This window comes from Mus musculus, chromosome 9, assembly GCF_000001635.26.
Source record: "Mus musculus strain C57BL/6J chromosome 9, GRCm38.p6 C57BL/6J".
In the NCBI taxonomy this organism is placed as follows: Eukaryota; Metazoa; Chordata; class Mammalia; order Rodentia; family Muridae; genus Mus; species Mus musculus.
The window spans coordinates 99,447,465-99,590,788 of record NC_000075.6 but is presented as its reverse complement, the minus strand read 5'-3'; the positions used below and the strand labels follow the sequence as shown (position 1 = coordinate 99,590,788).

General features: G+C 43.1%; 3 protein-coding genes and 1 long non-coding RNA gene across 10 annotated transcripts; 1 reads left to right on the top strand and 3 right to left on the bottom strand.

Annotated features, from left to right (window-relative positions):
• Positions 1-5,781: 5,781 nt before the first annotated feature.
• Positions 5,782-15,003, bottom strand: Dbr1 (debranching RNA lariats 1). Of its 2 annotated transcripts, NM_031403.3 has the most exons (8): positions 14,664-14,990; positions 14,089-14,213; positions 12,268-12,348; positions 11,347-11,432; positions 10,426-10,650; positions 8,687-8,767; positions 8,327-8,472; positions 6,446-7,477 (listed from the first exon to the last, which is right to left on the bottom strand). In NM_031403.3, the coding sequence occupies exons 1-8, from the start codon at positions 14,858-14,860 to the stop codon at positions 6,766-6,768; spliced, it is 1,653 nt and encodes a 550-aa protein (NP_113580.2). In that variant the 5' UTR covers positions 14,861-14,990; the 3' UTR covers positions 6,446-6,765. The 2 variants fall into 2 exon arrangements, with proteins under 2 accessions (NP_001355227.1, NP_113580.2); NM_001368298.1 differs by lacking the exon at positions 12,268-12,348 and having other exon boundaries at positions 5,782-7,477; positions 14,664-15,003.
• Positions 15,004-21,881: 6,878 nt separating this feature from the next.
• Armc8 (armadillo repeat containing 8) lies at positions 21,882-112,404 on the top strand. Of its 6 annotated transcripts, NM_028768.3 has the most exons (22): positions 21,890-22,187; positions 39,170-39,246; positions 53,030-53,101; positions 54,484-54,626; positions 54,897-54,994; positions 57,599-57,691; positions 61,378-61,458; positions 63,635-63,710; positions 63,808-63,898; positions 65,376-65,436; positions 67,450-67,650; positions 70,207-70,302; positions 85,057-85,139; positions 85,443-85,524; positions 88,191-88,277; positions 91,404-91,496; positions 93,397-93,546; positions 94,543-94,638; positions 102,830-102,925; positions 106,751-106,823; positions 107,596-107,689; positions 110,012-112,398. In NM_028768.3, exons 1-22 carry the CDS (start codon positions 22,143-22,145, stop codon positions 110,043-110,045), a joined length of 2,022 nt encoding a protein of 673 aa, NP_083044.2. In that variant the 5' UTR covers positions 21,890-22,142; the 3' UTR covers positions 110,046-112,398. The 6 variants fall into 6 exon arrangements, with proteins under 6 accessions (XP_006511574.1, XP_006511576.1, XP_006511578.1 ...); XM_006511511.4 differs by lacking the exon at positions 94,543-94,638 and having other exon boundaries at positions 21,882-22,187; positions 110,012-112,404; XM_006511512.4 differs by lacking the exon at positions 39,170-39,246 and having other exon boundaries at positions 21,888-22,187; positions 110,012-112,404.
• Positions 110,890-134,546, bottom strand: Nme9 (NME/NM23 family member 9). Its single transcript, NM_001165957.1, has 10 exons — positions 134,522-134,546; positions 130,996-131,099; positions 130,189-130,260; positions 126,195-126,270; positions 122,531-122,613; positions 122,070-122,162; positions 121,034-121,188; positions 119,859-119,999; positions 115,856-115,878; positions 110,890-110,909 (listed from the first exon to the last, which is right to left on the bottom strand). Exons 1-10 carry the CDS (start codon positions 134,544-134,546, stop codon positions 110,890-110,892), a joined length of 792 nt encoding a protein of 263 aa, NP_001159429.1.
• 1600029I14Rik (RIKEN cDNA 1600029I14 gene) lies at positions 116,038-120,368 on the bottom strand. The gene is made up of 2 exons (NR_028123.1): positions 119,863-120,368; positions 116,038-116,395 (listed from the first exon to the last, which is right to left on the bottom strand). It is a non-coding gene; the product is annotated as an RIKEN cDNA 1600029I14 gene (long non-coding RNA).
• Positions 134,547-143,324: the final 8,778 nt, after the last annotated feature.

Sequence of the window (143,324 nt, the reverse complement as noted above, 5' to 3'; positions counted from 1 at the left end):
CCTGCCCGTCTGAGAAGCCTGTGTCTTAAACGCCCCAAGGACTGGGGTTGGGCTGGGCTCTTGGATGATTCTCGGTGACAGAGTACATTTATAAGAGAATTTCTCTGTGCCTCCGTCTTTGAGAGGCAGTTTATATTGGCCCCGAGTGAAGAAAGAAACTCCTGGGGCCCTGTGGATTGTCTTCAGTGACTCTCAGTGTCTACGGATGAGATCTGGCATTGGTCTAATCCTGTTGAAGGGAGAGAGCCAATGAACACATTGGTAAGGGCTCGATGTTCTTCCACCCAGGTGGAAGGTACAAACTTGCCCATCATAGAAGAGATCTTTTCAATAGGTTCTGGCTGGCTTCAACCTCGTTCAGGTGTAGAAGAGTATACTGCCAGCCTGGTCTATAGAGTGAGTTCCAGGACAGCCAGGGCTGTGAGAAACCCTGTCTAGAAAACAAAAACAAACAAACAAACAAACAAAAAAGAGTATACTGAGTCCTCTGTGCCCTTTAAAAAATTAAAAACAAAGTTATCAGTGCATAGGCAGGAATTCTCGGGACAAGGAAAGTCTTCAGTTCTCTCCTGTTAGGTTCAATGGAAACTCCACATGCCCAGACTCCAAAAGGCAGTCCAAATATCCAAAACTTGGAGCTCCAATCGGACTATAGGAGGATTTTTGGTGGTTAGATAAAAGCCAGCATTTCTTAGGAACTTGTAAAGCTGGTTTCCATATGCCAAAAGGAGTCACTTCCCTTCCCTCTGGCAGAAGGGACATATGGCTACCTGTGGTATCTATCAGCATATCAGAACGCATGCAGGTCTCCAGTCTCACTCCGTTCAAACTTGACCACAAGCATCTGTTAAGTCCATGCTAGCATCCCAGCCCTTCCCACCCCTCCTCTACTCTAAATCCCTGCAGCTCCCAGGCTTCTGTCTCCCCAGCTACTGTCTTTATAAACCTGCCTTTCGCTCTGGTTTTCACTAAGCTCTGACTCCTGGTAGTTTCAGTATGGTTTTTCTCTCCCCTACGATATTCCCTCTTTTGCAGGTAGCCCTAGCCATGTCCTGTCCGATGGCCATGTTCAATCTACTTCTTTTTCTTCTATCTGGACTCTCTCAAATGCCTCTGGCTGTTCTCTCTAACTGTCTCTCTTCCTCCGTCTCTGTCTCTGTATCTGTGTGTATCTCTGTATCTCCATCTCTCTGTCTCTCTCTGTCTCTCTCTGTCTCTCTCTCTCTCTCTCTCTCTCATCTACAATAAAAACCTTCCCCTTAACCATACCAGGGAGCAGTCATATCATCAGTTTACACATCTCCCAAGCTGAGCTTCTATGAGTCTAGCTACAGGGAGAGAGAGTGTGAACAGTCTTGGTGGTGGTAGCTCTGGACCTTCTGTGAGCTAAGGCCTAAGCCTGACAACTGGATAGCCATGAGCCTCCTCCACCTCTGCCCTATGGCTATGCCCACAGATGATTGATGTTCCCAGTCATCCTGAGCACAATCTAAAGTCACTATGTCTCCTTGTACCCTGTAACCAGATGGACAAGGCAGCCCCAGAGTCTGGCTCTCATTTGGCATTTTCTCTTTGAGTTTGAGTAAGTCATTGTTTATGCGTTTGTTGGTTTTAAACTGCCTACTTAGAAGGGATACTTTGGTTATCTGTGGTTCTCTTGTTCCCTTCCCCCACCCCCTTTTAGAGCTGAGGACCGAACCCAGGACCTTAGCCTTGCTAGGCAAGTGCTCCACCACTGAGATAAACCCTCAATCCTAGAAATCCATTTTAAAATTAGCTAATATATAGCTATTTCAGAGAACATTTGTGTTTCAAAATAACCATGTTATAGATAATGAATATATACGATATTTTCCACATCTTTAAAATTTAAAACTATGGTTCTGAGTCAGGCAGTGGTGGCAAACTTCTTTAATTCCAACACTCAGGAGGCAGAGACAGAGGCAGAGGCAGGTGGATCTCCGAGTTCAGGGCCAGCATGATCTACAAAGCAAAGCAAGTTCCAGGACAAGACAGCCAGTGTTACACAGAGAAACCCTGTCTTGAAAAACCATTAAAAAAAAAAAAGAGGTTCTGGATGGTTAAGAGTGTATTGCTCTTTCAGGGGACCCAAATTCAGTTCCTATAACCCATATCAGGCAGCTCACAGTTTTCTGTAACTCCAGTTCCAGGGAGCATCTGACACTTCTGACCTCCTTGGGTACCTACACTACATGCACATTCTAACACACACACACACACACACACACACACAATTTATAAAAAATTTTAAAATTCTTTTTATCAGTGCTCTACAAGAGCAGCAAGCACTCTTTTTTTATTGTTGTTGTTTGTTTTTCGAGGCAGGGTTTCTCTGTGTAGCCCTGGCTGTCTTGGAACTCACTTTGTAGACCAGGCTGGCCTAGAACTCAGAAATCCACTTGCCTCTGCCTCCCAAGTGCTGGGATTAAAGGTGTGCGCCACCACGCCCGGCTTGCAGCAAGCACTCTTAACTGCTGAATCTTTTCTCCTCGCCATAAAAAAAAAAAAAAATCTTTAAATTTAAAGAATAAATAAAACAAAGTCGCATGAGAAACAAAACCCAGAGATTTTAACATCTGGACATAGAATCATTTCTGTGGTCTATTGACAAGGGCTGGTACTGCAATGGCAGGAAAGTATAGACTACTGCTTCTCAGGTTACAGGGCTCCATACACTGGCTGACTGGTTGTCACTGGATTCCATCAAGAGCAGCTGAAGCATAGACGTTTAAAAAGGAAAGAAAGGGGACTCAGGCAAGAGCCAGAGACTTGTTCCAGAGGCCAGAAATACCATTAGATTTCAGAGCTGAACACTAAGTTGGAGCGCGCCTAGTAGCGCCCCCTAGTGGAGAGGCAGGTGAAATGCATAAGAACCCCCTTCTCTAAGGGTAGCTCCAGCTGCTGCTTTTTGACAGGGGTTTTGACTTTTGACAATCTTCCCGCTGGGCTTTGAATTGACTTTTTCTGTGAAGACATTGTGTCCTGTGGTCAGTCTGATCCCAGGTAGGGAGGGTAAAGTTATGTGAACCCCCATCCGCACCCCTCCAACTCCTCTAAGCCCTCCCCACCCACGTCCCCACAAGCCCAGGGGTTTGTTAACCAGAGATAGGGAGTTTACCTGGCATGCCCTGGGTTTGCAAAAACAGTCGGGCCTGGTGGCACTCACTGTAATCACTCAGTGCATTGAGTTGGGGGGTGTTAGCCAGGAAGGCTAGCTTGAGCTAACTTAGTGAGGAAAAAATAAAAAGGTTTAGACAGAGTAGGCCTTGGTCTATTTCCCTAGAGTCCTCAGTTGTGATTGCTAGCTTCTTAGAAACATTCATGTGGAATTTTATTTTCTAAGAGTTTTTAATTTTTATTTTATGTGTAAGAGTTTTGTCTGCATGTATGGCTGTCCACCACGTGTAAACCTGGCACCCTTACAGGCAAAGAGGGAGTTAGCTATTCTGGAATTTTACATACAGTTGTGAGTCACCATGTGAATGCTGGGAATCAAACCTTGGACCTCTACAAGAACATCAAGTGTCCATGACCGCTGACCGCTTCTCCAGGCCTGTCATGCAGTATTTTAAAATGGCTTGGTAACAAAGCTAAATCCAATTTGTTTATAAACCTAGTACATTCCCTAGACAATCAAGAATTGTAATCTACTGATACAATTTAAACTGTATATGCATTGTTCTGATTAGCACCGTAACATCTTTATCCCTAGGCACATGACCACAAAACTGCAAAGGTGTTGAGCAAGGTGTATTTCTAAGTTTTCTTTCCTACAACTTTTGGACATTCTTTTTTAAAGATTTATTTATTTTTTATATGTAAGTACACTGTAGCTGTCTTCAGATACTCCAGAAGAGGGCACTAGATCTTGTTATGGATGGTTGTGAGCCACCATGTGGTTGCTGGGATTTGAACTCAGAACCTTCAGAAGATCAGTCAGTGCTCTTAACCGCAGAGCCATCTCTCCAGCCCCTTGGACATTTTAAAATCTGAATTATTGATGATTCTGACAATGACAACAACGATGATGATGATTAGAGACAAAGTACCTGTATCCCAGAATTCCTCCCACCTCTACCTGCCAAGTGCTGGAGTTACACGAGGCCCAGTCAGTGTATGGCATGCTAGGGATCAACAACATCCCAGCCCCAGCCCACATCCCTTAAATTGTATCTTACTTTTCTGGGGTATAGTAATGCTTATATTGACGCTAGTCTGGATGTTGTGTTTTCTACATGAAATACCAGGCCACCCACATGCAGATCTTCTCAGCATCCCTATGCCTGCCTTGCTGGGCTCTTTCCAATACATTTTGGATTGCAGTGGAGGCAGGTGTCTTTGTCTTGTTCCTTGGCTTTGATAAATGCTTACATTTCCACAGCGAGCCAGATGGCAGGTTTTAATTTAATTTTCTTCATCTATGGAAATCATCATGGCTTGCTCTTAGATCTATTATTTCCACTGTATGAAGTCTCCATAGCACTGAACCATCTCTACTGTCTGGCTCACGCCACATCATCTTTAAATGTGCTACACGTCTTTAAATTTTTATTGTTTTATGTATATACCCATACATGTATTTGTTTGCATGTATGCCTGTGTGCCATGTGTACAAAAGATTCCCAAGGGGACCAGAAGAGGGTGTCAGAGCCCCTTAGAACTGGAATTAAGACAGTTGTGAGCCACCATGTGGAAGCTAAGAATGGAACCGAGGTCTTCCACTCAGTGGAGCTGAGCCGTCTTTCCAGCCCCAAGGCTTCTTGATATTTTGCGAGACTGATGTTTCTTTATATCTAGTTTAGATTTGGCATCAGTGCTCCATTTGCTTCACAAAAAGAAGCTATTCTTTTCTACATTTTGGAACATCACCTGAGAGATTTATCTGGCTTGAAAAGCTGGGTAGTTTCCTCCTGAAACTATGCCGCAGAGCCTGAACTCATTCCAGAAAGCAATCCGCATGTACACACCATAAAGCGCTCACAGGGCACACACTCCCGAGGGTTTGCTCGTTCTGAGTTAAGCCCCAAGCCCAGCTGGCACCCGGAGGGACGCAGGATACCACCTGCAGGCACTAACCACCCGTGCATCCTTGGGAGTGTCCAAACAGGTGTTCCAAGAAGCACGGACAAGGGAGCAGTGCAGGCATTAAGGAGACATAGACGCCATAGATGTCGGGGACAGGAACTGACCACAGGAGGGAAGCTAAGTTCTGGAATGTCAGTTCCCTCCTTATGTAGCCTGCTGGCTGGAGGTGAGATACAGTATGGCTTATTCCTCTTAGGATGTGAACCCGCTCTGGTCTCAGATTGCCCACCACCTGGCTAGAACATAACTAAAGGACTCAACTTGTCTCTGCCCACTGCCTCGGTGAGAACAGGCAGCACAAGCTGTCATTCGGGTTACAAAGCCACCAGGTTGTTTATGGGAATCATTTTCTGGTAAATTTCTTTGTGAAAATACATTTGATCCATTTCAACCACAATTGGCATCAATAAATTCTGTTTCTAAGAAATTCCAACCACACGTACATTCTACCAAGCTTTTACAGTGTTGTAAAACTAACATTTTTTGCATCTTTCTATTTACATACTTTTTTTTTTTTTTGGAGACACTGTCTCTCTACATAGCCCTGGCTGACCTGGAACCCATTTTGTAGGTCAGGTTCACCTTAGAGGTCCACCTGCCTGTTATCCCGAGTGTTAGGACTAAGGGTCTGGCCCACCAGGCCCAGCTTGTATTTACAGACTTTCTAGAGCACTGTTTTTAGAATTAACATTTATTAATACTAGTATAATACTTTCTGCCGTAGGTATTTTCAGGGGAGCTCAATACTCCAAATTACCTCAAGTATGCAAGTCTTCTTTTCCTTGTTAAAAAGACTTTTCTGGGGGGAAACCACAATCTGGACTTGTGGCATTCAAAAGAGTGGGGAAAATTCAGTTTCAGATACCTATGTAAATAAGAAAATAATCTTTTAAAGTGAAAAGAAACCGGAAGGAAACAAAAAGCCTCAAAGCTGCCAAGCTTCCTGAAGTCAAATGCTGACAAGATGGAGGTTCAGGTCTTCCCTAAACTAGTGCCTGGATGAGGACTGGTGTGGGATGATGACAACAGACCCTGAGACCCCAAGATTCCTCTTCCCAGAGCCAGGGCCATCTCCCCAGGCAGCCGCGGTGCTGTGACTCCAGACAAGGGTTGGTCCACATGGATCTCTGAGAAGACTTCACTACCATCGATTGAGCTGTCATGCAGCAGGATGGACAGCATTTATACACTCTTGTCAGATGTAATTAACATTGAATAATTACATATTAATATAATATCATTTAATATTAAACTGTACAATCCCAAGATAACTTGAATATAGGTACCAAAGTTACATAAAAATTCAGTCAAAATGTAATATACAAGAGCCAATAGGATAATTTCAGCAATTAAGTGGCATTTAATGTATTTACAAAATCTTTATAGTCCCATCTTAGAGAACAGTGTTTCTCAAAATTCATGTGTACTAAGTGCTGAAAACTATGGAAGTGAATGTCTTAAAAATGGTCATCAATCAAATCTCATATGAAATTTAATAAGTCTATATCTGAATCATATAAACATACATCTAAATACAGAGCTTATAACCAAAATTCCATCATTTCATTATTACAAAGTCCAGTAATAAATCAGAAATTCTGCCCTAAAAACAGGGTCTGGAAATCCCACCCCTACATTTATCACAGTCCAGCCTCTGTCTCACTCGGCACTAGCATCCCCATCATCCACTGCAGCGTAGATGGCTTGGTTCCTCCTCTTTATTTTCTTCCTTTGTTCAGGTTCGTGTTCATCACTCAGCCGCTTCAGAGGAAACTTAGCCAAGTCTTTTTCATCCCCAGACTCCACCGTTTCACCACATTTCCCCTCTCCACTTGCTGGAGAACGGGATGCATCGTCAGAGGACACAAACATGGAACTTGGTAAGTTCCTGATGTCAGAAAAGCTTGTAGAGAGGTCAGAAGCCTGGTCAGAAGCAGGTTCCACAGAAGGTGTGTTCATGTCACTGTGAGCGCTTACAGCCTCCTCCTCCTCCTCCTCCTCCTCCTCCTCTTCATCCAGCATGATTTCATCTGGATTAATGGAGGAGAGGGCCGACGTGTCTGTGTTGTACTCACTCCGGTCCTCTTCAGACTCCTCAGTCCCCGGGTCACCCTGCTGCTCATATTCACCACACTGATGGTGCTCTTCCTCTCTGGCCTTCTGAATCATGACATTGATGTCTGTGATGCCAAGCTGGGCACAGAACTCAGTCGTCTGTGGATTGATCCTGTGAACCAGCTTCACTTGTGTCTGGGGCTTACTGGGATCATAACAAGCAGCTGTCATGGTGAAGTTACAGGGGACTTTAGGGTCATGGTTCAATTTTTCCATTACTTCCTTCATAGTTTCTTCCGTTGCACTATAATCCCACCTGTAACAATCAGAGCAGCTGGTTTATACAAGTTATTACCTTCAAACAATAAGCAATGAAACCTAAGTATGGACTCCAGATACAAGGAGTAAAAATGAAATGTTAAAAATTCTACATAAAAGCTGGGCGGTGGTAGCACAGGTCTTTAATCCCAGCACTCAGGCGGCAGAGGCAGGCGGATCTCTGAGTTCGAGGCCAGCCTGGTCTACAGAGTGAGTTCCAGGACAGCCAAGGCTACACAGAGGGACCCCGTCACAAAAAACAAAACGAAAATTCTACATAAGAGCTGCAGAGACGGCTCAATGGTTAAGAATAGACGCTACTTTCCCAGAGGGTTTGGGTTCCATTCCCTGCATCTACTGTCATCTCACAGCCATTTGTAATTCCAGTTCCAGGGATGGACTCCCAATTCTGGCCTGTCAGTGCCAGGCAATGCATGATGCACTGACATTCATACAGGGAAAATACCCATCTGCATAAAATAAAAATTTAAAAACCCCACATGGTAAAATTATAATTAACTTAGCAAAGAATCTTTAGAATAAACATAATAGTCAGTTAACTGTGAGTACAAAGTTGGGGTCTCATGGCCAGTCAGTGCCAGAACCAGGGGGTATATATCCCTAAGTTAGGCCCAATCAGAGACCAGAGGAACGACTACAGCTCACAGGTCATCGAGCAGGCACATGCTAGAAGCTTGCTAGATGCTCAGAACCCAAAACCATTGCCACCTTGCTTCTCCCTCCGTTCTGCAGACAAGCAAACTCCTCAGGAATCAGAACACAACACAGATGAGAGACCACACTGCACATGCAGGGCAGAAGGCAAGCTCTGAGGGAGCAGACGCACCTTGTGTGCAGACCGTTGTCTTCAGGCATATTCCACAGGCCCCCAGTCACATTAATCAGGTCATCAGTGGCCCTGAGAACAGTAAGCCATTCAACGTCATACTCTAAGTACTCAGGAGCACTGGGGTCATGTTCTATCTCTAACACCTAGAGGACAAAATCGGAAATTTTAGGTAATTCATTTATATTTAACAGTCTAATCATTTTAAATTAATTAAATTTTAAAATGTTAACATAAGCAACATCAAAGAATTCCCAAAAACGTAAATTATAAATAGCACAAATAAATTTGGAAGTAGCTAGTTCTTTAAAAATCACTGGAAGAGTAGGACTTTTGTAAAATGACTCCTTTTGTTCTTACCTGAAGGAAGTCTCTGTGTGGCAAGCACTTGTCCAAGGCTAAAAACTTGGTTTCTTTGCCTGCTTGGTCTTTATCTGTGGCCTAGATGATACAAACCACGATGTAAGAATTTTAAAACATCACAACAAGGAATTCATACATTGAATCGAGGAGAAATAATACTTCTTACACATGCTCCCAATTCTATGTTGAAAGAATGACTACCAAGTGAGGAAATAAATAAGAAAGAAGAGAAGAGAAGAGGGGAAGGCAGTCTGCACACACATGGGCAATGATGTGGAAAGCATTAACTACTGCTGGCTGCCGTTTCTTCCATAATTCAGAACAAACACTGAGATGACGATGATGATCACCATGTCGTTAAACACTGACACGCGTGACACAAGTGACTCACACAAACAAATGACAGAAACCCGCTGCTAAACACCTGTACTTTATGATTCTTTTACAGGAATTAATCAGAAGAAGCACAGCTCAAACCGTGCGTGTCTACAGCTAAGGATGCAAAGGTGATTACAAACAGGCACAATAGAGTCTGGGATGTGATGGACACAGTGTCTGTCAGCTAGATGGTCTCGTATGCCCTTAATTCCAACACTCCAGAGGGAGAGGCAGGTGGATCTCTGTGAGTTAGAGGCCAGCCTGGTCTACAGAGTGAGTTCTAGGACAGCCAGGGCTATAGAGAGAAACCTTGTCTCAAAACAAACAAACAAACAAACAAACAAAACCCCAACAACAACAAGAGGCTGAAGAGATGGCTCAGCGGTTAATAGCACTGGCTGCTCTTCTGAAGGTCCTGAGTTCAATTCCCAGTAAACACAATGATGGCTCACAGCTCTCTGTAACGGGATCTGATGCCCTCTTCTGGTGTGTCTGAGGAAATTGACAGTGTACTCACATTTATAAAATAAATAAATTGTTAAAATAAAAAAAATAAGAAAAAAAAAGCTAACAACAAAATTGAACTGTGGGTCAGCAGCTGGAGGTTTCTTTCTGCTTCTAGAGACCTTCTCAGAGGTCTAATGGCCCAAAGGGCACTGTCTTTGTGGAGGTGACACACAATGCTTTCCAAAGCTACTGGAGCAAACCTTCTCTGCACTGGAGGTACAATGCTCCGGAAACAGTTTTATTTGGAAATATCCCAAAGCCTTCCCCCTTTTAAGTTTATGTATTTTTTTAAAATGTAGGAATACTCTGTCTGCATATACACCTACATGCCAGAGGAGGGCACCAAACCCTTTAGAGATGGTGGTAAGCCACCATGTGGTTGCTGTGATTGAATTGAGGACCTCTGGAAGAGCAGCCAGTGTTAACTGCTGAGCCATCCCTCCAAGGCCCTTTCTAACGTGGACCTACTCTAGAAGGAACAGGTGCCCAGGCTCTGTCCAGAAGCAGTTCTGGTTCTGCTCCAGCTGTCTCTGTCTCTACACCTCAGGGACAGGAGCTGGGCTCTGGGACCTTTCAGTCTTCAAACACGTTGGTCCCTCTATTAAAACACTCATAGACTCTATTTCCTCCTGGCACTTTAGATTCAGCTCAACCATGCACTTCACTGGAAATTTTCCCTCTCGAAAACTAGACCAACCCCAGTGTACCAGTCTGAAGCAGCTACCCTCAAGCACCTCAGCCCTGCCCCCACACCCACCCTGCTTGTCATCGCTTGCTCATTTCTCCCCACACTGAGTACTGAGGGAGCAACTCCTAAGACGTAAACTGGGTTCTCTGGTTTTCTGTCCTACCTGATGCTGCATCAGGGCTGCGAACTTGACATGCAGGTGCGCGGAGAACCAGTACGCAGGCTGTAGGTGCTCCAGCAGCTCCGAGGCAGCGGGGCTCCCCAGGGTGCTGTTTTCCACTTCTTGGCGGAAAAAAGATTTGGTCTTAAGAAGCTGCTTCTTATTGCCATAATGATATATATTTCTTGGCCAATCATGAGACAAGAATATATGTACAGGCTGCTTTAACTTTAAGGACAGAAAAACAGAAAGAAAATCCTTAGAAAGAGAGCAACCCAAAACAACTCCCTCCCCAACCATGCACCCCCTCTTGCTTTCTGTGCTAATTCATCCTAGGGATACTTTAAGAAAATTGATAAAAATACTAAGCTTGGGCTGGAGAGCTGGCTCAGCGGTTAAGAGCACTGACTGCCCTTCCAGAGGTCCTGAGTTCAATTCCCAGCAACCACATGGTGGCTCACTGCCATCTGTAATGGGATCTGATGACTTTTTCTAGTATGTCTGAGGAGAGCAACAGTATACTCACATACATAAAGTAAATAAATCTTTAAAAAAATATATCATTTTATTTCAGCATATACTTTTTATCCTTAACCTAAGTATAATTTGTGCAATCACAAATTAAATTACAACTGTTTGTTACAATAAAGTTTTAACCATTAAAAATTAAAATCTATGAGTTTGAGGCCAGCCTGGTCTACAGAGTGAGTTCCAGGACAGCCAGGGCTATACAGAGAAACCCTGTCTCAAAAAACCAAAAAAAAAAAAAATTAAAATTTGTTCAACTGTGAACCTCCAAAAACCTATCCAAACTGTATTTTAGAAACACTAAAGTGGTAGTAGTCAAATATTGCAAGTCAATATAATCAAACATTCTACAAATTTAAATTTACTTCAAATCACTGTTATATACTTTTCACATACCTGTTTTAATTTGTAGACCTCTATATTTCTCACATGATATATACTCCTTATGGTAGATGAATTATAAGGGGGGCACTCAAAATGACCTTAAATTGAAGAGAAATAAACCATATGACCATTGTCTTTCCAAAAGAGATTCCCAATTCGCATTCACACAGCCCATGGAACACAGAGCCCGCCCATGTGTGGAGTCCATGCCAACAGATTAGCATGGAGAGCAGAGGGGCAAGGATGAGGAAGTAGACTTTCAATTAACAGTTACATTAAATATGTACACTTTAGTTGTCAATTTAACTCAGGAAATTTGTGAAATCTATATGAATGTAAGCCACTGCTCTAACCAAAAACCACTTAGATACTGTGAAATGAAAGGTAACTGCGGTGTGTCTAAACAATGAACTACTATCTACAGACAAATGAGCAGATTACAGGTAAGTAATGACCTGGACTTCAGAAACTCGTTAAAGCAGCAAGTAAGCTGCAAAAAGATGCAAGCAACGCAACACATTTACACAAGGTGGAAACACACTGAACCCTGTGTACTCGGCAGTGACATGAAATAACCAAGTGAATGATAAACACCAAGCTGGAAACTGCGATTCCCTGGCTACCAGAGGGGGAAGAAGAGGAATCCGACAGTCAAGTCAGTGAACTTCTACTATACCTATACTGTTGTATTTCTTAAAAGTCAAAATTAAAATGGCAAACCCTGAAAAAATTCTAATAAAACTAGATCATGGACACATAGATATACTATATAGCATCTACATTTTCCTGTCCATAAAATACTTATAATAAAAAATTAAGAATAATATCATTTACAGAAGGAATCTGATGAATAAGTCAAACTATAAATTTTGGTTATTTTACTAGAGGGCATGCAAGCTCTAAACTATAAAAGTAATCCCGTCAGAACAATACCTTTTCTATAATCATGAGATTTAAATATGCCAGAGATGCCACCAATCCTTACTCCTCGGTATTTGACAACACCAGCCAAGCCTGAAAAATTATGCATTTTAGTAAAACGGTTTAAGCAAAAAAGAATCTACTAAGAAAAGAAAAGAAATCTTTTAGAAGCCTGAAATTCTATGCGGTCCTTAAATCATTTGAAAGTATTTGCCATCCCTCTTCACACACTGTTATATGCTGATGATCCACAAGGCAGAGTAGGCCTGGAACCAATCAGACAAGAAACTAAGTGGATTCTAAAAGGATGAAGAGACAGGATGTTAAAAGCAAACAGTGAACTGTGGTACCTAACAGTGCATGGTGATACCTAACAGTGTACTGTGGTACCCAGCTGAACATGCAATTATGTGGGAGAAAGTGAAGGGGAAGGACAATGTCCTGTGATGGCCTTACACAGTGGGAGTCAAGTCAGCAGGTGTAATGTCCAAAGAGCACTGCATTTCTACATTTTCATTTTCAACTCAACTGACAATCCCACCTTGTCTTTTCATTTGTTTGAGACAGGTCTTATGATGCAGTTCTGGATGACCTGGAATTCACTCCATAGACCTGGCTGGCCTCAAAACTCCTAGAGATCAGCCTGCCTCTGCCGCTACAGTGTTGGAATTAAAAACATGCCCAGCCCAAATTCATCTCTTCATAATACTGAGATTGTTGAAAGATGGCAAATCAGTAATGACAGAGAAACAAAATTCCCAAAGTTAAGATTTCATCACTAGAAAAACTTGAACATTATTCTAGAAACAATCACTTATATAAAGAGATAAAAGACCTGCAAACTTTAAAAGATGAAAAACAAAAGGAACACTTCAAGTGATATCATAGTAAATCCAGTCAGCTAAATCCAGAGCCCAGGAAATGCTACAGGGCAATCAACCTCACTGCCTACAACACACAAACCATAGAGGAAACAGAAAACAGAAACAAGGGAAGGAAGGATAAAGAGTCTAAGAGGCAGAGCCCTGAACACCAAATATTTGGATCCTACCTGAGCAAGTCATTTGTAGATCCGGTAACTGAGACATGCAGAGAAATGCGTATGGACAAGGCACGAGAGAAGGACTAACTCACTATAGTTAGGTATAAAATGGCACCAGAACTACGTGTGTCTAAAAAAAATCTATCACTCGAAAGTCATGTACTTAGGGGCTGGAGAGATGGCTCAGAGCACTGGATGCTTTTCCACAGGTCCCGAGTTCAATTCCCAGCACCACATGGTGGCTTCTAACCATCTATAATGGGATCTGGTGCTCTGTAGGCACATATGCACTCAGAACACTGTATACACGGTAGATAAATAAATACATCTTGGGGTAGGGGGAGTCATGTACTTAAAAATCCACAAATGAAATAACCCAGTGGTTAGGATTTGCTTTAAGGCATCCCAGCCATCTCCCTCAGGAAAAGTTTAAACAATACTGGATATTTAAATATGGGAGTAGAACAAAGTAATAGGAGTTGAGGTTAACAAGTAAAGAAATTTATTAAACTACTCGGTATTTTTATGTATGTTTAGCATTTTCCATTATAAAGTTTAATGCAATAAGAAAAAAGCAAAGAGACTACAAAAAAAAAAACTTGTCATCATATTAGCTATTATTTAAACCTCTAGAAGAAAATGGATGTATGTTCATGACTGGCCATTTAATAACTATTTTAACTCAATTCTCATGATTATTTAAGTTAATGGCATTCACCACATGTCTTCTAGAAGCTGCCCAGCTGGTACAGATTCTGACAAGACCAAAAAAAGTGCACATAAACACATACCTAAATAATAAATATTCGGCGCTACCCAGCCACCATAGGGTAACTCTTGCAAATGGTTTGAGGCTTCATGGTTTCCTCCAATGAAGATGGTGAGAACCGGGGCCTTTTTCTCTCCAGAGTAATATCTACAACATAACGGTAATAAAGCTGTCAGGAACCAAACTAAACACAAAAAAGCAAGAGGTCAGAAGGAAAAGGCCGAGCTCAAAAACGATCAAACGGTCCCCACTATCTTCCCATCCCTGCCCTTAAGAATAAATTAAATCTTGAGTGTCGAGCACACATTCATTGAGATCAAGAACTTTGTGAAGTGCAAGTCTGGGCTTCTAGAACCCAGACTAGCACACAGCAGGTCACGGGAAAACCAGATCATTAAATCAACTAACCATCGTGTTCTAGCAAATCCAAAGTATCTAAACCTGCTGGTGTCACCCCGGGTCCCTGGGAAGAAGAGCCAGGTGTGTACAGAGAGGAGGAGGCCAGGGCCATTTCCTAAGCTCCGGGTCCAACAGACATCGCGATCTGCGGCAGCAGGACCTGGAACCCCACGCGAGGACCGGCCGCGCGCCCCTCACCTGTAGAAGGTCTGCATGTGACGGTACTTGGGCGGCACGGCCATGCAGCGCAGGTCGGCCTCGTTGCGCACCGCCTGGAAGTCGCCGCAGCACAGAAGGAGATCCACGGGTCCCGAGCCGCGCCGCTCCGCCAGCGCCAGAGTCTCGTAGATCTTGTCCAGCTCGCCGTGGCAGCAGCCGGCCACGGCCACCCTCATCGTGACGTTGGGCCGCGGAACTCAACAGCAACACCCCGGAGCACCTGCAGCCCGGGTCGCACAGCAAAGAACACCAGGCAGCCGGCCCACCCGGCTCCCGCCAACACCAACCGAGCCGCGGCTGAGTTTCGAGTCCTTTATGTAACTTCCGGCTTCCAAGTCTCGCGAGAGAGGGAACGGGAAGGGCCCGGTCAAGCCGGAGGGGGGAAACTTTGAACTTGTTTAATGGAGACCCTGTCTGTCTTCGTGATCCCTTGCGTGCTAGCAATCTAGTGGGTTACATTGTTTAAAACTAGAAAAAGAAATAAAATCTCCAAGAATAGGGATTGAATTTAGTAAAATCAAGGTAAGCAGCCGGGCGTGGTGGCGCACGCCTTTAATCCCAGCACTTGGGAGGCAGAGGCAGGCGGATTTCTGAGTTCGAGGCCTTCCTGGTCTACAAAGTGAGTTCCAGGACAGCCAAGGCTACAGAGAAACTCTGTCTCGAAAAACCAAAAAAAAAAAATCAAGGTAAGCAAGTGAGCAGGAGCGATTGAGCAATTAATTCCCTAGAGCAAATCTCTCCCTGGCAACGATGATTGCCTTAAAAATGAATTAGAAAGTAAAAAGAGGTTTTAATGATGACATTAAAATTTAAATGCAACGTTGAAGCTTACTGATTATTTTAAAACTATACACCAACCCTCCCGGGGGGAATTTCTAAAATTATTTTTGACTAAGGGGAATGGGTATTTTCCTACCAAATTGTTTGCCTAACTGTAACGCAAGATGAATGAAAGGTTAAATATCTCGAAAACTTCTGGAGAGAAAAGGTGGCGACTAATCAAGGAAGAATGAATGGCAAAGAAGAAAGCCAGTAAAGGAAATCTAATCAAGGGCATACAGTTGTAGCGCCACGAAAGTGTTAGCGATCCCCCAAAACCAGGCAGGAGCCCATCTGATGTAACTCATAGCACGGTCTTTATTCTATCCCAGCTCGCTGTGGCTCGCCACCAACACACAGCACAGTTTTTGGTGTACCCCGAATGTCAGTGGGGACAAGACTTTATAGAAAGCTACAAGCAGAGGGTGGGATGTGGTAGTGGTGGTAGTTAAGCATCTAATTCGAGAGCTACCATGGCCTTTAACACAATTGGCTGGTGCTGGGAGTCATATCATAAACTTAATTTCTGCTTCCCTCTGCATTAGTGGTCGTTAGGCAGGGGGTGGCCTCGTAACCTGGGGGTGCAGATATGTTGGGGTAATAACCTGGGGACGCTGGTCTTGTTGAGGGGTAACTTGGAAACTAGTGTTATGTTGGTTAGTTTGTCTGAGTTCAAACTTTGGCCAGGTTCTCTAAAATGGAGTCTGAACTTACAAGATTTGGCCTCTCAACAGAGAAGTATACATTTAAACAACTGAAAAATTTAATCAGTTAAATACAATCTAGGCTGGGGGCGTGGCAGGGGGAGGGAGGGGATGGTGGCTCTGCCTTTAATCCTTGTATTCCAGAAATAAGCAAGCAGATCCCTGGCCAGTGTGGTCAGCATGGTCTATAAAGTGAATTAAGACAGCTGGGGCTAGCCGGGCGTGGTGGTGCTCGCCTTTAATCCCATTACTCGGGAGTTTGAGGCCAGCCTGGTCTACAAAGTGAGTTCCAGGACAGCCAGGGCTACACAGAGAAATCCTGTCTCGAAAAACAAAACAAACAAAAAAATTTGACAGCTGGGACTGATGCATGGAGAAGCCCTGTCCCATAAAACCAAGAAAGAAAAAAGAAAAAGAAAGAAAGACAAAACCATACAGAGAAATGTCTCAGAAAAGACGATCTAATCAAGGTTATACAATTTTATAAGTCAGACTCTACTCTTTTTTGCGTCTGTTCTGTTTGTTCCTTCCAATTTTCCTTTCCTTTCCTTTTCTCTTCTTTTCTTTGGAGACAGGATCTTTTTATGTATCTCTGATTGGCCTGGAACTATGTAGATCAGACCGGCCTGAACCTGAAGTAGGCTTTCATTTTTAACTTATACAAACTACTTCCTTCTAGATTCTTTACATAGAATTTTTTTTTCATTTTGTGTATATATTCCTTTAGAACCATGCCTCAAAACATTAGATATTCCTTGGCTACTGGTACAAAATGCCAGATTATTATAAAACCCATCTCAGCAAGATTTTCAAATATAAGCTAGATGAGCTTTTAATTTCCTCTAAAGACCTGAGGTACAGGAACGTGCCAACACCAGCACAGCAACTCCTTCCTTCCTCTGGTCATGAAAGGAGCAGGCATGCTGGCTCATTCCAGTTTTCACTGTTTCCTAGAAGGAGACACCACAGTGGTGCCTGTGCCTACATTTATTCAGGTCTCTATTACCTGAGCCCAAGCCCAGTGAAGTAGGTGTCATGTAACACACACATATACACACACACACACACACACACACACACACACACACACACACACACAGAAGGTGTCCTTGTTAAGCTATGTAGTTTGACTCTTTCTCCCTCAGAAAGGCAGTTTCTCCCATTCTCAGCATTTCTTAGTTGCTTTAGGGTGTCTAGGTTTGAAGGATTTTTCCCATGGGATTTTTCTCTTTCATGATAGCATGTCCATTGGCTTTTTGTTTGTTTGTTTGTTTGTTTGGCTGTTTGTTTGGTTGGTTTCTTTGTTGGTTGGTTGGTTTTAGGTTTTGGGTTTTATTAAGACAAGGTTTCCTTGTGTAGCTATGACTGTCTTGGAACTTGGTCTGTAGGACAGGATGGCCTTTAACTCGCAGAGACCTGCACTCCTTTGTCTCAGGAGTGCTGGAATCAAAGTGGTATGCCACCATGGCACAGCAGCACATCCACTGGTGTCATCCGTGTTTGCTCCTTGTTTTGTCAGCCATGTCAACGAGACTTCATTTCTAGGAGACACAGCCTCACTGCAAATTCTCTGGCTCTTCCAATCTTTCCTACTTCTCTTCTGTGGTGACTCCTGAGCCTTAGATGCAGTAGTTAATTTTACTTGTTGTATGTGTGTTGTCTGTCTGACCATCTGTCTCTCTGTCTCTGTATATGTGTGTGTGTGTGTGTGTGTGTGTGTGTGTGTGTGTGTGTGTGTGTGTGAATGTTATGGTTCATGTGTGGAGATCAGAGGACAATTTGGGAGAATTGGTTCTCTCATTCTTTTTTTTTTTTAGAATGGAACTCAAGCTGTTGGCTTGATGAAAAGTGCCTTTACTTTCTGAGCCATCTCACTAGCCTAAATTCTACTTTTAAAAGTATAACTATATCTGTGATAGGTTGTCAACTTGACTTCATCTGGAATTAACTAAAACTCAAAAATGGAGGTGAGGGATTTTTGCTTAATTTGAAGTAGGAAGATCTACTTCTAATCCAGATCTTTGAGGTAGGAAGAGACAGCTTTTTAAAAAGATTTATTTATGGGCTGGTGAGATGGCTCAGTGGGTAAGAGCACCCGACTGCTCTTCCGAAGGTCCAGAGTTCAAATCCCAGCAGCCACATGGTGGCTCACAACCATCTGTAACGAGATCTGACGCCCTCTTCTGGTGTGTCTTAAGACAGCTACAGTGTACTTACATGTAGTAAATAAATCTTTAAAAAAAAAGATTTATTTATCATTATATGGGCATCAGATCTCATTACAGATGGTTGTGAGCCACCATGTGGTTGCTAGGATTTGAATTCTAGACCTCTGGAAGAGCAGTCAGTTCTCTTAACCACTGAGCCATCTCTCCAGCCCAAGAGACAGCTTTTATGTAGATATTTTGAGCTGGGAAAGCCCACCTTTAATCTGGGCCACACTTTCTGCTGAAAGCCTATATAACAGGGACATGAAGGAAGGAAGCTTTTGCTCTTTTGCTCTTTGCTTGCTTGCTCTTATCTCAATAGCAAGTCCATCCCTTCCTGGCATTAGAGCCTACTTCTTTGAGATTCTGGTATATACTGAAGACCAGCTGAGACAACCAAGCTCATGGGCTGAACAACTACTAGATTCTTGGACTTTCCATTTATAACCAGCCATTGTTGGATTAGCTGAACCAAAGACTGTGAGTCATTCCAATAGATCCCCTTTCTATATAGAGAGAAATTTATTCTATAAGTTCTGCTACTCCAGAGAACCCTGACAATACAGCTATGCAGTCTGGGAGTTCTATATAAATATTACAGACTTTTCAGATTTATCACTGGCTACTTACCTCCTACCCTATATTTCTATTTTTTCTTCATTAAACTCTTTATTATTGTGTTTGACACACAAGCTAGATATCTGCAAGGAGGGACTCTTAATTGAGAAGATGCCTCCACAGGATACAGCTATAGGGCAGTTTCTCAATCAGTGATCAGTGGGGGAGGGTTCAGGCTATTGTGGGTGGTTTCATCCCTGTGCTGGTGGTCCTGGGTTCTACAGGGAGCAAGCTGAGCAAGCCATGGAAGCAAGCCAGTAACCAGCACCCCTCCATTCCCCCCTGCATCAGCTCCTGCCTCTCAGTTCCTGCCCTGTTTTGAGTTTCTATCCTGACTTCCTTCAGTGATGAAAAATGATATGGAAGTGTAAGCTAAATAAACTCTTTTCTCCTCAAGTTGCTTTGGTCATGGTGTTTCATTGTAGCAATAGAAACCCTAACTATGACAATTGTCATTTTTTAGGAGTTCTGGAGCATTGTCCTTTGGGCCTAACATGGCCCTTGCTGTCTTACAACTATCATAGCTTTAGTTACCCACAGCAGACCCTCAACAAAAGTGTGCCCACTGACCTTCCCTTATAGAGGGGAGAGAGGGCTCAAGAAGTGCTCAAGACAGTGCAGAAGTGTCTCACAAGGCTGGTCCATGAGTAAATAGAAACAGTTAACAAGTGTTAAGAGTGTTGTGAGTAAATTGTCCTCTGAGCCAAGCATTTGACATCTAGGCATTATTCTGTGCCAGCTTGTAATAGATCATCCCAGCTGGGATGTTGAGGACTCTTTCTCTCTTTCTCTCTCTCTCTCTCTCTCTCTCTCTCTCTCTCTCTCTCTCACACACACACACACACAGACCGGGATGGGCACAGAGAGAGGCAGTCAGAAAGACAGAAAGTTAATTGCCAAAGGGAAATCCTCAACTAATAAAATGGTGGACACATGTTCCAGCCTCAAGATGGATAATCCAGCATGATGTTCTATTTATTTCTCAGAGGCCCTTGAAGAATATAGAATGATCTCAATAGCAAACTCTTATATAGATTTTGTTCCACCCCCCTCCTTTTAGATTCACCAATTATGTTCCCTGGAAGTACTTCCCAAATAACCTGCCTATACTTCTATCTTGTCCCAGGCTGAAACAAAGCAAAAAGTGGTTATTCAACAAACATTTAATACATGCCTATGGTAGGCATTAAGATAAAAAAAAAACCAAGATGATAAAATTTTTGTAGTCTCCCTGAAATGACTAGTATAAAGTTACTTTTCCCAAACCTCTATAATCAACACACACACATACACAAACACACATATATAAAGCAATATATTGTTAGAGATATTATGTTACAGGAACATACTGATGCCTGAAATTAAGGAATCATGATGCAGGCTGGGGAGATGTTTCAAAATGTAAAACCTCTTGCCACTAAATCTGATGATTTGACTCTGATCCTTGGACCTCTAAGATGAAACGAGAGAACCTGCTTCCTAAGCTGTCCTCTGGCCAGGACATGTGTGAATCCACATACACACACACACACACACACACACACAATAAATAAATAAATGAAAAATCATTTTAAAGAAAATATATGGAGTTGGGAGAGTCACCTAGTTCTTCCTCGAGGGAGGGGTTTCCTAGAAGATGTATTGCCCGAGTTTCTGGGTGAGGTATAGCTCACACATATAGAGACTATTGTACAATTGTCAATGCTTTTGTGTGCTATATACAATTACAATTTGCCTGGTTGTAGCAGGCATACTAGGACGTGATTTTAGGTGTTACATGGGTGGACAGATGAACATTTAAATGTATTTATGAATGGTAATATGTACTAGAATAAAAAAGAATACAACACATTTGATTTCACAGACTTGATTTAGGACAAGGCTAACAATCTTAAATGGGCTCAATCTGGCTTTAAATAAAATTACTGAATGAGTAATAATTCCTGTGTAAAGAGTGGGAAAGACTGTAGTTACAGAGCTTAGGATATACCGCTACAGCACCAGGGTTCTCTTAAACTTCCAGGCTTTCAGAAGTGCAACACTTTGTAAGAGACTTATAAGCAAGGGTGATAAGTGATACAATAAATGTAGACATTAAAGTACAGGAGGAAATGAGAAACAATGGGAGAGATATGCTTTTACTTAAAGAGCACTGGGAGGTGAGTGGAGTTGAGGTAACAACCTGAATTAGGGATGGCTTTACTTTCAGAATATTTTAGTAGGAAACATTCACATAGTTTAATTCTCCATCCCCCATTTGACCTAAAGGCTGGAAATAATTCTAACACACAGACAACGTAAGGCTTTCCACATTCCAGGCATTTTTGTTGTTGTTGTTGTTGTTTATTGGGCCATTTATTCTCATTAGTCCTTATTTTACAGTCGGGAGAAGTGAAATAAATATAAAGAGGCTAAGAACCTTTCCAAAATATTGGCACTAACGAAAAGCAGCTAGGATTAAATCCAGGCGTCCTGGCTGTGGAGAACCCGTTCTTACCAATATACCAGAGTAAGTGGGTCGGGCACGCAACGCTAAATAAAGCAGGTCATAGTTAACTGTTGAAGCGTGAGGCGATTTTCATTGCAGGCAGAAGACCTAGTTTTGAGACCAGTTTCTCCAGCTTTAAGAGGGAGAGAATACTGAAACTAGGGAATGGTGTAGAGTGAGATAATGAATGTGAAAGTGAACTTCAGACTCCGTAGATAGTAACTCCACCTACTAGCGGTTAGGAAAGAAAACCTGTAAACTGAAATTTAAGAGTGCGGACAGCTCGTCGAGCCAGGGTGAGGCTCCGCCCCCCACCCGCGGAAGGTGGGGCAGGCAGGCTTCTGCGCATGCGGAGGCCGCTGCCCGCGCCCACCTCTGACCCCAGCCGAGAGTAGCTGCTGTTTCTGAGAGGACGATTCGTAAGCCGGGGTCCGGCGCGGTTTCCCAATCCCTCGCCCTTCTGCCCAGCCCCTTCGGTGCTCGAGCGACGCCTGGGGCGCGGTCTGTTCTGGGCAGCTTGCCTGGGCTTTCTACAGAGGCTCCGGCTGCAGGTCACATAGGTGGCTGTCGAAAGTGCCGGCCGCGCGCCGGCGCCGGCAGCAGCCGGGTGGGAAGGCTCAAGATGGCGTGCCTGTTGGAGACCCCAATCCGCATGAGCGTCCTCTCGGTGAGTGACCCGCCCGGCGCGGGGCAACCCCGGTCCTGCCCACAGCATTACCCCGGCGCCCTGAGCCTCCCGAGCACCACCCACTGCGGTGGCCTCAGCTGGGATGCACGCGACCCGGGCCGAGTCGGAGGCGTCTCCTACTCGAGAGCTCCCACCGGTGCGGGTTCCCAGGACGGCGGCCGTTCGGCCGGCGGGGAGGTCGGGCTCCAGGCAGCCGGCCCATGGGCGCGGCTTGGGTTTGGCCGAGCCTTCTCCCGTCTTCCTCCCTGCGCTGTTGCTTCTCGGGACGGAGCTCGCTGCCTGCGAGGGTTCAGGACAGGCCTGGAACCTAGAGTCCACTTCGCTCTCCAGGGCTGTGGCTAGAAGAGGTGCGAACTCTTAAGCTGCCACAGCACAGAGCTGCCAGACCAGGGCTGTGCGTCTTCTGTCAAGTCCCTACCACCAGGGCACCTGCCAACACCGCTTGCTTCTTGGCAATGGAGGTTTTCACATCAGCTGCAACTCGCGCTATTGTGTATGGTTATTTAAACCGCTTTGCTGTGCTCTGCTGTTGAGGTCCGGGCTCCGAGACTAGAGAAACTATGTTTCTAATGTCCGGTGTTTGATTTTTCTTTAGGGAGAGCAAAACATTTTAGGAGGGACCAAAAAGTCGGAATGAAAAAGAATAGGTTCCCCCAGTATTTGAAAGAAGGGAACGTATTGATATACCTAGAAGAAATATCAGGGTTTTTTTTTTCTTAAATTAAAAAGAAACAACAAAAAGCAAAGAAGGCGACTTTCGCCTTCCGCTATAATGTCCTTTAAACAAACAAACAAAAACAAAAAACAGGACCAGGAATGAAATGAACAAGAATGAGTGTTGTTGGGAGATAACTCTGGGAGGTTTGACCACAGATTTTAGCAGTTGGACTCCAAATAGAGCCTACCAATGATTCAGTTGTTGTTGGAAGTAAAGAAATAGGCGGGCAAAGAATCATCTTTTAGACCTGTGGAGACTTACCGAGATGGCAGTTGGATTATAGATGGCTTGTCAGATTCCCTATAGTCTTGCAACTCCAACCGGTTTCTTTCCTCTTCCCTGACTCTCACACAAACACACTTTTGTGTTCAAAGGCACTAGGTACATCACTCCAGTCAGGGCTGGTTAGAGCCATGCTGGCTACCCAAAAAGACAGAAGTCACTCTACAGTGCAAAATGCAATTTTGGAAGACGGTCAACAAATCTAGCCCCAGATCCGTCTTACTAAACTGTTTACTTAAACTGCAACTGGAGAAGTACTTTCTGTCCAATTACTGATCACATTAGCTCATTATTTCACTTTATATTGTCCATGAATGTTTAGTGGGAGAATAAACCGATGACTTCTCTCTTTGCATTAAAAGGAGAAAAGAATGTATCGTAACTGCTCAGTTTCTTTCTGATTGTGCCATTTAGGTTGCACTTATCCTATAGTTCACCTGAAAAGACGTGTGCGAGTGCACATACACACACATAGGTGATCAATCCCAGACCTTTGAGCACGCTTGAAAAATGCTGTTCCAAAATATTGCTCTGGCCTCACGTGTGGTTTCTTTGCCTTTTGTATATTGTCAGCTTGTATAGTGGATATAGTTGAAAACTTCATTTGTCTCACACTCCCAATAAATGATTATGTTCTGTTTATTTCACTCGAAAACTTGTTGAAGAATATTTTCCATTTTGAGTTAGACTTTTCTTTAGCATTTGGAAGCAGAAACTAACTCTAAAGTCTTGTTTTCTAATTCTTCCACCTTAGGGCCTTGGAATAGGCAGAGCTTTAGACACATGATTTAAAATGTCTGAACTTGGTGATTTTCCCAGTTTAAAGGAAAGGTTCTAACTTTCAACCAGCTAACCAAAGCTTATATATATTTATATTTATATTTATATTTATTTATTTATATATATTTATATCAGTTATTAGTTAGAAGTTATTGGAAGTTGAGGAGATGGCTCAGTAGGTAGATCTCTTGCTTCACAGCAGGTCTTGAGTTAGGATCCCATTACCTACATAAAAAGCTGTGTGTGGCAGTGCATGTCATTGGGAGGTAGATCATGGAGGGTTTCCGGCCAGTTTGTCTAGTCAGAACAGGGAGCTTCAGGTTCAGTGAGAGACCCTGTTTCCTTTTTTTTTTTTTTTTGAGACAGGGTTTCTCTGTGTAGCCCTGGCTGTCCTGGAACTCACTTTGTAGACCAGGCTGGCCTCGAACTCAGAAATCCGCCTGCCTCTGCCTCCCGAGTGCTGGGATCAAAGGCGTGCGCCACCACGCCTGGCTGATGAGACCCTGTTTCAAAAAGTAAGATAGAAACAGGAAGGTGCCAGACCTTGACCTCTGACACATAGTTGGTTGAATCCTCTAATAAGCTACTTACTGTGTCCTAGTGAAGCATAAAGCATAAAGCCCTGTATTGTGTACTTTAGCAATGCAAGGGCATCAGAAATGCTCTGAAGGAGTTCACAGTTCTGATCACACTAGAGCTGTAAGTTGACTAATGGGAAGTCAAAGTGTTTTAAATTATTTCCATCTATAGTCCATTATACTTTCTTCCTGAGAGACCTCCTCAACTGCTTGCTTAACCTTAACTACACAACTCACGCATCTACGTTATCATCTTGACTTTCCGCCTACATCTAGTCTCAGATCTTTGTGTGGATGTCATCCATGGCATCTAACAAAGCATATTCTTTTTCCTAAGAGGACTTACTCATGACTTTCCAGTTCAGTTCTGTCTTTCACTTATTCTGTTGAACTTCCCTGAATCATCTTTGGCTCTTCTTTCACTCATACTTCTGTATAATAAGTTGTTAAGCAGCAGCTGCTGCTGCTGCTGCTGCTGCTGCTGCTGCTGCTGCTGCTGCTGCTGCTGCTGCTGCTGCTGCTGCTGCTGCTGCTTCTTCTTCTTCTTCTTCTTCTTCTTCTTCTTCTTCTTCTTCTTCTTCTTCTCACTTAGTAAATGCTTAATTGAACTCTTGGAGGAGATGGACAGACTCAGCTCTGTACCATGGCCATTCCTGTTTCATTTCATCCCTTCAACATAGTTCTTGAGACTTATAAATTGTTTTGTATTAATTGTATTTTTTTGAAGTATACGTTCCCTGGAAGTTGCAGAGAGGTCATGTGTATAACAAACTCGGGTTCCCTGCATTGGTTACATTTTACATAGTTACAGAACCAGGAAATTGGTATAGTGTGGATATTTTTATATCATTTTATAACCACTGTTGTTAAGATACAAAAGTACCCATCACCATGAGGATTTCCTTCATGCTATTTCTTTAAAGACATATTCTCAGCCTCATCCTTAATTTCTGGTGGCAACTACTTATCTCTTTTCCCTTTCAGTACTTTTGTAAGTTGTCTGTGTTGTTCCATGAATGGAAGCATATAGTATGTGACCCACTGAGAGTAGCTTTTGTCACTCATCATACTTTGGAGAGTCTTCAAAATTGTTGCATGTATCTATAGTTTTGTTTCTTCTTTTTGCATCATAGAATTCCGTGAATGGATGTCCCAGCATTTGTTTATAATCAGTTATCTGTTGAACATTTTTGTTTCTGCCTTTTAGCTGTGGACCTACTGTGAACAGTCACTGACAGGTTCTTTTTATGGATATGTTTGAAAGAAAAGCCTAAAATGTAATTACTAAAACTATTGTTTTACATATGTAAATGTATGTTTAGTTTGTAAAGAAACCGTTGAACTCTTCTGATTACCATTTTATATTCAATAGTACTGTAGGAGATTTAATTTCTCTCAGTCCTTGTCAACATTACTGCTAGTCTTCATCTTAGATTCTCTAATAGCTGTGTACTGATACTGTATCATCCTTTTAATTTGTATTGATTTTCTTAATGAAGAGCAATGCTGAAGTCTTTTCATGGAATAAGGGGAAATGTTTGTGTCTTTTTATACTCACTCTCTAATTGAACTGCTTGCTTTTTGATTATTGAATTTATATGAATTTATATATTTATCCAGTGGTTATTTACAAGTATTTTATGAACCTTGGGGCTGGTACCTCTCTCCAAAAAGAACTTTGATCTCTACCTCATGCCTTACACAAGAAGGAACTCAAGGGGGACCAGAGCCTTTATTGTTCAGTTCTTGACACTTGTGTTCTATTGGTCTTCCTGTTTGTTGCTGCTTATTGATTTGTTCTCTTGTGCGGGCAGTTAGCCGTAATTAGAAAACTCCGCGAAGTTAAACCCAGCTGGCCTCTAAGCAGAAATTTGCCTTCCTTTGGTTTTAGTTTAAATATAAGAGTGAAGTTTGTTCATCATATTTTAGAAGTTTGACGTTTGTTTATAAACCACTAGTAAGGGCATGGTTTGTGAGGAGTGGTCCTAAAGTAACAACATCATGTTTGGGACTTGAATCTGAGGAATTTTAACTTTTTTGTCCAGAGTATGTCAGTGAGCTCTCCTACAAAATGAACTTTGGCCGCTGTAAGGGCTCCAGAGCTAGGCTAACTGGACAGTCAAGCTAGAAAAATACTTGAGGGTCTCTGCACAGGCCAAAGTGGAAAAACAGATGAGCGGTGGCTCGTGCGACTGCCATTGTTACAGGCAGGTAGATCCAGAGAGAAACCAGAAAACCTTTACCACTGTTAGACGAGACAGCAGATGTGAGTAAGCACCATGGAGAGCTCCTCCACCGCAGGCAGGGCTGGTTCTGCCTCTGAGAATGGGAAGCAGCGAGGCGGCTGGCCCGTGCACATTGTACTTACACAACTCGGTGTTGTGAAAGACCACACTCAGGATCCTGAAGTCACTGCACTATTTCAGTCGTGAATAATTTATTGTATGGTGCAAAGCAACGGCTACTTGTGTCTAAGTAGCTCCCCTTTTTTAATGCCAAGATTGAGAAGTAGGCATTTGCTGTATTTTAGAGGATTTTCTTGGCTATCTTATCATTGGAGACCTGTGAATAATGTCAGCCAACCTAGAAAGTATCTCTAGCTCTGTGATACTCACGGCCCTTTTGTTCCGTTTCTGTTTGCTAGAGCTAGTCTTTGGGCTGCACATTATGCTTTTTTAACCATAGGTCTCTTTAACTTGTTCACTCCATCTAGGGGCATCTCCTAATGCCTCCCCTGAAGAATAAATGTATTACTTTTTAAAATAGGGCACAGCAGCATTCATGGTCAAATAGACCTATGTGGCTCTTTGTGACTTGTACTAGACTTGTATATACATCCTAGGGTTTGATTTTAGAAGAATGAATGTTATTTGCTCTTGGTGCTTTGAGCACTAAAGCTGTTAACAGTGTGTACCAGGGTCATGAAAATACATTACTAGGTTAGACACTTACTACAAATAATGAACTGTAAGGTGCCCTTCATATCCCCTTTAACTGCACTGGCTTTTCTATTATGAAAAAGTTTTGTTGTATATGAATATAAAGTGAGGGAATATTTTACCTGGAAAAAAGCAGACAGTCTTTAATTCCATCCTTGTCATCTTTTATTGGGGAAAAACTGAGAGCCAGGTGTATTAACTTTCCCACTGTGGTATGCTGAATGTTTAGTTCAGTTCTACAAATTCCTACATTTTAAAATACAAAATTGGAGGGAAGAAGTGCCTGCTCCTAAACTGACTGTGGTAGTTGAATCCCTGGGACTGACTCCTGCAAGTTGTCTCTGACCTCACGGTTACTGTTCCTGTGTGCACCATGGTATATGTATATGCCCCCATGTTTACTGTTCCTGTGTGTACCATGGTATATGTATATGCCCCCATGTTTACTGTTCCTGTGTGCACCATGGTATATGTATATGCCCCCATGTTTACTGTTCCTGTGTGCACCATGGTATATGTATATGCCCCCATGTTTACTGTTCCTGTGTGCACCATGGTATATGTATATGCCCCCATGTTTACTGTTCCTGTGTGCGCTATGGTGTATATATATATGCCCCCATGTTTACTGTTCCTGTGTGCCCCATGGTATATGTATATGCCCCCATGTTTACTGTCCCTGTGTGCCCCATGGTATATGTATATGCCCCCATGTTTACTGTTCCTGTGTGCCCCATGGTATATGTAAATGCCCCCATGTTTAGATTTAAAGCAGATCATTTAGAGGTTTCAGTCGTCAGAGTATGGTACCTTACAGATGGGGCCCAACTCAACAGTCAGATGTCATTTAGAAACTGTCTCTTACTTGAGGTTGTACAGAAGTGGGCTTTTGATTAATCTAGAAAGGAAGGATGTTGTGAAACTTTAGAAATACAAAGAATAATCCTAGGAGGAAAAAACTAAGGTGAAAAAATAACTGCAGATGTATTATATGAAGTGTCTATAAAAGAAATATGAATCTGGTTGGGTCCTACCAGAGCCAGAAAAGCATAAAACAAGACACGAAGCCTTACATTTAAGTAGTGTGGGGCAATTTTTTTTTTCCTTTTTTCTCATTTTGGAAGCAAGTTGGAATTTTGAAATAAATAGTGACAACAAGGTTGCTGTCTATATGTGAAAGGTCTATCTTTGTTAATAATGTCTTAATTTTCTTCTCTTTTTTTCTTTTTGTATTGTTTCAAAAGAGGCTAAATTTTTTTCCTCTCAAAATTAGGGAAGACTTACATAGCATTTAGTTTTGTCTGGTAGTGGGATTAACTCTTGGGCAGAGAAATACTTATTTTTCCATAAATCTTCAAGTGTCAGTGAGGGAATGTTAAAAGTTTGTGTCTTTTATGTTTTTAGAAGAATACAGCTCACACCTGGAGGGAAGCATGCGATCTGAAATTAAGCATAGCTTAGTAAAGCGAGACCCTCAGTATTGATTGGTTTCCAGTATTCTTGAGTATAGGACTCCTAGGGACAAACATGAGCACAGTAAGTGTCCAGAGCTTTAAAATGAACAATAGAGAATATTTGACTGGTCTCAATAGAATGTATTTATTTGATATTTCAGAATATTGACATAGTAACAAAAGGAAGTTAGTTGATTTTTTTTGTTTGTTTGTTTTTCGAGACAGGGTTTCTCTGTATAGCCCTGGCTGTCCTGAAACTCACTTTGTAGACCAGGCTGGCCTCGAACTCAGAAATCCGCCTGCCTCTGCCTCCTGAGTGCTCCACCACGCCCAGCAGAAGTTAGTTGATTTTGTTGTTGTTTTTCTCAGATATTTTTGGGGACACTGGAAACCCACATTTCCATTTTCTACTGTTTTTGGTGATCAGTGCATTTCTGAGGTTTCCTTTTAGATTGAGTGGATCATCACAAGCCACTAACAGTTTCCAGCCTAACTAAACTCACTCACTTGTAGTGGTTGATATTTACAAGTTAATACTTTTGTCTGTTCCAAAATGAAAATGTTAACTGTACTTAACTTTTTAAAAGTTGGCATAATACCCTTGCTCTATTAATGGAAGCATAAAACTAATTCAAATCATATAAATGTGTAAATATGCAGGTATGTTTACATAAACAAATTAATTATATGTTTCCAGATGTGCATATTGGCTACTCTTGTTGTGACAGGCACACTATAGAGTGATAAAGACTTTAAGGTTGCTTAAATGGAATCATAAATGATTTTTATATAGCCTCTTCAGTGTCTGAACTTTTGGTAAAAGATCCAAACAAGACAAAGTATAACCATTATTTTATAAAGGAGATGCATTCTTGGAAAACTGATTGTACATTAAGATAACACAAAATATATTTTAGGTTTATATATAGGATGGAATTTGATTCAAAGGTCACATAATTAAGACTTTTCTTGTTTTTGCTTAATCTTGGTACATGGATAGTATGCAGTTGTGGGATGTGGGGGTGGGCCTGTCATCTCATGGCATACACTATTTTTAGTCCTTGTCCACTAGATGCCAGATGTGTGATTTTCACAGGCTTATAAAATACAGCCTAAGGAGTAGTCCTGTCTCTATTCTAGAGCTACTCTTTTAAATCTTGTGAGTCTTTTGTTTGTTTGCTTGCTTGCTTGGGATTGTTTGTTTTGTGCCGGAGTAGTTATTCCTTTTGGTTTTGGTTTTGGTTTTGGTTTTGGTTTTGGTTTTGGTTTTCAAACAGTCATAGTGTGCAGCTCTGGTTGGCCTGGAGTTCACTGTGTATCCAGTGTGGCCTTAAGATCACAGAAATCTGAGCTGGGCAGTGGTAGCACACGCCTTTAATCCCAGCACTTGGGATGCAGAGGCAGGTGGATTTCTGAGTTCGAGGCCAGCCTGGTCTACAGAGTGAGTTCCAGGACAGCCAGGGCTACACAGAGAAACCCTGTCTCAAAAAAAACAAAACAAACAAACAAAAAAACAAAAATCACAGAAATCTTCCTCTTGCTGCTTCCCAAGTTCTGGCATTACAGATGTGCCATCACACCCAGCATCTGTTCGTTTTGTATTGATAGTCTCACTTGCCACATTACACTTGTATTTTTCTTGCTTGTGCTAAGACTACATTGAAGGTAGGAGAGCCTGCTTTATCTCACTCTCCCCAGCAGCTAGCATACCTGGGAAACTCATGGGAGGGATGAATTTTAACCTGCAGTAGGTTTAAAATCAAATCTCATCAGAGTTCAGATACCTGGTTTTTAATTGGTATTTTTGTATCTTTCTACAAACTTGACTTCCTCTGACGTCATAAATATTGTAAACAATTCAAAGTTTCTGTTGGTTTTCTAATTGTTATTAAAATTTGCTTAGCTGTCATTGGTTTAGACTTTCATTTCTAGAACTTGAATTAGTCCAGCTACTGTGGAAATGAGTATGGAGGTCCTCAAAGAATTAAAAATAGAACTACTATATGATCCACCTACACCACTCCTGAGCCAAGGAGTCAAAGCTGGCTTTCCTGCATAGCCATGTTGTGTCACTTCACTGTTTACAGCTGCCAAATTACAGAGCCAGGCTATGGACACATTGACAGCTGCATGGGTAAAGACAGTGTAGAATATATGTACATATGTATGCAGTAAGTTTTTGTTGTTGTTGTTCAGCCATAAAGAACAAAACCTGTTATTTGTAGGAAGATGGGTGTAACTGCAGATCATTCTGCCAAGTGAGATAAGTCAGACTTACAAAGAAAGAAAGAAAGAAAGAAAGAAAGAAAGAAAGAAAGAAAGAAAGAAAGAACGAACCCTGAAAGTAGAAGGGAACCGTTACAAGCAGGAAAAGGGGAAGTAGGTATAAGAGAAGATAATAGAGATGGTGGCTAGATCTAGGTATGTGCACAGGAAAGTGTCATGAGACTCATTGCGGCATAGTTATACCTCGGTAAGGGCAAAGAAGTAATGAAATAGAACACTGTTAATAGCTTACTAACTTTTCATTCTCTAGGAAACTAATAGTTTAGTTTATTTAGCTCTACATTCAAGTTTGACATTTGTCTATTTCTTTTTTTTTTTTTTCTTTTTCTTTTTTATTTATACGAGCACACTGTAGCTGTCTTCAGACACACCAGAAGAGGGCATCAGATCCATTTACAGATAGTTATGAGCCACCATGTGGTTGCTGGGAATTGAACTCAGGACCTCTGGAAGAGCAGTCAGTGCTCTTAACCACTGAACCATCTCTCCAGCCCAACTTCTCTATTTCTTAGTTGCCTCTATTCATGGCAAGTCTGGGCTTTAGCAAACTATCATTCCAGACCTTTCCTGAAGAATTTTAGCAATTGATTTTTAAGAGCAAACGGCTTAAATTCATCCTACTCGTGGGTGATTTAAGAAGTGCAGTTAGAGTTTGTTCTGGTTTGCCTGTTTAGAACCTCTGACTAGTTTTCTGAGATGCCTAGGAAATATTTTCCTCTCTTCTTTGTTGCTTCTAAAGAAATGTAAAAATTAGGTGATATACAACCCAGGTTGTCTTTAGTACTCTTGGTTTTTGTGTGTTCTTAGCTAATTATTAATAATCCATTTTTTAACCTAAAGTCATTCTGATTTAAATGATACATTCAGTGGCCCAATGTCTACTTTTGTATGTGTGTTAAAAATGTGCCAAAAAAGCTGGAGAGATGGGTCAGTGGTTAAGACTGCTCTTCCAGAGGTCCTGGGTTCATTTTCAGCAACCACATGGTGTCTCACAACCATCTGTAATGGGATTCAGTGACCTCTTCTGGTGTCCCTGAAGACAGCTACAGTGTTCTCACATATAATAAATGTCTTTAAAAAGTATTTATTTAAAAATTGCCAAAATTTACCTGCTTAAAAACAATGTTGGGGGACAGGAGAGACGGCTCAGTGGTTAAGAGTACTGACTGCTCTTCCAGAGGTCCTGAGTTCAAATCCCAGCAACCACATGGTGGCTCACAACCATCTGTAATTGGATCTGATGCCCTCTTTTGGTGTGTCTGAAGACAGCTACAGTGTACTCACAAACATAAAATAATTCTTAAAACAGCAACAACGACAACAACAAAAACAATGTTGGTATTTCACCGTTTCTAAAAGTCAGGAAACAGGAAACCAGAGCAGGCTCCAATTGCACCTCTTAAATCGCCCATGACAGATGAAGTTAGCGGATAGTCGTACTTCTGGCACAAATCTAGAAGTTGCAGTCAGTGTCAGTAGGTGCCTTAGTCTCATCTGAAGGCTGATTTTAGGAAGAATGGTTTTCAACTCATTCCTGAGATTGTTGGTAGGACTTAGTTGTGGGTCATATGGGCCTTTCCGTAGGGTAGCTCATAGTCACAGTTAGCTTCAGACAGAAAGAAAGGAGACTGTGACAAGAGAACCTTCTTGAATGGCATCCCATTTTGCCTGCTACATTTTATTTATCAGACTGAGGTTTCTAGTCCAGTGCTCACTTGAGGGAAGAGACTGCACAAGGGCATGGCTATCAGCAGGCGGGGCTCAGGGGAAGGCATTCAGGAAACACGGTGCAGATAGTAACCCCATGAAAGAAAAGCTGCACCACCCAATACTCCTACAACAGAGCACAACTTGTAGCTTGTCTTTTTGTTTTCCTGAAATACAGAACTTGCTTTGAGCTTTGCCTTCTTCTCTCTGTACCTGTTTGATACACAGGATGTAGTTAGTAATATATTTCCTTTTTAGAAAAATACTTATTTATTTATTTTATGTATATAAGTACACTACTGCTGTCTTCAGACACACCAGAAGAGGGCATCAGATCCCATTACAGATGGTTGTGAGCCACCATATGGATGCAGGACCTTTCAAAGAGCAGTCAGTGCTTTTAACCACTGAGCCATCTCTCCAGCCCCCAATAATAAACTTCTTAACATTACTCTAATTTACAAATTTGATATCTGCAATTTTTCTGCTGAAAGAGTTCATTTTTACATAATTTTAGAGAAGTGCTATTCAACAAAAACATAATATACTTTAATAAATAAATTTGTGATAGCTTTATTGACGCCTTGAATATGTAGTATGAATTCACAGCCAGGTTTTGAGGGCATGTCTGTTTAAGCCCCTTTTCAAAAGGCACAGACTTTGTAGCTCTGACCCTAGCTCACTTTGCTGTCTTTCATTATCATGAACTGTACCCTGAGTTTAGCTGGCTATTTTGCATTCCTTCTTTGGTTGGGAAAAAGGAAGAATAACTGTATCTTTTTGAGCTACTACTGAAAGCTACAAAAAATAACTCAGAGGTCATTGATATTTTGAAGTCTCATCATGAAAGGACAGGATATCACCAATCCTCCTAACCTGCTTGTGTCCACGGGCAGGAGTAAAGAAGTTGTGAGATCAGGCTGTCACCCTGTCTAGACTGTTGACAAACACAAGGAAGAGCCCTGTGGCCTCCATGTGTAGTCCTCCTTACCCAGCATGTATTCACTGTTTCTCTGCAGTGGCTTTTATATCTCTTTACACGAACTGCAGATAGCTAGGGACTCTAGGGTCCTTTCTCATACCACTGAGCTGTCTGTCTGTCTCTCTACCCCACATTCCCTGCCTATTGTTTCTTTCACTACATGTTCTTTATGCTTAAATTCTGTGATGCCTTTGCCTTTGTTCAGAGCAGAAGAACATTCTTCACTTGATGACATTTCTCCAGCTTTTTCCTGTGGTCTTCTCAGCTAATGTTTTTTCCTTCTGTTTCCCTTATCACACTTAAAAAGTGGGCAGAAGTCTTTCTTACTCCTCCCAGTGTTTTCAGACCCTTAGAATCACATCAGATTTCTCATCTTTGACCATTCATCTCAGCTTCTAGCTCATGTTAACTGTAAGGATCACTTTTTTGATGATTTCTGGGAAATTAGTCTCCCTCTCCCTCCCTCCTTCCCTCCTCCTCTCTCTTACTCTCTTTATGTTAGCCCTGGCTGTCCTGGAACTCTCTATGTAGTAGACCAGGCTGTCCTTGGACTCACAGAGCTCCTCTTGCCACTGCCTTCCAAGTGCTAGTGTGCACCACTACACCTGGAGGAATTTTAGTTTTCTCTTTGAAGGCTATGTTGTCCTATCTTTAGTTCCAGCTTCCATGATTGTTTCCTAGACCTTAATTTACCCATCACTAAAATCCTTTCAGTAAGTATCTCTATTTCAGGTGTCCTGATGCTATCTTCTCCCAAATCATTCCCACTAATCCATCATTATTATAGTTATACCCTCAATTCAGGTGAACCCCTCTTGGAGCTTCACTATGTTTTCCTGGTAAAATTCTCACTGATGCTGTCCATGTTCCTGAATCCAGCAGTCAGGTATCGGTCATCTTATGAGACACGTCGATAGGATTTGTCATGCTTGACTGCTCCCTCCTTGAAACATTCTGTGAGTTAACTTCCTGCATTTCTGTCCATAACACTGACTATGGAGCACAGATTTCTGGCCTTGATCTATCCATGATCGCTGCCTTCATGAGTAAGATGATAATTTTTCTGGTTTGTGTTTATAGTTCACAACTTTCCCCTAAATCCTAAACTAAACATTAACACCCTCACTTGGGCTGTTCAGTAGGGAATCTCAGTCCTAGCATAATCAAAAGCCAAATTTCTTTTTTATCTTTTTACCTAAATCAGTACTTCTTGAATCTATTGTATCTTATTAACAAGCAAGTCAGTCTTCTAGGTGGTTAGGAAAAACTTTCAGTGTTACCCTCCCACATCCTACATCCTGTCTGATAGCATTTCGTGTTTCTCCATTTATCCGGAGTCTAGATCAATACTACCTCCACAGTGTACACAGTGTACACACCTGGCTGCTGTCATGAAGTAACTGAATTCCTGGTGATTGAGATAGCCTCCTATCTGACCTCCCTATATCTGTCTTGTAGCCCTTCCCTTTTCTCTATTCATTTGTAAAATTTACAGCAGAACGAAACTTTAAAAATATGTCAATCAGGTATCTGTTTTATGATTTCCCAACTCATGCCATAAACATTAAAACCCTAACAGTAACTAACAACACTCTACCAGTGCTGTGTATAGAACAATAATGAATGCTGTAACAAAACATTTTCTAGCAGCCACATTATTACATGTAAATAGTAAATATAATTTAAGTGTTATTAAGACCCAAATATCAAAACATTATTTCAACTCACCTGTGTAAGTAGTTAGAGATTATTTACTTTTTAATATTAAGTCTTGAAAGTAGTGTGTACTTAATATAGTTCAGAAAAAAAATTAGAAATCTTGGTTTTTATCTCAGCTTCACAAAATTTGCAACTGAGAAGGTAGACTCACATATCCACAGGGAACTCCAAATGTTTTTGAAAGTTTCCTAATAATTGGATGATACACTGTTGACTTTTAAATTTTTAATTAGTTTTAAAAGTGGACAAAATTCAATTTTTATCCATATTTCAAATAATAAAAGAGAGACATGTGAGGCTAGTGACCACCATGCCAACAGAGCAACTCCCAACTGTAGTGGATCTCTTCTCCCACTCCTTTCTCCTTTCTCCTTTTTTCATTGTGCTCCAACAGTAATGGCCTCCTGTTCTTGCCTTGTGACAGACACTTTGTATTTCATAGCCTTGTGTTTGTTGCTCTCTTGATAAAGACCTGCCCTTCTTTAGGCCTTTGCTCAAGTATTACCGTCTTATCCTTACTCAGTACCTAGACTAGTTATCTTCCTTAGCTTTTCATGACCAAACTACTCCTTAAAGAAACAAGAACTGTGGGGAGAGGAGGCCTAGTTACAGAGAAAAGCAGTGAAATGTGAGCATTGCTCCATGCAGACACAGACATGGTGATGTTAGGAGAAGGTTGTGTCCTCTGGGCCTGCCCTCTGTCACAGTGGATGACTTATTACAGATTGGAAGGCTATTGCTAATTGAGGAGGAAATTTTGAATAGCCCAACAATCTTGAAAAGCAGTTAGTTGGCAGGGGAAGAGGGCACACTCATAACTTTATCATTTAAAAACTTACTAGAAAGTTGTGGTAATCACCATTGGTACTGGGATTAAGACTATGTATGTTAGTGATAACAAAGAATAGAAAGAAATCAACTGTGGGTTTCCCCTCAGCCCCTGTAAATAGGATTTTTTGATAAGGGCACCAAGACACTCAGTGGATTAAGAATAGTCCCTTTCCACAAATGGTACTTAGACAACCAGACATTCACATTTAAAAAAAAAAGGTGTGAGTGAATTCATGGCCCTCTTTTTCTGTCTGTTTAAAACATATTGAGGGCTGGTGAGATGGCTCAGTGGGTAAGAGCACCCGACTGCTCTTCCGAAGGTCCGGAGTTCAAATCCCAGCAACCACATGGTGGCTCACAACCATCCGAAAAGAGATTTGACTCCCTCTTCTGGAGTGTCTGAGGACAGCTACAGTGTACTTACATATAATCAATAAATAAAATCTTTAAAAAAAAAACATATTGAAAGGCAACAGAAGACACACAGTTGGGGAGTAAAGGGGGGTGATCGGTAAAGCCATGTCAGCCCTGAGTTAGAAGAGACGCTCAGAGTTTGAGAAGTCCAGAAGAGCTCACTGTTAGAAAGCCAGGGAACGAATTGGAAATAGGAGGTGACTCAGTTGGTAAAGTGTTCACTTCAAGGATGAGTTTAGGTCCCTTTCCAAGTAGAAAGTTGGGCATGGTGGCATACACTATAATTCTAGCACTGGAGACCTGGAGTCTGGAAGATCCCTTGAGTGTTAAGTCTTGTCAAATTGGAGCCCCGAGTTCAGTTAGAGACTCTTATCTAACTTAAGTGGTGTGGCATAACTTTTCTGCTTGTTTACAGATTTACTCAGTTTACCCCTGCTTAGAATTTAACCTTTATTTATTTGTTTGTTTGTTTATTTATTTATTTTTATGTGTATGGGTATTTTGTTGCATGTGTTTGTATGCACCGTGTACGTGCCTGGTACCCACAAAGGTCCAAAATAGTGCCAGATATCTTGGAACTGGAGTTACAGCTGGCTATGAGCCACCATGTGGGTTCTGGTTACTGAACTCCATCAAGAGCTCTGAGTGCTTTTAACCACTGAACCATCCTAGCCCTGTGTTTATCTAGCTTTTGCTCCTAATGTAGTATTTCATGATTTATTCTTGTGGTTGCCTGTGGCCTTGCTTGACTAACATTTCATGATCAGACATCTCATTGCTGACTTACAGAAACTTTGTAAGCCAGGGAAGTGGGGTAGGTAGCTTTAGACTCCTAACCCTGCTCCTCTTATTTTGAGGATAATAGGCTCTAGCAGGTGCTTTAATGCTCATGGAGGGCATTATATTTTCATTTCTGCTGTTTGGTCTTTTATAAATGGAGTACGAAAATGCACATTGATTTTGATTACTCTTTTATCTGTAAGGTTAAGAGTCTGTGTACTTCTCCAGAACTAACAGGCGCTGTAGAAGTGTAAGCAGGACTTGTGTTGTGGCAGTTAGCGTTTCCACTAATTCGGGATTTTGAGGAAACTGGAAAGGTTTCTTTGTCCCAGTAACACTTTATTGTTAATGGGTGGCAGTACCAAGCACATTCCAGCAGACAAGAGAAAACAAGCAGGGGACAAAAGGACTTTTTCCTAGTTTTTAATATGTTGTTTCAAGTAACATTACATACTGAAAATTAAATATAAAAGAGCACCCAACAAAATAAATATTACAATAAATTGCATAATAAAGAGCATATCCCACAATACACATAAGAGGCAAGTGTATCTAACTACTCCTTTTTGAGAAAGGGGCTTACTGTATAGCCCAGGCTGGCCTCCTCCTGCTTTGACATCTGTGCAGCTAGCTGGGTTTATAGGTGCATGCTGCCTGGCTCCCCTTATTCTGTGTATTCCAAGAGCCATCCAGTTCAGACTAGACAGCTCTAGTGTGGTTAGGAGTTTGAATTGCTTTTTATTTTTTTGTCTGAGGAATGCTATTGCCCCACCATTTACACTTTTATCTTTGTCAGCTTGTTAACTGTGGCACTCCCTGCATCTGAGGGACTTCCTTGTACTGCTCTTTCTCTGTCTAGGAGCTGTTCTATCCTGTAGTATGTACTAGGCAGCTTAGGCCCTGGGTGTCACACATGCGTGTACACACACACACACACACACACATACACACACACACACACACAGCACCTGGCTGCCAGTGGGGAGCACGTGTGTCCACCTCTCCTGCTGACAGATCTTGTGGGCTTAAGTTCAAAGGGCTCAATTTATTGTGCCCTAATTATGTTTCTAATGAGAGCTGGGTGTCCTCTTTCTCCCCTAACCTATAGTTTATCTTGCATTTTCCTCAGAGCTATTTAAAAGACTAGCAAAAAGTAGTATGTCCTTTAGTTCTGGCTTTTATAATGAACCAAGTTATGTGCTTGTTGATTTCCCACAATGACCTTTTTTTAAAATTGGGTGCTCTTTTTTTTTTTTTTTTAATTGCTCATTGACATCTTGAGTTGAACACTGTAGTTTCTAGTTATTTTGATAACAGAGAGAAAGTCCCCTATTACATTAGCATGTAAGTAAGGAAGCAACTAAAACATGGCCTGGAAGGAGGCCATCTCTTCCTTAAGGTAGATGGTTTAGTGATTTGGTATTGTGGGTGATTCTATGAATTTGTGATTTGCATGGCTTCAGATGTCATCATTTTTCCCCTACTTTCTAGGAGGTAACAGCTAGCAGTCGCCACTATGTTGACAGGCTATTTGACCCTGATCCCCAGAAAGTTCTCCAAGGTGTCATGTAAGTAGTATGCATTTAAGACTCTACCAAAAAGTCTTGTTTGTCTTCATGTTTTAATCTGCCAAATATTATAACTATGAAAATGTAGGTATAACTTCTTTCCTTACATTTGCCTTCATTTATGAGATGATTTCTTTACATTCATGACTTATATCTTGTCATAAAGGTTCACTGATAGTTTTTAACTAACAGTTGGCTTCATGTTTTGTAGAACACTTGTTTTCTATTTTAAAATGTTTTCTTTGGAGAATGCTTTTGCTTTTAATATCTATAAAAATAAAATTAAAAACAGGGTTTTGTTGTTGTTTTGCTTGTTTTTTGACTAATGCATCAGCTGTCATCAAAATTTCCAAGTGCTGAAAACTGAAATATCAATATTTAGAAAGCAGTCATTTAAAATTTAAGTTATTGATAACAGAGAGCATGTATGTCCTTCTTTTCCCAAACTTCCTTGGTCTTTAATGAGGGAAAACATTTTAATCAAGTGTAGGTGATTGTGAAATTAAGGTTGGACAAGTGGGGTAGGACCTCAAGGGACTAGAGGCACATTTCCTTCCCTTTAATGTGTTAGTTCTGAGGAAGAGAACACAGAGGCTGCTTGTGGGACTGGGAAGCACGGGGCCTACAGGCCTTAGCTTTGTGCAAGGATCAAGGTTCAAAGGAGGATGAAGATGAAATGTGTTTGGGATGGCCATCAGGCCAGAAGGACGGGTCTCTTCCTTTTCCTCTTCCCTTCTAATGTTTCCAGTCAAATCGTACTTTAAACTTTATTCTTGCTCAGCCACGGTAAACTCGATGCTTTGTTTATGACCTTTCTTTTGACTATAATTCTTTTCAAAAAATAATTACAGGTGGTTAGGCATGGTGGCACACACTTTTAATTCCAATACCCAAGAGGCACAAGGCAGGTGAATTTCAATGAGTTTGAGGCCAGCCTCCTCTACAAAGCGAGTTCTAGAACAGCCTGGGCTACACAGAGAAATCTTGTCTTGGGAGTTAGGGGAGGAAAAAAATCAAAACCAAATAAAAATTACATGTATGTGTGTGTGTGTGTGTGCTCAAGTATATATCAGTGCACTATCTGTATGCAAGTGTCTGCAGAAGCCAGAAGAGAATGTTGGATTCCCCAAAATCAGAGTTACAGGAAGTTGTGAGCCACCCAGTGTGGGTGCTGGGAACAGAACCCCAGGCCTTTCGAGAGCAGCAAGTGCTTTTAACTGCTGCGCCATCACTCCAGCCCCTTGATTCAGAGTCAGGAAAGCTGGCTGGGACTCACTTATAATATTTGACACTATTTTTCCCGTTGTTTCAGAGGAACAAAAAGAGGTGATACCTTCTCCTCATGATAACTTTGCTTTTGTCCTCTTAACTGACCGAATTTGTGATGATTTAATCAGCTCTTTAAAGACTAGTTTGAATGTTACCAGAAAAAAGTGGTTGAAAGCCTCCATTGAGTAAATTAGTTTTGGTTATGACTACCCAATTAGCGAAGAGGGTAGGTTTACATGGCATTGCTCTGTAGGCAGCAGCACTCCCTCCACGGTCCAGGCAGCTCTCTAGATAGATAATACTGAATATTGCTTAGGATTCTTTAGTTTAGTTGAAAATGCTCACTGAGTGTTCAGTGTAGACTAGAAGATGATACTTCCTTCATCATTACTGCTTGGTAGGATTTCCTAGTCAGACGTCTCACTCAGCCTGGCTCCTTGGGTCATGTCTGATAGAGTAACTAATGCCAATACTACTTGTCCCTTTCAGGAACATCTTCATTTTCTAGAGACCACTATAGCTTTCTAAAAGCTGATAAGTAAGAGAGTTCCAGAGTAGGAGATGGAAGAACAGGAGGGACACTGAAGTGTAACACAGCAGCTTAGGTGAGATGCATTAGATGCCTCCTGAAACAGGGTCAGGTCTCAGACATGATTAGCTGTCAGGAAGGGCAGACAGAGGAAGGGTGTTGGTGTGAAGCCCTGGATTGAGCATGGGTGTTGGATTTGAGTGTTGGATTTGACCAGCAGTAAAATCCAGTTAAATCTCTGGTTGTGACGTTTCCTGGTGGGGTCCTTTCCTAGCCGTGTGTTTGGGCCAATTACTCAGTTTCGTTGAACCTTTATTTCATCATCTTAAAGAGAAAATAACCACCTATCCTGCCAGATTGTTGTAAGAATTATAAAGTTCAGTGCCTGTTATGGGTACCACCACTTACGTAGTGGCCAGTTGTCATTAGCCCAGTTTTAAATAACTTTAAAAGGATATGGAAAGGCATTGACTTTCCTAGTCTTCCCTCTGGTTTGTGGAGGTTCTTCAGTACAATATTGATAGTGCAAAAAGGGAACCACAGTGATACTTAGGAAAAGGTATACCTAATTCTCTATTTAAAAGATGTATCTATTTATATTATGTATATGAGTACACTGTAGCTGACATCAGACACACTAGAAAAGGGCATCAGATCCCATTATAGATGGTTGTGAGCCACCATGTGTTTGCTGGGAGAACCAAACAAAGGTAGCCTGCTTGTTTTAGAAGAGGAATAGACAAACTGAAGTAAACAATTGCAAATCTAAAATGTACAAATGGAGGAATATAAAAGACTTGGTAAGAACTAAAGCTTAGTCTACAAGCCAACCAGAGTTTTATGTTTTTGCATTAAAATTTATTTTTCTCACAAAAGATTATGAACATGGTAAAATATTATCAGGAAAAACAAAATTGAAGAAATTAAAGGTAAGCAATGAGTTTTCATCGTAGCCTATACTAGTGACATAACTAACTATAGAAAGCTGCTTTGTGGATAATGCAGGCATACGCATGTTCCCAGTTGGTGACTGCAGCCCTGTTGGAAAAGTTCTATTAGCAACCAGTACTACGTGGCAGTTGTTAAAGGACGAGCAGTCATCTAATGTAACTTTTTTTTTTTGGTAGTGTAACATTCAGCATGAACTTGGATGGTTCTATTATATCAAAATACAAAATTCGATTTATCTTTTTCTAAGAGTTTCTAAAAAAGTTCATATACGTGACTGAATAGAAGAGAGGTGTGGCATGAGATATGTTCAGGTAGGAGTGGCACTCATGTAGGTCATGAACTGTAGTAGAGTTTGCGCTACCAAAGGGAATAGATAGGCAAAGCAGACGGACTAGATAGACTGCATTGCCAGGTCTCAGCCTTCTCTAGTATGGAGACTTTGTGTGACTTTAAATAACAGTTGCAGAAATGAAACATGGTAGTAGCCCTTATTCTAGCACACAGGAGGCAGGGGCAGGAAGAACTTGAGTTGGAGGTTAGCTTTGGCTACATAGCAAGTTCAAGGCCAACCTGTGCTATATGATACTCTGCCTCAAAACAACTGCAGCAAATGACAAAGGACATTTACAGTACTTTTTTTAGCAAGATTGGTGTGGTATTGGCTCAACTATCTTAACTTGGAGAGTTGAAGTGTTCAAAGATTTTGCAGATCATGAATCAAATCTACTTAACCCCTCACAACCCCACACACATGTGCCATGTGTTCAAAAACATCTAAACAAGGCTTCTGGTCTGGTCTTTATTTTAGTCACTCTTCAAAAGAAGATCAGTTGGTACTCCCGTGTAACCATGCATTTATGTCCTTGTGTTGAAAGGAAAAGGTGACCTCAACAGACATGACTGGCTCTACCATTTCAAAGTTGGGTATAATAAGAGCTAGCCTAGATTCCTCCAGTAATTCACGGGCAGTTGTTGGTCCCACAGTAGTGTAAATTGTGACAGGAATCACAAAGGATTTTATTGTACTAATAAGATGAGATTGTTTTGGTAATGGTTATTGTTGTCTGGTTCCAGAAAATATAGACAAGTTCTTCCTTTTCTTTGTTTTTCTTTTTCTTTTTAAACAAACCAGAATTAGTAGTAGTTCATATAAAAATGAAGTATTTATTTCTTGAGAATTTTTAAGTTATAAGGTTAACTTTTAGGAAATTTTAAATCTATCTAAAATGATTTTAAATTAATTTAATATACTTGTCAGTAAATATGTATAAAACAACAGTATTTTAGAGCAGCAGTGTAATAGAGTAATCCTGAGTTTTAGAAGTAGTGCCCTGAAATGGGACATAGCCTGGGAGTTATGGCCAAGTATGACAGATTGCTGCATTTATTAGCTCAGCCTGGCATAGTCTTTCCTGCTATAGAAACACCTCTCTCTTTGTGTGTATGTGAGGTGCTGACTTTGAAGGTCAGCTACGTATTTGCTTATATATAAAACATATCTTTTCATATGTACCTATTTGCTGCTACATTATTCTGTAATGTTCTAACACTCTCTTTGATATTCCTTGGAATGATTAGGTTTAAAATATTGACATGCTTCAAAATGTTTTAAATTTGTTACATAATTTATTAAGTTGTACACTTTGGTTTTTTAAAGAAAATAAGGTGATTTGCAGTCATGTTAACATTAACTCTGTTAAATCCAGTAAATAGTCTAATTTCCGAGGCAGTATTTAATTTGCAAAATTGTTCATTCATTAAGGGGTAGATATAATCAAGAGATTGTATACATATATGAAATTATCAATAAATAAAAGATATTCAGATATTCTAAAGATAATACTCATTTGTTATTAAGGAACCATAAGATGTTATAGAAAAGTGAAATATTTACTGTAAAATATTTTTAATTTTATATAAGCATCTGAAATTACATTTTAAGTATCTATATCACAGAGCAGTAAGAGTGAGTTAATTTACCGCCATTTCTCAGGCCTGTTGTGTTTGCAGATATGGTAGGAATACAGTAAGTGTTCTAAGTTTACTTGAGCCAAGTTTGCTATATAAAGTTTGTTTCCTTAGCCCAAGGATGCCGTTGGTACTAGACGGGACTTGCTTAGCATAGATAGGCCTGGATTTGATCCCAGAACTTGGAGGAAAATGATTCCTAATTCAAGATTATGAATAATACATCATCATTGAATTCATTTTTAAATTTCTTTTATGGTGGGGGGGGGCTGGAGAGAGCGTTCAGCAGTTAAGAGGACTAGCTGCTTGCTCTTCCTGAAGTCCTGAGTTCAGTACCCAGCAACCACATGGTGGCTCACACCATCTATAATGAGATCTGATGCCCTCTTGTGACATGTAGGTGTACATGCAAATAGAGCACTCATACATAAAATAAATGAATGAATGAATGAATGAATGAATGAATAAATCTTTAAAAATTTTTCATTTATGGTGCTGAAGACTGATTCTGGTTAAGTGCTCTCTCTCTAGCCCCTGAATTCTAGTTAATATAGCAGCTTACAAATGTTTAATTGTTAATCTGAAATGTAAATATTGTTTCATGGGGATGTGAATAAATGTACCTCATTCTCTAGCTATGTTTAGAAATAGAAAGCTCACCGTATTTGGATGTTTTAATAAGATGTCTTATTATAGTGCATTCTTTTTAAAAAATGTTGCTTTATTCTTAGCCAACTCACAAACATGTGGGGTTGTTTTTCCTCCTTAATTTACAGCGTATCGTATTTGCTAGTGAAAGTTTATAAGTGGGCTAAGCCTTTCACTCAGGTGGTAGTTTTTACTACCCACATATTATTCCGCTATTTCTTATCATTTGAACAAAAATGACTATAAAATAGTATTCCTCCTAACTGAGAGCTGCCCGGGTAGTTGTATTCCCTCCTAACTGAGAGCTGCCCGGGTAGTTGTATTTCCTCCTAACTGAGAGCTGCCTGGGTAGTTGTATTTCCTCCTAACTGAGAGCTGCCCGGGTAGTTGTATTCCCTCCTAACTGAGAGCTGCCCGGGTAGTTGTATTTCCTCCTAACTGAGAGCTGCCCGGGTAGTTGTATTTCCTCCTAACTGAGAGCTGCCCGGGTAGTTGTATTTCCTCCTAACTGAGAGCTGCCCGGGTAGCTGAAATGACACTGGTTCAGAATGAACCGCTGCACTTAGTCTGGAATGCCAGCGGCCATAGTGGTATTTCAATTTTAATGAGTTTTAAGCCCATTATTCTTTGACTATTTAGGAATAAATGTAGGCTTATCCCTGGTTGAAATTTTGTTTCTTCAACAGCTCTAGATTTCCAATTCTTTTCTTTCTTTCTTGCCACTATTTTAACAGTACACCAACTGTACTGTTTGCTTTCTCTCTATGCTCTGAAGTTTATGTGTGTGCGGTAGGCACTCTACATTGCATTTAGTATTTGAGTCCTTTGTCTCAAATATTTTTCAGAGCAAAGTAAAAGGAAGTAAAGTATTTAATCTCCATGTAAACTGTGTGTCTCCCCAAAACCATTTAATGGTGTACACAGCTGTGACTCCACCTTCATTCATTACCTGGCAAGTGCACTGAGGTGCGTTTGTAGGGTTTTAGTGCCAGCTCCTCCCATCTCCCCAAAAGGGAGCGCTCTAAACACATGGTTTAAACCTTTCTACCTGAGTGTTCTATTTCTGTTTTGTTTTTTAATATTTACTTTTGGCAAGTTTATGCATATAAAGACATATCTTAAGATGATGCCCCCCCCATACATAGATGTTGTTATTTCAGCTTTAATTTAATATGTCTGAAGTAAGAGTAGATCTTTGTCTTGCTGAGTGATTTCTTCTTTAGTCTTCCTATGCTTTATTGGCTGCCCCAAACTTGAAAGAGTTTGAGTACCTGCCAAGTGCCAAGCACTGTGCTTCTGTGTAGAGGGGTCAAAGGCCTAATGGAGTCAGGTAATTACAGACACAATCAATTCCCTTTCATTTGATCACAGTACCACGATGATGACTGGTGTCACCCACTTAGCCGCCCCTCTTGACTTGAGTCTTGTCAGTGTACCAGCCTATCTACAGGTAGTTGCCTTCCTTGGGCACTGCTTTCTTCATGCCTGTCCTCAATCCAGTCCTCTCCTTTAGCCTCTCTCTTCTCTGTGTCACTTTTGTTTATTGCCACTCTAAAGTGAACCTCCTTTTTTCAGTTGACATTCCTTGTATTTGCCCCTAGAATATACTGTCTTCATGTTGCAGCATAATCTACCAACAGGCCTTTCCTTTGCTCTTGCCACTTGCTTACCCAGGTTCTGACCATTTTCTGCAGTCAGCATAGTTCCTCCTGTTGCCTCATAAATCTTTTAGGTTTATTTATCATCTATATTTTAAGCCTTTATTATAAATACTAACTTTATAATTCAACTGACTTTATACTGTTAGCAATATTTTCATCTCTCCAGGTAGACAGTAACTCTTCAGAAAACTCTACTGTGTGGTCTTTTGTACCCTTTGTAATGCCTAGTAGAGTGCAGAGCTCAAGAACTAACCATGGACTTTAAGAATATAATAAATCATGCCTGCTCTCTCCCCAGCATCAATAGACAAGATAGGCAAGAAATTGTGTTCTTTGATCTCCTGGGAAAAGGATGTCTGACTAAAAGTTAGAAATGCTTTTACTTTGTATACAGGCATAGAAGATAAAAAGAAAGATAACAAATTTATTTTTCTTTCTTACAAGGTACAAGGTTGCTATTAAAGGGCTCATGAGTAGAAGAAAAAAAAATATCATCTGTCATGGAAGGCATGAATTGGTTCTTTTGTTTTGCTTTGGTTTGGTTTTTGTGCTTGAAACGGGGTCTCCCTGAGTAGTCTAGGCTGGCTTAAAACTCATGATCCTCCTTTCAGCCTCTTCTGAGCTGGGATACAGGTAAAGCCCCAAACCTGGTGATATCCTTGGATCCACCATTTAATATGCGGGTTCTCAGAAACAAGCAAGCATACAAACCTGAGCTGCAGCTTTTTCATATGTGCATGGGGTTAAAATACCCAGGGCTGCCACGAGGATGAGATAGAGCAGCAGGTGTAGAGCACTGTGTAAACTTTAAAGATAGGAGGGATGGATGGATGGGTGGGTGGATGGATGGATAGATCTTGCATAGTTCCGTTACACTGATGTCTTCATTGAGTAAAGAATTATTGTAAGTAATGATCCATATAGTGAAGTCTCTGATATTTCCAGGTCAGATTTACATTCTTGTTGGTAAAAAGGAATGGACATATAGCCTAAAAAGGGGATGAATGTGCTCCAATTAAGTGCTCCTTAGAGGGACACCTACTCAAACCTGGAGCTGTCAGGTCATCCTGTGGGGAGTGACATTGACATCATTCTTAGACTGGGAGACTGAGGAAAGAGATGATAAGATGATCACAGGTAGACTGACAGATTCTACTGCCTACTTAATGTGGTGACTTCCATCTCTTTTTAACAGTTTCATGAAAATGACCTGTTGAGCCTAATTAAAGTAACAAATGAACATATTTAATTTGCCTGTCTAACATGGCTATATTTACTTACGGGAGCCAAAGCAAACATTCATTTTTTTCTCAGACATTGATATAAGAGAATTAGAAAATTGGTGTGGTGTGGTGTGGTGTGGTGTGTGTGTGTGTGTGTGTGTGTGTGTGTGTGTGTGTGTTTTGTCTGTAGCACACTTTTCTTTCAGGTATTTGGAATGGGTCCACAAAGTATTGTAGGGAAAGACACCTCATTTTTTTCTTAGTTTAGGGAGGATGAAGGGGCAATGAGGACCAGGATTGAGAGTTCTGTAGTGGAGAACCAAAGTAGTGCCTGGCATGACAGAGATGCAACAGGCAGCTTCGGCTCTGCTACCTTAGCACAGGAGGGAAGGAGACACTAAGTGGGAGATGATGAGAGTGTGCGGCAGGCTGCTAGGTTAGAGCAGCCGGGACTCAGAGCTGTCTCTCAGAAGAAGCCAGTAGGCTTAATGAGGACACAGGAGCCCAGATGTACAGTTTGTCACCAGCTGCTCTTTACTGAGGCCTTGGTATTTTACTGTTGTGTAGTTGTGTATCAGAACTTGGTTTAAAAACAAGCAAACAAACCTTAATTCATCTCACTCAGCCTCATAATGAATAGTTAATTATCTGTTTTAAATCGTCCAGAAGATCTGAGGGAAAGTTTACCTTAGATGGTTAATGGAAAAGCATGAAGTTTCAGTGTTTGTCTCAATACATAAAAATAACATTTAGGGCTGGAGAGATAGCTCAGCGGTTAAGAGCACTGACTGCTCTTCCAGAGGTCCTGAGTTCAATTCCCAGCAATCACATGGTGGCTCACAACCATCTGTAATGAGATCTGATGCCCTCTTCTGGTGTGTCCAAAGACAACTACAGTGTACTCAAATAAAATAAATAAGTCTTTTTTTTTTTTTTAAATCACATTTAGCAAGGCATGGTGACACCTGCTTTTAGCATACCTCTGAACACTAGGATTCCCCAGTGATTATTGAAGAAGATAATTGTATAAGAGTTGGTGCTTTTTGTGTGTCTTAAGAAAGTGCTGGGAATCGAACCCAGGGCCTTGAGCACATTAGGCAAGCTCTCTGCCATAGAGCCATACTCTCAGCCGTAAATGTGCTTGGTGTTGGAAGTATGTACTCATTTGTTGAGTTGGGTTTTGTTATTGTTGTTTTTTACTTTCATCCTCCATTTTCTGCCAGATCATGTCTTGCTAACTCTTATGTTTTTCTAGAATTGTAACTTTTAAGATTGTAAAATACTCTTTTTCTTTTTAAAGATTTATTTATTTATTATATGTGAGTACATTGTAGCTGTCTTCAGATACTCCAGAAGAGGGTGTCAGATCTCATTACAGATGGTTGTGAGCTAATATGTGGTTGCTGGGATTGGAACTCAGGAAGAGCAGTCAGTGCTCTTAACCTCTGAGCCATCTCTCTAGCCGCCATAAAATATTCTTATATATTGTAGACCTTTGCTATTTAAAACAGAGAAGCAAAAGTGTTTGGGGGGGCTTATTTTGGGGTACAAAAGGGATGGATGAGCTGAAAACCTGAGTGCCACCTAACAGTGGTGGTAACAACTGCCATGCAATTTCCCCTTATTTTTTGGTAACACTGTTTTACTATCCTGCAATGTTTTAGATGCATAGTAACAATACCTACTTAATACACTTAATCCCCAGAAGCAAGTAATGTCTTCCCTGCTTATAGAGATAAGATGATGTATATAGTGTACTCATATGTAATTCTTAGGTCTAACTAGAGTAGAAGCCTTCTGAGGTAGTTGATGGTGAGAACTGCCAGGGTATCTGAGGCAGCTGTGTGCTGTTGGTGACTCACTCAGACACAGTGAGTGCTGCTGAACTAGTTCTGATTTTCCAAATGCTAACTTTTGATTAAAGCAAAAACTTTTATTTATGTGACACATATACTACAAACAAAAGTGCCATTTTCTTTTTATTTATTTATTTATTTATTTATTTATTTATTTATTTATTTATTTACTTTGCATCTCTACCACACTTTCTGCTCCCTCTTCTCCTATTCCTTCCCTTCCTCCATACCTTTCCTCTCCCCGATCCACTCCTCGCTTTCTCTTCAGAAAAGGGGAGGTCTCTCCTGGATATCAATCAGCCTTGGCATTCCAAGTTACAATAAGACCCTCTACACCATCTCCTTTGGAGGCTAGACAAGGTAGCCTAGTAAAAGGAAAGGATCTCAAAGGCAGGCAACAGAATCAGAGAGAGTCCCTGTTTCTGTTATTAGGTGTCCCACATGAAGACCCACCTACACAACTGTTATATATATGCAGAGGGCCTAGGGCAGACCCATGCAGGCTCCCTGGTTGGAGGTTCCGTCTCTGTGAGCCCCTATAGGCCCAGGTTAGTTGATTCTGTAGGTTTTGTTGTGGTGCCCTTGATCTCCTGGCTCCTTCAGACCGTTCTCTCCCTCTCATCAGGATTCCCCAAGCTCTACCTAATGTTTGGCAGTGGATCTCTGCATCTGTTTCTATCATTGCTGGGTGAAACCTTTCTGATGATTGTAGTAAATAATTATATTACATTGAGTAGAGAGCAGGAGAGCTGGCTCAGCGGTTAAGAGCATTGACTGCTCTTCCAGAGAACCTGAGTTCAATTCCCAGCAACCACCTGGTGGCTCACAATCATTTGTAATGGCATCTGATGCTCTCTTCTGATGTGTCTGAAGAGAGTGACAGTGTACTTTATATACATAAAGTAAATAAATAAATCTAAAAAAAAAATCTTGATGCAGGGTTTCTTCCTGCCTTTGACCATTTATGACCCCAGAAGAAAAACACACACAGCCTTTATATTTTAACATGCCTTAGACAGCACAATAGCAGAGCAACTGCCTGCCCTCCATGCTGTTAGAATCCCCTTTCCTACCAATAACCCCGAGTCACTGCTTACTAATTTCCACGTTCATCTGGGCTGCTCTTAACTCCAGTTGGCCAGCACACATGGCCGTGTTTTTTATGGCCCAGCTATCCCATTGCCACTCTCTTTCTCCCTCCTGCATGTTCTTCCTCTTTGGCTACTTTCTGCTTCTCTCCCCCTTGTGTTCTCAAGCCCAGGAAACCTAAACTCCACCTATGTCTCTTCTCCCCAGCTATTGGCTGCTGGCATCTTTATTTACCAATCAGAATTAACTGGGGGTAGGGTCCCTCAGTGTCTTACATGTTATGTGTCTTACATATGGACTCTCTGTCTTGTCTTTGGGGCAAACAGGTTTTTTGGGAAGGGTGCAGGGGACCCAAATTAGTATTATAATACAAGTAGCATTAGGTCAACCCACTACAGTTGATGGTTATAGTAGGCTCTTGTCTGCAGGTATAGCAGAATATTATTAGCAGTGTCAGGGGTGGATGCTTCTCGTGGCACGGGTCTCAAGCTGGGCCAGTCATTGGTTGGCAGCTCCATCACTTTCTGCTCCATCTTTATCCTGGCACATCTTGTAGGCAGGACAAATTGTAGATGGATGGTTTTGTGGCTGGGTTGGTGTCTCAATCAAATCCCTCCATTGGAAATGTTGCCTTGTTATAGGAGATAGCCGGTTCCCCATTGCTAGGAGTCTTAGCTAGAGTCACCCTCATAGATTCCTGAGAGTTTCCATTGTCCTTGGTTTCTAGCTCCTCCCAGAGATGCTCCTTCACCTCTGGTCCTAGTCGTCTCTCCCAGTACTCTCACCCTCCGTTTTCCCCTACTCCATCCCTCCTATTCCCAAGACATTTGCTTTAAATCTGTACAAAAAGGATTTTTCACACATTTGTAAAACTAAGACTGGAAGTCTCTCTGGCCATCCTTACAAGTGTCTGAGGTGCCCTTGGGTGTGGTAATGCCCCCCTCCCTGCCTTTAGAACAATGCTGTGTAGAAACACATACCTCTTGTGTTCAGTACCAGACAGTTCTTCTTAGGTACTTTTAACAATATTTCATTGGTAATTATGAGTTAGTTTTGCCTTATTTATATTTTTATCTGCATATCCTTTGGGGCCATCTATGAATTTGTAAACTGAGTAGACATTTATAGAGGTACTCTTATTTTAGAAAACAGTTTTATTTTTGAAGTAAAGAGCTTTGCTTTGTGTAGCTAGAGTAAAAACTGGCAAATATATAAAAATATACAAGAATTTTTTGTTGTTTTGTTTTGTTTTTCGAGACAGGGTTTCTCTGTATATCCCTGGCTGTCCTGGAACTCACTCTATAGACCAGGCTGGCCTTGAACTCAGAAATCCACCTGCCTCTGCTTCCCAAGTGCTGGGATTAAAGGCATGCGCCACCAGCTAAGAATTATTTTCTGTCTTCCTAAAAGATAATTGGATATGCAAGCAGAAATACTAATCCTGTGTAGTGTGTTGTTTCTAACCAACTTGAAGACAAAGTGTGTGTGTACAGCAGGACACAGAAAGGACAGGAGGGAAATGTGTTCACAACTCTCTTCTGATGTTTAATGGGATATCATATGAAGACTAAATGTAAGAAATTAAATATTGCATTGGAAATTTTAAAGAAGCCATTAAAAACCAAAGCAGGCATTACAGCTAATAAGAATCAAGCAGTTAAGATGGAATCATAAGAACTGCTCAGGGGCCTGGAGAGGTAGATGAGCGTGATTAAGAGTGCTTGCTGCTTTTACAGAGGATCCAAGTTTGATGCCCAGTGCCCCGCTCCCCACCCCTGCCCCGTCCCTGTTGTGCAGGTCACAGGTACCTGTAATGCAAGATTCAGGAGGTCAGACACCTTCTTCTGGCTTGTACTAACACACATGCACATACACACACACACATACACACACACCTGTGCACACACACACACAAAAGGGAGAGGAGGAGGGAAGAAGCAAAAGAAAAGGAGGAAGAGGCAGAGGAACATAAAATCTCTAGGATCAGGTAACTATTCCTGAAATCCTTGCCCTCCAGCACTTATGACCATCTCCCTATTCTAAGAGTCTTCTGCTTATGTGCACACATGGGGCCGTGAATATGAATGGATATATGAGATTATATGAGAATGAATGTGAATCCCTGAAAGGCTGCTGAGCTCTGATAGAGGCTGAGTGACTCTAAAGTCACAGGTGAGGTGGGACACAGTGGTCCTTGCTGCACAGTCAGGTAGGTGCCACCTTGGGCTGGTGATTTGTCATTTACTTCCAGAGCTGTACTGAAGTAGCTAACACACTCCTTTGTGTTCAGAGGAATGTTGCCCATGTTAGAGGAATCCAGCTTGTTTTTAGTGGAAGTCTTTCCAGTACTCAGGATTTCTCTTCCCCAGGATTTCTGCTTCTCGTTGTATAGTCCCACAGCCAGTTAGCACCTGTCACTGTCCCCTCTCTTTAGCACTCTGGCTGCCGAGGGTGAGGAGTTGAGATTTGTCACTCATTTTTGTCCTTGCTTTACCCAAGATGTTGCATGATAAAGTGGAATGAGTTGGCCTTTGATACTTTCCTATGGCGTCTCAGTGAGCTTGTTGTTTTTTCTTCTCCTGAATTTAGAGACATGAAAAATGCTGTAATTGGAAACAATAAACAGAAAGCCAACCTCATCGTTCTAGGAGCGGTTCCAAGGTATGTTTGCTGTCCGACTTACTCTGTCATTCCTGCCGAGTCTCTAGTGTCCTCTGACTTCCATTATGAGATCCCCTCACTTATCATATTGTTTCTTGTTTTTTAAAATAAATGTGTTTTTAAATAATGTCTTAAAGTACACTCACCATGTCTGAGGAAACATGCACATAAATGCACGCGTATGTGTTTGTGTGCGAGTGTGCTTAGGAAGCCCCAGGGTTCATAGAACAAGGAGAATTGTCATAAGTGGTGGAGGTTGAGGATTTGGGAGTAGTTCTTTGGCAAGTGGCTCAAACTGGCATGGGATAAGTAGGAAGAGAAGAAAGCCTTCCATTCACAAAGAACTTCACAAGGACTCTGAACAGTTTTGTTAAGAAAATTAGTAAGAGCTCCTCTTAGTATTACTGCTCTGAATTCAGGGTCCATTTCTGCTTCGCATTTACGATTCAGTAGAACATGGCATTAGGGATCTTCAGATCCTGAAGGGACCCACCAGGAAGTGGCAGATAACACGGGGGATGGTGCTATTTCTACAGAGACCACTTGCTTGCAACTTTTAGATTTATAGTTTAGTAAACTGTGATAAAATATTTATTTTGTACAAAATAAGATAATGTCTTAGATATTTGTTCTCAATGTTTTCTCATTGCATATAAATAAATAATCACTCAAAAATCTAAATAAGTTCAGACAACTATATTTTTATTTTTCATTTTTTAAACTTTTTGAGATTATATTATTTTGTATCCCCTTCTCTTTCATCTTTCCAATCTTCCCTCTTTTTACCTTTCTCTTTCAGATTTATGGCCTCTTTTTTATTAGTAGTTGTTGGTGTGTGTGTGTGTGTGTGTAAGTGCTCAGTCTCTACACTGTTACTTGAATGCATATTCTCAAGGCTGACCCTTTGGTACTCAATAACCAGTTAGTGTGCTCTTCTTTGGAGAAGACTCTTTGTCCTGTTCTGTGCATTCCTTAGTTGCCTGTCCTTCTTCATCTAAGGACAAGGCCATGTGAGGTTTTCCCCATCCATGTTAGCATGTCTGCTGGTGCCATCCTTGTTTGGACAGTCATGTGGTGAGACTTTATGGTGTAGCATCTGACATCCCAGGAGACACACTCTCACAGAAGCCTCGCTGTTCTCTGCCTCTTTCAGTCTCTCTGCCTACAATGATCCCTGAGCCTTAGGTGCAGGAGTTGGGTTGTAAATATATCTGTGGGGAGTGTACTTTGCAACTCTTCCTTTTGATTGGTGTGTCTACCACATTGTTATTATGTGGGCTGTATTTCCCACACTGCTTTTATTGCACTACTTTGTTACCTTGATTACGTTTTGTTTTACAGTCTGTTTACTACATCCCACCCCACCCCTTTTTTTTTTTTAGATTGTTGTATTTGCTTCAACAAGAAACCTCAAGTACAGAGCTGAAAACTGAATGTGCAGTGGTGTTAGGGAGTCTTGCGATGGGCACAGAAAACAATGTCAAGTCTCTACTAGACTGCCATATTATCCCTGCCTTACTACAAGGTACGTAGGAACCAGTGTCGACATATTCTGCTTATAGTATACTAAATTCTGGTTGAAAGATGTGTCTCATGCTGGGCAGTGGTGGCCCATGCCTTTAATCCCAGCGCTTGGGAGGCAGAGACAGGCAGATCTTTGTGAGTTTGAGGCCAGCTTGGTCTACAGAGTGAGTTCCAGGATAACTGGGCTACACAGAAAAACAGTCTCAAAAAATAAGACAAAAAACCCAAACAACAACAAAAATTGTGTCTCACATGCAGTTTATCTTACTAGGACTACTGTCCCCAGACCTGAAGTTCATTGAAGCTTGCCTCCGATGCCTCCGGACAATCTTCACCAGCCCTGTCACTCCAGAGGAGCTACTGTATACAGTGAGTATGGGATATTTTAGGGTCACAGTCGATTTATTTCTAGTTTGCTTAGTGTCTCCTGGTTCACCATAACTGTTAAATGTAGAAGTCATAGCAAGTATTTGACTTTCTGCTTATTTGGAATGTTGGATGTTGTAGGCTTTGTAAATAAGTGAATGAATTATAGTTACACACTCTGAGAACTTACATGCTGTTTTTAAAGGCTTAGCTCTGTGTGTTTGATTTTATATGTAAATTAAGGGAGTATGTTTTTGTAAATTATGAAACACTTTAATTTTATGCCTAGGAGATTTTATATCATAGAGACTGTTGAAAATTCAAAAGTGTTAAAAGACAGGGCAGTGGTGGGGTGTGTGGGCAGCCACAGAACTGGTTAGTGTACTTAGCTGACTGGCCTGTGTAGAGGTCAACTGTTGGAAGCTACTTAGGCACTAACTACACACAGTCTTCAGTAAGTAAGGGGTTATTTCTATGTAGAAGTTACATCCCAGTTCTTCCTGCCAGCCCCATGCTCCCAGAAATAAGACTCAGACTCAAAATATATTTACAGATAGCTAGGCTCTTCTCTGAGTAGATCATAACTAAAGATAACCCGTTTATTTTAACCCTCATTGTGCCATGTGGCTAGTTACCTGTGCTCAAGAATTATGCATCCATCTTGGTATATCTTCCTGGCCCAGACTCCTGTGTGACTCTATCCCAGAATTCTTTCTCCTCCTTGATGTCCCACCTCTATTTCCATAGGCCATAGGCTTTTTAATTGACAGGTGATGCATTCATACAGTATACAAGATATTCTCTCTACATTTCTACCTGGAATCCTACTTATCTGACATGTAAGATAAGAGCCCTTATCTTACATAAGGTGGGTAAGGGGGGCGGTGGTGAGTGCCAGTTATATAACTATTCCTTGTTCTTTGTATTGTGTATGCACTGCAGATATAGAAATTTAGTTGACAGAGAGGACACATATAAGAAGATGGTTAGGGGTTGTTGGAAGGGTTGGTGAGTCAGAGAGCAGCAGAGGAAGGGGAGAGGAAGACGTGGATTAGAGATGAGCAGAGTCTTGTAACCTGGCCAGCCCCCTTTCCCTCTGCTCATTCTCAGCCTCTTGGTCTTCCATGGCTGTTTTGAAGTCTTTCTCTTTTTGTTTTAAAAGCTACTCATAACAACTCAGAGAGTTGTACTAATGTGCAAGCAAGGGACAGAGTTCCACTTTCAAGGAATTAAAGCCTTCCGTTTCCCTACTTCGCCCTTATATATCTTGGGCATTCTTTCTTCCTCACCTTCTATTTTTGTCTGTAGACCAGCTTCGTACCTTTGGGAAATTAGTTAGGTTTCATATTCTTAGAGCCTCCTCAGGCTTACAGAATCAGAATTGAGATCATTCTTTGAAAACGTGTGTGTACATTTGTCCATAAGCATGGCTTAGGAACGTGGCCCACTGTAAAACCAGGAAGCTTGAGCCAGGTTTCCTTTTCTATCTGGTTCGGTCCAAATCCCATTTTAGTTTGTAATTGGTTTTGCATTACAAATAAAAGAAGATCTTGGAAAGCCTGGCGGCAGGGCTCTTTTCCTTTGCTACCCGTAAGAAAGATAATGGGCTGTAAACTGTTTTTATGTGTTTGTGTATGTTTGTTTGTGGTGTGCAAGAGTGTGAGTGCTTGCATGTCTATGGCTTTATGTATGTGTACACATGCTCATTGGTGTCCTTGTACATGTGAGGCCAGAAATTGACATTGGGTATCTTCCTCAATTGCTCTCCACCTTATAAATTAAACCCAGAGCCCGTAGATTGAGCTAGTCTAACTAGCTGACCTGTTTTATAGATAACCCTGTCTGCTCCTGGCTCCTGGGGATCTGAACTCCTGATCCTTATGCTTTCATGGCCGCTTGGATAGCAAGCACTTTACCCATGGAGCAACCCCTCCAGCCTAGGAGTGGGCTTTATGTGAGAAGTTATTAATCATGTGAAGTGTCCTGCTTGGCTAATTGAAAATAGCTAACACATCATAGTTGTTACTGGTGCTTATCGTAACATCCCAAGACCCAAGCTGTCAGACTTGTTTTATACAGTTCTTCTGTATAGACTGTTTAACATTGCTTGTGTTTAAGTCACCCCGCACATTTTGATTTCAGAATTGATTTTTTTCCTATTCTTTGCAATGCTGTTTTATAGTGAGACCGTTGGTTACTTAAAGAGGAGATATTAAGTTCTTTGTCTTGGATTTTATTTTCAAGGATGATTTTGAAACATCTTTCCTTATTCTATGCTTGAACAGTTCTGATGGCCACGATGCTTTTATTTTGCTATACCTTGAAGAGACTTGATTTAGTGCCATTAAAGCAAGAAGCTTTGGGGCTGGAGAGATGGTTCAGCAATTAAGAGCACTGGCTGCTCTTCCAGAGGTCCTGAGTTCAATTCCCAGCAACCACATGGTAGCTCACAACTATCTGTACTGGGATCTGATACCCTCTTCCGGTGTGTCTGAAGACAGCAACAGTGTACTTAGATACATAAAATATACTTACTTGTAGAAAGTCTCGCATATATGCTTAGTGCCTAAGTATTTTGTTGCTGTCTGCTCCTTCCCCTTCATCCAGGATGCTACGGTGATACCACACCTCATGGCACTGCTGAGCAGGTCCCGCTACACCCAGGAGTATATCTGCCAGATCTTCTCACACTGTTGCAAAGTAAGAAAGAACTAGAGTAAATGTTCTCACTGTAAACTTGTGTGTCTTCTCATGGAACAGAGCTGATTGTTGAAGCCTGAAACACATTCTGGCTGAGTGTGCTGCTTAGGCGACATCTCTGAGCTCTGTGTACTCTTCAGCATACTATATACACATTTGTCTCCTAATGTAATGAGAGCTTTTACCTTTTCACTTAAAAGGAGTGCTTGAGGTCTCAGGGCAATGTGGGAAGAGGGCAGAGTAGAAGCACCTTGCCCTGCCCTCTACGGTCCTCCATGTCCTCAGTGTCTGAAAAGTCCAGTTTCTGTGCTTTTAAAGGCCCTGGCTGTCTTGGAACTTGTCTGTAGACCACCTGGCCTTGAACTCAGAGGTCTGCTTGTCTCTACAAGTATTCCCAGTGGGGGATTAAATGCGTGTGCCACTACCACCTGGCTTTATTTGAAGTTTCGATAATTCCTAAATACTTTCTAACTTCTACTCAGTTTATTGTGTATGTTCTGGTGACCCAGACAGTGACTGAGAACAGCATTGCCTGCTTTCCTGTTATGTGTAACTCAGATGCCAGGTGGTAGCGCTTCTAGCCTCAGGAAGGAAGTAGAAAGTACATAATCCTACCTACCTACAGCAGGGGGCTCACTCTTCTGTGCTGTTTAGCATGTCTTCCCTAATAAAATTTGCCTCGATTCAGGAATGATATCTACATTGTAATCTAATCATTTTTAACTCCATCTAGTCTCTAACTGATTACTACAGCCTAAAATATAAGTTTTTTTTTTTTCCCCCTTCCCTGAAATCATTGAGATTTCTGTTCTTGGTTGTTCTGAATGTATGTATGCCAACTCATAGAAAATGAAACTTTGCTGAAATTCACTCTCTAACAATGAGTTCAAACCCACAAGGTGTAAGTATTCCTAATAACAGAGTAATGCCTTAGTCCATCCCTGCAAGTAGCTTTCAGGGTTTAGCACCAGAAGTCTCTCAGCACCTGAAATTGCTGGGTGCTGCCTCAGCTGTGGTCAGAGATGAAGGGCCATTACATCACTTCTGCTTTCCTGGAGAGATGTATGTCAGCCAACCTATAAGCACTGATAACGAGCAGTTTTATTAGAGGAAAATCACCTTTGCTAATCTTTTTGTCTGATAGTTTAGTATTCTTATTAAATAATAACATTTAGGTATTCTGAGATGTAACTGAACCTAAAGGGATATGAGCTGAACCCATGCCAACAGTAATGACTTGGGTGCACAGTAGACATCTTTGAAAACAGCTGTCCATATGGTCATCCTACGGTACCTGATCATGAAAGCCTTTTGCTTCCACGCTCCCTTTTTGCATATAAACTCAAATAAATAAAAGTACAATAGGGTTTTAAGAGTCATTCATGGGACCCACTTATCTGAAATTAAGTGGAATAGAACTTTACAGTAGATTGGTATCAACATTAAGTCACTACATATACTTTGAGGAACAAAACAGAAAGAGAAGATTACTAAAGCACTGTATTATAAACTAGTCATAATTATATCTTGTAGTGCTCCTGAATTATAAAGGTATAAAAAAGGACTATTAATCATAGTTGTTAGAATTCTAATTTCTAAATTGCTGCTGCTTTGTGAGCAGTTCCTCAGATTCCTGACATTTCTTTGGTGTTCAAGGCTGAAAGGGCTTATGTTGTAGTCACTGCCTGGTGGGTGTTGCCTCACTGCTCACTCACTAGATCTTTGCAGGTAGATTTGTAGAGATGAAAGAGATACTTGACAAAAACCTAAGGTGAGCCCCCTCTTCTCAAGTTGGCTTTCTTTGCAGTTCTTTCCACAACCTTATGTAGAGGCTTAGAGCAAAGGAAGACCTTGTTTGATAATAAATATTTGTTGCCATCTTTTGAGATTAAAACATAAGGCATCTCTGATGGTATATGCCTTTTATCCCAGCACTTGGGAGGCAGATGCAGGCAGATCTCTGAGTTTGAGGCCAGCCTGGTCTACAGAGTGAGTTCCAGTACAGCCAAAGCTACACAGAGAAACCTTGTCTTGAAAAAACCAAAACAAAAAGGAAGGCATGTCAACAGCAGGCAGCAGCAGCTGAGTGCACTGGGCTGACAGTACTGTATCTCTGGCATTTGATTTGTAAATGCAGCTTTTGTTAGTACTACTATTGAGAGATGGTTTAGACTTTAGAGAAAAATTAAAGAGTCTGACATCTAAAATAATTGTGAAGCATCCATTTAATAGACAGAGAAAACTCATCTGTACTGATAGGATCTGTAAGATAAATTGTGAGGAGAATTTAAAGGGTTTAGAGCAGTGTATTTAGTATTCTATCTACCCTTTGTGTTAAAATGGAGTAAAGCATACATACAGATTTGCTTATATATAGGTTGTTTTGTTCTGTCCTTGTTTTTGTTGTTGTTGGTTTGTTTTGAGATAGGGTCTTAAAAGGTACCAAAGGTGTGCACTGCCTCACCTGACTCCTTTGTCTTGTAGCTTAGGTTGGTTTTGAGTAGCGATCCTTCTGTTCAGCCTTCACACTACTTGGATTACAGGGGTAGGCCACAATGCCCAGCTTTTTTTTTTTTTTTTTAAATAGGTACAAAATTCTTAAAGAATAGAAAATAGTACATTATAAGTAGTTCACCTCACATCACAGAAAGTCTGGCTGCAGAGGGAGAGGCAGAGAGAGGTGCAGGTGTTCGAGACAGTCTTTCCTCCTTAGCTATTCTGATCATCTCTGCCAATGGTTGGACGAGCATTTTCTTATAGCTCAGTTTTTTTAGTTCTTTGTATGTTCTAGACACTAATCCTCTTGTCGGATGACTAAGCTGTTACTGATTTTTTTCCCCCTCTATGGTTCCTTTTCACATGTTGTTTCCTTCGCTGTGCAGAAGCTAGTTTCATGAGACATCAAATGAGACAGAATTTTAGGAGACATGTTTTTTTACTTGGTTCCCCATAGAAGTCTCCATCATGTTTAGGATGAGCAGTCCATCACACGAGACAGTTTAGAGAGAGCATTTAGAACAGTGCCTACAACATAGCCTGCACCCAGTGAGTAGTTCCCATAATTTCGTTTGCAGGTATGTTAATGAGCTTAGAGGAAGGAAAATGTGCTTAAAGCCTGCGCCTTAAGGCTGTCATAAAGCAGTTAGAAAGGATGCTGTGTACAGTACTGGATGAATAGCTGACAATAAGCGCATTGTGCCCTTGTACTCGGGGCACTTATCATTGTAACCTAAGTTCTACAGAAGCAGACATCCACTGTCCTGTCTCAACTTCTAGAGCAGTGGTTCTCAACCTGTGGGTCACATATCAGAGATCCTGTATATCAGATATTTATGTTATGATTAACAGTAGCAAAATTACAGTTATGAAGTAGCAACGAAAATAGTTTTACGTTGGGTGTTACCACAGCACGAGGAACTGTATTAGAGGTTGAGAACCACTGCCTTAGATTCTTTTCCCTTCCTTATTCTTGGGAGGTAAGGAGGGAGATGTAGACACGTCCTGGGGAAGTTATGGCAGCACCTTATATACTGAGGCCTCTCTGTCCTGCTTGGGGTTTGTGTTTGTGCAATCACCGGGCAGCTGAGAGATATGTGCTGTGGGAAATATAGTTTACTTTAAAGAAGTGTGACTTTATCAGAATCATGATTTTTGTTCATGTGTTACTGTGTTCTTTTCTCTTGCAGGGGCCAGATCATCAAACAATTTTGTTTAACCATGGGGCAGTGCAGAACATTGCTCATCTCCTAACCTCACCCTCTTACAAAGTAAGATGCAAAAAGTTATGTCAGATTTTATGTTCATTTTCATTCATAGAAAGAAGTCCTCCTATTTATGGCCTCTTCTGTGATCAGGAGTACATTTCCTCCCATCCATCAACCAGGGTGCTGTGTTCCATCAGTCAGGTGGTACAGGGCATATGTAACTACAGCATGTTCTTCTTTTAGGAAATAGTTGCCTTTGTCCATTTTTTTATGGCATGTATGAGTTGCGGATTTTTACTTGTGAAGTAGTATTTCAAGTTTCAGTTTACAGTGCTCAACCTGTTGCTTGAACCGATGCCTTCAAGGGCATAGGAGTAGTAGCTAGCAGCCCTGGGGCAGCCTTTGGATTTTGTATTTAGAGTCTTTCTTGAGGTACACTGACTCAAACCTACAGTATATGCCTACAGTATATATCAGACTCTACAGTGTACTCTGTTTTGTGTTTTGAGTTAAGATATCAAAAGTTTTCAGGCTTAATAATTTTCTTTGCTGCCTTTTATGTATAGATAAGCAATATTATAACCCATAATTAAACATGAAGTCAAACTTTAGCCATTCACAGTTGCATAGCTGTGAGACCATAGAAATAGTGGGACATTGTCTTGTGTCTTGTGAAAACTAAATAAATCAGAACAAGGAAGCACTAATTTTTACTCTCTGTCTGTCTGTGGTGACACTGGTCTATTGTTAGTGCCCTTTCTGGTAAGGCCCCACCTCAGATGTCCACCATGTGGCTGTTGGTGAAAGCTTACAGGGTAGGAATGCATATGGCACCAGCTTATAACTCACCAAAAGCCGGACAGAGAGCTGTGCACTGAAGCCGTTTCCTCTGCCTTATGCCACACAGAGTTGGTCGTTATACCTCCCGCAACTGCCATTGAGACTCACCACACTGTCTCTCCCAATTCATGTCCTATGTTGTTGTTGTTGTTGTTATTGTTTTTATTGGTACTTCCTGAGTCCAGTCGGTTTCTGCCCTGTGCAGATGGGTGTGGGGCCATGTACTGGAGCATAGACACCTATCCAGTGACCACATCCATAAAGAAAAGTGAGTTTCCCTTCAGTAGCCATCAGCTGCCAATAAGATGTAGCAGTGGGTAGAGAGGATCCAATACATGGTATGCTTTATGAAATTTTCAAAGAATAAAAGTATTACTTTTTAAAAATAGTTGCAGAGGTGCTTGGTGGTTCTCATGTTACTGCCCAGCCGCCTGCCCCATGTGGCATTCTGAATAGACTTTTCTGAAAGAAAAAAAGGAAGAAAAACAACTTTTCAGGCAGTTCTTTGTTGACCCTTTGTTCTTGCAACTCTCCAGCTTCATTAATTCCCCATTTTTAAATTTTCCATCCTTTTTCTGCCCTAGATTTATTGGCCATAACGAATTTTAAAACTTGAGAGTTTGTGAGGAGGAACATGTCATTAACGTCTTGTAGGCTGTACCTGAGAGCATGAGCCAGCAGTGCAAGCCTTCCCAGGCGAGGGCAGGCTCTGCAGTCACTTGTCCTGTGGAGCCTGCCCACCTCCTCAGGTGGCTCAGTGGTGAGGATGCAAGCTCATCTGGTGGATACACTGGTGGGGACCCCACAGATATGAACACAGAATATAGCTTAATCCTTCTCTAACCTTTATGGCAACATTACTTCTTGATTTAAGCCCCAACTCTGTCTCATACACATGTATAAGAACAGCAAAAAACAAAGCAAATAAAACAGGAAATCCAGAACCCTTTACTTAAGGCCTCTGTACAGGAAAGAAAGGAGCCGTTTGAAAGGCACTTGGTAATTTTTACTAAGTTCCATCTTCTACCTTATAAAGCTTACATTTTATATAGTGTTTTTTAGATTTGATTAGTTATTTTTCTATTGGTTTTAAGTGCAGCTTTCTCACTTTTTTCTTTGACTTCAAGGATTACTTGGCTTCTGCTGTTGTCTCCGCATATGCAGGAATTTTGTTATTACTGTGGTCATTTTGTTTAGTTTTTGTTCACAGTCCTAATGAATGACTCAGGCTTTTGTGCGGTCTAGGCAAGTGGCCTGTTTGAGCTGTGCCTCTTGCCTGTTCATAATAAGTAGTATTAAATAATTATTCAGAAAAGGACTTCAGGTTCTGAAGCATTAAAATCATATTTCAAATTCTTAAATAAATAATTAAAATCTGTATTTGTTGTTGTTTTTACAGGTTCGAATGCAAGCACTGAAATGCTTCTCTGTTTTAGCCTTTGAGAATCCCCAAGTATCGATGACCCTGGTAAACGGTAGGCTGGAACTTTCCGTGACACCTATGGGCTTTAATTTATGAATGTCACAGATTTACGGGATTTTCTTACTCCTTGTGTTTTGTTTTGTTTCTAGTTTTGGTTGATGGGGAGTTGTTACCACAGATATTTGTGAAGATGTTACAGAGGGATAAGCCTATTGAGATGCAGCTCACGTCAGCAAAATGGTAAACGTCAGCACCGCCTTGTAGGGGAGTCCGCTAACACTGAGTATGAGTGTGGCAGTGGGATGCTTGCATCCGTCGCATCCTAATGGGGATGAAATTTGAAATTCACTGGGCTGGCTTATGTTGTTCCCTACTGAGCATGTTCTTTTATACTTGGTATAAGGAACAAGGCTGTCATAAAACTGTTTATAAAAAGCTATTAAATCTACCATGTGCTCTCCTTGTCTTTAGGGTAAAATAACAGAAATCTAAATGGCGATGCCTTCTAAATACTCAGCTAGGAAGACAAGATAAAGAACCTAGAGTGTTGGTTGGATTATCAATACATTATGGGCTGTGAGAGTTCTACGTTAAGTGTTTAACTCCAATAGAAAAATTAGAATTTTGTAGTATAGGTTTCCTTGCTTATTCTTTTGACTCAGATTCAAACTGAATATTTACCACTAGTTATTTTGTTTGTGTCTCCCTCATCCCACCCCCGATGGTAAGGCCTCTTACTTATCATTGTCATTATCATCATCATCTGCCTGCACACCAGAAATGGGCATCAGATCTCATTATAGATAGTTGTGGGAATTGAACTCAGGACCTCTGGAAGAGCAGCCAGCACTCTTAACCTCTGAGCCATCTCTCCAGCCTCCTTGCTTTTTTCTTTTTTAATTTTTCTTTGGTTATATTTATTTTCATCAAAGCTAGATATTATTATAGAGTAAATTGTTTCTCAGTAGAATTGAATCACTGACCGACCTGCAGAGCTACTGTTGAGACTTCCAAATCCTAATTTCTTCTCAAGAATTATTTATTTTATGTATATAACTACACTGTAGCTGTCTTCAAACACACCAGAAGAGGGCATCAGACCCCATTGCAAATGGTTGTGAGCCACCATGTAGTTGCTGGGAATTGAACTCAGGACCTCTGGAAGAGCAGTCAGTGCTCTTAACCACTGAGCCATCTCTCAGCCCCCCACATCCTAATTTCTGATGGAAAGCTGCATTGTCGTTGTGATCTTTCTACTGCTGGTGGACTGGGACCATTCCTGCGTAAGACTCTTCACCCTTTTAATGTACCTTAGCATCTCTTTCCTTTTTGTTAGGGAAAATTTTAAGCATAAGAAGTATAGGAGGAAAAAAAGAAGTGAAAGGAAAGAGAGACAGAGAAATAGGGGGAGGGAGATAAAGAGATGAAGAGAAAAACAAAACCCCACTTTATGCCCAGCACCTGGCTTCAAAATGTATCCACTTATTTTGGATTTTCTTTTTTATTGCTAGCCTAGTACTTATATATGTGTTAGGGTTTTTTTTTTGTTTGTTTGTTTGTTTGTTTGTTTTAATTTCTGAGCTAACTGAATTTCATATGAAGAATGTCAGATTCTTGTCATAGTGCTCAGGTTTTCCTTTTTCATAAACTCTTAGAAACAAATAGTGTTTCTTTAATGCTTTAAACCTCAGGAATAATTCATGTCATTTTATTCCAGTTTAACTTACATGTGCAGAGCTGGAGCAATTCGCACAGATGACAGCTGTATTGTATTAAAAGTAAGCCAATTAATTCTAATAAAAATGTTGGGTATGAATGTTGCTATTCTTGCCTCTTTTCCACATTTGCATTGTGGTGTGATACTTCCTAAAATGACATTAAACCCCTGCTTTTCTGTGGTATGCGTGTAATCTGAAATTAGACTTAGATGTCTGTGACTATCACAATAAAATAATTCTATTGTTATTATAATCTTCTTTTTATTAGAGAGTATAAAATTGTACAAATGTGTAAAACTCAGATGAAGTAGAACTGTTTGCCAATTACAAGGTAAAGCTTGTATCTCACCCTCATAGCCTGACTTCAGCATGCATAAGAGAGTAAGTAAATAGAGAAAATAGTGATCATCTGTGTTACAAGGCAAATGCATTCCACCCTTAGGCAGGCCTGAGAGCCGGAGCCCAGCTTTAGCTTCTGACTGGTTGGGATACCTTACGCTTCAGTTCCTGGTTATGAAAATGGAGACAATAATTTTCACTCAGCCTATCTCACAGAAGTATTGTGAGGCTAGCCATGTATTAACATATTTCAGTGTCTTAATTGCTTTAAAGAACAAAACAGATGTATTACCATTATTGAAAAGATGAGCTTAAGGATCATTAAGAACATTAAGTTCAAGTTGGGCAGTGGCAGCATGCGTCTTTAATCCCAGTACTCAGGAGGCAAAGGCAGAGGTAGATGGCTCTCTCTGAGTTCAAGGCTAGCCTGATCTACACAGTGAGTTCCAGGACAGCCAGACAAACAAAAGTCTGTCTAAACAAAACAAAGCACCAAGAAATCGTACATAAGCAGATAAATTAGTGGCTAGGTTGCAGTAGTCTTTGGTGAAAGATATAAGAGCTCCTGAGTAAACACCTATATATAGACTACTAAGGGCTTTCATGTAAAGGACTGGCTGATTTCTCTAACCCTTACTGTGTTCTTTCTCATCCTTACCGTGGGTTTAGTAGTACTGCTGTCAGTTGCCTCAGTTGGGAGCATTAAGCTTACCATGAATTTATAGTATTGATAAATATTAATAATTAGGAATGTTAGGAATAAAGTAGGAGCTTCTCCTCAGAAGCCTGCAGTTGAGATGTAAAGCCTGAACTAGCCTAATCAGACATCGGTGGTACTCAACATGTTGACCTCTGTGGTAAGAAGTAGAACAGAGTGATGCAGCTATCTTTGAGGCAGATGTGCTGCAGTAAGTAACCCCAGTAACTCTCATTGGTTTACCACATTTGGAGGGAGAAACAAGCAGGGATCCAGAAAATAGTGACGCACAGTTGACTGTAGTAGTCAAGACAGCTTCCTGTAACTAGTAACACTTTAATGTCTACTTTTACATAGCCCTTAAATTAGATTCATCAGCCTTAGAACTAATAAATACACAGGGCAGTTCTGAGGGCCTACTGTAGAGAAGTCACAAGGCCAGTGTCCCGGTGTTTGAAGAGTGCAGAAGGACAGGTGAACTAGAGACACCACAGTCATCCCAGCATGGTCCTGGGGAAAGTTAACCCCTGTGGTTGATACAGGCTGCTGACATTTCAGAGCTGGTGGAATTTGAGAGAGGCAAGAATTTTTTAAAACTATATTTTGCTTTTGCACCTGTAGATATTAATTTCTAAAACAAAAAATAAGAGGGATTCCAACCATATTACTAAAGAAAGGATATCATTGCTGATTAAACAGCCAGTTCTCACATAAGTTGAACACATAGGTGGGGCAGAGCTGGTGACATGTGTCAGGAGTTCTCAAATGCCTTTTATAAGGTTCTCCAATAGTGTTTCAAAGCAAGTGGAATTTCTGTTAACATAATTAAGAGGTTAGTGTGCTAGAATAAACAGTCTGCTCTGAATTTTGCTTGGTTTTTGCATTTAAACTTCTTTTTCTTCTAAAAACCAGTTGAGGAAATATATCATACAAACATGACTTCCAGCCGATACCACTCTATTGATTTAGTTACCAAATGCTCTTTATCAAGCTTTTACCTTTACCAAAAAGCAAATAATTAATCTCCCTGCTTTCAGACTTTGCCTTGTTTGGTTCGAATGTGCAGTAAGGAGAGGTTACTAGAGGAGAGAGTTGAAGGAGCTGAGACCCTCGCCTATCTGATTGAGCCAGATGTTGAGCTGCAGAGAATCGCTAGCATAACCGACCACCTCATTGCCATGCTGGCTGACTATTTCAAGTATCCCAGCTCAGTGAGCGCCATCACTGACATTAAAAGGGTATGTGCCTCTGGAGTTTTCCATTTCTTATTGCACACAGCTTTGAAACAATTGACAATTCCATCTGAGAGCCCATTTAAATAAAGGAGTCTTTTACCTTTAATAACATGGATAGATTGTGAGGCTTAAAAATCTAGTTTGTTTAGTGTTTATCATTAGGATTTTTTTCACTAAGCACAAAATCAAGAAGAGAATTACATTGTTGGCTTTCCTAACTAAGCTAAATCTCCAGAATAGTGGGGTTTCCTACATTGAGTATTGACTTTATGTCAGTACCTAACTCAGTTCAAAGTTACAGAATCATCTCTGGTGTGTGCGCGCACACACACACACACACACACACACACACACACCTGCCCCTTCTCTTTCTCGGTCAAGGGTGGTATCTTTCTTACTTTTGCCTGGTTGGTCTTTGGGACCACTGAGGACCAAGCCATGTTTACTTTTTCTGAAAATGAAGTTCCTTGGATTTGGGATTCCTTTTGACTTTTTGCTTGCAGCCTGTTTGCCATTTCCATTTCTCTAAGAGAATTTATTAACATAACTTTATTTAAAGAGGTCATGGCAAATAGGGTGATGACTTTTATTTGTGCTCAAGACCAGCGAGTATGGCAATGGTCCCAAGAACAACGGCTGTCTTCACTTTTCATGTGCTCTGACTCCCAAAGCCATTCACCCAGCGGGCAGTAGCCTATTTGCCACTTAATGTTGAAAGTAAATTATACGTATGTTTTTTCTCTGTTTTTAGGGAGGCCTAAAATAACTGTCCGTGGGCCTTGAATTAGTTACATGTACTGCCCTCTACTTTAAAGTTATGGGTCAGAAGCCAGATGTGACGGCACATGTCTGTAATTCTGACACTTGAGAGGCTGAGGCAGGAGGACAGTGAATTTGATGTCAAATTGTGCTACACAAGAAAAGACCCTATCTCAAAAAAAAAAAAAAAAAAAAAAAAAAAAGGTTGGCAAGAATAAAACGAAAGTTCTGTGTCCACTTGCCCTTGGGTAGCATTCCTCCCTAGTAGCAGTATGGGCATGCTGCCCTATCTGTTTCCCTGGGGTGTTTGCTCACACTGATAAAATATCTCACCAATACAAAATACACAGTGAGTCCTGATGGTCTCCTGAGCTTCCCTCCCCAGCAAGGCACGGAGGACCATGAGCATGCCTGAGGAGGCTGATCTAAAAGCTCTGAATGTCAGCACCTGTAGCGGACTTCACTTGTGTGTGGGGGATTATTCCTGATGGTTAGAATCTTGTTTTCATTTCATTTCTTTCATCATAAAACTGGAATAATTTTTAAGGACTTCCAAATGACAAGCATGAGTGAACATTTGATTTGAAAACTTGGAGTATCCAAAGATGGTTTAGCTACAAAAGTGTAGGTATTAGACCTACAGAGTGAAATTCTCAAGTTATTAAGTAGATGGTTGTCATGATATCAGTCCAAATTTGTGTTCTGTGGTGTAAGTTATGGCTAGAATGTGGTGAGGACCTGAGGGCTTTCGTGCCCTGGGACTCAGCCCTTCAGTAGCCATCAGTACCAGCATCTGTGGAGCTCCTCTACCGAGTGTACTCAGAACCACCTCCCGTGCACACTGCATACTTTGTACCTGTGGAGCATTTTGTTATCCCAAATTCATAGTCAGTGGCAGAAAACTTACAGTGCTTAGTGACAGCACTGTCACTGCTTGGGTTGTAGCTGATTCAGCTAGGGCTTTAGGAGGTTTCAGAACAGGGCTTCAAAGTGTTCGGAACAATAGCTGCAAACTAAGGTAAGAGGTCACCTTCCCAAAATAGGCCTTTAGGAAAAGGTGAACACAGTGGTATGACTTTAAGTTTAAAATACTATCAATTCCTCTTGTATAGTTACAATTCATAGTTAAATATCCTGAGAAAATGTTTTTATTTTAATTTTATAGTAATGTGTTAGGAAAACAGGTTTGTACAATTGCTAACATAGCCATTTATGTGTATTTAAAGATAGCAGTAATTGTTTCATGGCAACAATTTATTTCAATAATTTTCTTTAAAAATCCTGGACATATATCTAATAGATAGAGGTAGTGACTCTGGTGAGTTGATTGCTGAGGGTTTTCACAAAATGTCTTTCTAAAAGTTTTTTTAAATGCCAAAATTAGGAAAACATTGGTCTGATAGCATTCAGTGTGTCCAGCTTGCAGTTGGAGACTGTCTAGCTGTGCCTTCTCTCTGTGCTCCTCTTTCAAGAAGCAAATATCAGTGCCACTGACAACTACCGTCTGAAACACTGGACTCTAAGAGTCATATCCATGCAGAGGTGATGATCGTCACTTTCAGACAGAAGTAGACTTCATTTCAGGTCACACTGACATAGACACAGCAAGATCTCAAATGTGAACAGAGAGCAAAAGTAACTAGGAAATTCATTTAGTGACAGAACCAGTGTTAATAGTTTCTGCTTGCCCTGAAACTCAGTAATTTTTATGTTTTATTTTTATTATTTTATTATGTTGTATTTTATTAAAATAGAACTTATAGACTAATTTGGAATCTCTCTTTCCCCCACTTCCTGTAGCTTGATCATGACTTAAAACATGCCCATGAGCTCCGCCAGGCTGCGTTCAAGCTCTATGCCTCTCTTGGAGCAAATGATGAAGACATCCGGAAGAAGGTGAGTCTGGGAGAGGGGCGTCCCCCAGTCCTGACAGCCAGCAGGCAGGGAGTGACGTCAACCTGAAAGTCGTGGTGAAGAGCACTAACAGTGACTGTTTGAATAAAATAAAGCAGAGTGACAAAAGGCATAATTGAAGAATGAATGGGACCTGGATTTGGGGGGCTGTTTGTTTTTAGAACATAGAGTGGCATGGCCATGCTGGAATGATACATAACTGGCCTGCTGATTTTGTCATTAATATGAATCATTATGTTGCACACTTTTGCATGTGTTCTGATAAAAATCATTTCTAGCACTGTGAAGCTTTAGACACCTTGAAAGATCTAACACTAGAATTGTAAATGTTATTTATTGATTTACCTTCTAATGCCATTGAGAAATTCAAATCTCTATTGTATATTGTTCTTTAATAATGTGGCTTAGTTTTATGTTTTGATTTAAATTTTTTATTTTATTTTTTTGCTACTGTGCAAGTTTAATGTGAATAAAATCTTTGTGGAATGATGATTTTATGTTTAGTGAGTGGTCATCTGAACTTTCCAGCTCTTCTGAAATGTCTCACTGGTACCTCACCCCATGTTAGTGTGACACTGAACTCATGTTCTTTATGGAGGTAGTTGTAGGCAAGAAGTGCAGTGTAGTGTTAAATTCTAACCTGGCTCCCCCAACAAACTAAACGGCTAGAATTTACTACTCAAAAACTTACAGTCTGATGGAGTCCACAGAGGATTGCAGACATTAACCAGCCGATCCACATGTCCTGTCATGAGTTGCTGTAGTAACATGTTTTTCTATTGAACATGATGATTGACTGACTCTCTCCATCTGTATTGGTATTTTAAGGAGAATTGTGAGAGAAATTACCATGACTCAGAGAAGAATTTTAGGCTTGTTAGAGAAATGAAGGAACCAACCTCAAGTATGTTGGATGAGGCACATTGAGAAGGATTCATTCTTGAAGAAACCAAAGGAACAGCAGTAAGATTAGAGAGTGAGGAGCTTTGATTTTAAAACCAGTTTAAAATGCACAGCCAACAACAAGCTGAGTTTTCCATGTATCTCAGCTGGTGAGAGGTTTCTGACCTCTTAGAGTGTTTTTAGTACATGACTTATAAATGTCATTTTGACACCTGTGATTTACACTTGTGAACTGTTACTTCAAAGCAAACATTAGAGATGTGGAATTACCTGTGTCTAACCATGGTTTATGGATATTGACACTGAAATATTTTGTTCACTTTAGACATGTGGTGTATCACAAGAGACAACGTTTTGATGGTAACTCATGTAGACAAAATCGATGTAGACAAAATCGATGATGACATGGAGTGTGTAATTTATGATTGAGTTATTAGGAAACAGGAGGAGTATCTTCTATATCCTTACAGCTCCCAAAGACCATGCCGTAGCCTAACAGGAGTTAGAGAGATGGACTCTCCATCATGGGAGTAGGATGCTCGTTTGTACTTCTTTGTATTTTTTTTTTGTCAATAAATGATTGTTTTGGAATTAATGACTTAATACATGATACCGTGTTCTAGAAGTACTTGCAACATAACAGTCTAATCAATAGTCTACTAAAACCTGTATTTACAATGTGTACAAATGTCTGGTAAGGCTGTTGATCATTTCTGTAGAAAGATAACAAATAAAGAATAAGTTATAATTGTTTAAAAACTATAGTTTTTATGTGTGTGATAAAGAAAAGTTACTGTGCTATTCTTCTGTGATGGGATTATGTAGTATTTTTAGGAAGTTCTTAATTCTAGGAAATTGCTGAGTAATTTACAGTTCATAGAATTCACTGAAGAAATTGTAAAGTGGGAATTATAAAAAAAAAATTATGACAATCTGCTTAAAGACTGGTCTTAGAAGTGGAAAAAAACCCCTTATTTTCAGTGTATAAAAGTGATAACTCTTCCTTACATACACTTCTTTCTATTCCTTTCTCTTCATTGAAATGATTATTTGGAGAGATGGAATTGACTTTTCCCATGAAATATTTCTTTCTCTTTTATACTTATGCCTTGTATAATTTGATTGTATTTTTGTGTAGATCCTTAATGTACACTGTAATTATTTTTTAATATGGCATTTATACTTGTCAATATAGAGTTTCAGTGTACTGATGTATGTATGAATAATCTTGATAAGAAATTTGCCAGGCCCCTCAAAACAAATTTTTATTTTATTTTTATTTTGACTTTTTGCATGTTTTAACTATAAAGATGAAATGTTCAATTGGTCTGGTTTTCCTATTGGAATCAGGAACCTAATTCAGAAAATAATATTCATCACAGTGCCTACTGTGGCCAGCTAAGGAAAGGCAAAAGAATAAGTACAAGAAAACCAGAGCAAAAACCAGGCACAGTGAGAAGTAAACAGAGCTGTAAGGAAAACTGCAGCCATCTCTCTTCTAGAATTCTCCCTCCCCACCCCCAGCCCCCCTGCTTTGAAAGATGGCCAAAGGTCTCTTGTGTTATTTCTTGAGTCAGACAGAATTCAGTGTTAAGACTAAGCATGATCTCCATGTCAGAGATTTGCCATCCCTTTTTTGGAATCATGTCACTGTATTTTCATTAAATACAACAATAAAAACCAGGTTCTCCTGCAACTTAGAAGAACTCAGTAAATATCTGTTGAACAAGAGCTGGGTGTGGACTTGCACACCTGTCATTCCAACACGTGGGAGATTGGAAGCTGAAGAATCAGGATTTCAAGGTCATTCTCGGGCACATAGCAATCTTGAGGCCACTCTGGGTTATATGAGACCTTGTGCCAACCCTTCCCCCACCCCACAAAAAACTGTTGAGTAAGTATAGAAACAAAAATGCAGAAATAATAATCAGGGTGATGTGTCATTTCATATGACTGGATCGTCCTTTCTCCTGTGCACAGCAAAGTTGGACAGCGTTTTTATTCCTAGTTTTTCATCGTTTATCACTCTAGCATACTTGCTAATTTCTTAACCGCTTGTAGTTTCTGGATAAAAGGATAAAGCGAGGCTCTCATTGTGAGAGTGAAGGTATTACCATTGACTGGGTCAGGAAGAGAGAAAAGCCCAAGACAGTATGGGCTCATGAGCTTGCTACTACAGCTTAGAATTCAGCTTACCTGTGATAACTCGGTAACCACTGATTCTGACTGGGTTATGTTAGAGAGAATAAGGACATGGCAGGAAGTGAGAGCTCAGAAGAGTGTTTTAGCTGTAACTAAATTGACAGTAACACCAAGGAGGTGTTAGCTCTGGTCTCTGTGAGGGGCAAGTCCCATCTTTAATGATGCCACATGGTAGTGCTGGCTAGAAAGCTGAAGCTCAGCTCATGGGGCAGGACAAGATGTAGAGCAGTGAGCATGTCATACGCAAGCATTGTCAGTGAACGGTTAAGCCATACAGAGCCAGCAATAGCAAGCAGTGCTGTAGTTTTGAAGCCAGCTCTATTCTAACGAAGACATGAAGACCGCCACTTCAGTTCATACCTGTTGATCATCAGGGACGTTAGAAACTGAACACCTGTTACTCTATTGCAATCTCTTCAAGGAGCTGATGGAATGTTTCAGAAATTTAGGAAGTATCCATTGGAGGAAAATGACACTGGTTCAGAATAAATTAACTGCAAGGAAATTACTTCAGTAAAGATGTTGTCTTTGCTTTGGGTCAAACTAAGTTAATATTCAAAAGGTAAATGAAGCACTGCTTGTAGTCACTGTCCCTTCTGGGGCTCTGACTCGGAGAGCCTTTCAGAGTGTTCCCTCTGATGTCTGAGCACTGCCTTTTAGCTGGTGGTACTGTGATGGACTAGAATGTAAGCTCCGTGAGGGCAGGAGTTCTTTCTTTGTTGCTCACTACTGCATTCCTAGCATCTACACCTCTGCACAGTTGATGATAAACATTTGAAGAGTGAATGCCAGTGAACAGAATAATCAAAGAAATAGATGAATGAGCTGTGTTGTAGAATTACATTATTCTATACTGGTTATCAAGTAATATGTCGACCTGACGTGATTAGGCGCTATCCCAACTTCTCCAGCAATTCTCTATGTATGAGAAGAGAACGTTAAATGGAAGAAATAGATGTCTGCGCCTTACAGGCAAGGGTTTGCACGAGATACAACATAGAGAAAACACAAATAGTTTTCATCTTTCAAGAGGCAGGTAATCCTAATTTCTAAGTGTGTACTAACCTGGATCATAGGTCAAAGAGAACATACTTTATGTCAAAGTAATCTTGACTGTTGTGCTCTAGTTAGAAGTGCAGCAGAAGTAGTATCGGGCCGTAGTGTAGAACTAGCATGCCAAGGCCCTGCCCCCAGCCTCATCACTGCAAAGCGGACATTAGAGTCTCTTCTTTCCCAGTGTGTGATTTACAAAAATTGATAGAATTTGCAATTCTGAATATGGAATACATTTTCTAAGCTAAACATATATAGTTTGTAGAAATTAATCTGACTGAAGAATCCACCTTGAAGTATTTTCCTACTTAATGGATGTCAGTTGTTTTTATTTTTTAAAGGTCAGTACTGTCTTCATTTACACACTGATTAATTGAACTCCTGTTGTAGTTGCTCAGGAGAGAGACGGGCATGGAGACCAAGATCATTTAAACCTCAGCCTTCGTTATCAAGCCTACTAAGTCAGAGAACTGAGAAAGAGCCAGGCAGCACTTGACAGGGGCACAAGGAATTACTTGGAAAATATTAGAGTGTACCTGTTGTTCTGAATGAAGTTGAAATCTAATTGCTTTGGGGTTGTCACTTTTACTCCTTTCTAAATGCTTTTTACTTCACATTTCAAGAACTGGAAAGAGTTTTCGGTTATGCCTTCTGGGGAGATTAGGTTGGGATTCTTTTTCTTTTTTTAAAGTGACAGAGTCGCGCTGTGTCCAGGCTAGCTGACACTCCTGGTCTAAGCCTCAGCCTTGTGAGTGGTTCGGACTGTAGGTGACACCATTGGACTAGCTTCTTTTTATCTTTAAATTGAACTTTAGAAAAAATATGAGCAGAATAAATCATGGCAGAAGAAAATGAGAACAAAAGAGGAAACAGTGAAAACCGAGACTCTCCTTCCAGTGCCTTTTCCTAGCAAGGAAGAGTCAGCATAATGTGTTTATATTTAGCATGACACTGGCCACAGGATAAGCACTCCGTGAATGGCATCGGTTGTTTGCTTACTTTAAATTACCTTATCAGAGAAAAATAAACACCATATGTGTCTTTTGTGTGTTTGAAGAAAAGATAAGCAGCATATTGAAATGTAAATATGGATTTATAATGAAGAATGTAAACTGCCCAAATTGTCAATAAGACCATTTCCGAAGAATTATTATATTTTAGAAACATACTCTTTCTATAATGAATCTCTCATTTCACATTTGTTTTATAATAATTTGATATACATTTTAAAATCCTAACTTTTAAAACATTATTTATGGTTAGCTAAGTATTGCCAGCCACGATTGACACTATCACTATTGCTCTAATTATCTCTATTCCTAGAAAACGAATCCCCAACGCATTCACATTCTCTCTCTGGTTCTAGTGCTATAAGATTTTATAGGAGGTTGGCATTTGAAGACAGTTTTCATAGTTTGTTACCCATTCTCCATGAAACATTCTATCCTTTGTTTATAACTTGATTTTGTTGTTATTTGGTGTTTTGGTTAAGAGTGTATATGCCTGTGAGTTTCTGTTTTCATAGTTTTACAAGGTGTGACAGTTCGAAATGGTTATTTCAAAAGCACCACAGCAGGTTCTGTATTTGCCTCTTCCATCGGGCAGCTGTAAAGAATTACTCCTGAGCCTTCCTTACCTGTGTATTGAAGCAAACACCTGAACATTTCAAGGGTTTCCATGGCACCACAGATACAGCATCTTGTAGGACTTGGCTTTGCTATAAATACAGCAAACTCAAAGTTGATAATTCCTTAATTGGTGACTAAATTGTAAGTTACCTTCTTAAAGCTGACCTTCCAAAGAATTCTAAATGAGCCCTGTGACATTTATTTAAGATGGTAAGTATTTCTAAGGAGAAAAACAGGTGTGACCCTTGACCTTCAGCACACTGAATGTGTGTCATACTGCTGTATACACAATAGACATACTTACAGAAGAAAGCAAAAGATTTACCTCAGAATGTCATTAAATGGAGACATGGAGTTAAGTATTTTTATACAGTTTTTGATATGTAGTTATAAGTTCTTTATAACTTAGTTAAAAGACAGGTGTTATATAAACCAAAAAAGGGGGGGGCTAAAATATGGTTTTTGATTACATTTGTGAAGCAAACAAGTGACTTAGTTGGATTTTTTTCATGAGTATTTTGTCTGGCTATGAAGTACTTGGAGTAAGTAAGGACTTTAGATGGGGTTTGTGGACAGTCAGGGCTGCCGGTCCACCCTTCTCCACTGTTAAATGCTCGCACTGCGGTCAGCAGTGCATACCTGTCACCTGTGCAGTGGTGCACACCTGTCACCTGTGCAGTGGTGCACACCTGTCACCTGTGCAGTGGTGCACACCTGTCACCTGTGCAGTGTTTGCTCGCCAGAGGAATGACCTCTACATTTTTAAATGAGGGGAAATGCTTTTTGACAGAAATATTTTTCCTCTGATAGGACATGAGAAGAGTGAATTCATTTCTAACCTATGCCTACATGGCTCTTTCCTGATACAGTTCTGCTCATTTGTCCTGAGCTCCCAGGGCATGCTGCACAGTGAAGCAGAAGCACGACCCTCTGTCCTGTCTGGCCTTTGTACAAAGAAGCTATAGTTCTGTGCTGACACAGCACAGTATTACAAAACAACAACAGCAACAACAACAAACACCCACCATAAACCAGTGGTTCTCAGCCTGTCAGGGTTCAACCCTTTGGGGATTGTACAATTGTTTCACAGGGACCCCCTGTGACCATCAGAAAACAGATATTTACATTATCATTTATAATAGCAAAAATACAGTTATGAAGTAGCAAGGAAAATAATTTTATGGTTGCGGTCACCACACATGAGGATCTGTATTAAGGGTTTGCAGCATTGGCAAGGTTGGAGCCACTGCCATAAACAGATTGGTGGAAAACTATAACTTATGCTTTTAGTCTGTAAAAGGCAATGGGGCCTTATAAAACCAGGAGAGGGAGAGGCTAGTTGTTTGCCTTCGTGCACAAAGGCATTAACAGTATGATGTCACTACGTATTCCTTACAAGTTAATTCCTGTATTTGAGTAGTGATGGCATATGAAGGACCTTGGGCAAATGATATAACTTTGGCTTTTGTTTATGATATAAACCGCTGGATTCTGTAGATTGGGGAGAACATTACTTGAGTAAAATCCCAGAGAAAAGCAAACAATCATTATGTTAGAGGGCCAAAATCATAGAGCTCAGACACATCTAGATACGGTATATTTTGGAACTGAATTCCATGTAACTAGAGCAACCACTGGTTGAGAACTCACTATGTGCTGGACGCTGTGGTAAACTTCAGTATGTTATTTCTCTTAAACTTCACACCAACCTGTGAGATAACTGGAAGGAGTCCGTTTGATCAAGGTGACAGCTAATCAGTACATCTTATGTCTGAATTCTGTCCCAGTCTCTCTAAAGCCAATGCCCTCCTCCTAACCAGTACATGGCTTAGGTTCAATTGCATACCTCTAGTATAGCCAAAGGATGATGTAAACTGGTAAGAAGAGTGTGTTGTTAGTCTAAATCAGGGAACTTGCTATAGAATTACATAGTATGTGCTAGCTGATGGCAGAGCAGCAAGTTGAGAACATATGTAAGTTTTCTCTGGTTCTGGTACGAGGTAGATTATGAGATACATTTATTCATTTGTGTGTTTATCGTTGACGAAAGATCACCCATGTGGCTAGTAGTGAAGAAAAGATTTGTTGATAAGTTTAAAACAGATGAGAATAAATTGCTGTATAGTCATCCTAGAGTTTTGTAAGTGTCTGGAAAGTCTTGTTGACACTGAAAACCAGGTTTGCCATGATTAATTAATTAATACATGTAGAATAAGAATGACTGTAGCAGGACATGGCGATGCAAGCCAGTCAGTGCTTGGGAGGCGCGGGCAGGAGGATTGCATATTGAAGGCCACATAGCAGAGCCCACAGTATGATTGTAATTGGGATGACCTATGATGAAGGAGTTTGCAAAGGCCCTTTATGAAGAACTTTTGTTGAAACACTTTGCCCTTCACACATGGAAATAGTTGTTTCAGACATTTGGCCCTATAAAGCAGGAAATCTTCATATCTGGTTCTACTGCACCCATTTTAAATGTTTTTCTAAAGGTAACATCTAAATGTGATTGCATTATATTCAGATACTATCTCAATCCTTGGCATTTTTCTTTTAAATAAATTATTTATTTTTATTCTTTTGAGGTTCTGGGATCAAACCCAGCACGTACATGCTAGGCAAGCCAGTCCACCACTGAACACATCCCCAACTAGAAGTGCTATTTCAGCATTTTATTTTGTGGACAGATTTCTTATGGAATAGGTTTAAACTTGAGGTGACTTGTGAGATCCTTCCATCTTTGGATAGGCACTGCTTTGTCAAGCTGGAAGGTTCATTCAAATGTAAGCTACATAGGGCAGTGCCTGAATTGTTACAGGTGTTAGGCTTGTATTTGCTCAGTAAATTGTGTATTTGGACCTTCATAAAGACTGTGAGGTGTATAGCTGTGCATATACAGAATAAGCTTTTCATCTTGTACAGTTCCTGGGACAGTGCACAGATCACACCCCTGGAGCAGTAAACAGGAGGAGGCAGAAGAACATTTATTGCTATTTGAATGGTGCTATATAATAGTTCTGTTTATTTGTTAAACTAAAGTATAATTTGGTGGCTGCTTACCATCTATGCTGATAGAAGCTAATGATTGAACTTAAAAATTGAATTTCTGTGGTGATACTTTTTAGAGATGTATTGATTTTTTTTTCATACATGACATTTCTGACATCATAGTGTTTATATATTTTTGTCATTGTTTGGGCATAAGAAAAAAGTTTAGCCAAGAGAGAGAGACCTCACATTTCTTCAAAGTATAGAGCCGTGTGTGTGTGTGTGTGTGTGTGTGTGTGTGTGTGTGTGTGTGTGTGTGTTGTATGTGTGCAGGTGCATAAGTTCATGCTTGCTTGTGTGGAAGCCAGAGGTCAATGTCTGTATCCTCCTCCCTTGCTGACTACTCCTCTCTTTCCTGCACCATTACAAAAGTCAGCCTTTACGTTCACAGTGCTCATCTCAGTGAGGGTTAGAGCTCAAGTCAGTGTGCATTGCTATCTCTAATAACACTGAAACAGTGCAGTCCACGCCCACTAGGTCCCTTCTCTGTGACAGGTCCTCCCTGTTACCCTTCAGCCACTCACTGCTTGTCTGCTTTCTTTTTCCTGCTTAATTAGACTTCCTAGATGCGGTCATTTGTCTCCATAGATTCAAGATGCTACGCCCTCTGATTTTCAGTTTGGCTCTAACTCTGTACTGCTAGTGGCCAGTTTTGTTGTCTTTAGAACACTTCCCAGAACTTCTGAGAACCTTTCTCACAAACTTGTTTGGAATTAAGTTGTACTTGCCTGGTTGCAGCGTACATTACCATAAATGACAGATTGATGTTAAGACAATGACCACTTTGCCATCTACCCATTTGGCCCCAAACCCACCCACATTAAATTGCTTGCAAAAGTTCACTAATACCACCAGGAATCCATGAAGTTTGCTTTATGTACAGTTTGCTTGACTTGTTTAAAACAGTTCAAAGTTCAAACTGAAGATTGTTTTGTTTTGTCTTGCCTTTTTGTTTTTTGTTCTTGCCGAGGAAGAGTTGAGTCTGAGTATTTTGCTTTGCTTTGTTTCTTTAGTGATTTATTCCTGATCCTTCTAGCTCTTTATAAGCTCTCAGGAAATGGCTTATATTCTGGCCCTAACTGGATTATGAGTCTACTGGAGTTTATAAATGAGGACTACAAGTTTCTCTTGTATCTACAGGTCATCTCTAGGTTGTTGACAATGGTGTCTATGCAATGAACCATCTTGGTGTTATTTGGTTCTGTACTTTTACTGTCTCTCTTTTAATGTCCACAGGTCTTTGTCCTGGTGACAGGGATCTCCCATCCTGTCCTCCTAGATCCAATTCCATTCCTGGAAGAATTGCAACAATGCAAATGCAGCAGTATGCAGACACTGACTGTAGGCACCAATGCAGCACTTGGTCCATTGACCTAAACCATCATCCTTGTCGGATGCTGGCATTTAATTCTGTAGTTAGATTTACAGTCCCAGTACCTAGAAGAAAAAAATGACTACTTCCACCAGAAAGACAGCCTGAAACCAGTACCTCTGCTGTGGATGTGGTATCTGTAGCAGAGGCTTTTATAGACTCTCCAACGAGACCTATGGGTCAGGGCAGTTTCCAGTTCTACTTGACATCACTGTTACATCCTCAAAGGACCCAGAATTCTACATGCTATGACTTGGTCCCTTTCAAAGCTTGGGAGCATGGTATTGGGTTCTTTAAGGGATACAATAGAGAACATGGCTTATTGCTTTTGCCTGTCCAACCCCAGATCTATAAAACAATGCGGCACTCCATGAGACTGTCATGAGTCAAGTCACCGCTAACTCCTTCACTGTTGACCTGGAAAGTGGTGCCTGGATTTCTAACCCTTTCCCTAAAACCTTGGAATCACATTTTTATCCTCATTTTGATCATGGTTCTCACCGAAATGTCCCCTTTACCCCTGCATACATGACTTCAGGTTAGATCATGTTGTTCACATGACCTTTCTGGATGCTCTTTTGGTCTGGAATTATATGTTCATATTCTGATTTTGTATCATTTTTACCCTCTTATGGACTGGTAATCCTGATGAAGAAAATGAATCAAATTCTCAACTTTGAGCTTCCTAGAACGCTGCCAAGGATCTGCTTTATAACATCTTCATGTACAAGTCTACACCTATAGATGTCCTAGAAAGGTCAGTTTGTGCCTAGAGAGAAGGTATCTAAGATATAGCCTTACTGTAAAAAACTTAGGAATGAAGTGTGAGGCTACATTCCACTGTTACACTGGTGGGTACTATCAGCTCTTCATCATTCTCCCTGAGCTTAGACATTGTCTAGGAAAGTCATTGGTGGTCATTCCCCAATTCATAGCAAAACCCTCATTCTTCAGAATGGCTATGGTTCCTACCTGCCTTTTATTCATGTTTCTCTCATTCTGTCCCCCTTAACCCCATAATCCTGTCATTCTTTTAGATGCTTTTGCATCTGTAGATACAAGTGTCATAGCACCACAGTTAATGGTAGTTGTTCAGCACCAAGTTTGATGAAAGGAAGGAATCTCTCCATCACTACTGTTTTCTTGCGTTGTAAACCATGTTCACTACTAGACACCCATATTTGCTGAATAAATGAGGCCAGGAATGCAGGTGGAAACTGGATTAATAATTACCTTCCCTGGTTTGGTGTGTATATCTCTCGGTCTAAGTCAGCCCCTGTTTTTTCTCCTGCTTACCTTGCTTTCTATATTGCTTCTGAACAGCATGATGGTCTTGTCCAGAGAGGCCAGTTGCTGTTTCCCATTGATAACTTGGAATGGTTTCATTTTGCTGAAGTCTCCGAGAGGCAAAATGGATTGCCTACGATTCTATAGCAGACCACTGCATGATACTGTATTACACCCTCTCCCACAGGTTTGACTATCCACTATTTTATTTTGGTCAACGCCTTATTTCCTCTCCCTGGGGGCTGTTTGATTGCTGGCCGTAATAGCATTGGGAAGGAGGTCATAGCCTTGATGTGGAGCCATAGGAAGCTTTCAGAATTCTCTAGCCCATCACTTCTGTAGAATTAGAACTTTCATAGGCTAAGCGGTTTCAAACATTTCTTTATTTTTACATATGTCTGTTTGTGAGGAATATTTACACAACTGTTGTATGTGTACGTAGGTGCTGTGGTGCATGTGTGGAGGTTAGAGGATAACTTTTGGAAGTCAGTTCTTCCCAATGTGGGTTCTAGGAATCAGACTCAGGTTGTCAAGCTTGGTGGCAAGCCCCTTCCCAGCTCAGGTACTGATGACCTGGTACTATATTGAGATCGTCTTTATTAGGTGTTACATGACTGTTATACTAGCCCGTCACTTCGCAGGGTTACTTCTTTGACTAAGTGTGGCCAGTAAACATGGTCCATTAGTCTCTTTCAGGTCTTGCCCATGCTAGCTTCCTAAGCACCTGAAGTGAGAGCCACTAGTGTTTTGTTAGAAAGTAATTCTGTGTCTCATTCTCCTACACACACATAGCCTCTGATGAATTCATTGTAAACATACAAGAAAGAAATGGGGAAGTGGTCTGGGAGTCATGGTAGAAGGGATTTAAGCTTCCTGTACCCAATTTGATGTATTCGGCATAACAAGGTTAAAGAAAAAAGGGACAGAATGGAGAGGCTTGAGTAAGAAGTGGACGTGGAGCCTTGCATAGGCTTGTTCCTACCTCTTGGCCTGGATCACTGGGCTCCTGTGTTTGAGTTAGAGACCAGCTAGAGTAACACAGACAGCCCCTAACTCAAAAAACAAAGAAATGTGGGCTACGTCAAGTAATGTCCCATGGGAAAAAGCAAAGCCTCTGAAATGTAGAATTTCAGGTGAGTACAGGGCTGGGGGTGCCAGTGGTGAAAGTCTGCTGAGAAGCCAGCAGGCATCCATATTGCCAAAAGTATAGTCGAGTTAGAGTAGCTAGCCTGAGAAGGAAGGCACAAGGGAGGCTAGATGTTCTAATGGAGCAGAACATGGATGTTCCTAAAGGTAAGGATGTGATTAAGGTTGGTCTGGCACAGGAACATACATATTCTTGTACATTTACATATTCTTGGGCTATTTGGACATTGTTTTAAACAGTATGAAATGGCCCTTCCTAACCTATAGCTAAAGTGTGTGGTTCTTCTCTCTCTCTCTCTCTCTCTCTCTCTCTCTCTCTCTCTCTCCCCCTCTCTCCCCCTCTCTCCCTCTCTCCCCCTCTCTCTCCTTTCCTCCCTCCCTGTGTATGTATGTTAGGTGTACTTGCATGTTACATGTATGTGTGCAAGTATTACACGTGTGTTTATGTGCATGTGTGTTACATATGTGTATTATGTGTGTGCTTGTATGTTATGTGTGTTTGTGTGCATGTGTATTATGTGTATGTGTATATTACATGTATGTGTGTTATGTGTATGTGTGTGAGAGCACAGCCTGCAGAAGCTGGTTCTCCCCATCATGTATGTCTAGGTGCTTGATTTCAAGTTCTTAGACACAGCGGCAAATACTGTTAGCCCCTGAGCCTTCTCACTGGCCCAAGGCTGTTTATGTGTATGAGTGGTTTACCTATGTATCTGGTGGCACCACCTGTGTGTAGTGCCTGTTGAGGCCAGAAAAGGGCATTGACTTCTCTAGACTGGAGTTAAAGATGGTTGTGAGCTGCTGGCTAGGTGCTGGGAATCAAACCTGGGTCCTGTGGAAGAAGAGTGCACTGATCCATCTCCGCCCCATGTTCTCTGCTCTGATCTGATGGTAGATCTCTTTACTGGTCACTGGTAATTTGAAATGACTTACGAACATCCTGGGATTTCTCCCCACCTGTTCTGAAGCCCAGTTTTGGAATCTTCTCATTTCTCTCTAGTTTGGTAGTCTTAGGCTTCAGCTTCGACTACACTGCACTCACCTTTAAAAAAAAAAAAAATTCAGGTTCCTGTCTATACAAGAATCTGATCCAATCGGTGTGTCCTAGACATAAGAACTACCAACAGTTTCCTCAGAGTATTGGTCCGTGCATTCCAGGCGAGAGCAATGGCTCCCCCTGATGACAGAGCGTTTATGTTTAGAACTCTTGACCAGAGCAGGATTATAAGTGTTGCTAAGCGCATGGACTCTGCAGACAGAAAACTCTTGTGTTAATTCAGAAACCTCAGTTTCCTAGCGTGTCAGTGAAAGCCTTCGTAATAACGCTCACAGAAGAGATAATGGAAGAGTCAGAAAGCCAGAGAACACAAAATGCTTAGCACGACAACTGGCACATACGTGAACTCAACAGATAGCCACTGATGGTATTAATGTGTGTGATTGCACTAACACTTTAGTAGGAAAAGTCTGGTTTTCCCTAGGCAAGTTTAGCTTCCTCTGCACACTGCTCATTCATCAGTGTATGACCCGATGAAGATGAACTCCAGGGAGTCTTACTTTGAACATAAGAAGCAAAGCTTAATGATTGTTTTGATTTTGTGAACCAGGGCCTGGTGCTGTGGTGAAGGACAGCAAGGGTTACTTATAAATATTTAGCTTAGTTTAAATTTGCTCGATAAAGTGGAGGTACAGGGTGGCCGTGTCAGGACCTGCAGATTTCATTCACGTGATGAGGGCAGTGTGGACTATGATCCGTTATCATTCTTACAGGAAACGCCTCGTATTTTACCCACATCCCTGCAGCCCAGATGACTCATGCACACCTCTGTAGTACTTAGGCCTTTTAAATCTTGTTTTAAATACCTTAAAAATAAAGAAACATGATTATGCCTGTCATTCATCCTGGCTCATCCTTAGTGGGTGCTTGCCCCATCTTTCTGGCGAGCTGCCTGCCCCACTGCAAAGTGATTGTCGAGAGGTAAAATCTTTTGCTAAAGCCATGAAACTCTGAATGGACATTAACATACTTGCATTTACAAGCAGTGAAGTTTGTCACCTTCATGTTGTTATTTATGCAGCATTAACCTTTTTCTCCAGATCATTGAGACTGAAACTATGATGGACCGAATTGTGACTGGCTTGTCTGAGTCTAGTGTCAAGGTGCGGTTAGCTGCTGTCAGGTATGAGTTTTACGTGGTCTGAATAAACAACTCCCTTGCTCTGTGTTTAGCCTGTTTCCTTTCCGGTCCTTCACTAAGCACAGGATGCAGATGTTCCTGGAACGTATGCTCAGGTGAATCCATGCAGTGTGTAATGTTACCTAACAGAACCTAGCCTCCAACGCCCGAGAGGTGTCTTGCTGTAGCTGACTTAGTGTTGATAGCCATGCTTGAAGTGTAGTTCGTGCTAGTGAAAAGCCAAGCAATTGATTTGAAATGTGAGCTTTGGCTTCTCGGGAAGCTAATTTTGATCATTCTTTATAGATGTTTGCACAGTTTATCCAGATCTGTACAACAGCTTCGAACCAGTTTCCAGGATCATGCGGTGTGGAAACCTTTAATGAAGGTGAGAAAGTCGCAGCAGTCGCACAGAGCCTGTGAGAGCTGAGCGCCCAGGTCTAGGGATACAGCTGACAGAACACTTTGATGCTTCTCTTGAGTCACACGGTCTGAGCAGCTGCAGACTTCCAGAGTATGGCTCTCAGAGCATCAGCGTTTCCTGTGTGAGAGGGAAGCCCCAGCCCGGGCGTCTGTATTAGCTTCAGCTCCTGGTACTTGTTTGGCCTTCTGTATGCTTATTATTACTCTTTAAACTTAAACCTAGAGGGTTTCCTTGTAGCCTTTGGGTTATAAACAGGGAAAGAATTGACTGTTTATAGATATAAACTGAAATTTGTGCCATTAACTCTGCTTTGGGGTCTCCCATGCCAGGAGGAAGGAATTCAAGGCAAATAAATCTGAATTGATTATAAAGAGTGCTTCCAATTAGTTGTTGCTAATAATATTAACTCCTATTCAGAACCATATCAACCTGGTCTTTAACCTTCGTTTCCTTTTCTTTCTTTCTTTCTTTTTCAATCTCTTAAGTATCTGTATACTTTTCATTTGCTCAGTAGATTTTTAAAATTCTTTTTCATTTTTGTTGTTGTTGTTTGAATACTCAGTAAGCAAAGCTTCCAGGCGCATTGGCCTTGCAAAATCTTTTACTATGGCGATCTTAGCCTTGCTTAAACTTTAGGTTAGAATAGGGACGTCTGTCAGTGTGACAGAAATAAGAGAAATATCAATAGGACAGATGTGAATTCGACTTCAAAGATAAAAGCAGAAGGATTTCTTTCTGTGAGCAGAAAGGCGATGTAGGAAATAGCAAGGGTGCCTTCATGACTACCGTAGAAGGATGGAGTGAGTGAGACAGACCAGTGGACAGATAGCCAGGTGGAAGCTGGGTAATGCGTGTCTGAAATCTTGGTTCCTGGAAGGCAGAGGCAGGAGGATCATGAGTCGAAAGCCAACTTGGTCTGTGCAGTGAGAACTTGTTTTTGTGGGTTGTTTTTGTTGTCTTTAAAGGTAGAGTTGGCTCGGTGAAGCAGGCCTTGGAAGTGAGCACGCTGATTGGGTCCTATGCCAAAACGTATCTCGCGGCTGAGCGTGGGATTTATTCTTTGAGGTCTTGAAATAAGATGGTAGTCGTTGTTTAAGAAACAGTGTGAATCCTAGAGCTACTTCCCTGGCAGGCAGCAGCACTGGGTATGTGATTGGTGTTTAGGTTTCTAGAAGGGTGTCGAGTTCCAGCCTTGGAAGGCTCATCAGGATAAAATGTTTGTTCAGTTTCTCCTTTGCTGGGGACCTCCCTTCTCAGCCTGTGACTGCGCTGGTCTCTGAGTTTCTGTCGCCTTATTTCACCTATCGGATATACGGCATACTCTGAACATGACTCATTTTCTGCTATGATTCTTGTTTCCTGAAACTTACCGAGAGCCCCCAGCCTCAGAAAGGTTGTTTGCCCCCACCAGCCACAATCCAAGTGCGTTTCCACCCTGGTAACACCTCGCCTCAAGGGTGGAGCAGTTCAGCCGACTAGTCTGTCTCAGACTCACAATCTCTCACCTAACACCGGAGAAGCCAAAGCTCCACTCAGTTTATGTTACCTTTACAGTTCCTACCCTTTCCTTTCACTTGTTCTGTTTTCTTTTGCTTTGATGATAACTTGATCTTGATTTATTTATAATCCATCCAAGACCTTTTAACTGTTTTCTGTTTCCCAAAATAACTTCTTTTGTGTCTGGACCTTTTTCTCTGGTTGCTCAGCTCAAAAAATCTCTGTATCATGCACATCAAGGATAGAGCCAGGTGGTTTCTGTCTACTACTCCTGGGGCAAGCGTTTGATAAGACACTAGAAGAGCTTTGCACTCATGGCTGTGTGTGGGCTCGGATCTCAAACCACAACGTGGTCACACATTCAAGATGTGATATCTATCACATGCAGATACTCATACTCATTTTGATTTATCATATTTGAGAACTTGCTTATATATCTAATTTTCTCATTTGCTTTTCCACATTTTAATCTGTTGATTAACTAGACACAAGATAATAGCCATTTAATTTTAATAAAATTTTTTGTGGGCTTTTATGTTTTGTTTTTTGTTTGGTTTGGGGTTTTTTTTGGTTTTTTTTGTTTGTTTTTGTTTTGTTTTGTTTGTTTTTGTTTTTTGAGACAGGGTTTCTCTGTATAGCCCTGGCTGTCCTGGAACTCACTCTGTAGACCAGGCTGGCCTTGAATTAAAAAATCCTCCTGCCTTTGCCTCCAAAATGCTGGGATTAAAGGCATGCACCACTTTTGCCCCGCAATTTTTGTGTTTTAAATGTTTCTGTTCAGGTAAAATTCACTTATACATACATACATACATACATACATACATACATACATACATATAATATGTACATATATATATAGATATATAGTTTTTTGTTCTGGGATCCAGCCCAGGGCCTCATACTTGCTAGATAAGCACTCTACCAATTAAACTATACCCCTCCCAGTCCTATTTTATTAAAATTCTATTAGCTTGACAGCAGAAGTTAGCTTCTGAATTGCAGTATTTTTCCTACATATACTGTCCAGTATGAGAACTCAAGTTGTAAGATAATTGTTTAGGGTTTTGCTTAGTCGTATATGACCTCATCTTTAGCATTTCAAAGTTAATGACATCGTCCTTTTTATTCTGTAGGTTTTACAAAATGCACCCGATGAAATCCTAGTAGTAGCATCTTCCATGTTATGTAACCTTCTTCTTGAATTTTCTCCAAGTAAAGAGGTTAGTATTGATTTTTCTCTTACCTGGCTAAAGTTTAGTCAATTACTGTTTGGTTTTTTTTTTCTTATTTATTTATTCAGGGCAGAGTTTCTCTTGTGTAGCCCTAGCTGTTCTGGAACATACTATGTAGACCAGGCTGGCCTCGAATTCACGAAGATCCACTGCCTCTGCCTCCTGAGTGCTGGGATTAAAGGTGTGCACCACTACCAGTTGGCTTTTCTCATTTTAAAATAGTGCTTAGTGTTGAAATTTGGAAAGCACTGAGTTGAAGAACTCCTTCTGAGTTGTTTGCTTTGAGTAGAGAAGGAAGTGAGTTACTTCTATCAGGGTTGGATTACTTCTCATTACTTTGTTCATTCTGTCATGGTCAACTTACTTACCAGATGTTACAAAGCCCAGAGCCACTGCAGTAACATTCACCAAGTCTCAGCTACTTGGGAGGCTGAGGCAAAAGGATTCTAAGAGCCTAAAAGTTTGAGGCTAGCTTGCTTATAAATGAATAACTAAAAGATATCACAGTATGTAGTTAATAGTCTATACTGAAATTGCAAGTGAAGAAATAATTATAAAAATATAAGTAGTAGATTGTTTTCAAACATTATCTATGAAAGACTTGTCTTTGAAAACAATTGTAAGTCATTTTAAGAGAGTAACTCCTTGCATCAGAAAAATAATTTTCAGTGGTTATTGTTTAAGGCAGAATGAATATAAGGATTTTTTTTCTATTTCTATCCTTAACCATGTCCTACATGTACAATAAATTTTAGTAGTTTTTCCGGCTGTTCCCATCGCCCACCTCCTCCCTAGCCTACTGAAATTCTCCTCCGCAGCAAATCACTGTCTTTTCCTCATGGGCTGTTTTATGTGTGACCCACTCCATTTGTTTAGAGTTGCTTACATGACCGTGGATAGAAGTTCTTTTCTAGAGCATGGGCGGCTTGACTGGGGGTACACCACTGAAGAAGATGACAGCCTCTCCCCCAGCATCCATTAGCTGACAATAGACCCACAGGGAGGGGTGGAGCCTTAGAGGCCCCTTCATCCCCATGATGAAATGTTGATGGCAGCCCAGTCTGTGCAGGTCTTAGGTGGCATCCACAGCAGCAGTGTGCTTGGTAATGGTTATGTCATGCCCAGAAGAGTCTTTCTGCTGCACGTTTCCCTGTCCTTTGGTCTATGTCCTTCCTGTCACCTCCTATTTATATAGTGTTCCCTGAGTTTTGGAGGGGTCTCTTATTACAGTTTATATAAGAAATTTTGAGCTCATGGCTTTTGCTCTTAATAAAGAAAAACTTAATAAAGGAAGGGTTGACACCTTATACAGTTTTACTGTTACATTGTCTCTGGTCTGGGCTTGTAGAGGATGCTTACATGGATTCAGTCTCCAACAACAGCAAACAAAACTGTGTGTGTGTGTGTGTATGTGTGTGTGTGTCTGTGTATGTCTGTGTGTCTGTTTGTCTGTGTGTCCGCCGTGTCCTTTTTTACAATCCTGAGGTGAGGTTTATTATTTGTTGGACCTCTGGTAGTTCATAATTCATGTTCTATATTGAAGCATCTGCAGGCTTTGACTGACTCAGAATGGCAGCACTGCCAAGACGAAGTCAGGAATGGTTACTGAGTATACTGGAGGGGACAAAGAACAGTAGAGCACTGACCAAATCCGGACTGAGTTACAGTCAGAGCAACTCCAGCCACCTAGAGCAGCCTGTGTAGCAAGCCTCCAATGAGGAGATGTGGTAGATGAGCTCAAAGGATCTGAATAATGTTTTATATTGAAAAAAGGCTTCCTTTTGATCGCAAGGGAGAGGAATACAACAAAAACACTGTTGAACCAGTTGGCAGAATTGGAGTAGAGAATTTATGTTGGTAAGAGTATTGTTTTAATTTAATGTTAACTTTTCTGCACTTTGTAACTATATTGTGATTGTCTAAGAATATCCTGGGGGTGGGGTGGGTGGAGAGACAGACGTGGGTGCAGGGAACCAAACTCTTATATCTTTGGTTGTGAGCCTAGCCTTTAACGGCTGAGCCATCTCTCCAGCCCGTCTAAGAATATCTTTGTTCTCAGGAAACACACTGAAATACTGGGGGTTAAGGGCATCAAGTCTGTGCTCTGTTTTCTCTCTTTCTTTCTTTCTTTCTTTCTTTCTTTCTTTCTTTCTTTCTTTCTTTCTTTCTTCCTTCCTTCCTTCCTTCCTTCCTTCCTTCCTTTCTTTCTTTCTTTCTTTCTTTCTTTCTTTCTTTCTTTCTTTCTTTTCTGTACTCTGTTTTCAAATGGCAAAGTAAAATTAATGTGGGTTAGACACATAGAATGAGAAATATGATAAAGCCTCAGGGGCAGATGTTTGAAATACCATGATTTGAATATATGATCTTCAAAGATGTCATCTTGAAAGGCAGTGCCCTTTCCTGAATCTGTACCGCTGAGTTCCTTAAGAGTCTTCTAGTCACCAGGTACCAGATACCCTGGATTACAACAAAATACCAGGATTTATTAGTGGTAAGTCTTAATCCTGTAAAGTCAGGATTTTTATGGATTTTTATAGAGACCCATTTTCAGCTAGGTATTCAGACTGTAGTCAGTAGTTAGGCTGTCCTAAGCATGAGATGTGACGTGACTTTAAAAGCACAATTGTGCTCTGCACACAAAACGGATGATGAGTGCCATGAATATTCCAGAAACTCACATTCTGCAGTGTGTTCAGAATGAAAGGATTAGGGAAGTAGACAGTGGAGTTAGTTATAAGAGTCTGTGAGAAATTGATATGTGTTAGGATGCCTACAAACTGTGTGTGTGTGTGTGTGTGTGTGTGTGTGTGTGTGTGTGTGTGTGTGTGTGTGTGTGTGTAAGAGAGAGACAGAGACACAGAGACAGACACAGGCAGGCAGGCAGGCAGGCAGGCAGAATGAGACCTTGACCTTGTCTTCCTCAGGGTCAGGGTAACTTTCATGGTGCAATAGTTCCTGCTTTTTGAAAACTGCTGAGACTTGAGTAAGATGCGGAAGAGATGGTGCAGTGAGCGGCGGAGAAGACACCATAGTTTGCAACCTGATGTGGACTCCAGTTTGTTGTTGTTGTTGTTTTGTTTTTTAATTCTATCTTGTTCTTTCTTTCCCAATCAGCCAATTTTGGAATCAGGAGCTGTCGAGCTGCTCTGTGGGTTGACACAGAGTGAAAACCCTGCTCTACGAGTGAATGGGATTTGGGCTTTAATGGTATGTCTCACTGTTATAATGTCACAACTTACAGGAAACACAGAGGCATTAGCAAAGTTGTAGCTATGGCATACGTTCTGTAATTTTCTTTTTCAAAAATCTAGCTAACCCAGTCCAGTTTTCTCATGACCTATGGCCTGAAAGATTCCATGTTCGTCTTTCCGGTTGAGCTGTAAAGGGGTTGTTTATCCCTATAGCATGCCCTCATCTGGGAACAGAAGTTTGTGTTCTTCCCAATATACTCTGATCATTGGGAGCTGCATATTTCGTGCTTGCTTGTATTGATGTTCTTTTCTTTCTGAACAGATAGTAAACCAAAGCATAGAATAATTGTTGTTCTGACACATAAAATTTTATGTTTATGGTGTACATGGTTTAAAAGATAGCTGTTCTGAAGTAGCTGAATTGAGCTAATGTAAGTGCCACCCATGTAGTTAGCATATTTTGTAGAATAGTTACCTTGCCAAATAGTAATTGAACAGTTTCTAGTAAACTTAATAATAGTTTATTAAGTTAGGAGGCAGAACCATTCTTCTCAAGATTATTAAAGTAAACATCATTGAATTTTTATAAGGAGTAAACCTTCATGGACTTTCAAAAACATACTACTAAGATTATTTACAATTTAGTTGCTGTGTATCAGACCAAATCTAGATACTTTATATTTGTAACTGCTATTTTAAAATCAGTATTTGATTACATTTACTTAGTTGGGGGGTGTGCACACATGCCAGAGGTAACAGGACAACTTTGGGGGAGAGTTGGGTGAGTCCGGCTCAGATCATGTGCTCTGTGTCTTTACCTAACTGAGCCCTGTTGCTGGTCTGTGCTGTCCCTTGTTCATTCAGTTGTATCTACCTTACTGGTGGGAAAGTGGGCCTGGGATGTGTGTCCATGCTGTATCTCCTGAGTTACTGACATGAACTGAGGGACAGAAATAATAATCTCTGATTATTTCTTAGTGGTATTTCTCCTTAGTACAACTTGTAGCTCTTCTCAAAGCACCCCCAGGCCTTTTGAAAGTTTCTACCACCATCAATTTTACCTTAGCTCCTCTTCAGGACTGATCTCCCAGTGTCAGTTTCTTTACCCTTCAACAGGAGAGCTTACTCAGAATCCTGTGTGTGTACACGTGTTCTGCTCCCCAGAACTCTCACTTAAATAGTCTGTGGGACTTGAGTTGAGGGCTCCCTGACTTGCTGGACACCAAATGACTCACCTCATCTTGCAATCTGTCTTATTCTAATCAGTTTCCATATCCAGCTCTATGACCTCTGTTCACAAAACATAAAGCTGTAGGGTTACCTTTGGCCTGGGTCTCCGATGGCCAGCAAGTGTTATTTTGACTGTCATATTGTCCTGTATCATTGATAATCTTGTTCTCCGATAGGTCTCAGTTGCTTAATCAGAATGAATACCTGTCTAGAGGGCAATAGCTAACATATAAGCCACCAACTTATAAGAAAATTTTCTAGCAAATGTTTGCTTATGAAGTGCTGTTTGGCATTTGCTATTTTTTTCTTTCAACATAGAGCTTGAAGTAAACTGAGCTAGTCTAGTATATGAACTAAAAAATAAGTAGAAACAAAGTAGCCACTGGCTGGCTGAGCTGCTAATAGCCAGGGCATACCTCCAACCCATTGAGAGTTTCCTGTGTGACAAGGCGTTCTCAGAGGTAATAAGTGAGTTTGTGTTTGTTCAAATGCCCATGTCAGGAAGTGGTTATATTCCTCGTATGGTATAGCTAAGCATGGTTGTTAGTGCTCTCTATAGATGATGAAAAGGAACGAGAAAAATTGAGTGACCAATCCAACTTCCTTCTGTGCTTTGAGTTTTATTAAAATAAAATTTAATTCAGTGACCATAAACATGATTCTTGTAATTTCTTTAATTATTTCAGAATATGGCATTTCAGGCGGAACAAAAAATAAAAGCAGATATTTTACGAAGTCTGAGTACTGAACAGTTATTCCGGTTATTGTCAGATTCTGATATGAATGTGCTGATGAAGACATTGGGGCTTCTTAGAAATCTCCTCTCCACTCGGCCTGTAAGTAACATATGATTCCATCTGAGCTCAATGCAGTGCTTGGCATCTGTGAGTGTACGCAAAATGCTGACCATTGCAGAGAAGCAAGTTCACATGGGTGGGTGATCGGGGAACCACCACCCTGTATAATCCTCCACCCACCATCGCTGTCTCCTTGTCAGGGCTCCCTCTCTCCATGTTCAGTGTGTACCTGTCTTGACGTATCACTACTGTTGTGTGGTTTGCTGACCAGAGTGCGTCTTCTCTTCAGCCCAGAGCATTGTCTCTGAGGCCTGTTTCTTATTTGAAAATTCCTTTCAATATCATTCCACAGACACATCTATCACTTGCTTACATGTTGATGTCATTGTGGTGAGAAATGGTGCATGAGAGAGTATGAGAGGCTGAGCCTGGCTAGTGGGTCACTGTTGGCATTCTCTGATAGTCCCTGGCTGTCATCATCAGTGACTCAGGTAGAGAGAGAACAGGAGGCCCCTTCTCTGCCTTTCTGTCTTTTCAATCCTTCTGACCACACTTGCACTCTAAGACTATAGTAGTGACCTACGGCATAGTTTCCATGTCTTTTGCTCTTATTCCTCGTTTTGTGCTTCTTGATTCTCATTGCTTTTAGTTCTTTTATAGTACACACACACACACACACACACATATATAAGACATACATACATACATGCACACATAAACACACATGTACATACATACACATAGAGCGGGGGCAGCTTTAGAATAACAATAAACACTTGTCTTTGGAACCTGGCTTTGTATGCTATATTGTTCTGCTTGAAGCAGTTGTGCATCATGTAATGTTGACAAATGTTGTGTAAGTCAGGCGTTGTTTACACGGCCTTCAATCTCAGTGCTAAGACACTGGCAAGAATTCAAGATCTTGATCAGCTGCATGAGACCCTCTCAATAAACTAAACCAAAAGAAAAAAGGCCTCCTGTGGTCTTTTGCTCTGTCTCGCAGATGGTAATTGTGGATTTCCCATTGTTTTGCAGCATATAGATAAAATCATGAGTACTCATGGGAAGCAGATTATGCAAGCTGTCACTCTGATACTGGAAGGGGAGCATAGCATTGAAGTCAAAGAGCAGGTACGTGTGGGGGAGACCCTTCTGCCTCTTAGGTACAAAGTAGATCCTGTGAGTCTTCTTGTCTCGGAAACAAGAGGAACGTTTCTCCTTTCTTGTGTGATTTCCTTCCCTGAAATAGAGGAAAACATGGCCAGAGTCTGTAGATTTCTTGGTTGTGTCACATGCCACATGTACTGACCCATCTCTGCAGGAGCAGCTTCCTTTAGCACACTAGACTTAATGCTTTCTCCAGCACTGACTGTCGTCTTCTCTGTCGCTATGGTCTCAGCTCAAACCCACTACTCCCTGAATGATAATTCCCTGTCCTGAAGACAGTTTTGTTTCTTTACTCTTCAGTATCTTCTATTCTTGGTTGCCGTTTCAAACCCTTATTTTCTATAGGACATATTTAAGGAAAGTATGAAAGTACAGCAGCTATGTTAGCAGGGAGTCAGTTGGGAGTTAATGTCTACATTTTCTAAAATTTATCTAAATTAGAAGTTGTGTAGATTTTATTTTATGACAAAAATAAAGGTCACCTGCCAAGATGTTAACACAGAGTCTGACACACTACTAGTGTTTGCTTTCCAGACATGGTTGATCGTAAAAACGACTCTGGCTGGGTGTGGTGGCGCACACCTTTAATCCCAGCACTTGGGAGGCAGAGATAGGCGGATTTCTGAGTTCGAGGGCAACCAGGGCTACACAGAGAAACCCTGTCTCCAAAAACCAAAAAAAAAAAAAGACTGCTCATGTTCAAAATTCTTGAGCTGTGTGTGTGTCACACACATGCACATGAACACACGCATATGATATTATGTATGTGAGTGTGTGTGAGAGAGAAACTTGTCTGGTAGCATTATGGAGCGTTGGCTTATCCTTTGTGTTCCTGACTTAGAACCATCCTGGATGTCAGAGAGCTTAGCACTTGAGATCTGGGCCTGAATTTAATCTTGGAAAAAGAAAGAGTTGACTAAGTCATTTTGAGACAAATATCTTAGGTTATTTAAAATTTAGAAGTAAACTTTGATGAACAATAATTTAACACTGGAAATAGTTGAAATGAAAGTCATCACTGGGATACAAGAATGAAGAACATACTGTTCAAAAAAATACTACTTGCAAAGAATACAGATGTATTCTGTCTGTAGAGACAGCGCTCGCCTGGATAGAAATCCACCAGTCTATAAATAAGCAAGTCACAAAGGCCAGCTGGGATTTAGATATGGGTAAAATGACCAACAATAGTGTGTTTTCTTTACAGAACACTAATATAGGTACAGACACTCACAGAATTTGGAGATGACCCAGAAGTAGGTGTCAATAGGGGGGTTAAACTTAGTTGTTATTTGGAACTTCAGTCCTCCTCAAAAATATCTAGTAAGTTACTTTTATTGGGGCATTCATTAAGCTGCATACATTTGCAGTATCCAGAAGTGTGCATAACTTACCACAGGTGCATCTGCCCATGAAGCTACCACTGCAGTCAAGGCAGTGAATATACCATGAAGCTACCGCTGCAGTCGAGGCCGTGAATATACCATGAAGCTACCCCTGCAGTCGAGGCAGTGAATATACCATGAAGCTACCCCTGCAGTCGAGGCAGTGAATATACCATGAAGCTACCCCTGCAGTCGAGGCAGTGAATATACCATGAAGCTACCCCTGCAGTCGAGGCCGTGAATATGCCATGAAGCTACCCCTGCAGTCGAGGCCGTGAATATGCCCGCTTTTGACCTTTTATTGGAAAGAAGACAAGTTTGTCCATTCATTCACTCCCGGCTACAGGGCACTGGATACGGCAGGCACTGCGATACGGCAGGCACTGGATACGGCAGGCACTGGATACGGCAGGCACTGCGATACGGCAGGCACTGGGATACGGCAGGCACTGCGATACGGCAGGCACTGGGATACGGCAGGCACTGGATACGGCAGGCACTGCGATACGGCAGGCACTGGGATACGGCAGGCACTGGATACGGCAGGCACTGGGATACGGCAGGCACTGGATACGGCAGGCACTGGATACGGCAGGCACTGCGATACGGCAGGCACTGGGATACGGCAGGCACTGGATACGGCAGGCACTGCGATACGGCAGGCACTGGGATACGGCAGGCACTGGATACGGCAGGCACTGGATACGGCAGGCACTGCAATACGGCAGGCACTGGATACGGCAGGCACTGCAATACGGCAGGCACTGCGATACGGCGCAGGCACTGCGATACGGCAGGCACTGTGATACGGCAAGCAAAGCAAATCAGGCGCACAGACTGGGAAGGGCGGAACAGAGCTGTTCCCCAGACATGAAGAGCTGGATAGAAAATCAATCTGTGTGATTTTTTTTTTTAATCTAGAACTAAGTTAAGTGAGGTGACAATAGAGACAGTTTTTTTTCCACAATTAAGCAATGAGAGATTAGTAATAAATACTAAAAACAACATTTGCACTAGCTTGAGAAAAACAAAGTTCTTAGATTTAAATCTCATAAGGCTCTGTGTCCTGAAAGTTCTAAGACTCTGATAAAAATAGAACTAAGAGTTTGATAAACAGAAAAGTATAAAAAGTTCACGATGTTGCCTCACCTTAAATGGTTACAGACAACATAATCCCAGTCACGATCCCAGAATAAAGAAGTGTTAATATAGTTGTGAATTACCAAAGTCTTTCAGTTCCTAAAATCTTTGGAAAGTAAAAAGAACTAGAATAGCCAATTCTGTTAAAAAGGAACAGAAAACAAACAAACAAAAAACAACTGGAAACTCCCTGTTACCGTATCATCAGTGTAAAGATAGAACTAACTAGAAAGTCTGCAGACAGACACACACGTATATGGTTTGTAATAATTTACAGAGTTACTGAGGAAATTCAGTGGGAAAAAGATGTCAGTTATTTTAAAGGCCAAAAAATATTAACTTTAAACTTCATCTCATACCTTAGATAAAATTGTATTCATAAAGAGTAAAGAGTAAAATTACAAAACTTTTAAAATATAGTAGAAAAATGAAATGTTTACGATATAGCCATTAAAATAGCACTCAAGAAAGGTACGTCGATCTTCATCTAGCTGTGAAACTTCTACTCTGTGGAGTGCACTCAAGAGCATGAATCAGCAAGACGCCCCTCTTGCAGGAAATCACTTTGTGAGCACATTAGACACAATGACTTGTGTTCAAACGGTTCAGGAAGCTTTCAGAACAAATGAAAACCACCAGGAGCAGATACTCCACAATACAACACCACTGCAAGGTCCTTAGCGTGGCAAGCGTTTTGAAAACCATTGTTCCGTTTACTTGCTTGTGTGGGGGTGGGCATGCTTGTGAGGGCAGAGGGCAAGCAGGAGTCAGTCCTTCCCTTGTACAGTGTGGGTTCCTGGTGTGGAGTGCAGGTGGCCCATCGTGGTAGCAAGTATGTCTGAGCCATGTCACCAGACCTAGACTGGCAACCATTTTAAATGGCCATTTGTGCAATTGCTAGGAAGCATGCAGTGAGAGTGCAAAATGGCACACTTTGAAAAGGTATGACGTTTTCTTACAATGTTAGTGAACACAGTCAATCTCAGTATCCATCCATGATTGGTCTCCTCCTTCTCAGCATGTGGTACCAAAGTCTTCATTCTCCTGTCCCATATATAAAATGAATCGATATACTACTTGTATATACTCTATACACGTCCTCCTGTATAGTCTAAATAATTTGAATTACTTCTGGTGTAACAATATATGTGCTACATACAGTATTGTTTAAGGCATAATGGCAGGAAAATATATATACACACTCACTACAAAAAGTTTCCCGCAGAATTTTTCCACCTGTGGATGTGGAATCCACAATGCAGAGGTCCAGTTGTTACAGCTCCCTAGTCCTATCCTAGGTATTAATTCATAGATGAAAGCCTATTTCACAGAAATCCTGTCAATATTTATACGAATTTTTATTCACAGTCACCAGAAACTAGAAACAAAGCAGATGACACTCAAGAAAGTCCTGTGGAAACTGTGGAAAACTGATTAGCAGCTGTGGCAGCAGGGGTAACCCAGCAGACATGTTTTGGTACTGCATTCTAAAGCGTGCACTAGTCTTAGGTGCATTGGACCATGTGAAAGAAACAGGTTCAAAACCCAGCATGCTAGGCAGTTCCACTCGCACAGTGATTTACTTGTAAAAGACAACGGTGAAAAGAAAGCATTCAAAGGCACTGCTGGGCTTGGGGAAGCAGGTGAAAGTGGTGTCTCCCAACCTTCTGCAAGAATTTGTGGTGAGCTAGAACTCTGGCCTCTCTTCAACCTTGCTGGGCTGTTCCAGTGCAGACCCTGGGGTCTAATATTCTTCAGTGGAAGTGTTTAACTCAAAAGCCATTACTTTAACAGGAGGAGAACTATTCAAGGCTGTTTCTTCATGAGTAAAATATGACATCATAAATCTCCTAAGGAAATCTTTACTTCATCTGAGTTTTCATATTATTGCCGTAAAATTGATTATCATATCCCCATACTACCTTTCATAAGTGAGCAGTGTCCTACAGTGTTGCCCTCCTGTTTGGGGAAAGGGTGAGGCAGTCTTAATGTAGTTTAGGCCAGAACTCCCTTTGTAGCCCTGAGTGACTTCAAACTTTTTTTTGTTTGTTTGTTTTGGGTTTTTTGGTTTCTCGAGACAGGGTTTCTCTGTGTAGCCCTGGCTATCCTGGAACTCACTTTGTAGACCAGGCTGGCCTCCCGAGTGCTGGGATTAAAGGCGTGCGCCACCATGCCCGGCATGACTTCAAACTCTTAGCATTCTTCCTGCCTCAGTGTCCCAAGTCCTAGGACTAAAAGGTGGACAGCAGCTCCTCTCTTGTTCCATGCATTGTCACACCTTTTTTACAGATGAACCTAACTGGAGCAGTCTAACTGATCTTTTTAAAGATCATTTTCAGTTTCATTTTTACTGTTTTTCTGGCCTCTGAAATCAGAGGTCAGGTTGGTAAACTTTCTGTAAAGGGCAGGATAGGACTTTGATTTTTGCAGGGCTCTGCATCCTTTTTAGTAGCTGACAAGGGAACAAGGGAATTATGTCCATCAGAGCAAACTGATAGACATATTTCCCTTGTTCTCAGTATTTGAAGAAAATATTGTCTTTCACCATTGAATATGAGATATGTAGGTTTTTGATAGATCCTCTTTATTAAAAAAATAAAAATTTAACATAGTGTACTGACTACCAATGAGCAGATACGGGGGGGGGGGGTGTTCCAGTCAGTTTTTCTGCAGCTGTTGGAAACTCTTTACTGGTGCTGCTTCCCTGAGCAGCCACTGGCAAGACGGATACCTGGCTGTGCTTCAACAGAACCCCATGTTCACATAGACCAGGTGTCCAGTGGCTCCAGGCCACAGTTTGCCAGTCTCGGCTTTACTTAAGTGATTTTCAGTTGTTGATACTAGTGGATTATGCAAACTAGTGTAGCTTTTATCATTCCGCTGTCTAGTTCATATCTTGAGTTGACTTAGTTCAAGAACTAATTGAATGTCTTTGATTTTATTGTGTCTATAGAAATATTTATAGTAAGGGTTTTTTGTTTTTTTGTTTGTTTTGCTTAGTTTTGTTCTGTTTTTGTTGTTGTTGTTGTTGAGGATCATAGACCTATTCTGATACTCAAAAAAAAATATCAATTACTCATCTGTCTTACTGAAAGAGCCTTCCATCATTTTCCTTTGTATTCTTGAGTATGTAAGAGAGGGGTAGTTCTTCCACAGTGAGGTTCAACATGTTTACGTTTCTTCCTTTCCCCAAAAACATTTGGCCTTTTAAAATTCTCGTTAATAGCCGGTAATTTTTATGATTTCCTACTCGGCTGCTCTGGCCAGCTCAGTCTGAGCCCTTCTGAGGAGAACTGGGGAGAAAAGACAGAGGGATGGAACCTGTGGCTCTTGTGTTACTCTTCCTCCTCCCTGCTCCCTCCTGGCTTCACCTTTCTACATATGGCTGGGCCTTGCTCTTGGCCTGTTGTCTTTGTCCTAGTAAATTCTGGTGATGTCTGTTTGGGGAGCATTGTCTCACCAACACCTAGGAGGTCACCTTATATGGCTTGTGAAATCATTTTGTAGTCAGCACCACAAAGGAAGAGCTGAAGTAAAGGAAGGTATGTGCTTGCACACGCAGTGCCAGTGTGCCTGCATTAGTGCATCTTTTGTGTCAATGATCTGGATGACAATGGGGAGGAGAAGGAAGAAAGGACTGGATACTCCCTCCTTACGTTCGATAACCCTGTCCTGTTGTTGAACTGAGATCAGAATGTGGGCAAAACAGCCATTGCTCCACAGTTCTGAACTTGAATCCCTTGAAAGCAGTTGCTATCAGCCCCTTCCCCATTTCCTTGTGAGTTTAACAGAACACCCCGAATTTCAACGCTTGGAAAATTGAGGCAGGAATGTTGCTGCAAGTTCAAGGTCAGCCTGGGATACATAGTGAAGCTCTACAAGTAAACACATACATACTACACAAGCAGAATGCTGTTGAAATTGTCCAGAGGGTAAAGATGTTTGCCTCACAATTCTGACAGCCTGAATTGTTCTCCAGAATCCACATAAACGTAGGAGACCTGAGCCCACACAGTTGTCCTCTGACCTTCACATACGTACTGTGCCACATCCACTCACTTCAGCCTACCACATAAACACTCCAGTAAGAGTTCTTTTATTAGAAGGAAATACTTTTTTAAAGTACAAATCCATTGTTAGTGCTTTTCTTAGGGAACTGTCTGCTAATGTGTCACACAGCAATCCATCCATCTTCCTCAAGCCATTACTGTCACCGTTCACCCAGCTGCCCAGGACTGGTGTGTTGCTACTACCCGCTTAGGCCTTGAGTTATAGAAGGTGTGTTCTCTCTCTCTCCTGTACCACAGAGGCAGCCTTCTTTGGTTTATATTTCATCTCTTACCTGCTTAATCTAGTTACAGCTGTGTGTTAATCAAAGGGAAGTGAAGTCACAGACCCCTCAAGACAGTTGAGGTCTTGGGCCTCAGTAGGAAAACAGTTTCTTCCTTAGCTCCCACCCTTTAAGACTTACAAAGGAAAAGGCTCAGGCTGGAGGAGGTCCTCAGCTGTCCTTGATGCCTGTGCTTCAGGCTCATGTTGCTGCCCCTGGCCTTCATAGTACTCGGCAACTTTTTTTCTTAGTTCCCTTTTGCTTCAGTGAAATACAGTTGTTTATGCAACAGTGTCAAAGTCAGGCTGTCTTCTTCCCATCGCCCCCAGGTGCCCTGCAGAGACCAGTCTGTGCTGGGCGCCATCTGGGTTTGTATTGATTTCCCTGCCAAAGTCCCTTTACCTTTACCTTAATCCTGGCTACAGAAAAGGGAGCATCTGTAAGCATGGTCTCTTCTACTGAGCAGAGTCTCCACTTGCCAGTGCCCTGTCAAAATGTACTGTCCCACCAGCTGCCTCCAGTGTCTTCATCAGGCCAGCCTGGACCAGGGTCCTTACACAGACATACCATCAATGTATTGTAATTGTCATAGCCAATGTGGCATGGAGACAGGTTCAGTCATGAGCTTGGGAGCAAGTTACAGATGGAGACCTAAGAAAGAGGGGAGTTGCAGTTCCTAGGAAGTTTCCAGCAAAGAGGCTGGTTACATCTTCAAGGAGAGCTGGGATCAGTCACAGGATCTTCTTACAAATGAGTTCTAAATTTCTTGTCTTTGTAGTAGGAATTTGGAAGTGCCAGGATCCAACCCAGGCTCTTAGGTATGCTAGTCACTAACATTAATGTGATGGCTTAAAGCCCAACAAGAAACCACTCAAGTGTTTGAGTTCTTGTTTGCATAAGATACACTTTTCTTGGATGTGGTTACTCTGTTTGGCAGTAATGACAGGAGGTGAGAATCAGGGCATTGATAGAACTCATGAAAAGCTGTGTGCTTTCCCATGTGCTTTCCGGTTTCCATCATCTGGGAACTTCTTTTTAAATTTTATTTTATGTGTATGAGTGTTTTGCCTGAACGTGTATGTATATACATACTATGTGTGTACCTGATGCCCACAGAGGTCACAAGAGGGTATCATATCCCCTGGAACTGGAGGTAAGGGTTGTTCAGAGCCACCGTGTGGATCCTGGGAACCAGACTTGGGTCTTCTACAAGAGCAGCACATGTTCTTAACCACTGAGCTGTCCATCCCTCTAGCCTCGAGGGAGCTTTCTTGATCACTGGCTCTTTGTTCTTTTCCAGACCCTGTGCATCCTAGCCAACATTGCAGATGGGACAACAGCAAAAGAGCTTATTATGACCAATGATGACATCCTGCAGAAAATCAAATATTACATGGTAAGCCTCAGTCCCTCTTACTGCAGAATTAGATGACAAGGGCTGTAACTTCCTTGCTCAAACAAACAGCAGAAAGAAGAGTATAACAAAGTCAGAGTTTGTATACTAAAGTAGAAAGCAAGCCCAGCTCCTAGAAACAGGCCACCAGCGCTGTTAGCACTCCCACCCAGCTCCAGTCCTGGTCTTCTGCCCTCTGCTTCCCTCTTACTGAAGATTTGAGCTCTTGGTTCTCCTCAGTCCTGTCTCCCTCGGGTCTCTCAGCCCCGTGGTGATGAGCCCTCTGCCTCCTGGTTCCTCGCTTGCTTGACATGCTTCCTTCCACGTCCAGCCTGCCACCCACGCTCTGCCACTGTCCTCATGGGAAACTGCCAGGTCAGCACCTGTATCTAATGCCAAATACCCCCATCTTTCTCATTTTGTCCATTTTCACAGCAGCATTCTAACCGTGAGGGACATCTCCCCATGCCCTTCCTCCAGCAAAGCTGCCTTCTCGTTGCTGGACATTTCATAGCTAATAATTAAAGGCACAGACCCAAGCTGGATGATTCATGTTTATAAACCCTGTACTGTGTCCTTCACTGATTTTCTAGTAAGCTGTGCCTCCTACTTTGTCCTTGGTCTTTTATGCTTGACCCTGCGGTCCCTTTCACTTTGTGTCACTTTACTGTTTAATGTTCTAAAAGAACAGAAGACAAAATCCACATGTCCCCACACCCTAGCTCCTTTGAGTCAAATTCTTGTAAATACTGTGTGGCCCACTCACAGTACCTCTGGTCCGTTTCGTGGCTCCATTCCAGCTCCTAAATGAAACCACATTCTTTCCTTCCTAAGCTCTTTTATCTCTTCTGACTTCTCCACCAGAGACACTTCTTTGCCCCACTCCTCACCCTTCAGACCCCAGCTGAACTGGTACTTCATCTCTGGGCCTTCTTGTGTGAGCTGTTATAACATTGTTCTCTTTAGAGCAGTTTAGTCAATTTAGTGATCTGTCTGTGTGCATCTACTGTCTCCGTCCCAGAAGTGAGCACTGAGTCGGCTCTGTGCACGGTCTGTATCTACCATCCTTACGGTGGCTGGCCCAAATACCTACTCAGTGTTTGTTGAGTAAAAACCTATAACTTGAACTGGTAATGCCCTTGTCTTTCATTACCATGTAGCGTCTTCTGCCTTTTGGAAGTTCCCTTAGTGGTAGAGCATCTCCAGTGCTCATGACTTCTCTGCTCACTGAGTCATCAAGGTATCCATCAGGTTTCCCACTGCCATTCAAAGTGCTTCTCCCCAAAAGTATCGTCTGCATATTCTCACTCCTTTCCTGCCTCCAAACTTGCTCTACCCTTCTTCCTCTGGCTCTGCCCTCCTCACTCAGCTGCCCGTGTTCCAGTGAAGGTCTGCTCTCCTGCGTTGCTGGTTTGCAGTTTCAGCCTCACAGTAGAGCCTCCTAGGGAGCTTTCACGGCCTGCCTTATCCTTGTCCTCGCAAGAGTCTAATACAAATCTGGGGTATGACAAAGTTAACCAGATTTCTTAAAGTTATTCTTACGTTTAAGATGGAGGAAAACCACGGGCCTAGCACACTCTCATCTATGCCGTGGTTTGTTTTCCATCTCTGCAAGTTATTTTAAAAGGTGTATCAGAACCCTGGACTCCCTCGGGACTCTGGACCTGGTACCCTCCTGCCTACTCAGCATCTTCTCATGCTGTCCAGCCGCCTGTTGGGCTTGTGTTTTGTAAGTCAGTGTTTCTCCTAAGCTGACATGTCTCCTCTGCCATCTACTCCAGTGCTCAAATCAGATGCAGGGTTGATTTTTTTTTCCTGTCCTGTCCACACATTTGTCTAGATTATCAGCAAGTCTTATGAACCCTCTCTCAAAACCCGGTTTTGAACCTGTTTACTACATCTTCCTATTGCCACTGCACTGACTGGAGTCCATGCTGATGTGACTCCTGTCTGATGGCCTGTCTGACTGCAGTGGCCTCCAGAACTGCACTCCAGTTCCCTCAGCCAAAACGATCCTCTAAACCTGTGGCTCAGACCTTGTGTCTTGTAAATCCTTCAGGAGCTTCCTCTGAATGCAGAGTGAAAGCCACGGTCCCTAGTCTAGCCTACAAGGGCCCACAAGCTCCATCATTCTGTCATCCTTTTCAGAAGCAGTATCAGGGGAGTAGACTATTTACAGGCTGTGCACCCATCAGACCCCCTGAGGAGTTTTCTGTTTGGAGTTCACAGCCCCGTGATTTTCATACATCTAGCTCCTTGCTTTTTGAAAGCCTCTATTTAAATATTGCTGTGTTCAGAGAGATCTTCGTTAGGTTCCTTCCCCTCCAGCCTCCCTTGGTAGTGAACAAGGACAGATTCGTTCTCAGGAGTGAATACTCTTTTGCTCGGTTTACTCAGTCTGACACTGGGCGCAGACGGCAGGTTTTATTCTCTTTTGGCTTATGTGCACAAACTGAATATGTCTTTAAAACCATTGATGGGAGAAGAAGAGTCACTCCCCAGAAACTTGTGGTGGAGGAAGCCACACCCAGTTTTTTGCCTTATCTCTGTATGTGTGTAGTCAGTCCTGCCTGCAGGGATAAGTCTGCCAGAAGCCCTTGAGCATATCCTGCAGTTGATGTTCTTTGGAATGTGCATTAATTGTTTAAGGGCTTCAGTTTTCAATTTATTACTTTATTTGATTTTATGTGTATCTGTGGAGGTATCTTGGGTGTATGTATATGTATCACATGTGTGCTTGGTGCCCACACAGGTCAGAAGAGGGCATTGGACCCCCTGAAACTGGGGTTATAGGCAGCTGAGAGCTGCCATGTGGGTGCTGGAATCAAATCTGGGTCCTCTGGAAGACAGTAAATATTCTTAACTGCTGAGCTGTCTTGCCAGCCCTCATTTAAAACCTTTAAAATGGGCAAGCTGGAAATAATCTAAAGGTTACTTACTGTTTATTGATTCATCTTTCATTTATGAGAAAGCATGCTATAGGGATAAGCTGTCCAACTTAACCAGGAGATGCATTTGTTCATGGACAGTAAGTGAGACTTGTGTGTTAGAGGATAAGGCTCCTTAGTCATACCTGTGACATTTGATAAGTCAGGTAGCAACTTGATCTAGTCCTTTGGGATATTCTTATAGAGAAAAAAGACTAATTTCATTATTCCAGAAAGTAAAAGCATTCTATCATTCTTATTTTCAGAAGTAGTATCAGGAGTGTAAACCTATTTATAGATTGTGCTTAAAGTCGGGAATTCATGAGCCTTCTAACCATAGCTTCACTTCCTAACCCAGAAGAATTGTTGGACTACTTGAGCAAGATAGTAGCTGAAGAGCTAATATGAAGTCCACGTCCAGTTCATCATCTGCCAGAGACTGAAAGAATGGCATGTTAGGTGCCTAGCTCATTGATGCTAGTGTCTAAGAACATAGGCTGGTCAAAGCATACAGCTGTCAGGTGCCCAGTTCATTGCTGCCAGTGCCTGAGAGTGCGCGGCTGGTTGACAGTATAGAGCTGTTAGATACCTTTGGTTCAAGGAACATGTGTTGAAAGTGCAGACTTCTCCCCCATGGCCTCAAGAACCATTTGTTTGACCACTGGATGATTTTTTAACTTTTGTTGTCTTTTGGCAACTCCTATTGGCAAGATTTCCCACCACTCCCGATTGCTGTTACCCTGACCTTTACTCTCTTTAATGTTAAACTTTATAGCTCCTCAGGTTTGTGGCTTCTGGTTCAGAACTATAGGCTCTTGGAATTACCTGTAGTACGTCACAAAGAACATAATGTGCAGTGACATACCCCAGTTTGATCTTCATTCCTTTTCTATGTCAATAGGGTCATTCACATGTCAAACTGCAGCTTGCTGCCATGTTTTGTATATCAAACCTCATATGGAACGAAGAGGAAGGTAAGATATTGGTGAGGTTTATTTCAAAGAAAATTTTGGACTAATATTTTCACATAGGGAAAGCAGAAGTACCTTTAGAGTGTACCTTGCACACACGGACTAGCTGGTTCCCGGTATTACAGAGCTATCTTGCTGTGAGAATCAGTCTGTCTATACCAGGCCTTTAGGGTATAGAGGATGTTGTATGCATGAGCCCCTAGGCCAATCAGCCAGGAGGCCATTCAGTGGGGAAGAAAGTCCAGGGAGGTTTGTGTATTTTGCATTTAGAACTTTACAGAACAAAGTAGAAGGAAGCAAAACCAGATTTAACCCACAGGATTAATACCAAGAGTTTCATGCGACTCAAGACATCAAAAACAGGCTCCAGGCTAGTCATCTAATTGGAAGATAATGCATAGCAGTATGAAATTAGAAATGCCCCATTGCTGTCACAGAGGCAGCAAGTGCTGGGAGGACCAAGGAGTGGGAAACACAGAATACGAAAAGTGGGCCCTGCCAGAGACTGGTTTGTCCTTAAAGAGTGCCAAAGAATGTGACCTTGACTCTGCAATCCATGCAAAAACTATCAGCAGAATCCTGGGTGGACTTGAAGGAAGGAGGGTTCAAGAGGCAGAGAGGCCAGAAAGACTGTGAACAAGTTCAGGCATGAAGGAGGCCAGCCACGTGGGGGATGGTAGGGACAGGAGGGTTGGCGCCAATGATTCTGCTAAAGCTAGAGTTGAACAGTGTCCTGCATCGTGGTTCCAGTAATCTAGTAGTGTCAATGTTTTAGGTTCACAGGAACGCCAGGATAAATTACGAGACATGGGGATTGTAGATATTCTACACAAACTGAGTCAGTCGGCAGACTCAAACCTCTGTGACAAGTGAGTATCCACAGAAAAGGCCTGGGTTCGGGTGCCCTCCATTCTGTTGTGAAAGGGTTGAGCTGCTTTAGTAACCCATGCGGCCAGCCTTCTGAAATGCTTAGATTGTTGTGGTCCATTCATTAACTCTGAACCAGCTGCAATATTTGATTTTTTTAACATTTACTTATTTTATGTATGTAATGGGTGGGCATATGTGCAACATGCCACATGTGTAGAGGTAGGCTTGGTTCTCGTCCTCTGTCTTGTGGATGTAGAGATTGTGGTCTAATTCCCATGACGCTTGTCATCAAGCACCTTTATCCACTGTCATCTCGCTAGCTGAAGGGGACTCAGAATGAGAGAGACATGCTAAGAACTGAGAACTAAGACCCCTAACATTTATAGTAGATGAGAAACCTTCCAGCAAGAGAGCAGAAGGGACAGCTAGTGGGCTAGGCAGCCATGCAGCCATGTAGCTGCCCTGAGAGCAAGCACAGAAATGCCCAGAGGCAGCTAGTCTCCCTTCAGAACTCCCCATTCTAAGAAGGCATGTCTCCTAGGCAACCATGCCAGCATCTTCTCTGCTCCTGTGGTAGCTTTAGAACTCTCTCTCTCTCTCACTCTACCCCCCCCCCCCCCAGTTGTCAGGTTGTCAAGTGATTTGCTCTTCTAGACTTCCAAAGCATAAAGAGCAGGCAGGGCTTCTGACTCCTGAAGCTTATTGTCCCATAGGTTATAGAAGAGGAGGCTGAGGCATTTGTAGCCCCAGGTGCCCATCAGATGAGCCTAGGACCAAAGGCAAATAGCAGCGAGACATGTGCTGCAGGCTGGAACCTCTGAAAGCCAGGCTGCTAATTTGGACTTTTGCTCAGACTTGTTGGAAATAGAAAACAGTTCTACTTAAAATTGTCCCTAAGGAGTCCAGAGTACAAAGAAAGGCCTCATCAACATGAACAGAATAGGTTTAGGGTCTAGCCTGTATTACTTTAAGCCAGTCTGGTACTATTTCTCCAAATTTACATGGCACATAAGTTTTTGGTACTTAGCACACAAACCCCTATTTAAAAGAAAAGGCAGCCATCTGGGAATGGGGTGGGGGCTGTTCACCTATGGTCTCAGCACCCAGGAAGCTGAGAGGAGGACCAGGAGTTTGAGGCCAACGGGGGCTCCAGTGCAAACTGGCTTACGTGGCAAGATCCTGTCTCAGGGAAGAAAGAAATAAGAATCAAGCTACTCAGCCTGTTGCTTCTCTAAAACCACCAGACTGAAAGACATTTCCAGGCAGTATAAACACAATAAGCATGCACTTGGAGCCCTCCGGTAACCAAACAGCCTACTAGATCTAGAAAAATCTAACAATTGAATCATCAGGTTCCTTGTTATTTAGGTGGGAGGATAGTGTTTCACCCTGTAGCCCAGGCTGGCCTGGAACTCATGATCTCTCTCCTACCTCTACCTTTCTAGTGCTATCATAGGAGCTCAACTGATAATTTTAAAGACTAACACAGACTTTTGACTAAAATGCTCCCTGTGTGCATAATGACAAGGCACAATAGTCTGTCAGCTAAGCAAGGCAAATCCTGGCCTCTCCTTTAAAGACTGTAGATTAACATGTAATCCCAGCACTGGGGAGTAGGAGGGTCGTTACAAGTTCAAGGCCAAACAGACTATGAAATGTGTTTGAGGACATCATAGATGCAAGAGAGTGAGCCTCTGTGTCAAACACACAGAAAAACAAACAAAAAACTCTAAGACTATACCCTTGGCAGCTGTAATTGAGTGTGATTTATCATTGGCCTTGTTCCCTTAGAACCACTTTCATTACTAATAGCAGGTTTAGCCTTTCCTTTCTGTAAGCTAGGCAGAGACCGTTTCTAAAACTGGACTTCCTAACTTCATGGTTGTATCTTTATAGTTTGCCAAACTGTAGCCTTTCTTCATAGTTCTGAGGCATTTGAACCAGGAGGCTTCTTGGCCCCTTTTTCATTTCCCTCAGTACCTTTGCTTGTGTCAGCCTCCCAGTGTCTTCCCTTAGCCCTGTGCATTACTACACAGCATCCTCATGGCAGTTAAGAATATGGCAGGAGTCCATACCCATCTCAGCTGCAGACTGTTAGCATATGCCAGGGAGTGTGGAATGTTGCCAAGCACAGTAGAGTTACAAGAGCTGTCCAAGAGAAACCCAAGGAGAAAAATGCCTGGTCACCATAGGTCTCTGCCCCATAAGGTAGGTGCTCAGCTGGGCTCAGGCCAGCTCCCTCCCAACTCCCACTAGCCGCAAGGGTTTCTCCCGCAATTGCAGTTGTGAGGTGGTAGCTAATAGGAACTTTGTGATTTCAGGGCAAAGACGGCGCTGCAGCAGTACCTGGCGTGACAGGAGAGCCCTGGGCACCTGCGAGCACCCCACACCTTTGTAAAAGGAAGTACAGGAGCTAGCCTCATTTGACTCCTTCTATTTGCACACGTCACCTTGGACTGCAGGGAGCTGTTTTGCGAAGCAGTTTAGTAAGCTTAGATCTCGGATTCATCTTGAGAACATTTTTTTGAGGTAGTGATTTCCTCCGAGGACTGTTGTGTTGTGTTTTGTTTTGTTTTCTGAGCTACCTGGACTCTTTATTAGAACAATCAGTCATTTCCTTTGGACCTACAATTTTTTGCCTATGCTGCAGCCACTTTGTGAGCAAGAATGATGTGTGTGTGTGTGTGTGTGTGTGTGTGTGTGTGTGTGTGTGTGTGTGCGCGCGCGAGTGTGCACATGCACAGGAGTCAGGATGAATGACCGTGTGGGTGAGGGATACCTCAGATTTTTCTTTTCTTATTTTGTGTGAAAATCTCTTTTCTACAGATTTTCCAGGGTTTAAGCATTGCTTGCTGTACAAAAAAAAAATTTACTGAATTATATACAGTTTGAATGAAATGTTATTTTAAAAGCAAAACAATTGTTTAGTGTTCCATAAAAGTTATGTTGAATTTTGGTCAGATGAATATTTGTAAGTAAAAAAATATATGCATTTCTGAACCTCAACTTACATAGATTTTCTTTATAAAAACAAACAAAAAAAAAAAAGACAAAAAAAGACAAAGAAAAAGTTGGCTACAGTCTGCCTGAATAACAGGCACTGTACATGGTGCTGTGCAGATGGTAAGCTAGCATCTTACTGCCATCAATATTAGCAGGTACAAAGCCTTTGGGTTTTGTTTTATTATTTGTTTTTTTCCTAGCCTAATTCAGTAAGTTCTCAGGCTTCCAAATCAGAAGGATGGTGGAATAGAGCAAAGTGAGGGATGGTCACTGTAGGCTTTGAAACGTCAAAGGGAGGCTGATAGTGGAAGCCTTGCGGGGACCAGGTGGGCTGGCTTTGACAGGACGGGGAATCGAAAGCTTCCCAGCACCCCAACGTCCTGTCATTAGTGTGGCAGTATCTGGCAGGGTCTCAGAGCAAACCTGGAGAGCAGGTTGCCTGGAAACAAGCCAGATCACCGGGTGCTTCCCGAGGCAGCGTTTGCTGCTGGGAGACTAGCTTGTTCTGCAAACATGTCCTAGAAAGAGGCAGCTGCTTAAGTGCCCCAGCAAAGGCCATGCAGTAGCTGGGGACAGCTGGGTGCTGTGCTCATCCGGAATGAAATAGGAAGTCTTTTTCCTGGATGAAGCTAAAATACTTCATGTTGAGAAAAGGGAGGAGAACCTCCCCATGATGACTAAAAATGCATGGGGGCGGGGGTGTAGAATCTGCTTCAACTTCCGGTCCCTTCAAATTGAACTCATCAGAGATAGGAACAAACAGCCTGCCTTCCTGTGATCAGCAGGGCTTAGCAGGCAGTGTGTGCGGTGTCTGCAGCTGCTGGGGCCCACACCCTCCCTCCCACCAGCCACACCCGACAGGGCTGCTCACCTGAGAGCTGGTCTGTCACCAGCCTTCGCCTTCCTTGGAAGACTTAAGTATGGTTGATTGCAAATGAATGTTTTTAAAATGTTGTATTTAATGCAATGCTTCCTGCTCTCCATATGGCCACCCAAGATACAAACACAGAGATTTCCAAGTTGTTTTTTCCAGAACATCACTGACTTTAAAAGCTGTCACAACAGAACTTGGGTTTTGTACAGACGTCAGAGTGCTAATGTGAGAAAACCTGGGAATGAAGCCTTCCCCGGGCCACCTATTGCCGCCGCTGGTGTTGGGGCTGTACCCTCCGATAGCGTTTTGTAACAAGACGCTACAGCGTTGGTTTTAGAAAGTACCAGTAACTGTAAAGAAACCAATAACACGTTGCTGAGACAATCGTGAACCCAAAATAGCATGAGAGGGCTGAAGACCCTTTGAACTCTGTGGATAAATCTTGCCTGTGGGTATAGGCAATGGTCACATAAGAAGTGCTTTACTCGAATTAACTTCTCTGATTTGAATGAAGGGAAATGTATTTATTAAAACAAAGCTGTGTGCTGCTTTATGCAGGTGCAGTATTTGGTCAGCAAGGAAGTGGGGAGAGTGGGGGCGTGGTCTTATGTCTACACCCAAGTTCTTAACGCAGCTTCTGGCCCTAATACTGCATTCTGTTCTCCCTTTGTGCCCTGATTGTAACCCAAAATTTATAAACTAGAAAAGAATGTCAAATTTAATAAGTTGCATTTTTTTTCTTAAGCACTTTATTCAGAACAATACATGTTCTTCTGGTAGTGTTTGGATAATATGATTTTAACACGTGCTAATAAAAGCCAAGAAAAGTCATGGCAACTTCTTTAAAGGAGTCTGTTTTCCAAGTGACTGGAACGTTAGGAAATGGCAGAAGAGAATGTGGACCGGCTCTGAGAGGCTGTGCTTTGTGGTAAATGAAGAGCTCTGAGGCGGTTTTGCAGAATGAACGCCAGTACCTCAAGTCAGTGACGGCTCTCAGAGGCGCCTGCACTGATCTGAGGCTCCTCTCTGAGACCCTGGAAGGGCCTGCAGGCTCTGTAGGCAGTGATGGCTCTCAGAGGCGCCTGCACTGATCTGAGGCTCCTCTCTGAGACCCTGGAAGGGCCTGCAGGCTCTGTAGGCAGTGATGGCTCTCAGAGGCGCCTGCACTGATCTGAGGGCTCCTCTCTGAGACCCTGGAAGGGCCTGCAGGCTCTGTAGGCAGTGATGGCTCTCAGAGGCGCCTGCACTGATCTGAGGCTCCTCTCTGAGACCCTGGAAGGGCCTGCAGGCTCTGTAGTCAGTGATGGCTCTCAGAGGCGCCTGCACTGATCTGAGGCTCCTCTCTGAGACCCCTGGAAGGGCCTGCAGGCTCTGTAGTCAGTGATGGCTCTCAGAGGCGCCTGCACTGATCTGAGGGCTCCTCTCTGAGACCCTGGAAGGGCCTGCAGGCTCTGTAGGCAGTGATGGCTCTCAGAGGCGCCTGCACTGATCTGAGGCTCCTCTCTGAGACCCTGGAAGGGCCTGCAGGCTCTGTAGTCAGTGATGGCTCTCAGAGGCGCCTGCACTGATCTGAGGCTCCTCTCTGAGACCCTGGAAGGGCCTGCAGGCTCTGTAGGCAGTGATGGCTCTCAGAGGCGCCTGCACTGGTCTGAGGCTCCTCTCTGAGACCCTGGAAGGGCCTGCAGGCTCTGTAGGCAGTGATGGCTCTCAGAGGCGCCTGCACTGATCTGAGGGCTCCTCTCTGAGACCCTGGAAGGGCCTGCAGGCTCTGTAGGCAGTGATGGCTCTCAGAGGCGCCTGCACTGATCTGAGGGCTCCTCTCTGAGACCCTGGAAGGGCCTGCAGGCTCTGTAGGCAGTGATGGCTCTCAGAGGCGCCTGCACTGATCTGAGGCTCCTCTCTGAGACCCTGGAAGGGCCTGCAGGCTCTGTAGGCAGTGATGGCTCTCAGAGGCGCCTGCACTGATCTGAGGGCTCCTCTCTGAGACCCTGGAAGGGCCTGCAGGCTCTGTAGGCAGTGATGGCTCTCAGAGGCGCCTGCACTGATCTGAGGCTCCTCTCTGAGACCCTGGAAGGGCCTGCAGGCTCTGTAGTCAGTGATGGCTCTCAGAGGCGCCTGCACTGATCTGAGGCTCCTCTCTGAGACCCTGGAAGGGCCTGCAGGCTCTGTAGTCAGTGACGGCTCTCAGAGGCGCCTGCACTGATCTGAGGCTCCTCTCTGAGACCCTGGAAGGGCCTGCAGGCTCTGTAGGTGCCCGTTCCCAGCCTCCAAGACCCACCCCCACCCCCGATCTGCTTCCCCTTCACCCACCCCTCTCATCCCCATTGCTACCGCCTGCTAAGTCAGACTGAGTTTGACCAGTGACCAACTGCTATCCTTCTGCAGGGACACACAGGTGTTCCACACTTCCTTACTGTGCTGCCTTCTGGACCTAACCCTTAACCACAGCCCCCAGTTCAAGGTCTCGCTGGAAACAGAAAGCCAGGGGCACCTGCCCCAGAGCATGAGGACAGAGGAGGAGGACAATGAGGTGGGTGTTATGGGAAGAGAATTTGAGGGACATGAAACTCTGGGGTACTCAAAGTGACTGTAGGGGGATGACCAGGTGGCCCCCTTTTTCATAAGTTCCCTAGAGAGAATGTACAAGGCCTACGGAAGGGGACACTGTCACTCCAGGTCTCTGGAGAAACCCAGCAGAAGCAGTCCCAACACCTGCTAACTGGGGTAGATCTGCTGCTGCCTCACCCTGCCCCTGGCAATCCCTGATCTCTGAGCAGAGGCTCATTCGTTTCTCCCAAGTCAAGTTTTTCCTCAGGTCCCCACCTCAAGGAGAGCTGAGGGGACTGTACGGGCCATGGTGTAGATGGCAGAGCCACCAACTGTCTGCAGCTCCGGGATCAGACTTTGGTGTTCCCAGGCAGTGGGGTTCTCCTGGCAGGCAGGCAGGCCACAGCCAGCCCTTAGAGTGGAGCCACCCCATTGCCACCTCCTTTCAGGCACTTGAACAGAGGAAATGAGAGTTCTAAAAGTCCATTCCAGAAGCTGCCTTGAGCTGATTTCTGTTAGGGGTGCCAAGCCGAGGAAGGGTCCCTACCAAGAGTGCTGTCCCCAGAGAGTGGCCCGATCTTAACAGCCACTCACTAGAACCCCTTCCCAAACTCCATTCTTAAGCCGTGGATCTTATGGATTCTTCTAAACAACTCAAGACAGAGCCCACAACATCCTCAAGGCCAAAGCAGTAAAGGAGTGTGTCACCATGACTACACTGTGCAGTCGCCTCCTGAGAGGGGCTCAGGTCACTAATGCAAACCTCTCGCCCTTAGGCCCACCCCCACCCATTCTTCCTTCTCTCCCCTGCTTTTAAAGGCCTTGACTGTTCCAGCTCTCCTCTCGCCAGAGGTAAGACCCTGGCACCCTGACTTTGGAGAGATTCGGTAGCTGCCAGGTGGGTGCACGCCCTCCCCTCCGACAGGTAGTTTGGAGCTGCACTGGTGCCTGTTGTGTGGATGCCATAACATCGTAGGCCTCTCAAGCCCATGCGCAGAAAGGGGATGGCCTCACAGTGCCTGGAGTTCGGAAGAGTAGAGCACACAATGTCGTGAGGGAGCCTGGGACACAGCCTGAGGAAGATCATGGGGGTACATAGCAGAGGTGGCCTAGATCATGGAACTTTACACCATGTTCCATGCCTTTTTCATGAAAGCCTGGCCCATCCTTTTCAGAACCAACACGGTGCTTGGTTGAGTTCTTAGATTTCGTAGACAGAACAATAATGCCCTTGGTGAAGAGCTGGCAGAACCTGCAACTACAGGAGTGAACTCGTCTGGAGAAGACCAGCAAGAGAGTGCTGGCATTTTCCTCATGGTGTGGAAGAGCACAGCCTTGCCTTTGTGAAGTGTGCCTGGACTTGGCCAGCTCACAGATAATGCAGGAACAGGGTGGTCATGGATTGCCATGCATGTGTGGTAACATCACGGGGTCCTAAATTCCTTTGTACTGAAACCTTACATGGCTCAGAAGAAGGGCAGCTGAGCCAGCAACTCAGTGAAAACTGAAGGCTGCCTGGCCTCCACGGGAGTACAAGATCAGGTTTAAAACTGGGCTCCAGCCTACTCGGAAGCCAAAGAAATGGTCAAGTATTCATGAGACGCGTGCGTGCGTGCCCCATGTCTGGTGAACTCCACCCTTTGGGGCTGTCCTTGCAACCTGAAGGTAACGGGCAGCACCGAAGCCAGTGCCTGTTTGGCAGTGTCATAACTATCAAGCTAATTTCCGATCCTCAAGTCACTGAGTTGAGGCTGCTGAGATGGCCTAGCAAGTAATGTGCCTGCTGCCGCACCTGATAACGTTTAGATCCCCAGGCTCCGTGTGGGGGAACTCCTTAAGTTGGGCATGTGTGTGTACACATGCGTGTGCGCACGCACACACACACACACACACACACACACACCACAATAATAAATGTTTTTTAAGGTACCACACTAGGATCAAAGCTTTATTGTTGAAGAGACCCAGTGTCTTCTGAGGTTACACCATGCCTCAGCAGAATGCCGTGACTAGAGTTGGGTGTGTTCTACAGACTGTTTAATAAGGCAGAGACGTATGGACAGTTGTTTCCGTTGTCCACAGAATAGGGCTAAACCAAGCACATATTGGCGCTCTGGAATCACCTCTGCAGCCTTCTGTGCCGACCGGCGTGTACTGAGGGCTCCTCTGGTGGCCTTGTGACTTTGATTCCGGCAGAAGACAACACGGCATTCCAGTCCTCAGATACGCTCAGACATGCAAGGGTCCTCCACGGGGCCCACCATAGTTTGAGCCTCAGCACCTGGCGGGGTAACATTGTTCTATAACACTCCCTAAACAGCTAGGCCACCACCTCACCACCCCCACCCCCCAAAAAACCCCACCCAACCAACCAACCAACCAGAGGACAAAGCTGGAACTTGTTGGCAGGTGAGATGGCCAGGGGATTCCTAATAGGTGTGTTAGGAGGGATGATGGCAGGGTTGTAAGAATGAACAATTAGACCTTTTTTCATCTTCACAACTGCGAGGAAGATGGTAACTTGGAATTATTAGTTTGGGGTTTTAATGGTCATGTCATTGTCTCCATTTTACACATGAAGAAATGGTCTCAACAAAGGTAAGTTACACTCCAGAGGCTGTTTAGCTGATGAACATTGGGACCAGGATCTGTCTCCAGAGCCCGGGGTGGGGATAGGGGTGGGTGTGGGGGCTCAGGGGTGCTGAGTAAGCGATGGTGCTCCTGCTAGTGAGGCTGCTTTACAGAAGCCACCTGGAATCTGGGCTCAGTCCCTTCTAGAACCATCCCCATCGCTCTATCAGCTGAGACCAGAGTGGCAGATCCCAGATCCCCAGTACTCCCCAGGAGCCCTAGTTGGCTGTTTGCAGCCAGTTCACTTTCACCTATCCTAGGCTGGCCCAGATTTACATCTTTGTGCCTCCAGCCAACGGCCCGGAATGGACAAAGATGTGTCATGGGCTCTGAAGAAAGCTGGCCTGGCAGGGGTGTCCACTAAAGTGAGAGGACCAGAGGACACATGTGCTTGGCTGTGTGAACTTGGGTCTCTGGTCCCTCAGAGCCATACTCCCCAGGGCTTACTGACTCCCTGAACTGGTGCCCTCAGCGAGGTCCTCAACCCCCACACTACCCATTCTAACATGCTGAGGTTTAGATCTTGGTACCCTAAGCACAGCCAACATTTAGGCAAATATGTAGGTTAAAATCCAAACAGGCAATAAGCTCTTTAGAGCTGTGTTGCAGCTGCCTCTTTTTTTGTTGGTTTTTTTTTGTTTGTTTGTTTGTTTTGTTTTTTTGAGATGGTTTTTCTGTGTATCCCTGGCCATCCTAGAACTCACTCCATAGACCAAGCTGGCCTTGAACTCAGAGATCCATGTACCGCTACATTCCAAGTGCTGGTATAAAAGGCTACCTAGGCCACTGCCACCACCCGACTTCCCTCCTCCTAAGAAACTAACCTCCACATCGTTGGGCTTTTCCTAGACTGTTCCTTTCCTGCTCACTGCAGCCAGATAGACCCAGTTCTTGCACTGGTTACAGAATCAATGTTCTCTGCACCTTGGACTCTGGTTTCTCACCCATATTAGGAGAAAGTGATAGCCTGGCCCATCTTGCCCAAGCACTGTGAATGTTTCCCATGGAGGGAGGGGAGAAGGGAGGGAGGGAGGGAGGGAGAGAGAGAGAGAGAGAGAGAGAGAGAGAGAGAGAGAGAGAGAGAGAGAGAGAGAGAGAGAGAGAGCCTTCCTAGCCCACTCTAACATGGGCTGAGGGACAGGATGCCACAGCAGGTTCCAGAAGGGCCCTTCTATGCAGTCTGGTTTCTCAGCAAGCCAGGGAAGTGGGGAGGACACAGAGACAAGAGAGGAACACCTGGCTTTGAAATAAGCCCCAGAAAGACTTTAGCCATTAAAGAAATGCACATTAAAACCACTTTAAGCCGGGCGTGGTGGCACACGCCTTTAATCCCAGCACTCGGGAGGCAGAGGCAGGCAGATTTCTGAGTTCGAGGCCAGCCTGGTCTACAGAGTGAGTTCCAGGGCTACACAGAGAAACCCTGTCTCGAAAATCAAAAAAAACAAAAACAACAAAAAAAAAACAAACCAGTTTAAGATTTCATCTCATGCCAACAGAATGGCTTTCAAGAACACTAATAACAACTAGTAACAAAATGGTAGCTAACGTGGGGGAGGGGAACCTTTGTCCACTGTAGCCACTCTGGAAATCAGGCTGGAGGAGTCTCAAAAACAAGTACCACTCCTGGGCATGGACCCAAAGGACTCTAGTTCCTGTGACAGGGATAACAGCTCTTGTTCATTACTGCCCTATTCACAGTGGCTAAGAAATGGAAGCAACTAATGAGTGATCAGGGTTTGTACATACACGGTGGACTACTGCTCAGCTCTAAAGAAAACTGAAATGTGCAAGGAAATGGATGGGATTGGAGAAAATTATTTTAAGTAAGGTAATCCAGGCCCAAATGCACAAATGCCTTATGATCTCATATGAGGACCATAGTGTTAACTGTTTGGTACCGTTTGAGGCATGTGGACTGTGCATGTGAATTACGGTGATGTGAGGTAAGGATTGCCTTAAGGCAAGGCATATAGTAGAACATAAAAAGAAGGGGGCAGCATGGGTAGAAAGGTTTAGGCGGGGAAGGAGGCCTTGAGATTGGAGAGATGAGGATGGGGGATGGGCAGAGGATTAACTTCATCAAGTACTAAGAAGCCATTTGAAGAACAAGGTACACAGCAGCAGCTTGAACGTTGATAGAATGACCAAGTGCCGTCTGCATGGATTCTAGCCCCTCTCCAAGGATAGGACCAGTGCCTGGTGGCCTAGCCAACCACCCAAGTCTGGGGAGGAGTATTCTCATGATTACCTAAACTGAATTATTAGTAACTTTAGCCTTCCGAGTACCAGAGCCGAGATCAATAGACAGAGGTGTCACTGCTCAGCCTGAATCAGAAACCCCTCCTGACAGCAGTGAATAAAGATTCATGGCTGCCCAGGATGGGGAACGTGAGTGACAGGAGTGGGCCCAGCCCTAAGTAAGTCGTATACCACCCCCTCTAAGGCTCTGGGAATGTTGTGCAAGAGAGGGCCGGAAGGTACTGTGCCCCAGACTCGTAAAACTGTTGTAACATTAGCTCACATCAGCTGCTGTTACCTGCACTGGGCCCACACAAGGTCAACGTCATGAGCTTCATTCAGCCTTCTTACCTCTAAACCCTCCCTGTTGGTAGATCCCTAAGAGTGTGGTGGACTCTCTGAGTCCTCCAGTCATTCACTAACAGATAGCTTCAAACCCACGATCACACGGATGGCCCTGGCTAATCTTAATGGATCGCACAACAAAATGAACAGATAGGAACACTGGAGGGATATTTGTGGGGAAGGGAGGGTGGGTGGAAGATGAGAGTGATCAGTCTGCAAAGGGTGGGTGTGCGAACCTATAAAAATAAACTTTGGATTTGTTTAGAGTCATAGGACTTTCCCCATGGTTGGCAGAAAGAAAGGCAACGTGTCTCACGGGTGGAAGTAGGGCTCCACCATAAGCAGGAAAAAAAAAAAAAAAAAAAGCCCAGTTGGTCTTAAAAAGCAACCCTTCTGCTTCAAGAATGCACCAAATGGATTAATGGTGATGCCAGTTACATGGTGACCTGTGTTCAGAACAGGACTTTATTGGCTAGTTGGGAGATAAGTCGTCAGTTTTACACACACACAGTCATAAAGCCATTATCAACTCACCCGGTGGAGCTTCCTTGTCTTTATCTGAGAACTTGAAACTGGGGAAGAGCAGCGCCAGCTCTCTGTTGGCGTCCTCTCTGTCCCGGCTTCCATGCACAGCATTAAAAGGCATTTCTGTGCCGTACTGAGCCCGGAGACTGGTTGGTACAATGTAAAAGAAACAATTGTTTCACTTGAAGAGAAATGCATTGCTCTCTGGCAGCAGGACCACCAGCTACCAGACTGCTTTGCTCTTTGTAGAGAACTGGAGAGTATCAGCCGTGCCAGCACCTGCTGCCCAGGGGTGTTAAACAGAGTCTGGCAACGTTTCTGCCCAGAGAGAGACTACAACTCCCACTGTTGTTGGGTCACAGCTGAGCTCTAGCACCTTGCCTCTCGTGCAGCAATATGACTGATCTTGATAAGAACCCTAATCCTGGTCGAGCTAGGTTAGGACCTATGTGCTGAGCGCCGCTCTAAATGCCTCTGTGCTGCCTGCGGGTGGATAGTCCCACTTCACAGCCTAGGGAACTGAACTGAACTGAACGGAAACGGAGGAGGGACTTGACCCATTAGCTGGTAACCTAAGGTCTGAGCCATCTGCCGCTTTGCTTAGCCCAGTTGCTTCAGTTAGACGCTCTTGTCCCTTAGGACTGCAAAGTACTTTAAGGTTTGTTTGTTTGTTTGTTTTCTGTTTGTTTTTTCTGTTTGTTTTGTTTTTGTTTTTTGCTAAGTTCTTTCCTGTTGTCTGACCATGGCTCTCTGTCAGCTTCAAAAGCCAAGGCCCGTGGATTTGGTACAGTGGACTCCAAGCTAGCTGCTCACTGGGTCATAGAGCAGGCTGAGCAGGTCTAGGTAGGTGTGCTGAACAGGAAGCTGACTCCAGATAGCACTGGCTGTGGTAGCTGAAGTCCACAGGGCAGGCGGTACTGCTGCCTTTGACTTGGAAGGTCCCTGAGATCTGTGACTGAGCCTAACTCAGCAGCAGCCTTTAGAAATCTGGGAGGGGTGGGGTGGGGTAGGATCCCATGTCGGGGAGTCTCAGAAACTCAGACAGTAAGAAGATGTCAAAAACTTCCCAGATATATAGAAAGGCGCCCCCTGGCTACCAGAGCTGACAGCATCACCCACGATTCTGAACCAAACACCAAATGAAGCTTGAGGTGGCTGAAAGGACTACAGCTGATGTCACCTTTCGGGATGTTCCCTCCTGGCCACATTGGGGTCACAAGGTCCCAGGAAGGTTCGCCAAGCGGTGACTACATCCTCGGTGCCCTCGGTCTTGGTGAGAATCAGGAGGTGGCTGGGTCCGCTGCACATGTGATGTACTAGCCTCTCAAATGCCTCCTAGGCACAGGGAAGGAAACAGTGACCTGGGGCAGGAACTACTGAGACCTGAAGCAGGCCAGCGCAACCAGACTACCCATGTGCTGGAAGGGAGGGTTAGTAAGCAGCCTTGTGAGCTTGTAGACACTCAGCCGTGACCTGGCCACCTCAGCCTGCTGTTGATGATGACCAGTCACACTCCAGGACCCCAGGAAGATGAACTGTGGTGGAGCATGAGTTAGGTTGGGTAGTGGCATGCTAAAAGAATGGTGTTTGGATATGTAATACATGGGTATTGGGTCTCCAAGGGTACAGTGTAGACTGCGGCCCTTCTCCTTCAATACCAGTGCTCCTCTGGAAAAGATCCCCTCCTTCATTTCCCTTGTTCCTCATTTCACAACCGTGATGCTTAGCAACTATCACACCTCTGACCTAGGAAGTGGGGCTGTGACCTATAACAGCCCTCAGCCCTACTCCCCAAGCCCGCAAATCATAAGCAGAAGCAAGCAGAGAAAGCAAGATTAAGTGGCAGGCGGCGACGTCTTGAGCGGTTTGCCTAAGGCTTTGGCGTCTGTGGGCCCTAGACTTTCCTTGGTCCCCCTTCTCACCAAGCATCCTTGTTAACCTTTCTCATTCTCTGTCATCGGCTCTGGGAGTTACGGAGCATCCTTCTAATAAACATCTTTATTCCGTTGCTGACTGTTAAAATAGTTTCCTTGCAGCCACGATACTTGAGCAGTACAGGCTCCGATCGTATTCTGAGCTGCAAATCCATTACCCACCCACCTGCCGTTCATGTTCTTGTTCTTCATGTTTATTCCCCCGAGAGGCTATCAACCTATCACCAGAGTGTCGGAGGAGGAGAGAGGATGAGATGGACCAATAGAAGCAGATGAGCTGACCTCTCTGGCTCTGTGTTGATAGAACGCTTGCATTTCTGCCTCTGTCAGGGTTCTCTCTTCTTTTAATAGTATGTCAAATCCTGCTTCCTGGATCTGCAGAATATATGTAATATACATTATACACACACACACACACACACACACACACATATATACACACACATATATACATATATACATGCACACGTACATATACATATAAGTGTGCATTCCTCAGATGTAACTCAAGGCCACACTTGCAGTGATCTTAATGAAAAGAGAAAAGCAATGCAGGTCCTTAGCACCCTCAGCAGCCCCCCACTCAGATCTAACAGTGTTGTAACCCTTGAACAGAATCTGAGTTAGAACTCATCAGAAGCCTTCTTCCCTCAATGCATCCCAGAGCCTGCTGCCCCCATCCCTGTGCATCTACCGCAGGGGACCTGAGAACAGTTACTCAAGGTACGTCATGCGCCTCCCACCTTCATGATGATTTCCTCAGCCTTCCCATGGGCCACTGCATCTGGCTTAATGATGCCCAATGTACAGGTCTTTCCTGATGACGCTGAAATTAACCAGGGGAGCGCTGTCAGATGGCTGGGAAGCCATTGGCAGGGACAGTATTGTTTCAGTGCCAGCTGAAACATTGCTCCATTGCAGCAAGTACCAGGGACAGGCTTGGGCTCCAGGTCTCCATAGACTCAGACTCTAGGGAATGGCACCAATCTGGCACCAGAGCACAGCCAGGAACCCCAGCCTGACTTGGGTGGGCAAAGTCTGACTCTCTGAACTCTGGTCTGGGGACACACGGGGGTGGACATTTCCAAAAGACTCTTCAGAAGCAAACTTGGAATGGCTGAACGAGCTGCCTGGAGATGGGTGAGCAAGGGACACAGGAGCAGAGGACACAAGGGCCAGCCACCCTCAGGCTTTCCTGTCCCCCTCTTGTGGCTCTCGGCTTTAACTGCTGCCTGTCTGGTTTTCTTCTTGTTCTCATGACTCCTTTGCTTTTGCCAAATAAATTTATAGGCATGGATATTTTTTCCTACCTGTATGCCTGTGCACCATGGCCATACAGTACCCACGGAGGCCCAAGAAGGCATTGAATTCCCTGTGTCTGAAGTTACAGACGTGAGCTGCCTTGTGAGTGCCGGAGTAGAAACCGAGTCCTCTGGAAGAGCAGCCAGTGTTCCTAACCGCTGAGCCGCTCTCCAGGCCCCTTCCAGTTTTTCACCTTTTTTGTGTGTGTGACAGAAAAGGTTGCCCCGCGCTCTGCATCTGAACTTTGTGCTTCTCGGCTACTAGATTCCAGCTTCAAACCCCTCTGTCCCTCTTCAGGTTTCCTGAGAGGTCAGCCAGAACAGTGTGAGCCTTTGTTGTTGTTGTTGTTGTTGTTGTTGTTGTTGTTGTTGTTGTTTTGTTTCAGTTTTAGCTTTAGTTTTGACATCGCTTGGGGTCAGCCTTGGTGACCCGGGGCCACCTAGGTCCGAGCTATGGGAATTCTGTAAGCGACAATTTGTGTGGTCCAGGAGCCCATTTCTGTTGCGTTCCTATTGACATGAACTTGCCCTTGGTAACTTACCGGCATCTTCTACAGAATCACCATTTCCCACCACCTATTTTCTATTTATAGGTGTATGCTATCCATTAGACAAGTGTCGCCTAGGGACCCTCGGTCCCCATCCTGTGGCCCTGTTGGGAGGTAGCTGACAGGCAGGTTGTGGCACTCTTGCTCCTTTGCTTCCTGGCTGTGAGATCCTTGCTCCACTGTATGTCCCTGCCTAGAGCCTTTACCACAGGCTCTAAAGCATCTGGACCAACTGGTCTTGGGCAGAAGCCCCCAGAACTCTGAGCAAAGGAAACATCTTGCCAATATAAGATGATTATCCCAAGTGTCTTGAATGGCGACAGAAAGCTGACTTGCACAGTGTACGTCACCCTAAGCAACAGCCTGTGTATTTTTCTATGGCCACCATTTCTGATAGGCTGGGGACACTTGATGTTAAGGCGCTCCTACGACTGACTCTGGGTTGAAGTGGTGGGCTCATGAGATCACCTAAAGGGTAGAGGAAGAGGAGACAAGGCCCTTGTGGGCCTCTTCCCCCAGCCTCAGCTCAAAGTGGGAAACCCAGGAAAAGAGGCCAGAGAAAGAGAAAGATGTTATCTCAGAAGCCAGACAGAGGGGGCTTGAACTGTAGCTCAGAGGTTGAGACACTGGCCTAGCAAGTATGAGGGCCTAGGTTCCATCTCCCAATACATGCATACACACACACACACACACATGGCTAAGGGGGCATAGAGAAGAAAGGCACATGGGCACAATGAATAGCAACCTTTTCTGATTCAAGAGACTATGGTGACCACTTTCTGATTCAAGAGACTGTGGTTGGGGCTGGAGAGCTGACCCAGTGGTTAAGAGCACTGACTGCTCTTTCAGAGATCCTGGGTTCAATTCCCAGAAACCACATGGTGGCTCACAACCATCTGAAATGGGATCCTATGCCCTCTTCTGGTGTGTCTGAAGAAAGCAACATTGTATTCATATACATAAAATAAATAAATAAATCTTTAAAAAAACAAACAAAAAAGGAGACTGTGGACTTTGGCAGCAGGGAGGGCCTCTCATGAGCACCCATTGAGGAGCAATGGGTTCAGGGCCAGGCCACAGCAGGTCAGCAGGAATGGAGGTGAGGGGCGGCCCAAGACATGGACAGAGTTCACAAATCTTAGCTAAGAAGCAGAAGAGGCTGAGGTAGAGAAAGGGTTTCATGTGGTGTTCTGGGTCAAAGAGACTTGGCTGCGGATAGAGCAGAGCAGAGAAGAGGTGATAGTGTAGAAAGGCTATTTCTTGTGAGAGTCAAATCACAGATGGACTTCTCTGTGGTTTCCTGGTTTTCCCAATGTAGAGGTCAGCTCAGGAACGTTGGAAAATTCTGCCAGGCACCCCTCTCCTCCTAGAAGAGACAGGTCAGGGAGCATATAGGCACCCCTCACCTCCTGGAAGAGAAAGGCTGGCATCCCTCTGGAAGACCAGTGGACCAGCCATTGGCCACTTCTTGCTACCTCATTCCCTAAGGACCAATCAGTTTAAAAGTCACACTGTTCTGCCAATCACATTGTGCCTAATGGCTGCTTCTCTGGGGTTGCCACCTCTCCTTCGGGTCTGGGATGAGCCCAGTGCACTAGAACAATAAATTCCTCTTGGTCGGGCGGTAGTGGCATACACCTTTAATCCCAGCACTTGGGAGGCAGAGGCAGGTGGATTTCTGAGTTCGAGGCCAGCCTGGTCTACAGAGTGAGTTCCAGGACAGCCAGGACTACACAGAGAAACCCTATCTTGAAAAACTAACTAACTAACTAACTAAATAAATAAATAAATAAATAAATAAATTCCTCTTGCTTTTACATTGACCCCAGCTCCGCATTGTTCCCTGGGGGCGGGGCTGGAGGGATAACTGGTAATTAAAGCTCAGCAGAGTCTTACACTAAGCCATGCCTGGCAGATTCTGATCCCAACCGTCCTTACTGTGCACCTATGAGAAACAGCCGTGTATCTCAAGCTTCCCTCCACCCGTTGTATCCAGTCCCGGTTCCCTGGCATCTTGGCTGTTAATGCAAGCCATCTTCCCAGTGGGAGCCTGTCTAACTCTCTGGTCCTCAAATGCAGCTGGGCCACTCTTCTCATAGGAAGGTTCAGGAAAGGACATGGCACAGTGCCTATGAGACTTATGGCTGATAGCAGCTAGAGAAAGAGGGAGAGAGGGGGTGGGGCTGTAAACAGGGGACGTGAGGGCTTCTGGTGTTTTAAAAGGAGATAGTAAGGGAAACATGAACTCTCCAGCTCAGACAGGAATTCCTCGCTCCTCTTCTCCATTATTACTGACGTTTCTAGAAGGATCATTTCCTAATGTCTAGTGACTGCCACAAGTCACATTTAAGTCTCATCAGACAACTGTCAAATGTACCCATGTTTGGCCACCAATGGACAATGGGAGGTCTGATACCATTTGCTTGAAGCCCAGTGATTGAAGACAAAATGCTCATGGCTAGCTTCCCAGAACCAAGATGGCACAATAGCCTGACGACCTGCTTGCTAAAAATGAACATCACGACAGAATCCGCCTTGCTCATCAGGTCTGCACTCACCTATGTCCCCATCTTCGCCACCGTCTTTTCTGTGGGGAGGCCACTTGAGTGCACCCAGAAGTTCCTCATCAGTAGCCTAGGACAAACCAGTCACGAAGAGAAAGGACTCAGCTGACACAGGTCACTGTGAAGACTTTTGGCATCTTCAGAAAACAGCATCAGAATACAGAGGTTCAAAATGCTGAGCGCAGTGAGCCTTGAGGACAAGGACAGGGGATCAGAGTTTGGGCAACAAGGGCCTTTTTAGTACTGGCGGGGGTGGGGAGAAGGAGGAGACCCTTGCTGGTCTTGAGCTTTAGAGTCTGCCTCTTAACCAAAGGCAGGGAGAGACTAAGGGATGATAAAGAATGGACAGTTGGTGTGATGGTTTGTATATGCTGGGCCCAGGGTGTGGCTCTATTAGAAGGTGTAGCCCTGTTGGAGTAGGTGCGGCACTGTGGGTGTGGGCTTTAAGACCCTCATCCTAGCTGCCTGGAAGCCAGTATTCTGCTAGCAGCCTTCAGATGAAGATCATTCAAGCGATGAGCCACCCAGTGCAGAGAAATCAAGGGACAGACCCTCTTCCTCGGCAGTGTGAGCCTATGGCTTTCCTTCTTCGGGAAATACGGAGAGTATCCTTAAGGAACATGGAAGTATGACCGGATTCTGTATGTTCTAGAAAAGGGGCTGTGCTCTTTGGAACTTCGTATGAAAGCGTGGACAGTGAACAGCCAAGGCCAGGGTGCTGGATGCTCGGCAGATACACAAAGTGCCCGGAAATACCTCCACGTACCTTTGATGTATGGATTTTTAAGAGGGCCAGTTAGCTGTGAAGATGGTGCAGTCTGTATTACTGTGAACATAGTTTCTCAAAGCCACAAGTTATGTAGATCCTGGATGCCATGGTAATCCAAGAGCTAAATTTCTACATTAAGGACATGGCCTAAAAACTTCTAAGAATCTGAGTGTGTGCATCACTGGGAGAGACTTCACCCTGAGGTTGGGAGAAGGCTCTCTTATAATTTGCTGTAGTCTAGGTTTCCCCCAAAAGCCCATGTCTTTTTAAAAATCATATATTTATTTATTTATTGTAGATACATTCCTTTTCTTTCTTTCTTTTTTGCATCTCGACCACAGTTGCCCCTTTCTCCTCTCCCCTCTGCCCCATGTTTCATTCACTCCTCTGTTTCTCTTCAGAGAAGGACAGGCCTCCAGTGAATAGCAACCAAACAGGGCATAGCAAGTTACAGTAAGGCGAGGCACCTCCCCTTTCTCCTTGTATTGAGGCTAGACCAGCCAATCCAATAGGAGGAAAGGGTCTCTAAAGCAGACAAGAGAGTCAGAGACAGCCCCTGCTCCCACAGTTAGGAGTCCCACAAGAAGACCGAGACAATCACATGCAGGCTCCCTGATTGTTGGTTCAGTCTTTGTGAACCCCCATGAGCTCAGGTTGCTTGATCCTGTGGGTTTTCTTGTAAGCCCATGTCTTAAACTCAGCCTCGCAAGTTTAAAGGTTCCCTGGTGGACCTTAAAGAGGTGGGGGCCATAAGGTCACTAGGGGAGTGAACTTGAAGGTGATTAGAGAAGGTTACTCTTTCCAGCCCCCACTGGGACCAACAGCCTTCTCAACAAGGGCTCAAAATCAGCAAACCTAACTGGCCATGGACAGAAGCCTAAGATGCGAGCTAAAATGAACCTTTCCATCTTAAAAATCAATGGCCTCAAGTATTTTGTTATGGGACCAAAAGGCTGACAAAGTCACTACTCACTTCTGTCAATTCCTCTCTGTCCCTGAAGTCCTTACTAAGTGTTTAGTTGTGACTGAAAGGGAAATGGATGAAAGGTGTTCCGGGGACTGTGGAGAGGAAAGAGGATCACTCCCGAGAGACTTCTAACTGTGCATCCTCCCAAGGGCCTGGGTGAAGAAAATGGCCCAGGTCGGCATGGGGAGGGGGCCCCTGTGTGAGCGCTCTGGCGAACCCGCCAGCTGGACAGGTGACCTCCACTTACCGCTCTCCATTCCCCGCCTTCAGCCGGAACCTTCTTTTCCGCCTCCAGCTGCTGTAAGATGGTCTTCTGAAGCAGGGTGGGGTTGGCTCCCTTCACCACAGCCACCAGCTCTCCTCTCTGGAATGTGACAGGCCGCGTGAAATCCTCCTCTCAGCTGGCCATCACTTTCAGGAGGCTGTGCCTAAGGCCAAGGTGCATCAACCCTAGGCCCACATCCCCCACCCTCACCCCTGCTGCCAGTTCCCGGGACCCATCCCCCCCCCCCAACCCCGTGAGGCCCTCAATATGGCTCTTAACTCTTCAGACGACTCCTCTCTGATCTCTACCTTCTCCCTGACATCCCTCTTGTCAAAGCTTCCTTCAGGGTAGCCGGGAGTTCGTTAAGGGAGGAGCAACCCAAAGAAGATAGTGTGGCTAAATGTGACTTATATGTGGCTTATTAACAAATATTTGTTGAGCTCTTACTATGCCAAGCACTCAGGGTGAGGCGGAGAATATAACCGCTAACCTTAGAAAGACATAACAATGCCTCACAAAACAAAGACTGCTGTAATAGAGGACTCTGTGTCCGAAGCATAAACGTGGAAGAAGGAATCCACACTATGGACTTCGGTAGTCAGGGAAGACTTCTTCACAGTAGTCATGCTTAGTGTGGCCCTGAGTTTTCTGCTCTCGCTTTCTCTATGTACATCACTGAGAGATGAAACCTGAAGAGAAGCCCCTGTACAACGGCCCTGACTCCATTTCTCTCCATCCCTCCGTGAACCGCCATGGCTCGCAGATTGTGGCCTGAATCCCCACAGATGATTGCAATTCTTGATTTAAGCACTATTGGCCTAAGCAATCCAATGACTTCAATAATGTCTGTGTTCTGTGACAGCTCTAAGGGCCAGCATGGCTGGACGGACACGGCTATCTCCTTCCCACCCAACATTCTTTCTCCTGCCAACCACAGCAATATATCGCCACCACAGAAGCCAGGGCTCCCTCCTGAAAGACAAAGCTCAAGTGATGTTTTAGCCCGGGGCTAGCAGGATGGCTCGGCCGGGTGAGGATGCCTCTCACCGGGACTGATGATCTGAGTTCAGTCCCCAGGCCCCACATGGTAGGAGGGGAGAAGCAGCTGTCATCTGATCTGCACACGAGTGCTGTATGTGCACACACATGAAAGATAAATAGAAACCTAACAAATGATTACAATAAGCTTCTAATATGTGACACACGTGGTGCCGAGGCTAAGAGACCTGGCTGTTGAGAGTCCTGGAAGAGAGGACCCTGGTTTCCCTGACTACCATGAGTGGGCAGGGCTGAGTCTAGATCAGCACAGCCACTAATTACCTCCTAGGTCTGGCAGGCAACCTCAACCTGGGAACCCTGGAATGCAATGTGGGCGCTAAGGAACAGGAGCTGGTCATGGATGGCACATCCAAAGACATCCAAGTCACCTGTCACCACAGAACCCTTTGGTTCCCAGGGGGCTCCTTTGCCTTTCTTCCACTTCACACTGTGGTTATCAAGGCAAACACATGGTTTCTCTCTATATAATATATTCATTTCCCCCTAAAAGTTCCCCTTGGCAGAGAAGAGAAATCTGGAGAGCATGCTTTGAGAGTAAAGCTACACTCTAGAGTGTGTGGCTGGTCCCTCTCCCCACACCTCATCACACCTCCATAGAACATATCTCCCTCCTCTTTCTCTTTTTATAAACACATCAACATGTGTGTCCTTTGCCATGCACAGCCACCTAGGAGGGCTGTCCAGCCACCAGTGGCTACCATGGCAATGAGTCTGTCATTTCCTGTGGAAAAGGAATGAGCACGTCTGTGCCTTGACCATGCCTTAGGGCACATCATGGTCAGGAACGGAGTGAATCAGTCTAGAGGGTGTGTCAGGGACATCACCCTTTAGTATGTCTGAGGCCTCATGGTGGCTCCTGAGACCCGATTCATCTATCTGAACACCACTGATCCGCAGTCAACCGTTCTGTGTCCGCAAAGATACTTACTGTATAAAACAGAAAGGTTGGCTCGCACTTCCCTTGGTACTTTTCCAGAACATCAAGGCGGTCTGCCTCTGCCTAAAGAGAACAAGCTGTCAGCGGGCACCCTAGGTGCAGCTAGTGCAGGGCCACAGCAATGCCACGCTCTCCCTCAATGATGCACCTCCCGATGAAGCCCAGCTCACTGTCTGGTCAACACATTGGTGACAGCTGTGTCAGCGGCATTGCCTTGGAGAATCAAGGGAGAAGCTGACTCTGGCTCCCCACCCAGCTACTGACTGGTCCAGGGAACCCCACCTTCTGACATCCTCCTGTGGTTGTGCCTGAGGGTCCTCAGACAACCCCTTTATTGTCTCTGGTCCTTGGAGTCTGACCTCCTGAGAGATTAGCATAAGCCCTGGGGCTCCTGTTGTCTTTAGTGTGTATGAACCTCATCATCCATCAGTGTTGGGGTGTCGGTGGGGTCTCTTGCACATCTCTATGGAATTCCCATTCCTGTACTTTAAGCAAACATTTGCTCAAAGATCCCCCTTATGACCTAGAAGATGGAAGTCTTGAAACACTGGGTTCTGGAAGTAACATTTCAGCCAGCAGTGTTCACCAACTAAGACAGATATGCAGATGCTACTGAGTGACATGTTTGCATACAGTTTGGTGGTGAGGTTGGCGCTTGTATGTTTAGAGGAACTACAGGACACAGTGACAGCTGGTGCCTTTCCATCTGAAAGGCAGCTTGAGCATCCTGGCCCTGGCTTCTTCTGTGGTTAAATTGTTTAAGCTGTTATGTGACTTTTTGCTGAGAGGGAATCTTACCGAAGCAAAATGGAGACGGTCCAAGCCAACCTCGATCCTCATCTTTTGGAAGAGGCTAACCATGGGTTTGCAGGGTCCACACCAGCCCTGGTAGACGTCCACAACTGCCGGAGGCAAGGAACGACAATGCTTATCAGACAGTCACATTCATGGTGACAGTCTGCTCTCATCCCTCTAACCCCTGCAATGGACGTGCTTGTTGGGTAGGTGTAAGCCTAGTGGATTAGGATTGAGCACGAAACATAGCCATCCCTTATTCCAACATGAAAATTTGGATCTGAAATATAATGAAGCAGGTGGGTACGGTGGCTCACAACTGTAATCTCAACCCTTGGGAGGCAGAGGCAGTAAGATCAGGTGGGTGTTCAAGACCCTCCATCCTCAACTACAATCGAGTTTGTTTTACATGAGAACCTGTCTAAAAGGAGAGTGGGGGGTGAGGAAGGAAGAGCTGAAGTGAGTACAGGTGGAAGAAGCAGCAGCTTGTTTTTAAGGTGACCCCTTTACCTTTCGGGGATCAGGCCTGGCACGGAGTGTTACTCGGTGAATATCTGAAGAGAACACAGACTACTCCCAAAGTAGGTCAGTACAGATGACCAGTAGCCTCCAGGTGACTCTTATCCACTGATAATAGCAACTGTGGCTTTTCTCCTGATGCATTAAAAGCCGCCGTTTGCTCTCATGCCGCTCAGACGGCACAGTGGTCAAGAACACTCGCTGCTCTCATAGAGACCCAGGTTCTGATCCCAGAACATACAGGGCAGCTGACAACTGCCTTTACTCCAGTTCCAGGAGATCGGGCGCCCTCTTCTGGTCTCCATGCTTACTGCATGTACATGGTGCTCTGACATACATTCAGTCAAAACACTCGTACACGTATGTTTTCTAAATAACATTTTAAAGCCTCCTGCTTTGGGTAAAGCAGCATTCATTTACTTATCTTTCTCCTAAGAGGTGAACCCGAGAGACTGTCAGAAGGGAACTTGGGTTTCTTTCATGCTGCCCATTCTAGTGGGTGTTGGAGCTGGGTTTGCCACTCCCCCGCCTGGTGATTGGAGCAAACTGTAAAGCCTGTAAGGGACCTGCACAGACTGAGTCAACTCATATGGACCAGAGCCATGCAGGGTCTAGCCTTTGCCATCAGAGGGAACCAGGCAGGGTCTAGCCTTTGCTATCAGAGGGAACCAGGCAAGGTCTAGTCTTTGCGAAAAGAGGGAAGCAGCCTGTGGTGGTTACATTGTAAAGGAGATGTGTGTGTGTGTGTGTGTGTGTGTGTGTGTGTGTGTGTGTGTGTGTTCATTCCTCTAACCTGTCCAGTAAGATGTCTTTGAAGAGCTTTCCACTCTTGAACTACTGAAAGGAGGCTTGGAATAGTCAGTGCTCAGGAAATATTAGCCATGGTCACGTAAGCACCTATCAGGGCAGCTGGCACATAGCAGAGTCTCAAAAAAATAATACATGATGCTTGTCCTTTCACCACTGGTAAAAATGTAATAGTTTGTTTCACCCCAGAGCTGATTTTACCTTCTCAAAGCAGACGCATGGGTACAACTGTTAACCCTTGGCACCATCTAAAGGGTTCATAATCTCTCCGACTGGAGAGTGTGCCAACACACACACACACGCACGCACACGCACGCACACGCACGCACATGCATGCGTGCGCGCGCGCACACACACACACACACTGGATCAACAGGACTAGAAATATTTGGATTCCATTTGGCCCCAGGCTTGGGTCAGTCTGCTGCAGATGCCAGATAGAAAAGTTAACACTGTTGTTTTAGAGTCTGGGGTGACAGACAGGAGGGTGTGCCAAACTGGAAATATGGTGGGGAGCTTGTCAGAGCCTTAGGGGGCTCCCATGGAGGGAAAAGTGGAGGTCAGGAAAGACTTCACATAGATAGGCTACTTTGGAGGTGAGCATTGGAATGAGAACTGTGATTGCCCGTAGAGTAGAACATAGAAACGGAGGGGAAACCTAGGATGTGCTCTGGAAAGCCGTCTCAGCTCAGGACACATCTGTGGAAACAGTAAAGGAAGGGGTTGGAAAGGAGTGGGGTTTTTGAGAGAGGGAGTGCTCTTGAATGCTGAGGAGTCATGGAGAGATGTAGATAAAGGAGGATAACAGGATGCAGAGTTGCCTGGAGGAGAGGAAGGAACCACGGGCAGGAGATCATGGTCAATTCTAAGACGCCAGCCTCCTGGGGTACACACCATCATATCAGGCCCAGACCTTTCGAGTGGGCTGGATCTCATGATGGGCTTCTAATAAGCACAATAGAGTATGGATCTGACTTCTAAGTTAACAAAGGCTGACTCACAGCGGTGGTCTCTCAGTGCCCAGTCTGGAGCAAGCAAGTTACCATGATGTGAGAAGCCTCACACAGAAACCAATGGCAAGAAATCACATCTTCGGCCAACAGCCAGTGAGGATGTGAACCCTGCTGGCAACCACTGAGTGAGCTCGATCCACCAACAGCCGTATAAAAAGAGCTCGGAAGCAAGCAAGCCTGCCTCGAAGCGAAAATCTATCCATGACACAGAAACAGCCTTGGTAAAGCCTCCGGGGCCAGAAGCACTCAGCTGGACTGCACTTCATCCAAGAACTGCAGGTACTGGAAGGTAGCCCGTGTTTAAGCCACTATTGCTTGGGTAAAGTGTTACCCAGCAGTGGTAACTGATACAAAGAAGATAGCTGTGGACAATGATTGTGCAGTCCCTGGTTGGTTCCAGTTAGTTCTCTGTGATGTCTAATTCTCCACCCTGGGAGTTCCAGGAAAGCCCATTTTCCCTTCAGAAACATTCTCCTTTTGTGCATCAGATTATTAAGGTTCTCTGTGCCTGGTCATGCAACTGAGTACAGCAATCAGCTCTAAACCAAGAGAAGAACCCTTGTACCTGACAGTACTGACTCATTCAATGAGCTGAGTTTACTGATGCCCAACTATATGAAGTACAATGGACGGTACCTGGTATTCTCAGGGACTCTGCTTCAAGACACCAGTGGGCAATAGAAGCTGGATGGGACTGGAGCTGATACAAGCATTTCAAGGACTGAGACAGCCAGTTTGATAACTGGTTTCTAAAAGAATAATGAGCAAGTGATACGCACAACGTAGGGAGGGCACGAAATTTTAAAATGATGTACTTATACTTTTGGAATTTTCCGTGGGACTCTGCAGGTAACTGAACGGGAGAGTGAAGACACAAAGAAGGTGGACCACTGTGCACACAGACACAAAGAAGTCAGCTGGTTCCTTTTCTGTTTGTACATTTTGAAACAGAGTCACGGTAGCCCAAGCTAGCCTCAGACTTGCCGTGTGGACCTTGAACTCTGGTCAGTCTGCTTCCAGCTCCCAAACGCTGGGGTTATAGGCATAAGCCACCATCCCTGGCTAATGTAGCCCTAGAGACTGAGACCCAGGCTTACAACAATACCACCCACAGTAGCCCCTTCTCCACATGCATCATTGAACGGTTTCGAAAAGAATGGCTTAGGGGAAGTGGCTTCATTTAGAATCACCAGTCAGTCCTTTAGAGCCGAGCATTTCTTCCCAAAGCTCCTGGGTGTTGATGTTGACCTGCGGCCAGAGAGGATCAAAAGCATTGTCAGTAGGGGCAGAGATGGCTCTCTCTCTCTCTGCAATATTCCCAAATGCAGTTCTAAATGACTTCTGTTGGCAATCTTCTTTCTTTCTCCCGCCCCCCATATGACAGGAAAAATAATTAACCTACAAAAAATGTGTGCCATCCTCAGACATTAAAAGTGTTGCATGTATTTGTGCAGGAATCATAGAGGAGGCTGCTTTGTGTTAAAAGAAGCAGCAGCATAGTACAGCTCCCTTTGTAGCTATGTTCAGTCAGTGTCAGAAATTATGGAGTTTTTCTCCATTCACTCACATTTTTCTTATTTATAAAGAGTCCTGATATATATATATATATATATATATATATATATATATATATATGTGTGTGTGTGTGTGTGTGTGTGTGTGTGTGTGTGTATACATATACATATACATATATATATATATGAGATATGGCATACAAGGGAAATGAATATTATTATCCCTCTCCTCTACTCCCTTATTATGTGTATATATGCTACACACACATATAAACATACACACACACATATATATATACATATACATATATATATAGCACATCTTTATTTTAAAGCATTTTTAAAATTACAAAACAATAACATGTACCTGAAAGTATGATATAGGGGATGGAGAGATGGCTCGACAGTTAAGAGCACTAGCTGCTCCTCCAGAGGTCCAGAGTTCAATTCCCAATAAACAACATGGCAGCTCACAACCAACTATGATGAGATCTGATGTCCTCTCTGACATGCAGCCATACACACAGAGCACCCATAAATAAATCTTTTTAAAAAGCAAGTTACCATATATAGAATATCTTGGGGGTGCTTTTTAGTTATCTGAAAGTAAACTATCAATCTGACATCCCATCACCCCTGAACAATGAATGCGGGGAGGGGGACTGGGAGATGGCTCAATAAAGGGCTTACTGTCCAAGTATGAGGACCTAAGTTTGGATCCTTGGCACCTATGTAAACAGTGGAGAATGGCTGTGTGTGTCTGGAGATAGAGACAGGAAGATCCCGGGAGCCCCTGGAGCTCACTGGCCAGTCCTTCTAGCTTGTTACATCTGGGCAGACAGGAAACTGAGACAAGTCTGGAAGTGGGTGCTGAGCTATAGAACCCTCAATGCCTATCCTGACTGGCTTATACGTGCCAAAGGTGTCCCGTGTCGTAAAGGCCCCAGAACCTACTATAATGCCACCATTGGCTTGAGGGCATGCGTTCAAATGCAGGGGCCTATGGGATGAAACGGGGAGATTCAGGTCCAGCTACAGGCCCTACTTCACAAGGAAGAGAAGCAACTGAGAAAGACATCCTGACTTCAACCTCTGGCAGACACATGCACTGGTACAGGTGTGTGCCTAAATGTGTGTGCGTGCACACACACACACACACACACACACACACACACACACACACACAGTAGAATCATGCTACAAAGTTTCTGGAACACTCTCTGTAGACCAGGCTGGCCTTGAACTCACAGAAATCTGCTTGCCTCTGCCTCCCAAGTGCCAGGATTAAAGGCGTGCGCCACCACTACTTGGCACTCGCCAGCTGTTTTATTTGCATCACTTGACTCTTTGGAGGCAGTTTGGCATTTCCTCTGTGGGCTGACCCTCAGTCCGGCCTGCCTGTTTTCTGCTGCTTTGGCTCATGTGGTGTATCCCTGGGTTGGTTTGTCATGTTAGAGAAGCTGCAGAGATCTGCCCTCATTCCAGTCAACCAAGTGATACAGTTTCTATCTGCCCGTTAGAGTTAGAAACCACACTGGCTTAACTACTCATGGAAGTGAGCCAGGTTCCTCCACTAGACAATGACTTTCTTGTTCCTTCTAACTAATGTGTTTCCATAGGGAGTGTTACAGTTTCACAGTGAGATGCGCTCCATAGGCTCCTGCATTTGAACGCATGCTCTCAAGCCAATGGTGGCATTGTAGTAGGTTCTGAGACCTTTACAACACTGAACAACGTTGGCACTTATAAGCCAGTCAGGATAGGCATTGAGGGTTCTATAGTTCAACACCCAGTTCCAGACTGGTCTCAGTTTCCTGTCTGCCCAGTTGTAACAAGCCAAGCTGCAAGCTTTCATTGCCAAAGATGTAGCCATTAATTGCCATTCATCTCTATTATCTATCCTGGCAACAGTGAACCCAAATAAACAACTCTCTTGAGTAGCTTCTGTCTGGCATTTTGTCACGACAAAGAGAAATATAACAGATATAGGGCATTGGGTTGACATTATTCAACCGAAAAGATCATGAAAATTACAACTTGCTCTTCTTAAGAGGTTTTTGTTTTTGTTTTTACGATTTATTTACTTTTGTTTTCTGTGAATGAGTGTTTGGCTTCCACTTATGACTGTGTACCACTTGCATGCCTGGTGCCTGAGAAGGCCAGAAGAGGGTGTTGGATCCCCTGAAACTGGAGTTACAGAAGGCTGTAAGCTACTATTTGGGTGGAGGGAATTGAACCCAGGTCTTCTGGAAGAGCAACCAGTGCTCTTCCCCACCAGGCCATTCTCCAACCCCCTACAACTTGTTCTTGATAAAAATATGTAAAGATCTGTTAGGATGTATTACCCACCAATTATGGAAGAAAACTACATAAGGTTTACAGACAGACCCTCTATTATAGATCTTCAGTTTCAAGGAATCTCTCTCTCTCTCTCTCTCTCTCTCTCTCTCTCTGTGTGTGTGTGTGTGTGTGTGTGTGTGTGTGTGTGTGTGTGTGTGTGTGTGTGTGTAGACACAAAAGAGAAAAGCTATTTTGAAGTCTTAAGTGAGAGTTGGACCGATATCATCATCCTGGCCCCATAGCTACCCCCCCCTGAAGCAAATGACAGGAACCATCAGAAGAGCCCTGCCACTGCCCAGAGTTTAACTAATGTCATGGGCTCCTCTCTACTTCCTACGCCTTCATGGAATGAGCCACACCAGACCTGGGGCTAGATGAACTGTCTTACTCCTGGTTGTAGGGTATACCAGCATGGAAAATACTTGAGCTTCCCCAAGGCCTGTATTAGGAGAGAATGAAAAGATTTCCTGGCATCTTTCAGTGCCTTGATGTCATATGAGAGGACCCTGAAGACAGGGTTTCCGGGCTGGAGCTCTTGGGCAAGGCATTCAAAGAGTGACCTCACTGAGGGTAGAGAAAGAGCACGCTCTCTCTCTGTGTCTGTCTGTCTCTCTCTCTCTCTGTCTGTCTCTGTCTCTCTGTCTCTATCTCTCTCTCTCTGTCTCTGTCTCTCTCTCAGCAGATGGGAGCACTTACTTTGAGTATGGGTCATACTCAAAGATCTGAAGAATAACATAAATCACCACTAATAAGTATTATTCCCCCTTCTGCAACCCCCCTCCATATATGGCATTAAAGGATGAACTGAGAAGCCCACAGGCCATTGTGAGCCACATCAAGAGCATGTGTGCAGGCAGCTTGGAACTGTCCAGAGCCATCACTGTAACTCTGCCGCTTGTGTCTTACTCGCCCAGCTTCTGCTCAGAGCTCAGAGGTTGAGGAAATGGTTTCCACAACAGCAACGGGGGAACCCGGGAACCCGATCCTCAGACTTTAAGGCAGAAGATCCCCCATTCTGAAATCCTAGTATGTCAAAGCTGCATGACACTTTGAATAGTCACACAGCTTCACTTCACAAGTGAGCTACATAGAGGGACCCTGCCTCGAAGCCGGTGGGGGGGGGGGAGGAGGAGGAGGAGGAGGAGGAGGAGGAGGAGGAGGAGGAGGAGGAGGAGGAGGAGGAGGAGGAAAGATCTGGCTTGTCCTATGTGCACCTGAAGTAAAGCACTCTACATAGCAAACGCTCACCACACAACACTGGTCAAACCAAACTGTGCAGGGAATGGTGCAGGAAGGGAAACTGGTCACCACAGAGCACACAGATGAATGCCCAAAGAATCTGTATATATCCTGTGCATTTCCTGCAATGATTATCCAACAGAAAATAAGCTTGTTTCATCTTCTCTTGGATTTATGGTTTTATATTAATGCTCAATTGAGTCGTAAGGTTGCAAAGGCCCTTTAAGAGCTTGTGCCTTGGTCCAGATATTTATATAAAAAGTTGCCATTACCGGGTGCTCCAGGTAATTTATTTCTACATTATCACAGAAGGATAGGGCGCGTGGGCTCCTCAACACTGTCTCACATGGCTAGTAAGTGGAAAGTAGTCTTGATTGCACACCCCACTCCCACACCAGCCTCTCAAACAAGTGCCAGTAGCTAACATCCCTCGAGGCTTACCTGCAGGGCAATTTCCTTCTTCCTGTTTCCCATCGCTCTGCAAAGAAACCAAACAATTTCCTGGGGAATGAGCTGTCAGCAAGGTAGCTGCCCTACAATCTCTGGGCAAAGCAGCGAGGCCAGAGAGGTTCTATCAGTGTACTGATGCAAAATGACAAAGACATAGACTAACTCTTGCTCTCCCTCCTGTCCTCCTTCCTCCCGGGAGCCAACGGGTCACCAGGCTCTGGTGAGTGAGTGTGTGTGTGTGTGTGTGTGTGTGCTCCGAAGCCCCTTCACTTAGGAGCCGGGGAATGCCTGTGGGCACCACCAGCAGGTTGTCACAGGAGTGTCCACTGAGGAATTTGAGCAGATATAGAAAGTTCCGTAGTGCCTACAAATCCCGGAGAACTACTAGGAAACCACTTCTGTGAACGATATCACCCAATAGATCCCAAATACCGGACCTGGACGAAGCCAAAGAGCCTCCAACTCACTCTGCAGCGTCTTTGTCGTCTTGGCAACCCAGCACCCAGCCCTCCGCCGCCAGTAGGCAGCTCTCATTGGCTGAAGGGAATGCGGGTCTGGAGGCACTAAGGTAAAGATCCCACCCTTCCGTGCTTGGTGCACCTGGATTCCCGCCTCCTTCCTGCCTGTCTGCACCAGTTGGTGTGCAGCTTTCCATCCGTGAAATCCTTCAATTAGTGCCTCGCCTAAGATGGCTTTCCAGGAACATGAGAGCTGTCTTTTAAGTCTGCAAGTAATTGTGAATTCAGAATTAACTTTGAAAGTCAAGACTACACATTCCCAAGAGGTACAGATAGTGATGATTAATCCAAGCATATCAATAGTCTGATTTGATTAAAAGGCCATTAAAAGACAGAGACAAGGGGATGTGTGGCTGAAGAGATGATTCAGAGGTTATAAGCTCGTATTGGTCTCACAGAGGACTAGGGTTCGATTCCCAGCACTCACAAGGTAGCTCACAAGCCTAGTTCCAGGCGATCCTAAGCCTCTTCTGACTCCCTCATTTTCCTGGCACCCACCATACATGGTATACATACATATCTAGGGAAAGCATACACATAATACAAAACAAGTAAGTCTGCCAGGCGCTGGTGGCGCACGCCTATAATCCCAGCACTTGGGAGGCAGAGGCAGGCGGATTTCTGAGTTCGAGGCCAGCCTGGTCTATAGAGTGAGTTCCAGGACAGTTGGGACTACACAGAGAAAACCTGTCTCGAATAACCAAAAAGAAACCAAAAACCAAAACCAAAACCAAATAAAATCTAAAAATAAGAATTTAAGTGCACTGTTTGAATCATGTCTCTCCCCCCAAATGCATCACTTTGGGCTACCATGTTTTTTATGCCGTAATTTAAAGAAATGTTTTTTAGAGGGGAATGGGGGGCTTATTTATTTTTATATGTATGAGTGTTTTTGCCTGCAACGTCTGTGTTTAATGCTCACGAAGGTCAGAAGAGGGCGCCAGATTGCCAAATCCTGTGGAACTTGAGCTACCTATGGTTATGAGCTGTCAGGTGGAGAGCTGAACTGATTCCTAGGTCCTCTCTGGAAGAGCCGCGTGCTCTTAACCACTAAACTATCTCTCCAGCACCTGGAATTTGATCTTTTTTATATATGATAATATCACTCAGTGAGATTGTTCTGTCCAAAGCCAAATCTCTGGAAAACACCTTTTAATTAGATTTATGCCAAGAAAAACGTGTATTATTTTTGCTTTTTTTTTTTTTTTTTTTTTAAAGTCATACTTTGTGGCTAATGAAACGCTTTGGTCTGAAAGATTAAGTTTCTCCTGCAAGTCATGCTGTTTGCCACAAGGTGGTGGTTTGCTCACAAGAATCCCTGCTGAGGCCCAGATTAGCAAGTGCACCTTCATCAAGCCATTCAGAGCTGATGGGACTGTGTGGAACTAGAAGGAATAACCCAGCTAGGAGGTTCTTCTTCCACTGAAGCCAGGCAAGACAGCCGAGTTAGGAGAACAGATTCCACACACAGTCAACAGCTTTAGGAACAGCCCCCATTCCTGTTGTTCAGGACCCACATGAAGACACAGCTGAACATCTGCTACATATGTGGGGGGCGGGGCTGCTGGGGTGGGGGTGGGGTAGGTCCAGCCCATGTATGCTCTTTGATTGGTGGATCAGTTTCTGAGAGACCTCAAGGGTCCAGGTTAGTTAACTCTTTTGGTCTTAGTGTGGTGTCCCTATCCCCTATGGGACCCTCAATCCTTCCCCCAACTCCATAATGTGTGTGTGTGTGTGTGTGTGTGTGTGTGTGTGTGTGTGTGTGTGAGAGAGAGATACGGATTGGGGGGGGGGGGGGACTCCACTCTCTCAGAGGAGGAAGGGAGAGGGAGAGAGAGGGACTATGGAAGGAAGTGACCAGGAGTTGGGACAGAGTTTGGGATGTAAAGTAAGTTTAAAAACAAAACAAAACGAAACAAAAAAAAAAGCAAAAAAGTGGACTGTGAAGGCACATGCCCTTAATCCCAGCACTCCGGAAGCAGTGGCAGGTGGACCTCTGTGAATTCAAGGACAACCTGGTCTATGGAACAAGTTCCAGGACAGTCAGAGCTACACAGAGAAACCCCATCTCAAAAATCCAAAAGAGGAGGAGGAGGAAGGAAGAGGAGGAATTGGGAGGAGGAGGAAGGAAGGAGGAGGGAGGAGGAGGGAGGAGGGAGGAGGAGGGAGGAGGAGGAGAGAGGAGGGAGGAGGAGGGAGGAGGAGGAGGGAGGAGGGAGGAGGGGGGAGGAAGGAGGAGGGAGGAGGAGGAGGAGGGAGGAGGAGGAGGAGGGAGGAGGAGAAGAATTATTACTAAATACTACATCTTGTCTGGCCATGTGTCATCCTTCTTCCAGTTTTTCATTTTAAGTGATAAGGAACTAGAAACTCAGAAGGAGGATGGAAAACTTCTCAGCCCAAACAACTTGGCTAGCTCTCATATCTGCTACCTTCGCTTCTCTGAGCCTGGAAAAGGGGCAGCCTTCTTCAGCCTCGGTTTCTGAGTTTTAATGAGGAATACAATCCTTGACACCTAGGAATGCTCTAGAACACGCATCTCTGGACACTTCCAGCAGTGCTACTGCCGTGGAGTCATGTCCTCTTCCACAGAGTGAGATGGTGCTGGACAGCAGCTTCAGAAAAGGACCACAGTGGCTGCCCCACCACATCACTTGCATCCTGATGCAGCTATTGGATTAACTGTCCCCAGTCAGACTGGAAGACATGGATGGGTGCCACTCTTTTCTCTCATTATGTCGCCCAGGCGGGCCTTAATTTGTGATTCTCCACGGGGCTGGGATCCCAGGTATGAACCACCGTAGCTTGATGAACTACAATTTACCAGAATCGTTTGCCATATTCATAGCTGGGTTCTGTCCTAACAAATCTTCGCCTCCCCACAGGTCAATACTATTATTGTTTTCTATAAGTTATAAAAAGCTCCAATTCTTGAAATTTTAAGGAAAAAAAAATAATGAAAGTAAACAAAGTTACCTCTAGGGGCCTCTCGGGGCTGGAGGGATGACTCAATGGTTTTGAACATTCTCTGCTCTTGCAGAGATCCTGAGTTCAGTTTCTGGCACCCACAAGGTGGCTCCCAACTGCCTGAAACTCTACTTTCAGGAGATCCCATGGCCTTTCCTGATGACAGCTCTGGCACACATGTGGACATGTCCATATACTCAGGTGCACATACATACACATAATCAGAAAGGGTCACCTCTGTGTTTAGGCGTACAGTTCCCTGTCCCTTTAGTCCTCTGCTGTTGCTCAGGCTGGTTGAACTTATGAGTTCAAATAACCCTTTAGCCTCCCAAGTAGCTGCCATTCTAAGTGCACAGGACTCCGCCCACTTAATTTCAGGTTTTACTCGGATTCTTGTTTCTTACTGTGGTTGTAGCAAATAGCACAGAGAAATTCTTTGTGTGCTCTTCCGGGGGTTTCTCTCAATGGTAACAATTTTAAAAATTATAATACAGTATCATAAAGAGATTACTAGTGGTGATGCAATTTACTCATTCAGGTAGCCTGTGTACTGCTTGCTGTTTCTCTCTCTCTCTCTCTCTCTCTCTCTCTCTCTCTCTCTCTCTCTCTCTCTCTCTCTCTGTGTGTGTGTTCTATAAACATTTTATAAACTGCACAAGTTGGTGGATTCACTGCTATTCAGAATTCTGAATATAACAAACACTATGTTGCCCTTTATAGCCACGCCCACCTTCTTCCTGGATCTGGTCCCAGCCCTACCCCTAGCCTGTAGCTAAACTTTTTGTCATTAGAAAAAGTTTTACAAAAGTTATATAAATGATATCAAACAATATGTAATCTTTTGGGGACCAGCTTGTTCATCTGGTATAATTGCCTCGGAATTTGAAATTCCCCTGGCCAGCATCCCAGTAGTTGTGTGTATTCATAATTTAATTCTTCTGCATGGCTGTGCATTCCACAGTCTTGAA

Excerpts from the sequence above, each read along its gene's own strand:
- Nme9 (NM_001165957.1), bottom strand. The coding sequence starts at position 134,546 with ATGCTCGGCTCTAAAGGACTGACTG. Across the intron at positions 122,614-126,194 it reads TGGCGAAGATGGGGACATAG|CGTCATCAGGAAAGACCTGT; the intron begins GTGAGTGCAGAC and ends GGTTAATTTCAG. Across the intron at positions 115,879-119,858 it reads AAGGAAGCTCCACCGGGTGA|GCCATCTCAGCAGCCTCAAC; the intron begins GTTGATAATGGC and ends ATTACTTGCTAG.
- Armc8 (NM_028768.3), top strand. The coding sequence starts at position 22,143 with ATGGCGTGCCTGTTGGAGACCCCAATCCGCATGAGCGTCCTCTCG. Across the intron at positions 63,711-63,807 it reads ATCGATGACCCTGGTAAACG|TTTTGGTTGATGGGGAGTTG; the intron begins GTAGGCTGGAAC and ends TTTTGTTTCTAG. Across the intron at positions 94,639-102,829 it reads GCATTGAAGTCAAAGAGCAG|ACCCTGTGCATCCTAGCCAA; the intron begins GTACGTGTGGGG and ends GTTCTTTTCCAG.
- Dbr1 (NM_031403.3), bottom strand. The coding sequence starts at position 14,860 with ATGAGGGTGGCCGTGGCCGGCTGCTGCCACGGCGAGCTGGACAAGATC. Across the intron at positions 14,214-14,663 it reads CACATGCAGACCTTCTACAG|ATATTACTCTGGAGAGAAAA; the intron begins GTGAGGGGCGCG and ends GTTATGTTGTAG. Across the intron at positions 8,768-10,425 it reads CAGCCCTGATGCAGCATCAG|GCCACAGATAAAGACCAAGC; the intron begins GTAGGACAGAAA and ends TGTATCATCTAG.